The sequence below is a fragment of the Puma concolor genome, chromosome B2, assembly GCF_028749965.1.
Source record: "Puma concolor isolate L17-30 chromosome B2, mPumCon1.1.hap2, whole genome shotgun sequence".
In the NCBI taxonomy this organism is placed as follows: domain Eukaryota; kingdom Metazoa; phylum Chordata; class Mammalia; order Carnivora; family Felidae; genus Puma; species Puma concolor.
The window spans coordinates 42,955,420-43,094,140 of NC_141671.1; the positions used below are offsets into that span (position 1 = coordinate 42,955,420).

General features: G+C 51.5%; 5 protein-coding genes, 1 long non-coding RNA gene and 1 other non-coding gene across 18 annotated transcripts; 4 read left to right on the forward strand and 3 right to left on the reverse strand.

Annotated features, from left to right (window-relative positions):
* Window positions 1–27,410: 27,410 nt before the first annotated feature.
* Window positions 27,411–41,249, reverse strand: MRPL14 (mitochondrial ribosomal protein L14). 2 transcript variants are annotated; one of them, XM_025925699.2, is made up of 3 exons: window positions 41,141–41,249; window positions 30,158–30,236; window positions 27,411–27,890 (listed from the first exon to the last, which is right to left on the reverse strand). In XM_025925699.2, the coding sequence occupies exons 2-3, from the start codon at window positions 30,226–30,228 to the stop codon at window positions 27,524–27,526; spliced, it is 438 nt and encodes a 145-aa protein (XP_025781484.2). In that variant the 5' UTR covers window positions 30,229–30,236; window positions 41,141–41,249; the 3' UTR covers window positions 27,411–27,523. The 2 variants fall into 2 exon arrangements, with proteins under 2 accessions (XP_025781484.2, XP_086563087.1); XM_086706961.1 differs by having other exon boundaries at window positions 41,025–41,155.
* A 110-nt stretch (window positions 41,250–41,359) lies between these two features.
* On the forward strand, window positions 41,360–65,679 carry TMEM63B (transmembrane protein 63B). 3 transcript variants are annotated; one of them, XM_086706958.1, is made up of 24 exons: window positions 41,360–41,483; window positions 48,114–48,296; window positions 48,584–48,663; window positions 48,925–48,966; window positions 49,942–50,032; window positions 51,453–51,490; window positions 52,424–52,566; window positions 52,679–52,730; window positions 53,189–53,297; window positions 54,010–54,080; window positions 56,962–57,042; window positions 57,516–57,639; window positions 58,469–58,602; window positions 58,745–58,882; window positions 59,005–59,158; window positions 60,065–60,171; window positions 60,439–60,525; window positions 60,729–60,794; window positions 62,089–62,251; window positions 62,821–62,926; window positions 63,906–64,073; window positions 64,303–64,418; window positions 64,574–64,654; window positions 64,926–65,679. In XM_086706958.1, the coding sequence occupies exons 2-24, from the start codon at window positions 48,138–48,140 to the stop codon at window positions 65,115–65,117; spliced, it is 2,502 nt and encodes an 833-aa protein (XP_086563084.1). In that variant the 5' UTR covers window positions 41,360–41,483; window positions 48,114–48,137; the 3' UTR covers window positions 65,118–65,679. The 3 variants fall into 3 exon arrangements, with proteins under 3 accessions (XP_086563084.1, XP_086563086.1, XP_086563085.1); XM_086706959.1 differs by lacking the exon at window positions 41,360–41,483 and adding an exon at window positions 43,755–43,774; XM_086706960.1 differs by lacking the exon at window positions 48,925–48,966.
* A 5,747-nt stretch (window positions 65,680–71,426) lies between these two features.
* On the forward strand, window positions 71,427–88,876 carry CAPN11 (calpain 11). Its single transcript, XM_025925261.2, has 22 exons — window positions 71,427–71,488; window positions 77,451–77,704; window positions 78,084–78,153; window positions 79,966–80,084; window positions 80,891–81,024; window positions 81,209–81,377; window positions 82,610–82,693; window positions 82,799–82,884; window positions 83,124–83,198; window positions 83,355–83,515; window positions 83,657–83,826; window positions 85,641–85,652; window positions 85,989–86,200; window positions 86,490–86,529; window positions 86,628–86,696; window positions 86,779–86,836; window positions 86,974–87,038; window positions 87,312–87,380; window positions 87,825–87,903; window positions 88,000–88,116; window positions 88,587–88,645; window positions 88,736–88,876. The coding sequence occupies exons 1-22, from the start codon at window positions 71,458–71,460 to the stop codon at window positions 88,760–88,762; spliced, it is 2,160 nt and encodes a 719-aa protein (XP_025781046.2). The 5' UTR covers window positions 71,427–71,457; the 3' UTR covers window positions 88,763–88,876.
* Window positions 82,106–107,097, reverse strand: LOC147580962 (uncharacterized). Of its 2 annotated transcripts, XR_015251250.1 has the most exons (5): window positions 106,643–107,097; window positions 103,027–103,130; window positions 86,470–90,623; window positions 85,972–86,173; window positions 82,106–84,402 (listed from the first exon to the last, which is right to left on the reverse strand). It is a non-coding gene; the product is annotated as an uncharacterized LOC147580962 (long non-coding RNA). The 2 variants fall into 2 exon arrangements; XR_015251249.1 differs by lacking the exon at window positions 82,106–84,402 and having other exon boundaries at window positions 84,779–86,173.
* Window positions 107,098–113,448: 6,351 nt separating this feature from the next.
* On the reverse strand, window positions 113,449–113,551 carry LOC112862984 (U6 spliceosomal RNA). The gene has a single exon (XR_015251762.1). It is a non-coding gene; the product is annotated as a U6 spliceosomal RNA (small nuclear RNA).
* Window positions 113,552–119,612: 6,061 nt separating this feature from the next.
* Window positions 119,613–123,782, forward strand: MYMX (myomixer, myoblast fusion factor). Of its 2 annotated transcripts, XM_086706971.1 has the most exons (3): window positions 119,613–119,779; window positions 122,146–122,332; window positions 122,996–123,782. In XM_086706971.1, the coding sequence occupies exon 3, from the start codon at window positions 123,010–123,012 to the stop codon at window positions 123,262–123,264; it is 255 nt and encodes an 84-aa protein (XP_086563097.1). In that variant the 5' UTR covers window positions 119,613–119,779; window positions 122,146–122,332; window positions 122,996–123,009; the 3' UTR covers window positions 123,265–123,782. The 2 variants fall into 2 exon arrangements, with proteins under 2 accessions (XP_086563097.1, XP_086563096.1); XM_086706970.1 differs by lacking the exons at window positions 119,613–119,779; window positions 122,146–122,332 and adding an exon at window positions 122,380–122,490.
* A 3,842-nt stretch (window positions 123,783–127,624) lies between these two features.
* Window positions 127,625–137,944, forward strand: SLC29A1 (solute carrier family 29 member 1 (Augustine blood group)). 7 transcript variants are annotated; one of them, XM_086706969.1, is made up of 15 exons: window positions 127,877–128,012; window positions 130,170–130,279; window positions 131,463–131,545; window positions 131,792–132,001; window positions 133,517–133,598; window positions 133,716–133,918; window positions 134,031–134,170; window positions 134,475–134,609; window positions 134,704–134,801; window positions 134,952–135,030; window positions 135,468–135,565; window positions 135,821–135,929; window positions 136,177–136,262; window positions 136,637–136,836; window positions 137,196–137,944. In XM_086706969.1, the coding sequence occupies exons 5-15, from the start codon at window positions 133,545–133,547 to the stop codon at window positions 137,305–137,307; spliced, it is 1,314 nt and encodes a 437-aa protein (XP_086563095.1). In that variant the 5' UTR covers window positions 127,877–128,012; window positions 130,170–130,279; window positions 131,463–131,545; window positions 131,792–132,001; window positions 133,517–133,544; the 3' UTR covers window positions 137,308–137,944. The 7 variants fall into 7 exon arrangements, with proteins under 7 accessions (XP_086563091.1, XP_086563095.1, XP_086563094.1 ...); XM_086706968.1 differs by having other exon boundaries at window positions 131,466–131,545; XM_086706965.1 differs by lacking the exons at window positions 127,877–128,012; window positions 131,792–132,001 and adding an exon at window positions 127,625–127,753 and having other exon boundaries at window positions 131,466–131,545.
* The last annotated feature ends 777 nt before the right edge of the window (window positions 137,945–138,721 follow it).

Sequence of the window (138,721 nt, forward strand, 5' to 3'; positions counted from 1 at the left end):
TGATTCAAACAACTAAGTAAATCACAAACAAAACCAAAAAATGAACCAAAGTGAGAAGGATACGTCCCAGGCAGTATCTTTCTATTGTAACCTGTTATTTGAAGGGATACTAGGGATTTGTTCTAAACAGGATGGAAAACTGCTTCCAAATTACTTGTCCTCAGTCCTGCCTGCCAAAAACATAAACATAACTGTGATACAGCAACCCTTCCCAGGTATATTGGCGGGTGTACGTGTGAATACACGGGGGACACAGATACGGTATGACAGCTGGTCATGGTGGATTCATTTCCATTGTTTACACTTCTATGACCAGGCCTTAAGGGAAGGTCAGTTTTTAAAAAACCAAGTAGTGTCTTCCTACCTATCCAAATACATGTCAAGAAAGAAGGGTGCTTGTTTTTGCTCAGTAATATAGTTAAGCAAGTTTGTTTCCAAGTGACCTGTTGACCTATATAAGCATTTTTGTTTACTTCAAATAAAATATATTTGTATTAAAAATAAAACGAAAAAAGAAATGGAAAAAGGGCCTCAGCGGATCTGCTAGGCTCCAGAAACATCTTCTTGGTTGGCTGGAAATCAGTCCCAGCCCAGCCTCTGAAGGGTCACAGATCCCTACTAGTCCAGGGAGGTAGAGGCAGAGAGGCACAGACCGCAGGGCAGAGGGCAACAGCTCTAACTTACCTGCAGAGTCCCAGCCTGTCAGAGCCAGGAGGGTCCCCTGAACAGCCGCCTCTCCCCTAGCTGAGCAAGGGTGGGGCTGGGGCCGCCTGATGTGGTCTTGAGAGCCCCCCTGCACGTCTGGCATGGGTGCTAAGTTCTTCTCATGGGTCACTCGCTTCACTCTCATACAGCCCTGGATAGTATCCCGGTTTAGACATCAGGAAACTGAGGCACTCAGAAGGCAAGGGACCTGCCAGAGTTCCCCCAAAGAGTTCAGAGCAAAGATGATTAATGCGATTAGTCATTAGGAAAATGCAATCAAAACCTACAATGAGATACCATTTCACACCCACGAGGATGGCTATAAAAAGGAAAATAACCAGTGCTGGCAAGGAGGTGAGGAAATTGGAGCCCTCACATGCTGAGAACATATAACGATGGAGCTCCTGTGGAAACAGTTTGGCGGGTCCTCAATAAGTTAAACATAGAATTGCCATATGATCCCTATGATTCCACTCCTTGTATGGACCAAAAGAATCAAGAACAGGTGTTCAGATGGAACTTTCATAAGGATGTCATAGGAGCACAATTCACAACAGCTAAAAGGTGGAAACTGCCGAAATGTCCATCAGCTGACAAATGAATAAACACAACGCAGTATTATCCATACGGCAGAGTATTATTCAGCCATAAACAGGAACGATGCACTGACGCGTGCTACAACATGAATGAACCTTGAAAACATCGTGCCGAGCAAAAGAAGCCAGTCACAAAAGGCCACATGTTGTAGGGGGCCATTCATATGAAATGTCCAGAATAGGTGAATTTGTAGAGACAGAGTAAATGGGTGGTGGCCAGCGGCTGGGGGAGGAGGCATAGGGAGGGACCATCTAATGGGTGTGGGAACTACATAGCAGGGATGTTGCAGAACCCTGTGAACATTCTACGTGCTACTGAGTTCAGTACACCTCAGTGTTTACTTATTTATTTATTTATTTATTTATTTATTTATTTATTTATGAGGGGGGTGAGGTGAGGCTCAGAGGGAATATGTGTGTGTGTGTGTGTGTGTGTGTGTGTGTGTGTGTGTGTGAGAGAGAGAGAGAGAGAGAGAGAGAGAGAGAGAGAGAGAATCTTTAGCAGGCTCTGTGCTCAGCGCACAGCTGAACTCAACACGGGTCTCAGTCCCACCACCCTGGGATCATGACCTGAGCTGAAATCAAGAGTCAGACACCAGTCAAGCACCTGGGTGGCGCAGTCGGTTAAGCCTCAGACTCTTGATCTCGGCTCAGGTCATGATTTCAGTTTATCAGTTTGAGCCCCCCATCCGGCTCTGTGCTGATGGCCTGGAGCCTGCTTAGGATTCTGTCTTTTCCTTCTCTCGGCCCTCCCCCACCCTCTCTTTCAATAAAATAAAATAAAATAATATAAAATAAAATAAAATAAAATAAAATAAAATAAAATATAAAATAAAATAAAAAATAAAATAAAATAAAATAAAATAAAATAAAATAAATAAAATAAAATGTTGGACACTCAACCAAGACACCCAGGCACCCCCTGAATTGTACTTTTAAATGGTGCAAACGGTAAATTTTATGTTACCTTACCACATTTTTTTAAGTTTTTAAAAAAAGTGACTTTTTAAATTATCCTATGTCCTTATTTAACAAAATGAGATGCCAGCAACCCTTGCATCAGTTCCCAAAATGACCTTTTTTTGCAATTTTGTTGGTAAATCCTCAAATCTAAGAAGCACGGTCCTGTCCGACCTGCCCATCAAGTTTCCCTCTTCTGGCAGAGGGTGAATCGGGTCTCACTTGCTCAGTGAGTGGGAGGAGGGAGGAGGCCCTTGGGGACCATCCCTGGCAGGGTGGCTCTTTGCAGTCCCCCCCCCCCCCCGCCACCCCGCCCCTTCACACAACAGCATCCTCACTGGCCAACCTCTGCTTACCCTGAGGCTGCCTCCTGCATCCTGGTACCAGAGGCCTGTCCTCCAGCAGCAAAGGGGGACACGTGGCACCCTGCCAGTCTCCCATTTACCAGACCTCCAGTTTGGCTTAAGAAGAGGCAAGCCATGGGGCGCCTGGTAGCTCAGCTGATTAAACGTCTGACTCTTGATGTCGGCTCAGGTCATGACCTCACGGTTCCTAAGTTCGAGCCCTGACAGCGCAGAGCCTGCTTGGGATTCTCTCTCCCTCTCTTTGCCCCTCCCCTGCTTGCTCTCTCTCTCAAAAATAAATAAATAAACTTAAAAAAAAAAAAAAAATATATATATATATATATATATATATATATATATATATATATATATGGGCAAGTCATGTTCACGGACCAATTTTCTTGTGAACCAAATGAGGCTTCATTAGACCGTGTGGACCGCACTCATCCTGAGCAGCTCACAGCCAAGTTCTGAGGGGGCTGTGGGCATCACTGGGACCTCTTGGCCCTCTCCAAGTTTCTCAGACTAGACCAGACCATTCTAGGTGTGATGCTGATGCTGCGGGCATAATCAAGGCCTCTGATGCTACAGCCAGGAATGTACCACAAACTGCTCACTTAAAATCCTGTTTTGGGCTTGGCAGTAAAATAAGTGGCAGAGACCTAGGGCTTGTGTGGGAGGCACTGCTACTCCAGAAGAAACCATTAGAAACCATCAGGAGGGGGCGCCTGGGTGGCGCAGTCGGTTAAGCGTCCGACTTCAGCCAGGTCACGATCTCGCGGTCCGTGAGTTCGAGCCCCGCGTCGGGCTCTGGGCTGATGGCTCAGAGCCTGGAGCCTGTTTCCGATTCTGTGTCTCCCTCTCTCTCTGCCCCTCCCCCGTTCATGCTCTGTCTCTCTCTGTCCCAAAAATAAACAAACGTTGAAAAAAAAATTTAAAAAAAAAAAAAAAGAAACCATCAGGAGCCCATGGGGAGCTGTGAAGGGAAAAGAAGGGAGAAGAACAAGGATGGACAGACAGACAGCAAACATGGCCTGAAGGCCCGCTCTGGGCCAGGCACGGTGCTCGGTGCTAAGAGTACAGCATGAAAGGACATACTCCCTGCCAGGAGCAGGGACATACGCCTGAATGCCTGATGAGCAGGTGGAGAGCCGGGGCCAGGACTAACACTTATCAAGCCTGGTCATCTCCATAATCCTGGAGACAAGAGCTTCATCCTCAAGAGCTCACGAGCCGCCAACCAAGTCAAAAAGTAGGAAACTTCCAGACCGAGGTAATACTGAGAAGAAAATAAACAGAAGGCGGGACAAAGCGAAATGGAGCCAGCAATTCAGGGGGTGGTTGCAGAGGGCCTCTCTGAGGAGGGGACATTGGAAATGAGGTAGAGGAGAAGGAAGAGCATTCCAGCTGGGGAACAGCAGGTGCGGGGGCCAGGAGGCAAGAAAGGACCTAGCGTGTTCAAGAATGAACAGTGTGTGGAGGCTGCTGTGGCTGGAGCGTGTACCCGGAGAGGGGCCAGAGACAGGTCAGGCAAGACCTTGCTGACTGCAGCGAGGAGTCTGGGTTGGGTAATGAGAGCTTCATTTGCATTTAGCAGATAAGGACACTAAGGTTCAGAGAAGAAAATTTCCAGGGCGCCTGGGCGGCTCAGTCAGTTAAGTGACAGACTCTTGATTTTTGGCTCAGGTCATGACCTCATGGCTTGTGGGATCGAGCCCTGTGTTAGGCTCTGCGCTGACAGCAGGAAGCCTGCTCAGGATTCTCTCTCTCCCTCTTTCTCTGGCCCTCCCCTGCTCGCGCTCATTCTCTCGCTCTCAAAATAAATAACACTAAAAGGAGAGAGAGAGGGAGAGAGAGAGAAGATTCCTCCACACAGTCTGTTGTCAAAACCCACAGGTCTTTATTTTCTCAACAGGCACTGGAAACCAGACAGTGATTAATGACAGCTGATTTAATGACAGGGGCCTGGAGGTGGCCAGTTCGCCAGGGAAGTCGTTGTGGTGGTGCTAACATCTGAATTGGGCCTTTAAGGATGAGGAGGACTTTACCAGGCAGACAAGTGGGGAGGGAGAGTTCAAAGCAGCTTAAGTCGAGGGGAGACCGGAAGCACGTGGTCGGTTTGGGGGATGAGAAGCAATGGAGAAGAGGCGCCCAGGCGGCTCAGTCGGTTAAGCATCTGACTCTTGATTTCAGCTCAGGTTGTGATCTCACGGTTTGTGGGTTTGAGCCCCATGTCAGGCTCTGCACTGACAGCACGGGATTGGGATTCCCTCTCTCTCCCTCTCTCTGCCCCTCTCCTGTTCATGCTCTTTCTAAACAAACATAGAAAGAAAGAAAGGAAGGAAGGAAGGAAGGAAGGAAGGAAGGAAGGAAGGAAGGAAGAAAAGAAAGAAAGAAAGAAAGAAAGAAAGAAAGAAAGAAAGAAAGAAAGAAAGAAAGAAAGAAAGAAAGAAAGAAAAAGAAAGAAAGAGAGAGAGAGAGAGAATTGCTGAGTTGGAAGACAAGTGTGATAAGCCAGGTTGGGCCAGATTATAAGGGACTTGAGTGCCTATCAAGGATGTCTGAATTGACTCACAAGCAACGAGAAGCCAAGGAAGGTTCTTGAACAGGCTAAGCTGTTCTGTGCTTTAAGAAGATAACGCTGGTGCAGGAAGCAGGAGAGGCTGGGGATGGGGGGGGAAGGGACAGCTAACATAAATGAGGGGACAGAATCTGAGGGAGAAGAGAAGAAAGAGGAGGGGAAGAGGGAGGGGGAGGAGGAGCGGGAGAGTAATGAGTTGTGAACTGCAGAGGGAGGTGGAGCAGGGTAGGACCCCCTCAAATCCCAGAGATCAAGACCACCGGCACTGCTGGTACCCCCCTGCCACCACTTCCAGCCGGGGACATACTTATCCTGATTATACATGACCTCCACAACCTGTCTGGTGGGTACTTGGGAGAGCAGAGGAGTTCAGGCAGCAGATAAGGAGGTATTTTTGCAGGACCTCACCCCAGGACCCCACCCTGCTTCACTCCACCCACCCTTGGCCTGGGTCCATGGTCTATTCCTAGCCAGTGGCCCCAGGCCCTGCTGCCGGTGATCCCATCAACCCCAGGCTTCCTGTCCATGCCCACAGCCCCCAGGCCCATCTCCTTCCCTCTTTGCTTTCATGATGATCCTGCCAGATGATTCCTGCCAGGACTCAGGGATTTAGCATCTGGGCCTCACCCTCTGCCTCACCCCCTCAGGCAACACCTGCCCGCCTGCTACAGCTGGTGATGAGGAGCTCAACTGGTCTGAAGCTTCCTCTGCCCCTGAACCAGTGCAAGCCCCCCACCCCTGGTTTGCCCGCAGCAAACCCCAGCCAGCCCCTCTGCTGAGGGGTCCAACCAGGCAACCCCTGCCAGGGCTGTCCAGACACCAGGATGGCGGCTTGGGCTCTGGGACCGGGGAGCTGGGAACCCTTCTGCCCACTAGATGTCGTGATGCGCACAGAAATGTAGGTTTTACAAGCCGGCCTCCCTCCTCACCTGCCCAGGGACGGAATTTTCACCACGCCCTTTGTCTTTATCTCGTTTTTTATTCCCACTCCTTGCCCCCACCCACAGCCAACCATTTGTATGTGTTCTTGCAAAACAGGTGCATGTATTTTGTAATTTCCTGTTTAGTATGTCATATATTTCTTTGTTTTCTCAGTACCATATTTTTAAGCCCTATCTATGTTGCTAGGCCCCGGTGGGTACCTTCCACAGTTTCTGGCTGAGAGGGTGACAGGCACCCAGGTTCCCTCCAACGCCCCTCAACAATCCTGCCATGAGAGCCCTTGCACATGTCCCCTGTGGACCTGCCTAAAGATTCAAGGAGTGGAACTGCCCGGTCACAGGGTTGACCTGATGATTTCAGTCCTGCCAGCCAGCTCTCAACTCACCCAATTCATGGATGCTTACCAGGAAGAGACTCCAGGCCTCCACCTCCTGGACTGCCCGGCCTGGCCTCCCTCCCTCCCTGTGGGTGACCCTGAATCCATCCATCAGGAATCTGCCTGGGCCTTAGGAGAGTTGGGGGATTGCTGGCCAGAGTATCTCAGTGACTGAGAGACCTCAGGTCTCGCGGTCTCCCCTGGGCCTGCTCTGCCCACCTGTACTGAGTGCTCACCAAGGCCCCGCTGGCCCACAAGGGCCCCACATCTCTGTCTTCAGGACTCTTCCTGGTAACATGGCCCATTTTCTCCCTCTTCCCCTCCCAGAGAACTCCCTCAGTTTCCTGCTTCTTCCCAAGTTCTTTCTCTTCCTCAGCCCATCCCTCCTGTGTGATCAGTTCTTCGCTTTCCAGCTGTGTCTATGGGCAACTTTAGACTCTCTAAGTATCCTTGTCTATAACATGGAGATAAGGGATATCATTACTAGTAACAGACACACAGACATGATCCCTCCTCACCTCTGCACACAGCCCTCTTTCAGACTCCCTGCTGCCCTCCTTCCTACACATGGTCAAGTCACTTGAACTCCTCCTTCAGGAAGTCATCTCTGATTGAACCAGATATGGTTCCTAAGCCATGTTACCTGTCACCTAGTAAGAGCTCAAATGTTTTGTGGGCTGAAATTTGAAATCACAATAATGACTGTGATTCATCGATCACGTGCTATGTGTTAGGAGTACTTTATGCTACTTCACTCTCACAAGAGCCCTGGAAGGCAGACATTAGCATCCCCATTTCACAGAAGAGGAAGTTGAGGCTCGGAGAGTTGAGGTGACTTACCCAAGGTCACAGGCAGATAATTGTCAAAGTCAGGACTGGAATACAAGATTGTCTGACGTAAGGTTTTATGACCTGACCCCACACCACCTCCTTCAGAATCCCTTCCTCCTTGCTTCCTCCATATACCCAGTATGTATGCTGCATTTTAAAATGAGTGATTGATTGATTTATAATGTTTATTTATTTTTGAGAGACAGAGACAAAGAGAGACAGAGCACGAGCAGGGGAAAGGCAGAGAGAGAGAGAGAGAGGGAGACACAGAATCTGAAGCAGGCTCCAGGCTCTGAGCTGTCAGCACAGAGCCCGATGTGGGGCTCGAACTCATGAACTATGAGATCATGACCTGAGCTGAAGTCAGACACTCAACCAAGCCGTCCAGGAGTCCCTAAAATTAGTTTTAAGTATACAAATAATACAGAAGTATATTCTCCTCAGAAACATTAAAGCACTATAGATACAGCTTTGTCATATTTGAATAGGATTTCCCACTCTCCCCATAGTACCCCCTACTACTAACTGTCCTGGATATGATCTCAGTCCTTTTCTATGCATTCACACACATTTTTCTACATGTGCAGAAGTAAATAATATTAAGTGATTTTATTTTTACATAAATGGTGTGTGTGTGTGTGTGTGTGTGTGTGTGTATCAATCTTCAACATGCTTCTCCCCACCCAACAATATGTCTTGGACAGCTACGTCTATTTACACCTACACCATTCTTTCTTAGAACCGTTGTACCTGGATCGGCTTTACCTATCAAACCGGCCCTTCCTGCTGGCTGTTCAAATTGTTCCCAGTTTCCATTATTAAAAACGGGGCCGTGGGGCACCTGGGTGGCTCAGTTGGTTAAGTGTCCAACTTCAGCTCAGGTCACGATCTCATGGTTCATGGGTTCAAGCCCCGCGTCGGGCTCTGTGCTGACAGTTTGGAGCCTGGAGCCTGCTTCACATTCTGTCTCTCTCTCTCTCTCTGCCCCCTCCCACTCACGCTCTCTCTTTCTCTCTCAAAACTGAATAAACATTTCAAAAAATTAAAAATAATTAAAAATTAAAATGGGGCCAAAATGAACATCCTTGTACAGACTTCCTTGTACACGGTACCAGGAGGCCTTGTCTGTCACACTGTTAATGAACACCGCTGATGGGAGTTCTCAACCTGGAAGCCACTGAAGGCCTTGGGGGGCCTTGAACCCCTGAAATCATACATAAATTTACCTACATGTGCCTCTGCATCTTTGGACTATTCTGGGGAGAGGGGCCATAACCCTCACAGGTTTTCTGGTTTTCAGAGGCCCTCATAAAAGCTAAGAAGCACTGACCTGTGTTAACTTTTGTGCCTTTACGAAATACCATGTTATGTGCTTAAAAGGACAAGGTGGACAACATAAAACAGCTTCCCTCCCAGTGGTTTTGCTGACAAGGATTCCATCTACTGCTGAGACAATCTCTGGAGCCCAACCTAGCCCAAATTCTGGTGCCACCCCTCACTGTGGGCAACTAATGAACACCAGCCTCAGTTTCCACTTTACAAAGTGAAGAAATGCCTGCCTCATAGGACTGCTGTGAAAACAATAAGATCACCGGTGCCAAAGCGTCCGGCACATACATTAGGCGCTGCTCTGTGTCCCTGTCCTTGGCTTCCTTACTTCTGGCCAAAATCTTTAGACAACCTGAACCCTCTCAAGGGCAGGGACCGAGCTCACCCAAAGTCTGCTATCCCCTTGGGCTCAGAGCCTAAATCCATTCTGGACAAGTTGGGATGCTGTGAGCGGAGTCCCTGCCCCGCCTCTGCGGGTCACACCACAGCAAAGCCACAGGACAAGCCCGGCGCCTGAAGAGGTTCTGCTGGCGGGAACTCTGACTGAGGTGGTATATGCATGTGTGTGCATGCGAGTACATGCGCATGAACATGGATGTGTTCATGGGAATGTGTGTGTGTGTGTATGTCCATGTGTGTTGGAGAGGCAGAGACCAAAGGTGAAGGCCAAGGTTTCCTAAGAGGCAGGCTCCCCAGCCCTCCCCCCTTAAGGAGCTTCCAGGCTGATTGAACAAATATGCAATCACCTACTTTGTGCCCAACACTGCTCCCGTCCTCGAAGAATTCATAGGGGACAAAAGCAAGACAGTTGGGTTCAAGCAATATTTCCAGGTGGTGGCCTTGTCCCACCCCTTACAGTCAGACTCATAATTCCACTGGTGTAACCTCATACATGGCGCCTTGGAACAGAAGCGTGTTCAAGGGGCGCCTGGGTGGCTCAGTCGGTTGAGTTTCTGACTTCGGCTCAGGTCATGATCTCACAGCTTGTGAGTTCAAGCCCCACATCAGGCTCTGTGCTGTCAGCTTGGAGCCTGGAGCCTGCTTCCAATTCTGTGTATGTCTCTCTCTCTCTGCCCCTACCCTGCTCACACTCTTATCTCTCAAAAATAAATAAACATTAAAAAAAAAAAAAAAAAAGAAGCAGCATGTTCAAGACCCAGAGTAGAAAAGGGTGGAGTCAACTCTGTCCTGGGGCCACAAACCCACTGGGAGAGAGGGGGCATTTCCACTGCCGGGCCTTGCCAAACCTGACCTACGATGTCCCCCGCAAGGCACTCTCCTCCCTTTCCCCCACATGGTCACTGAGCCTTGCTCAGTGCAGACCCCTCTTCGTACAGGCAGGAAACCATCGGGGCCCAGCGCCCTAGTGCACTAGCAACCCCTTCTCCATTCTCAGCTTTCTCCCCCAGGTGGGCATCTGGTCCCCATCTTTCCCACCCCTACCCCACTCAGCAGACAGCCTCCCTCTTACAAGGCTTTCAGGAGTGAACCCTTCAATGTCCTGCCCGCCCAAACCTATACAAAAACTGACCTCCCTGAGCGCCCAGCCTGCCACCAGGCTCAGGGATCAGGTGTCCCTTCGCTTGTTCGGGCTCCCCTGCTTCCCCCTCTGTTGGGGCCTCCTTCCACCAGTAACCATGCCTCCACCTCCAGCAACAACTGCAGAGGCCCAGCACTCCAGCTCCATTTCCTGGCCCAAGGACCTGAGACAGCGGCTCCACCAATCAGAGCTTCAGTCCCCACATCAGCACAGGGCACAACCCAGGAACACTGACAGAACCGACCTCCTGAGGTTTTGGGAAGATGAGATAACATCAGCACATGAAATGCTCAGAAGTGGGCTGGCAGGCAGGGAGTGTTCACTAAATGTGATTGCAATTGCCCTAACCCCTCAGTGACACCCAGCTGCCCCAAAGGCACCTCTGGTGATCACTAGGTGCCCATGAATGCAGTCCCTCTGCATGGGATGGCACCGATAGCTGCCTACCTGCCCCGTCATATCCACTTTTGGTCTAAATCAGAGGACCTTCCCCCAATCCAACCCTCCCAGGGCCTCTGCCCATCTCCACCCGAGGCCCAGGCTCTCCATCAGGCAGCATTTTGTTATACTTTCCTTGGGTCTGGGCATCACTAGAAGGCCTTCAGAATGAAACACAGTCCATGCTATGGGGTCTTCTCATGCTGATAATATTGACCTAGTACTTACCAAGTATCAAAAGTTCCAAAATAACAGAAGTAAAACCAGTGAATCATCCAAGCAGTAATTTTTTTTAATGTTTATTTTTGAGAGAGAGAGAGAGAGAGAGAAAGAGAGAGAGAGAGAGAGAGAGCGAGCATGAGTGGGGGAGGGGCAGAGAGAGAGCGAGAGTTACAGAATCTGAAGTAGGCTCCAGGCTCTGAGCTGTCAGCAGAGCTCAAGGTGGGGCTTGAACTCATGGACCAAAAGGTCATGACCTGAGCCAAAGTCGGATGCTTCAGACCACAAGGTCATGGCCTGAGCCAAAGTCAGATGCTTAACCGACTAAGCAACCCAGGCGCCTCCAAGCAGTAATTAATAAAAGTTTATTGTGCACACACACCAAGAACACAGTTTACAAACCAGCACTCAGCACTCCCAAAACATGGTATGAGGGAGGCTCCGGGGTGTACTGTTTTAAAGCAGTTTACACAGTGAGAAAGCAGTGACTGTTTATTCTGCACAGTGATTGGTCATAATATTAGACTCCTCTTAAATGACTGGGAATTAGAGGTTACTTCATATCAACCTTGGGAAAGTTTCAGTTTTGCTTGTGATTTCCAGAGGCATAAGCAAGCAATGGCCCAGGTCAAGTTTGTCGTGCAAAATAAGCTGAATTAAGCTTTGCTTGTATGACTAACCTGGTTTTGTCTGCTCAGGGAATTTTAAGTGTTTTTGTTTGTTTGTTTTTAATGTTTATTTATTTATTTTGAGAGAGAGAGAGAGAGAGAGAGAGAATCCCAAGCAGTCTCTGTGCTGTCAGCCCTAAGCCTAACACAGGGCTCAATGTCACTATCTGTGAGAGCCACCCAGGTGCTCAGGGAATTTTCAATGCTGGTCTCCATTTGTTTTTGATTTTCACATATGCTAGCATCTTCTTACCAAAGACCCCCTCACAGCAAGGAGGAGAATCCACCTGTCTACAAACTGCTCAGGGTCTCTCCCAACCTAAAGCATCCCTCATGCTGTCCTCTCTCCTCTCCCCTTGTCAAACAAACTTCTTGAAGAAATTCTCCTCCCTCCTCGTGACCGTCTGCTTACTCCCATCCCTCCTTGCCCCACTGCAGACTGCCTCTGACCTCCCTCCACCAGTGACAACCATGTGGTCACTTCACCCGACTCTCTGTAGACCTCACCCCAGATGTAGACCCCCATCTGACCAGTGGGGTGACCACTTCTTCCTCACACGTCACCTCCGTGCCTCCAGGACTCCACTCCCCAGCCCTCCTCCTCCTCCTCCTCCTCCTCCTTCCCATTTCATGTTGATCTCCTGCCCAGCTTCCTCCTCCTGCACCCACCTCTTAAATACCAGTACTCTCCAGTCTCTCCCCTTCCTCTCCCTGACGGTGGGGAGGCGGGGGGCAATGGGTTTCCCGATGCCTCTGAAACCTTTCATCTGTTCTCTCCTTGATCTTGTGTTTAGACGATGTCCCCCCAACACTTACAGCTCAACAACCAGAAAAGAGCTTCCTTCCTCCTCTCCTCTCCTTTCTCAGGGACCCACCAGCCCCCCAGGCCGCAGACCTAGAAGGCACCCTGGCCTCTGTCTACTTCCAAATGTTCACCAGATCCTGCCCATTCCACGTTTGGGCAGTTCAACAGTTGGCTGGCCCAGTAGGTTTAAGACCCAAGGTGCGGGATGCATGGATGCCCTTTTATTTCAGGAAAGTGGCTCAGAGGAAGGCAACTGAGCAAGCCCCATGCCTCTAGTCACAGGTAGTCCGGCCTGGCCTCCAGGTGGCCCCAGCTGCATCAGGGATGCTGCAGGCAGCTTCCTCTCCCTGCCTTGACCCAGGCCACTGCCAGTCACCCTCTGAGCTTGCCTCACTCCCCTCCACAGGCACAGCTGGCATTTGCCCCATGCTCAGCGGCTCCCCTCCCCACCCACTCTCCTGTTTCCCACCACACAGTTCCTCTGAATACAAACCTCAGCCCTCAATAAACCCATCCCCACAGCCCAGTTGTGCTGTCTTGAGTTTCTAGACCCCTGCCCTGTCTCCCAACATGACTCCCCTATTCCAAACTGTCTCAACCTGCTAAATACCTATTTCCCCCAAATATGTCCTGACTCCCATCCTTCATCCCTGCCTTGCCCTACCCTGGTGCTCTTACCATCTCTTCAACTTACTGATTCCCCTGCCACCTACCTGGCCCTCATGCCACCCCTTAGAGAGGTCCTCCGCACAATAGCCTGGCCCAACTTGACAAATGCAATCTGGGATGAGGAGCTCTGGGGGCATTTGAAGCCAGGCGGTGAGGAGGTCAGGGTCCTGGGGCTGGTGCGGCCCTGCCAGCCTCCACACTCACTGCTGGCCTCCAGGGTCCCCAAACTATTGGCAGGTCATGGTCCCTCTCACTCAGTGTCATACATCTGGCTTTGGCTAGGATGAAAGTAGCTTCCACTTTAGATGTCACTTGACCAATCTTCCGGCTTCCAGGAATCTCTTCAGGAAGTCTTTCTGGGTCCCCCAGACCAATGGCTGCTGAGGCAGAAGCTTCCTGACACTTCCCATAGAATGAACCAACCCCATCACCTCCCAGGAGCTTCTCCAGGGCAGGGACCATCGTTTGCCATCTGGGTTCCCACGGTCCATGTTTGTATCCGGCAGGGTCCTAGCAGGTCACAGGTGGCCCACTCCAGTCAAGATCATCTGAAGAGAGTTAAACAAAGGTGCGGGCAGCACAGTGGGCTCCATGGTGCCCCAGGGGCACAGCTCTTGGAAGGAGAGTGGCAGAGCTGCTGTGAGAGGGGACTGAGGGTGCAGCCAGCCCTACAGGGGCAGGGGACCGTGACAAGTGCTCCGTACCCATCCTGTGCACTCCTGTTGGCGCTTCCCACTGGCCAAACCCAACTGGAAGTCAGAGGGCATGGGAGTCCATACAGGTTACCCTCCAGGACAGAACTAGGCAGAAAGGGGGCATGAGGGGCCCCAAAGGGCAAATTAAAAGATGTCCAGCCGGGGGCTCAAAAAATGCCAGTTGATCCAAACTAACTGATGAGGTGTGTGAGCAGGGCTCCCTCCATAAGATGACTGACAGCGGCTCCAGGAGGAAAGGACATTCCAAGCTAAACATGTGCAAAGGCACAGCTGTGGGCTCGTGTGGCTCACCTGGGCATAAAGGTACCAGCCAAGAAGGAGGGGTTCGAGAAACAGACCAGTACAGGTCTCCACGCTGATGGCACCTGGCAGGCAGAGCTGTTTAGTCAGCCTATACAGGACTTCCTTGGCCTGGGTTTTGCAGGTGGGAATGGGTTCAGAGAGGCAGAGGCAGCCTTTCGTGGGGCTGGGGAAAGACCTATGCTTTGATAAATCATTCAGCAAACACTGAGAAGCGACCTGGTAACTGGGTGCTGAGAGCTGAGCCGTGAGCCAAGACCAGGTGCCAGCCCCAGGGAGCCCAGTCAGCTGGGCACAGAACGCAAGGGGAGGCCCACTTCCTTGGCCAGAGTTGAAGCTCAAGTTGCAAGGGACAGGACACTGTGCTGATAAATAAGGCAGGGAGCAGGCCTCCACCAGCAGGAAGCACTGCCCTTGGCTGGCTGGCTGGAACTGACCTCAGAGAAAACTGGAAGCAACTGTGGGTATCTGCCATCCAAATGATGCTTCCGGGAGACAACTCAGCTGAGGGAGGGCACGTTACCAAGGAAGATTTCCACCACAGATCAGTGCAGCAGAAGGAGTGGGAGCTGTGAGGTCAGACGGGCCCGACTTCAAATCCCAGCCTGCCACCAGCCTGGATTTGCTCACTCACATATCAGGCACAACACTCACACAGTGTCATCGCAAGGGCTACTTGGAACACAATGTGTAAAGTGCCTGGCACAAAATCAGCCTCATACATGGGTTACTCTTCTCTGTTCCTACCACCATGCACTACAGACCCCAGGCTGAAAGAGGTATGATGTCTATACTGAGAGCCGTCTCTGGTGGGCGGCTGCATTGTCACAGTGACTCGGCAGCAGACAGCAGCATGTCGGGACTGTGTGGGGCCCCGGGCTGGAGGAGTGCCACTCTGCTCTAGGAAAACGGGCAGCACTCTATGAAAATTAATAATAAATAAGGAAAACAGGACAAACCCAAAGGGATTCCAAAGTTGTAAGATCTGTGAGGTAGCAAGGCTGCTGGTGCCACCACTAGGACAGTTGTGGAGAATGGGGGCAGGGGCAGGGGCAGGGACAGAAGCCAAAGCTCTGAGAAAAGCAACTAGCCTCAGTGACCTAACCCATGAGCAAGTGGCTGAGCCCAACCTCCAGCCATGCCCTCAACCCCAGCCCACAGCTGAGACCCAGTCCAGGGCCCAGTCCTCTGATGGTGACTCTGTCGGTCTATTTCTCAACGCTTCAGGAAGCTGCAACCCTTCTAAATCCCCCATTACCTGCTGCTCTACCTTTAGGGCTCAAGCCAAGGCAATGGCAGATACACTGTGGTCAAGTACAGAGTTTCATGGATTTCAGTGTTAGAGGGTTTCACTCCTCTAATTCAACACCATTATTTAGGAACCAGTGGTTCACTGTGACTCCCAGATGTCCTCTGTCCCCTCACGCACGACTAGTCTTACCCCAGGGTTTCTTATCCTTGGCATTATCAATACTTGAGGCCAGATGGCTCTTTGTTGTGGGGTCTGTCCTGTACATCATAGCGTGTCTAGCACTGACCCTGGTCTCTACCCACTAGATGCCACCCCCAGTTGTGACAACCACCAATGCCTCCAGACGTTGACAAATGTCCCCAGTTGAGCACCACTGCCTTATCCTTTCCACAGCTTTCTTTTCTCCTAAACAGGGTGAAGATTTAAAAAATCTTGGGGCGCCTGGGTGGCTCAGTCGGTTGAGTGTCCGACTTCAGCTCAGGTCATGATCTTGCGGTTGATGAGTTCGAGCCCCACGTCGGGCTCTGTGCTAATGGCTCGGAGCCTGGAGCCTGCTTCGGATTCTGTGTCTCCCTCTCTCTCTGCCCCTCCCCTGCTCTTGCTCTGTCTCTCTCTGTCTCAAAAATAAATGAACATTAAAAAAAATTTTTTTAATTCAATTTAGGGGTGCATGGGTGGCTCAGTCAGTTAAGTATCCAACTCTTGATTTCAACTCAGGTCATGAGCCCATGGTTTGTGAGTTTGAGCCCCACACCTGGCTCTGTGCTACCAGTGTTGAGCCTGCTTGGGATTCTCTCCCTCTCTCTCTGTGCCCCTCCCCTGCTCACCTGCTCTCTCTCTCAAAATAAGTAAACTTTTTAAAAAATTCAACTTTAGTAAGAAGCTCATTTACTCAGTATCTTCCTGGGTGGGGACGGTGGAGGAACCAAGATGGAAGAAAGTGGAAAAGCTCTGTCAACAAGAAGCAACTAACAGCCTAGGCACTTAATGATGAAACCAACTTCTGGTGGCACATTGTCACTCTGTCACATGCATCTCTTCCTTTCTTTTCCATTCTCTCTTTCTGTCCCCTAAGGCTGAGGACTGCTGACTGCTTCCAAGGACATCATTTAAATCCGATGAACTTGAGGCAAAGGCTGAGCTATGTATGTTCATCTCACTCTTTCCATCCATCCCATAGACATTTGTCCAGCCTGAAGGGACTGCTGTCCTCTGAACCCTTGTACAAACAACTGCCTCACAAGCCACCTTGTAACTCTCTTAATTGTTGCCTAAACATTTGAAGGTTACTAAAATTTTTGTATGAATGAAACCAAGTTTAGGAGGGGGGACGGTATTTTATTGTTTGGGAAAAAAAGAAAGCAAGTTCCAGTAAAGAGTTTCCTTTTTCATCCTGGCTAGTCCTGGAAAGAGGTATCAGAGGTATGGCCAGAAGCCCCACTCATCATGGGTTCTCTCGAAGAAAGCACATATTGATGGTTTGGACATGAATGTGAACTCCGGTTTCGCAGGGTTACCAGCATTGGCAGACATCCTATGAGCTGGAAACCCTGGGCATCCACTGTGTGGATGAAGTCCATGGGTAAGGATCTGCACGGAGACGTGTGACACTGTCCAGCACTCGTCCTTGGAAATACTCCCTAAATGTCTCAATTTTTGCCCATTCCTACACTAACCATCTAAACACAGACTCCTAAATTGAGAATCCAGATTTTAACCTTTGAGCTGTCAATACTCTTGTGTACCTACTGAGCACCCGGGAGACAGCAGAGAACAGGACGGACACTCCTGAGTAATTGGGCCTGCCCAATTACAAAGTGGTCTGAAAAGTGCCATGCTGAGGGGTACGAAGCACAGCAGAGGCCCCACAGATCATAAAAGGAACACTGGGCCCAACTCCCACTGCGTACTCAGTCAGTTTTCTATCTATGAAATAAAGACCTAGCACCCAGAGTTGTCACCGAGGCCGCAGTCACAGAGCGCAAGGCTGGGAGACGCTGTTGCAGTGGGTGTGAGGGAAGACCACTGAGAGGAGAGCTCCCCAGAGGCAGGGGTTTGCCAGTGGCGGTGTCCACAAACCAAGCGGACCCCTGGGAGGAAGTGCCCTGCTACTCAGGGGAAGGAAGAAAAGGCAGAGAGGTGGGTTCTGAAGCGCTGGGACCCCGGGGGCGGACGCAGGGTCCAGGGGAAAGGCTTCAGCCCACGGCAGTGAGAGCGCCCTGCCTCCTCCCCAACCAGCCCCACGGCACCCCCGCCCCACCCATCCCGGTCACCCCACACGCCTAGGAGTCTCCCAGCTCCTCACACCAATACTGCTTTCTGCCCCAACAGGCTGGGTGGGTGTGTGGCCCCTTCCAAAAATGGTTTTCAGAAAGTTCACCACATTTCTAAGCTCAGTGGTGACAGTGCTCAGTGATACTGTGAGGTGCAGCGAAAAGAACTGGACTGAGAACCAGAAAATCCTAGTTCTCATGCTGAAACTGCTTCTTTTGTGTGTGAAATGTGGGGAGATCCTCAGTCCCCCAAGTCATAGTGAAAGATTCAAACCACACCAGTTTTGTTTTGAAATAAACTCAAGCCGCAGTGGGTTAGAGCTGACATGGCCCGTGAGAGAGGGACCCTATGCTCCCAGCCGGGTGTCACAGAAAGGAAAACTCAAAGTACATGCTAGACGAACAGTACTTAGGAAGCACAAAATTCTCCTTTCCTTTTTTTTTTTTTTTTTTTTCCCAACGTTTTTTTTTTTTTTTTTTTTTGGGACAGAGAGACACAGAGCATGAACGGGGGAGGGGCAGAGAGAGAGTGAGACACAGAATCGGAAACAGGCTCCAGGCTCTGAGCCATCAGCGCAGAGCCTGACGCGGGGCTCGAACTCACGGACCGCGAGATCGTGACCTGGCTGAAGTCGGACGCTTAACCGACTGCGCCACCCAGGCGCCCCATCCTTTTTTTTTTTTTTAATGTTTATCTATTTTTGAGAGAGAGAGAGAGAGAGAGAGAGAGAGAGAGAGAGAGAGAGAGGCATGAGCAGAGGAGGGACAGAGAGAGAGGGGGAGACAGAGGATCCAAAGTGGGCTCTGCGCTGACAGCAGTGAGCCTGATGCAGGGCTCAAACTCACAAACTGTGAGATCATGACATGAGCTGAAGTCGGACACTTGACCAACTGAGCCACCCAGGTGCCCAAAGTTCTCCTTTCTTCTTTAAAAAAAAAATTTTTTTTAACATTTACTTATTTTTGACAGACAGAGCAAGACAGAGCACGAGTGTGGTAGGGGCAGAGTGAGGGGGGTACACAGAATCCAAAGCAGGCTCCAGGCTCTGAGCTGTCAGCACAGAGCCTGATGCGGGGCTCGAACTCACAGACTGCGAGATTGTGACCTGAGCCAAAGTCAGCCGCCCAACCGACTGAGCCCCCCCAGGTGCCCCTCTCCTTTCTTTTTAAACGCTCACCACAAACTTGAACAGACGTGATTTATGAATTCAACACTTACTGCATGTCTACTGTGTGCCAGATGTTAGAACAGAGTTACAAACACTACAGCCACATTCCTGAACTGGAGGAAGGAAAGAATACAAACCAAGCCCAGGCCGTGGGGCCAGGGGAGGGACAGTGAGAAAGGCACAGCCAGAAGCAGGAGCGTGGGCAGCAGCGAGCAGACTGAACAGCTTCAGCTCCTGCCATCTGAACCGTCCGGTCCCCAGCCAGCTCAGGGCCACAGGCTCAGGGGACCCACAGTCTGGGCACTGACTAATGGGAGCACATTTCAAACACAGGTTTGATTTTATCATTAGAATTTTTTCTAAAAAGGCAATAATTCCTTTTTCTTTTATCCCTATCATTATCTTGAAAATGTCAAACCTAAAATAAATTGAAAGAATAGTATAATCCCCATATACTCCTTTTAGATTCACCAATTGATAATTTTCTGCAGATATCAAGACACTTAGTTCCTAAGTACTTCAGCATCTGGCTTTTTAAAAACATAAATACATGACCTTCCAAAAAATAGAAATGGGAGGAAAACTCCCAAACTCATTCTATGAAGCCAGCATTACCTTGACTCCACAACCAGACAAAGACCCCACTAAAAAGGAGAACTACAGACCAATTTCTCTGATGAACATGGATGCAAAAATTCTGAACAAGATACCAGCCAACTGGTAGGATTATACCTGGGGTACAGGACAAGTAGGATTTATACCTGGGGTACAGGACTGGTTCAATATCTGCAAAACAATCCATGTGATACAATACATCAATAAAAGAAAGGACAAGAACCACATGATCCTCTCAATAGATGCAGAGAAGGCATTTGACAAAATACAACATCCTTTCTTGATAAAAACCCTCGAGAAGGTAGGGACAGAAGGATCATACCTCGAGATCATAAAAGCCATATACAAAAAACAAACTGCTAATATCATCCTCAATGGGGAAAAACTGAGAGCTTTCCCCCTAAGGTCAGGAACACAACAGGGATGTCCACTCTCACCACTGTTATTCAACACAGTATTGGAAGTCCTAGCCTCAGCAATCAGACAACACAAAGGAATAAAAGGTATCCAAACTGGCAAGGAGGAAGTCAAACTTTCACTCTTCACAGACATGATACTCTATGTGGAAAACCCAAAAGATTCCACCAAAAAACTGATAGAACTGATCCACGAATTCAGCAAAGTCTCAGGATATAAAATCAATGCACAGAAATTGGTTGCATTTCTATACACCAACAATGAAGCAACAGAAAGAGAAATCAAGGAATCAATCCCATTTACAATTGCACCAATAACCATAATATACCTAGAAATAAATCTAACCAAAGAGGTGAAACATCTATACACTGAAAATAATAGAAAGCTTATGAAGAAAACTGAAGAAGACATGAAAAAAAGGAAAAATATTCCAGGCTTATGGATTGGAAGAACAAATATTCTTAAAGTATCGATACTACCCAAAGCAATCTACAAACTTAATGCAATCCCTATCAAAATAACACCAGCATTCTTCACAGAGCTAAAACAAACAATCCTAAAATTTGTATGGAACCAGAAAAGACCCTGAATAGCCAAAGAGATCTTGAAAAAGAAAACCAAAGCTGGAGGCATCACAATCCCGGACTTCAAGCTGTATTACAAAGCGGTAATCATCAAAACAGTATGGTACTGGCACAAAAACAGACACTCAGATCAATGGAACAGAGTAGAGAACCCAGAAATGGACCCACAAACGTATGGCCAACTAATCTTTGACTAAGCAGGAACGAATATCCAATGGAATAAAGGCAGTCTCTTCAGCAAATGGTGTTGGGAAAACTGGAGAGTGACATGCAGAAGAATGAACCTGGACCACTTTCTTACACCATACACAAAAATAAACACAAGATGGATGAAAGACCTAAATGTAAGACAGGAAGCCATCAAAATCCTAGAGGAGAAAGCAGGCAAAAACCTCTTTGACCTCGGCTGCAGCACCTTCTTTACTCAACACGTCTCCAGAGGCAAGGGAAACAAAAGCAAAACTGAACTATTGGGACGTCATCAAGATAAGAAGCTTCTGCACTGCAAAGGAAACAATCAGCAAAATTAAAAGGCAACCGACAGAAGGGGAGAAGATACTTGCAAATGACATATCAGATAAAGGGTTAGTATACAATATCTATAAAAAAAACTTATCAAATTCAACACCCAAAAAACAAATAATCCAGTGAAGAAATGGGCAAAAGACATGAATAGACACTTTTCCAAAGAAGACATCCAGATGGTCAACCGACACATTTTTCGAAAAAATGCTCAACACCACTCATCATCAGGGAAATACCAACTAAAAACACAATGAGATGCCACCTCGCTCCAGTCAGAATGGCTAAAATTAACAACTCAGGAAACAACAGATGTTGGCGAGGATGCGGAGAAAGAGGATCTCTTTTGCACTGCTGGTAGGAATGCAAACCGGTGCAGCCACTCTGGAAAACAATATGGAGGTTCCTCAAAAAATTAAAAATAGAACTACCCTACGACCCAGCAACTGCACTACTAGGTATTTATCCAAGGGATACAGGTGTGCTGTTTCGAAGGGGCACATGCACCCCAACGTTTATAGCAGCGCTATCAACAATAGCCAAAATATGGAAAGAGCCCAAATGTCCATCGATGGATGAATGGATAAAGAAGATGTGGTACGTATTTACAAAGGATTGTTACTTGGCAATCAAAAAGAATGAAATCTTGCCATTTGCAACTACGTGAATGGAACTAGAGGGTATTATGCTAAGCGAAATAAGTCAGTCAGAGAAAGACAGATATCATGACTTCACTTGTATGTGGAATTTAAGATACAAAACAGATGAACATAAGGGAAGGGAAACAAAAATAATATAAAAACAGGAAGGGAAAAAATAGGGAGGGGGACAAAACATAAGAGACTCTTAAATATACAGAACAAACTGAGGGTTGTTGGAGGGGTTGTGGGTGGCGGGGATGGGCTAAATGGGTAAGGGGCATTAAGGAAGACACTTGTTGGGATGAACATTGGGTGTTATACATGGGGGATGAATCACTGGAATCTACTCCTGAAATCATCATCGTACTATATGCTAACTAACTTGGGTGTAAATTAAAAATTAATTTAAAAAAAAGATAAAATAAAAACAAATACATGATCTTACAAATAAAAGGAGTAAAAAGTAAAGACTAAAATTAACTTTTAAATGGAAAAGGGAGGAAAAAAAACGTGTATATATGGACTCTCTCTGCAAAAAGTCACCTACCAAAAATCAACTTAATTAAGTACAAAGGGAAGCCTATGGGACAGGAGATCTGCGGCAAAGTCTCTTCCACATACATGGAAAACTATGTAACTAATTCTCAATGTTTTACATATTTTGGGGACAAACCTGGAGAAACAAAATCCACAGACAACCCTAAAACTTCATTTCAAGCAAGGGTTTCATTCTCCTTCACCAGCAAACCTTTAACCAGAGCTGGCAGCAAATCAGTACGTTCAGGTAGTTGGTTAAGGACAGGGACAACGAGGTCCACGGACTAAGGGAAGCTCCACCCCCTGGCCCTGTGTGCCAACCAGGAAGGGCACTGGCTTAGTCTGTGGGCATGGGGTGGCACAGCCACCTCCAGACCGTGACATCCAGTACAGGCCAGGAGCAGCATCCCTTGAAAAAGCTAGCATGTGAGAGAGGCCTCTTTCTCTCTTCTTGCACTGGCACCGTGCCCTCCTGCCTTCCGGAGTGGTACAAATCAACAGGGAGCCCAGAGCAGGGAGTGGGGACCTGGGAGGGTGGCTCTGATCCCACATTGGATCATCAGTCCCGATTGACCAACAGTTGCCTCTATTTGGCAGGTAAACATTTGGCCTAAAAGCAATTTCAAAGGAAGGTTTCAAACTATCCAAGGGTATCCCGATTATTCAAGAGCTCTTGTGAAATTCCCAAAATGTTTAAGTTCACTTCCATTAAAAAAATAAAAACAAAAACAAAACCAGCTTATAGTATGTCTTGAGATAGTCTGTCATAATATCAAGCAAATGACAAGAGGCATTACTGTTCCTGAATCTGGCTGGAAACCACTGGTGTTAAAAAATCATAAAGGCAAAAAAAAAATCATAAAGACACTAGCTTGATGCTGAAAACTGAGAAGCAAACTCATGACCACTGTGAACCTGGGAACTCCCAACAATTTGGAAAATGACTAATATTTGGGAAAACAATTCAGCAAATGTCCAAAATGCCAAGGGGTACTGAACTGTGATCTCTATCCATCCTCCAGGTGGGAAAGAATAAAACAAAATCCTGAAACTTTTTGTTAAAGATTGAATTACAAAATCAGAGGAAGGAAGAAATGCAGCTGCCAGGACAGATTTGAATTTCAGTTAATCATCTGATTCCAGTATCATGCAATTTTCATCAAAAACAAGAATTCTCAGCAGCTGAGAAAGAACCAGAGAGAACATGAGGAAGAGGCCAAGAAAGGCAATGAGGGGAGGGAGCAGGAAAGCTAAGGAGGCTGTGCCCAGGAGAGGCCAGAGCCTGTGGGCTCCAGAGGAGGCAGCCCCTGGGGCTTGCTACCCTGCTGAGGGAGGGGTTCCTCTCCTCCCATGAGTCCTGCCTCACAATGGTCTCTCTCTCTCTCTCTTTCTCTCTCTCGCTTGCTCTCTCTCTCTCTCACAGCCCGCCCTCGCTAAAGCAAGGCTGGGCTTAAGTCTCAAGAGGGAACTGCCCTTCACCCAGGAAGAGGCCACCCTGTCAGTGGTGCCTGGCTTCTGTTTGCCAGGAATGTTGGTGGCGACAGGATGATCTCTGCACATTCTTTGACCAGGTCCCTACCTGCAGCCAAAGACATACCCTTCAAAGTGGCTGGGGCAAGGGCTGCAGCCAGAAGCATGTCTGGACTACTCCAGAGGCACCCCACTGGCTGGGTCCCCTGAGCACCAGGCCCCTGTGCAACTCCGAGGCTGTGGCTTGCCCAAAGTCACAAAACTAGGAAGTAGCATAGGCCCAAGTGGAGTGCAGGTCTCCCAACCTACAGCCCTTCCATCACATTTCTTTGGTGGCGCTGTAGCAGAGGGAGTAAAACCACAGGTAGAGCCAAACACTGCAGGAGGTAGAGTGATGAAGCCTATGAACCAAGAGACATGAGGCTCTTTGACCTGTCAGGGGCAGCTTCTTAAGGGCGTGGAAGGGAAAAAAACAAAAGCAAGCTTATACTCATAGGGAAACATAATCTGTGATTATAAATATTTCATGAGCGAAGAAAGTGGTACTGGCTGAGAGACTGGGGCGAGGAGGGTGGACAGCAAATTAGATCCCAGTTTGCAAAGTGATAGGGCAGCTGGAAAAGCAGCAAAGCTGAGGCTATTCTGGGCTGTGCGCTGGGAAGGCCTGCGTCACAGGCGGAGAGCAGGGTCCGGCCACTCGGCTTTGTGGAAACCACAGCCTTCCAGTGGTCAGCACAGAACACCTTGGGGAAGAGTGAAGAGCAGAGGAAGGGACAGCGAGGACAGTCATTTGAATGACTTGGGTAGGCCCCAGCGGCAGAGGGAATGCGGCAGAGCGGCAGGACCCTGCAAACTCGTGAAAGGATCCACACCACAAGCTGGCTGCTGACTAAGGGCACAGGAAGGAGTGAGTCTGACCCCAGAAGGCAAGTGACCTGTGAAGAGAAAGGGCAGCTCAGGAAAGAGCAAAGGCCCAGCCCCCGAGCAGGTGGTACCCGGCTGAGAATAACAGTTCTGCTTTTCCTTTGCCTCAGGACAGGGGTCTCTTTCCCCCAAAGCCTTTGGGAAGCAGCAGCCCAGAAAGCAGAGAAATTAAGAGCTTGCTGAGTACCAGCTGCTACAGTAGGAGACACTCAACACTGACAAAGCAGGACCCAGGCTGCGTGTGATCCCTCCTCCTTGGCCACGGTCAGCCACTGCAGCAGAGCATGTCAGCCACAGACTCTATCAGTCCTTCCACAGGGCCAGATGGAAAAGGACGTTAGCTCAAGTACCCAGGGGGACCCTGAATCAAGCTTTGTCGGAGGGGCCCTGGGGAGCGGTGCACGCCTCAACCAAGTAGATGGAAAACTACGAGCCCTCACCTCACTGCAGTCAAGACATAGCAGGCAACAGGCTCCAAGGTGTACCCACTGACTTCAGGAAACGCAAATTATCCTCTAGGCTCACAGCTAGAGAATCCATTCAAGGTGGGGAGGACCATCAATCACAAAATTAAGACCCCATAGTGCTGTGGGAAGACTCCACAGTTACAAGTCCCAGGATCTGACTTCCAGACCAGCTTTACTACGTAGGAGTTTTAAGACCCTGTGAAATCAAGTTACCTCTGAAGTTCAGTGTCCTCATCTAAACCATGGACCAATGCCTGCCAAACCTAAGGACTGTGAGGAATCCAAGGACAGACATACACATACTTTCAAAACAGATACTAAGTGCCATCCCAATTTAAGAGATCATTTATATCCAGCTACCTACCTGATATCTCTTGGATGTCTCAAAGGCATCCCCTTCCAGATGCCCCTAATTGCTCCCTACCTGCTACCCAGACCTCTCCTAGGGTACTGCCCCCTCACACCATCCAGGCATGGAAGCCAGAAACCCATGACCCATTCTTGGCCATCCCCACCATCTTAATGCACCACCAAGCCTAGTCAACTGTACTTCCTAAAGGCTTCTCCTTCCCTCCTTTACTACCCTCCTCACCCAACACATCATCATTTTCACAGGGCCTGCTGCAGAGCCTATGCTACCCATTTTGGATTCCCTCAGCCCCTGTCCACAGAGCAAATCTAAGCACATCTCCTCTCCCACCACCCCTACCCCACATGCTAAATACCCCACAACAGTACCCTCAACGTAAGCTGGAAAGGCAAGGAAAGCTGCCTGGGGCCTAAGAGGTCTCGCACAGCCTGGCCCTGCTCTTCTCCTACTCTCAGCCAACACCACACTCCGTCTCACTCTCCCTGCTCTGGCCACACTGGCTTTTTCAAGTCCCTGGTACTTATACCATTCACTCCTGCCACAGGGCTTTTGCACATGCTCTTCCCCCTGCCCGGAACATTTTTCCCTCCTCTCTAGCCTAACTAATGCCTACTCATTGATTTTTGCTAAGGTATAATAAAGCACATGATGTGCATAACTCAATAATTATTTATAGATCTATACCCATAATTCCTGCCTAGATAGGTTTCCCTCTTCCCCTTTCCTGTCCACATTCCTCCCCACCCCCATCACTATCCTGACTTCTATCACTTCTATTCATTTCTCAGAAAGCAGCTGATGCAACCCTTTCTCAGAGAAGCTGCCTCCAATCCCTCAGAAAAGTCTAACCCCTCTATCACAGGCACTTTCACACCTGAGAATTTGCATTTGAATTATGTGGTCTGTGTTGATTTCCCAAGGGACACCATAGGCTCCATGAGGGCAAAGACCATCCCTACTTGCACTCACTGCTGTTTCTCAGTGCTGGCACATGCATAGAAATGACAACAAAAAACAGCTAATACCTACTGAATGCTCATTATTGCCAGGTACTCAGAGGTACTACCTCACTGAACTCTCACATCAATCCTACCAAGTAGGTGCCATTGTTATATCCCCATTTTACAGGTGAAGAAACTGAGGACCAGAGAAGTTAAACAACTTGCCCAAAGTCATTAGGTGGTAAGTGGCGGAGTCAGGATTCAAACCCAGGCAGTCTGGCTACAGAGCCTGTGTTCTTTATTTTATTTATATTTTAAATGTTTATATTGAGATAGAGCAAGCGCACCTGTGCCCACAAGCACAGGGAGGGGCAGAGAGAGGGAGAGAGAGAATCCCAAGCAGGCTTTGCACTCTCAGCACAAAGCCCAACACTGGGCTCAATCTCACAAACCGTGAAATCACGACCTGAAATCAAGAGTCGGACATTTAATCGACTGAGCCACCCCGGCGCCCTGGAGCCTGTGTTCTTGATCATTGGGCTACTCTGCCTCTCAGAGGCCACAGGAATATACTACAAGCATGTGCTCAGGATAACTTGAGTGAATGGACTTACAAACGAGTTGATGAGATTTCGTTAAGGGAACTAAAGGAGCCCCCCCAAATCTCCCTGAGAAGATCAACAAACAAATGGGACCCACCTACATAGGCCCAAGATTAGGTCATCTGCAAAACGTAAGGGCTCCATTCCCCCAGCAGTCAAGGGCAGAAGGTTTCTACTGAACACAGAGGAGTGCTTCTGCTCCCTAGCAGAGGGTACTCCACAGCAGAGAGAGGATTACCGTCTAGGTTCCATCGAAGCCTGAAGGCAATATTCCACTAGATTAAACAAGTCCCTCTGCTCTTTTTCATGCTAACCCTGTAATCTCCATAACCATTTAACATCTCAAACCCTCTGACACACAAAAAAATTGCTGGCTGGCAAAAAAATAAAACAAAATAAAATCTTGCCTGGTTAGAAAGTGACAAAGTCCAAGTGCACACGTATGAATTGGCATTTGGTTTGTACATCCATTCTCCAGAGCTTGACAATCCTGGATGGGCTCTTAGGCTACTTCCTGCAAAGACCGCCATCTTGTGTGGCCAGACAAGGGTTGGCCACCTTTTAACTGCTTTGGTGCCATTTACCTCATGACTACATCCCAGAAAGCTCAGGAAGGAACACACAGGAAAAGGTTTATTTTGTCACAGGACACTGTTCCCTGGCATGAGGCCCCGAGTCCCCTCCCATGAGTCCCAGTGCAGCCAGTGGCCTGGCCACTGCTCACACAAAGTTCTGAGCAATGGCCAGCACTTTGGAAAATTCACCTTCCCTCTGGCGCAGGCTGGTGGGGATGGGTGTCTTAATTCGGGTCCCCACAGGGTTCCCATTGTCCTCAATGAGGACCACATTGTTAGAGTCAAACCTGGGGGTCATCCGGGGACCAGGCATGCGATGCCCCACAATGAGTGCCTTTTTCTTCTGTCCCTTGATGGCCAGCAGTATCCGGTCACCCACCTTGCCCACCCCACTCTTGTTATAGACGTGGATGCAACGAGGAGGGCGATGGTATGGGGTGTTCCCCAGGGCACTGTTGTCCACCACACGTATGCGTGTCATCTTCTGAATTGCATCGAGGCTCCCAGTGGTGCTAGGGAAAGAGAAAAAATGTCTGAAGTCTGTATCTTTCCTGGCCAGGGTGCAGAGGCCTCAGAGGGCAAGGCCTGGGAGAGATCAAACGTTAGCAACAACATGCTGAACAGAGCAAAACCCAGGGCGCTGACGGAAAGTCGGGTTCTTGTGAAGACTTCTCTGTGACCAAGACAGTTTCCTCACGGTCAAAAGCTTCTGCTGCCAGGTCAACATCTCACCTTGGAGGGGTTTTAAGGAGAACCCGACTCTCTGTTACAACGATCTTCATGGCCACCTAACTGAAAGCCTTTAGTATTCAAAAGAACTCTGAGGATTAAGGGAATATCTTATGGGCCAGGCCTCACCCATTACCTAGCCTGCAAAACCTGCTCCCCCACAATACACCGATTCCCAAACTTCCCATCTGTGTGTTGCTGGGAACTAGACAACATGAGTAGGTTTGCTAAGGGGGTCCCCTGAATGTATAATATAGGAGAATATATAATATAATATAGGAGAAACCAGAAATAAGTCAAGGTAACAATCTTTTGTCTCAATGCATTTGCCCCACTAGACTGGAATTTGTTTTAAAGAATACCTATTAAAGGCAGACAAACTATTATTAAGCAGTCTGATAACAGGTGGATTTCTATTTTCCTGAAGTGCTGGCATTGTCCCGGGTAATCCTAGGCTCTCCCCTCGAATTCCACATGCCTGCTCCAGGTAATCTCATTGGTTCCCTCTGCTTCCAACTAGTAAATTTCATCTCCGGCCCCACTTCTCGCCTGTACTCTAGCCCTTCATTCACTCCAAGCTCCCCGCAACATGTCCTACTGATACTGCAGGCTCAATAAGTCCCACAATGACCTCATCGTCTCCCCTTGCAAACCTCCCCCTGCTGCCATATTTTCTTTCTAGAAAATGGCTTCTCCAGCCCCCAAGCCATAAACCTCTCTCTCCATCAACACCCTGGCTGCCAAGTCCTATTGCCACTACCTGCAAAGCCCCTCTGTCCCTTCCCTCCAACCCCACCAACACTCTGTCAGTTCCACAGCTTTCTCTCTTGCGCCAAGACTGTTACATTAGTGTCCCAAGTGGTTCTGTGTGCCTCACATTGCAGACCAAGGGCTCTCATCAGAACATTAAACTGAGGCCAACCCCCCCACCCCCACCACCACTTAAAACTGTACAGTGGTCCACCACTGTCTACACTGTCGACAGTCTGGCCCCCCCTTACCTGCTGAGGTCCACAACCTCTTCCCATTGACCAGAGTGACCTGTGCCCTCCGGGCACACCATGCCTCTTAGCCCGCCCTGGAGGCCTGGACGGGCCTGCTCCCACTTCCCTTGTGGGAAGGCTGCCTCCGCTCTCCCTTCCCCCTCCTCGTCCATTAGCAGCTCCTGTCTCAAGCCATCCAAAGCACCGTACAAACCTCTATTATTATACTGGTCACATTTCCTCAGAGTTATTTGTTTCCAAGTTTGCTCCTGTGGCCAACTGTGAAGACTCTTTCAGGACAGGAAGCAATTCTTATTCATCTATGACCAACCCTAGGCACAGTGCTCAGTAAACGCCAGGGAGTAAGTGCACGAATGGGGCCAGAAGGCACATTTGCCAACAGGAACACACCCGGGGCTCTGCGTCCTGGCTTAGCATCTATAAGGAGGGGAGGCTGTCATACTTCCACCGTGCCTGAGTTTTGGTAGTAAGCATGTAACTTTTTAAAAAGAGATTCCAGGGGCGCCTGGGTGGCTTGGTCGGTTAAGTGTCCGACTTCGGCTCAGGTCATGATCTCACGGTCCCTGAGTTCGAGCCCCGCGTCGGGCTCTGTGCTGACCGCTCAGAGCCTGGAGCCTGTTTCAGATTCTGTGTCTCCCTCTCTCTCTGCCCCTCCCCTGTTCATGCTCTGTCTCTCTCTGTCTCAAAAATAAATAAACGTTAAAAATAAAAATTAAAAAAATAAAAATAAAAAGAGATTCCATTTTTAAAAGAAAAGGTTTTCCTGCACTGGGGGAATGACAAGGTCAAGAAATGTCAGAGTCCAGCAAGGACCGAAGTTACATCTACCGTAGGCCACTCCCTACCCTACCTCCAACAGCAAAGTCACCTCCTTACCAATCCTCTTACCTGACCTGACCAAACCCCAGCCGCTCTGGCCCCTTAAGCTTTCCCAGATGCCAAGCCTACCTCTCTGGGTTCCCACTCCCTTTCGAGTCATGTGATGCCCAGCCCTGATGGGAGGTTTACTCAAAGACGCAGCTTTAAGAACCAAATGGGAAAGTTACCTGAAACTGCGCTGGCTGAGGGCTCTGCCTGCACGGGTGAAGGGGCACCAGAGCCCAGCAAAGAAAGCCATGGCAAATCCTGCAGGAAAAGAGGGGGAAAGGGGTTATTTCTAAGTCAGTGTCCTTACTCAGAGCCAACCTGCTGGGGACTCGTGTGGGAGGTGGTACTTCTAGCATAAGATCATTAGTCACTAAATATAAATCTTAGTGGTTAAAAGATACACAGATGATTAGGTGGAACTCTAGCTCCAGTTTTGCTGATTCATATTCTCACTGGGGTCAGAGAGCTGGCACGGCCCACAGCAGTTCTTGCTATAATACAATAGCACAGAGGATGCCTTCCTGGTTACAGACTTCCATCGGCAGGAAGAAAGCAGGAATCCTCTGGTACACAACCAGCCAGTGACCCCTTCCCAAGTCCTCCACAGAGGAGAGCCTACACACAAGTGCCTCTGACACTCCTGTGTCTCCTGAAACCAGAACTTTTACTCCCTGAAAGCAGACTACCTGACCAACTGCCAGCTTGTCTTGTCACCATATCACCTTTCCCCAGATATAAAAGCCAGAACACCTGGATAGCTCAAGGCTAGTCAAGTAGAGCCAAAGGATGCCCTCGCCACGTCACCGACCAAAGCCTCTATCTGGGTCAGTCTCCCAAACAATATAACACAGAAAAATTACCTGCCCCACTCTACAGCTGAAAGCCGTGTTTGGGACAACAAGGTGGAGACAGAAGAACAAACACCAACCCCAGACCGACTCCTCCAACTTGCAGAACCCCAACCCCGCAGCTCCCTAGCCCCAACAAATATGGCAACCCCAGCTGCCTGCAAGACCTGGGCATCCGTTAGGGGTACGTTTAAGAAAATCCTTTGGCCAGCCAGCAATTCTAGCTGCAAAACATGCCTGTTCTTCTATCCAAATATTTGGCTATAGAGGGCCTCATCGAGAACTTTCTGCTGAGAAAGGCCTCTACCACTGGAGTATTTACACACAGCCTTCGCTCCTGTAACTTCAAAGCACCTCAGATAAGATTTTATTTAACAAGGGTGGGAGCGGGAGTCACTATTTACTTCCACAGAAACATCTAGACACTCCAGAAATGCTTATTAACTACAATTTAGCCTCAAATTATAAGCTTATTCTCCAGTGTTTTCCTTAAGACAACCCAGGAAGCATTGGCCAAAATGTAGTTATGATCAGAAAATTAAATGCAAAGAAAGGCAGCTAACTTCTAGAACTACTAACGTCTGACATACCGAATCAAAGACAATCAGAAGAGGCCAGCTTTACCTTTATAGCTAGGTGACCCTGGACAAGGAACCATGAGCTTCAATTTCCCCATCTGGAACACCTACACACAGCTGGTCATGAGATAAGCCATGCAAAGGACAGAGCATGGGGGAGCCTGGGTGGCTCAGCTGGCTAAGTGTCCCGATTCTTGACTCCAGCTCAAGTCACGACCTCACAGTTTGTGGGTTTGAGCCGCGCATCAGGCTCTTTACTGATGGCATGGGGCCTGCTTGGGATTCTCTATCTCCGTCTCTCTTTTCCCCTTCCCCACTTGTACTCTCTCAAAAATAAACAAACATTAAAAAAAAAAAAAAGATTTGGGGCGCCTGGGTGGCGCAGTCGGTTAAGCGTCCGACTTCAGCCAGGTCACGATCTCGCGCTCCGTGAGTTCGAGCCCCGCGTCGGGCTCTGGGCTGATGGCTCAGAGCCTGGAGCCTGTTTCCGATTCTGTGTCTCCCTCTCTCTCTGCCCCTCCCCCGTTCATGCTCTGTCTCTCTCTGTCCCAAAAATAAATAAACGTTGAAAAAAAAAAAAAAGATGAAAAAAACAAAGGACAGGGTGCCTAGGTGGCTCAGTTGGTTAAGCATCCAACTTCGGCTCAGGTCATGATCCCTCGCAGTTCATGGGTTTGAGCCCCGTGTCGGCATCTGTGCTGACAGCTCTGGAGCCTGCTTTGGATTCTGTGTGTGTGTGTGTGTGTGTGTGTGTGTGTGTGTGTGTGTGTGTGTCTCTCTCTCTCTCTCTGAAGCCCCACAGCTGGCCATGGGCAGAACCAGAACCAGGCCCAGCTTCAGCCCAAGGGTCTTCCCACACACTGTACAGCTTCACTCTGCCATGCAAAGCTCACTTCTCAAAAGGGAGCTTAGGGCAAGAAGCAGTTTTAAGGGTCATCTGGTCTTTCTCGGTTTTCTTTCTTTATGAAAATTTACCTAATAGTTATAAAGCATCAGGCGCTAGACTAAGTGCTTTACATTATCATCTTCTTTAAGCCTCACAAAACTATAAAATAGGTATTAGTATCAGCCTCATTTTACACATGAAGGAATGAGGCCCTGCGAGGTTAGATAATTTGCCCAAGGTCACACGGCCAGGAGTGACAAAATTGAAATCTGAACCCATGCTCTTACTCAACAGTTAACGTGGTTTAACTTTAATTTTACTATTAGTATTTTTCCAACTGTTAAATCCTCCCCATTCCATCACTGGTATCACATACACATTTTACTCATCCCCAACCCAATGCTTGCTGAATCAACCGAACTATATAAGCACCAGGTGAAAATTATTCACTTTAATCCAATTTAAGTTTTTGAGGACAATGTGTAGTGTAGGTGGCAAGAAGAGTTCCACACTCTGAGCAATAACTAAAAATTGGCCTAAAAAAAAAAAAAAGGCTCTGAAAAGCAGTCCGTCTGGTCCAGGCGGCGGCTACCTCCGATCTCAGCCAAGCTTTCCCATCTGATGCTGGCGGGCCCTTGTTCTCACTCCCAGGGAGGAAAGAGGCTCCTCAGCTCCTCCACAGAACCCTCAAGATTAGCCCAGCACCACCCACCCACATTCCCTCTCCCAAGAACTGCAACACCCTGCCTCTTCACACCGCACCTCTTCCTCAGTGACACTTACGTTAGTCCCAGGGCTGCCGAAGTGCTGGGGGCTTCCCAGAACTTTCCCGACTTGGGTACAACAAACCCACGACTCAAGGCACCTCTCTAAAATCCACAGGGCACCCTGGGCACAAACCCAAAGCCAGACCTCCTCTCTGTGCCTTGCTCACAAGCCGCCCCCACAACCTATGCCCAGCTCTGCCCAGCTAAATCTGCCCTAGTGCCAATCGCATCTCCCCCAGGCAGCCTTGTGTAAAACCACAGCATCACTTGCTACCCCTCCTGCACACCGAGGACATCTGGGGATCCTGTGCCAGAGGAACTCTCACAGCGCCAACGTTCACTATCCAAACTCAGTCACCGCATAAATTTAGATACTTTTTTGAGATAAGGCTGATAACCCTTAACATTCCAGTCCTTGCTACTCTCCAAAACTCAGAGACTCTGCAGAGATCTTGATAACGTGGCATCTGAACTCACTACAGGAATTCAGGGGTCATATAGACTCAGATCACGAGGATTATATGTACTGCCCTCAGACACAGGAGTCATACATTGACATCTCCAGCAGGTACTTCCATTTTCACAAGAAAAGGTCCAATTCAAAGACTTTTCACTAGCCCTTCAGTGGATCTGATAGTGACCTCCACACCCAAAGGACTTAAGACATCAAATGGACAGCAGTAAGCATTCCCATGAACTTGAAAGCACACAAGAACCAAATATATTCACTTACTGTACACGTGTCCCTTACTTCTCAAAAAAAAAAAAAAAAAAAAAAAATCTGTGGTCCCCTCTACTCCCACCCCAGCAGGTCTTGATAGAATAGGAGTGCAATGAATACCTGTTGAATAAAATAAATGAGGTGGCCAGGGCACCTGGGTGACTCAGTCAGTTAAACGTCTGACTTTGGCTCAGGTCATGATCTCACAGTCCCTGAGTTCGAGCCCTGCATCCAGCTCTGTGCTAACAGTTCAAAACCTGGAGCCTGCTTTGGATTCTGTGTCTTCCCCTCTCTCTGCCCTTCCCCTGAGGGCAAATTTTTTAAAAATTTTAAAATGAGGTAGCCAACAGAAAGAGAGACTCCCCTCACCCACGGCTCCACATAGAAGGAAATCCAGACCCTGTAGAGCTGTTATCTGTGTATCAGGAACCAGGACATCACATGCAAACATGCTTTGGGAGAACCATGGTGCTAGTCATGGGAGGATTAGCCCGTGCCATGTATACCAGCCCCTGGAATCATCTCCTGGGCCTAGTGCCTACAGTGCCCACTGTGGAAAGGTCCCTCATCCCACCACTAGATAACTGGTTCGGATCAGGCAAGAGTAATAATGGAAGCAGCAATTTACTTCAAAGCAACTCCAACTGACCCTGATGTTATTTCCTAGCATAAATCCATCATGCAGACACAGCCCTGATTCACTTCAGAGCGGTCTATATATAATGCTTTGTTTTACAAGCAATGTCACTCTGAGTCTTGTGTGCACGGGAAACTAACCCCAATGATATTTCCTCCTCTACAACACTCTCACTCAGAGGCCAGCTATTCGGAAGACTCCAGTGCCAGAGATGGCTTTTCATGCCACTTCCTGGTCAGCACCAAGTATTGCCCTCCAGGTTTAGAGTATGAATCACAACCTCTCCAGGGAGAGGGGGATGGGGGAGCAAGAGAAGGAAGGAGGGGAGGAATGAAAGAAAGAGAGAGATTACTTAATAAAATCCAAGAATTGTGCTCACTTTCCATCCTGGTTTAGCTTTAAGATCTCCCTTCGATTTTGGAGGCCAGGGAGGGCCAAGCAGGTGAGTATTTTACTTAGCATGGCCCTATAGGTCCCATCAGAAAGACACTCAGTGAGGGCAGGGACCTGCACACTCAGAGGGCTCAGCACAATGTATCCAAATGGAGTTCACTAAGTATCTGTTAAATGAATACAATTAATCTACAATTGCAATTCATTCGTGCTCCAGTCCCAGAGAGGCCCCATGCTGGGGGGGGGGGGGGGGTCTTTCTTGTGCCCTTCACTCTGGCTCCTAGTGACTTGGGGAAGCCTCCAAGACACAATGAACATGTTTAGCTAATTTTAACACACAGAGACTAAGCTGGAAAAGCAGACAGAAAGAGCCTATACCTCTGGTGCTTTGTGGAAAGCAGGAATGTACCATTCCTTGAGCAAGGAGTAGCAAAATGGTATAGTGTCACAGATACATGTTAAATATACATATATATTTATTTATTCATTGTTTCCACCTGAACAATTTCCATCTTTAAGTGCCTGGCATGTTAGGTACCATATAAAGCCGTCTAAAGAGGAATGGACTCTTAAGAAAAGAGACAAAAATTAAAAGTTCAGCACAATCACATAGGCATGTTCAAAGGACATGTCAGTAAATGAAAAGAAACACTATACAAATGCAAGGCCCAGCCACAAAAGGAAATACACCTACCGTAAGGATAGAAATGCCCTTCTTAATTAAAGCAGGAAAAAGCAGAAGCTTGTCGGCTTCCAGGAATCAAAAAAAGGACTCCTTGACCTATCATGCAGGAGTCCCTCCCATCTCCTGCAGATCTCACCCCAATTTTTCTGTACCAGTAAGTACTCCTGCTTGTTGCTTTAAAACTCATTACTGTTTTGTTGCCCAATTATTCTCTTTTAGGAAATTTTGTGGGTTTTTTTTTTAACCTCACACAAGTATAACATGCTACAATTCTCAAAGTACTTTCATAGATCATTTTGTTGGGTGGTTACTTTTTTTTTCTTTTGAGATTTTATTTTTAAGTAATCTCTACACCCAACGTGGGGGGCTCAAATTTACAACCCCAAGATCAAGAGTTGCGTGCTCTACCGACTGACCCAGCCAGGAGCCCCTGGATGATTCCCTTCTTGAGCACCAAACAGAAACATATAGACAAATGATAAAGAGCAACAGTCTGTAAGGGGTTGACTCTGTTAAGGGTTTTGAATAGTTCTGGGGGCTCAGTAAAGTACCATTTTGCAGATGAAGAAATGAAGTCCAAAATGCTAAGCAACTTGTCGATTGTCCAAGGCCAGAAAGCTGTTTCCACTGTACCCTACACAGCTAAGATGCTGCTTTAACCATTAATAAACTTCACAGAAACAAGCATGCCACACAGAGTGCAAGAGCTCTTTCTCCTCTGTCAAATCTTTTAAAACTCAGAAATTAAAAAGCTGTCTCTTCATAGGCACCTGGGTAGCTAAGTCAGTTAATGGTCTGACTCTTGATTTTGGCTCAGGTCATGATCTCACAGTTGTGAGATTGAGCCCTGTGTTGGGCTCCACGCTGCGCTAGGAGCCTGCCTAAGATTCTCTATCTCTTTCCCTCTGCCCCCTCCCTACTTGTGCTCTCTAAAAAATAAATAAAATAAAATTAAAATAAAATAAAATAAAATAAAATAAAATAAAATAAAATAAAGCTGTCTTTTCAATAAATATCTACCCTACACCCAGCCCAGATTAGGACCGAAGCTGAGCTGATCTCATTCACCGGCCAAAGTGTCAGTTTTCCCAGCATCACTATCAATAAACAAAGCATCCCTCCAAGGCACAGTGGGCTGTTTCTACAAATGCTACTAGTGAGGACCCCATTTCTCAATGTGATTCACAAAGATAAAATGTTTCCAGGGTCCTTGACCTAGGCTTGTTTATTTATTTACCTTATGCTCCACCCTGTTACAAAAGTATTTAAATAGTGGTTCTTGGGGCCCCTGGATGGCTCCGTAGTGGCTCAGTCCATTCAGCTTCTGACTCTTGATTTTGGTTCAGGTCAATTCACCGAATGGAGCCCCCTTGTCCTGCGTCAGGCTCTGCGCTGACAGCACAGGCTCTCTCTCTGCCCCTCCCTCTTGTGTGTGCAGGAGCACACTCTCTCTCTCTCAAAATAAACACTAAAAAAAATAAAATAGTGGTTCTTTAATGTATATGACAATTCTCAATTATTCAAGTTGGTTTTTCAATATGTGGATTTTATCTACTCTAGACTTGCTCCCCCTCCTTCCTGACCTCACAGGTGTGCAAACACCTACAGTTCCGGAAGTAAGTTTGGAACAATCTTGGTTTGGTCAAAACTCAGAAAAACTGTATAAGGCAAAGTTAAGTCCTACTTAATCAGTTACATACTTCCTTCCCATTAGTACCTCTACTGGGCCAGTGGCAAGGAGCCAGGTTTATGGAACTGTCAGTTGGGCAGGCGGGCAGTAGAGAAAAAGAAAAGCCTAGGGGAGCCCCTGGACTCAAAGAGAGGATGCTGCTGACGGAAAGCATATCTCTTCCACCCTCACCCTCCCCTGGAATCAACCTCTCCAGGCCTCAGCAACTCTCTGTCAAGCAGGGGTCATAGTGAAGAGCGAAGAGGCATGGAAATGAAAATGCTTTAGCAGGCCTCATGAAGAGGGTCATCTTAAGCGGGGAATCCCTCTCTGGATTAACCAGTAAGGACCAGGTCTTCACTGTAAGCAGTTTGTTTCCCAGATGCTGACCAGGGAGAAGAGCCTTGCTCCCTGATTCTCAAGGCAGCACTATGGGTATGTCTTTTAATTAATTAATTGATTAATTAACTTTAATGTTTATTTATTTTGAGAGAGAGAGACAGAGCACAAGCAGGGGAGGGGCAGAGAGAAGGAGAGAAAGAATCCCAAGCAGGTTCCACACTGCCAGTGCAGAGCCTGATATGGGGCAAGAACCCACGAACCACGAGATCATGAGCTTAGCTGAAACCAAGATCTGGACACTCAATTGACTGAGCCACCCAGGTGCCCCTAAATTTGTTAACGTTTGTTTATTTTGAGAGAGAGAGAAAGAGAGACAACACAAGTAGGGGAGGAGCAGAAAGAGAGTGAGAGAGAAAATCCCAAGCAGGCTTCTCACTGTTAGCGCACAGCCAGACATGAGGCTTGATCTCACAAACAGAGATCATAACCTGACCCAAAATCAAGAGTTAGACCCTTAACCAACTGAGCCATCCAGGTGCCCCCCACTATGGATCACTCACTCCTAAAAGTGTTTTTCAGCTAAAAGTAAACATGGAAAAGTGTTCCTTCCCTTTTCTAAAGACATAAATGATTTTTAGAAAGTTTTTGACAGGGGGACTTTCCCACTCTGAGTTGTGTTTCAGGAATAAATAATGAGCTAACTGATATGTTAATAAGAAAGCATATTACCAGGGCGCCAGGGTGGCTCAGTCGGTTGAGCGTCCAACTTAGGCTCAGGTCATGATCTCACAGCTCGTGAGTTTGAGCCCCACGTCAGGCTCTGTGCTAACAGTTCCGAGCCTGGAGCCTGCTTCAGATTCTGTACCTCCCTCTCTCTCTGCCTCAACCCACTCACATTCTGTCTCTGTCTCTCTCAAAAATAAATAAACATTAAAAAAAATAATAATTAAAAAAAAAAAGAAAGAAAGAAAGCATATAACCTCACCAGAGCAACATTTCTGGAATTCGAATCAGTTCTCTCTTCCAACCTGGTTGTCATTGCTAATACACATGTAAAATCGCACAACGGTGAGGTACAACCCAAAGAAAACCATCAGCCTCTAAAATGAGGGCTAACTCATAAGCTCTAAAAGGAAGGCTAACTTGTAACCTGATTTTTGAGACCTTCAAAAAGAGACCTTTGGGGGCCCCAAGGCCCCCCGCCACACAGCCATAATAACTATCCAAGTAACAAAAACAAAAGGAAAATCCATTTTCCCCAACACAAAATTGGGACAAAATAGGTTTTAAAGGACTTTTTACATCATCTAAGATTCTAAATGTCGAGGAGAGCCTAAATAATCATGTCTAGCACCCAACAGAGTACCACCCGAAAATGGACTCCATGCAAGGTTTTTATCCCTGACATTCAGGAGCAATAATAAAATGTTTTGGCCACCATTTCTTCATGATTCCACAGCACATTTGATTCAATTATCATTTCAGGCTTTTTGAAAAGTTCCTTCTTCTCTCCAGTAATATGTGGTTTAAAAACCTTAATTAGGCACAGGCAGAAATAGACCGGGAATCCCCCACATGTTCAGATTAAGAAATAGTAATACATAGGGGTGTCTGGGTGGTTCAGTTGGTTAAGCATCCAATTCTTGGTTTCGGCTCAGGTCGTGATCTCACAGTTCATGGTATTGAGACCGGCATCAGGCTTTGCGCTGACAGCCCCAGGCCTGCTTGGGATTCTCTCTCCCTGTCTCTCTGCCCCCTTCCCCACTCATGCACACACACTCTCTCTCCCTCAAAATAAAGAACTAAACTTACAAAAAATAGTAATACATAAGAAACACCTTGTAGTGATCCTCAGAGATCCACTTCCATGACAAGTGCTATTTGGCAATGGATCACACCAGATTTACAACCATAAAATCAACATCATATGCAAAAATGTCCATAGGAAACATACACCCAAGAAGCTCTAAGCGTTAAATGAACAATTCCATCCACGGAAAAACAAAAACCAGAGGAGACCCCTTTTCATCTAAACTCCTTGCTCCCTCTCAAAACAACTCCTGGAATCCAAACTTACAAAGACCACCAGGGAGTGTACCAAAGACAGGTTCATCCTCCTTTCTATCCTTCCTAAGTAAACCAACGTACTTCCTACTCCAACAAAATGCTTGTTCTTCAACTGCGTGTATCTCCGCGAGTGAAGAGTAAATTGTCCTTCTTCTTGGGCAGTACCTCTCTAAAGAGACACACTCTGCTCTTTACTGTACGTTCCCAGTGGGCTGAGTCCTTGTGTACATTTTCAAATGACTGAACACTCAGGCTGAGGAAGGAAAGGCAGCCAACAGGAAGATAAGGGAGACCAATCCATTTCGAAGTCTTCTGTGACACACGAAGAAACACATGGTATTAACACTTGACACATTCACATATGTATGAATGTATGTGTACCTGAAGCAACTGTCAAGAAACAATACTTGGTCTTACTAAGTAAAATGCGCTCTGATGGCTTCTACCTTTTTTTTTTTTTTTTAATGATGGCTGTGATCCACTAAACTGGATTTCAACTAACCAATGGAACTCAGTTTGAATGGGAGTTCAGTTTGAAATGCAATAAATCAAACCTTACTGTTGCATTCCACAAGCTTTTAATGATCCCTTTAAAAAGCCAGCAGACAGCAGAGACAATGACCAATCACAAGAAGCGGACACAACCAGGTAAGCAGTGCCCCTTCCTCTGTCCAGCAGCCCCGGTTTAAGTATCTCCCAATCTCCCAGCTTTTCCCAGGTAACCCAACATGACTCCATCATATGCCCTTTTGTTACCCCGTTTATAAATCCAGTCCATTCAATCTCCCAGGATGGCAAAGTTCATTTACTGCCCAGTATGGAACGCAAAACTTCCTTTTTGTTCCCAAACCTCCCTCTTCAAGCCTGGAGGGAAGACAGAGCCTTCCAGGAACCCAAAACTCAATGAAAAAGTTGGTACTCTGCGTGCCTTTGTGATCTATTTGTGTAGGTGCTACAAAAGAGGATACACACGGCCTGTCTGTTCCCCCCTCTCTCCCCCTCTCTTCATCTTTCCAGTCTTAATCCCTGGCTGATGCAGCCTCTGGTGAAATGAGAAACCAGGGAACCCCCTGGAACAGGGGGGAGCCACTCATCTGCATGACAGTGAAGGCAGTGGACTCACTCTCCACACCACAGAAGCGCCTGGCAAACGAGTCACAAAGTCATCTCAAGACCCAAGCTGGAAAAGGGAAGGGAAGACAAGAGAAGCAGACAAACTCAAGGAGCCGGGGCTGGGTAACAGGCCGGACGCCAACTCGCCAAGGCTGGACCGCAGCCCGCCCCTCACCAAGCCAGCCCCACATCCCTGGGAAGGGCAGGTGAGCGCAAACGGGGGTCGCGGGGTGCAGAGACCCCGGGAGCCCCCGCCGCCCTCGGGGACCGGGGTCAGAGGCCTCCCCTCCCCACTCTGACCCCTCCCACTGGCCCTCTGCCCCCAAGGGGGCCCACTAACCTCCCACTCCGGCATTTCCCCGTCCACCCCGGGGAGTGCGCCTTCCCTAGTGCAGGGGAGAAAGGAAGCGGGGAAGGAGGAGCGTGACGCCCATTCCCCCCGTCACAGGGTCGTACCGCTCTCGCCGCCCCGGAATATCCCGCGGCGGGCCTCTGGCCCAGCGCCGCCTTCCTCCCCCACGCGGCCTCTCCACTGCGCCTGCGCGCCCGACCCAGCCAGGCGAGCGCCGATCTGAGCGTGCGCGCGCGCCTTGCGTGTTCTGGCGTGGGGGGTGGGACCTATGCGGCCCCGCCCCCTCCTCATCCCCCTCCCTCCTCCCGCTCCCCCTCCCCCAGGACACTGCCGCGGCCGCCGCAGGAGCCCGGAGCTCGAGCCGCCCAGCGACTCCCCCTCCCCCTCCCCCAGCCCCGCCCCGCCCCAACCCGGGGCTCCAAGCCGGAGCCGAGTCTGCGCCTGGGGGTAAGTACGCGACCCTTCCCCAACCCCTTCTCTTTTCTTTGAGGCTCCTACCACCACCCAAAGAAAACCCCAGACTCAGCTACGTGTCCCCTCCCTTCAACCTCCTGCGGGACCCAGAGGTGCCCGGGCCCGCGGGACCCAGTGGTGCCGCGCGCTGCCCCCAACCTCGTACCATCCTGAGCCAAATGCGAGTCCTCTGACCCCTGCCGCGGGTCCAGATGTGCACCGCCGTCTGTCCCCACCCCTAGGGAGATCCCGAGGGGTGGGACCCCCGCCCCTGGCCCCCAAGCGCCACTCTTCTCCCACCTGCCGGGTCCAGGTGCGCGTCCCCCCGCATGCCCCTCCAGGGTTCCAGCTGCGCCCCCATCAGCTCGCCGCCGCTGTGGGGAACCTGCCGCCCCCGCCCCCGAGTTTTGGATTCCAGGGTCGCCAAGTCCAATGTCTTCGGTCTCTTTTATCTTTTCTCCTGTTCCCGGGGCCGAGAACCACCCACCCCCCCAAGCCTGCCCGGGGCAGGGGTTCGGGCTCGGACAAGGGCAGGGTTCGCGGGTGCTGGCTGGAGGCCGGCCGCTGCCCCCAGCCCGTCTGGGGACTGGTCTCGGGCTGAAGAGGCGACTGGCCCCGGGAGCGTGTCCTCTCCTTGCGCCCCGCACAGTGCAGTTCATTCATGAGCCGCCCGGGCCTGCGTTGGAGGGTGCGGTGGGGAAAGGCTTCAGAGGCGGAACAAGGAGTGGGGCAAAGGCCCTGTTGGGGGGAGGGGGCGCGCTTTGTCCCTCCTGGCCTTCTTGACCGCCTAGCGAGGACAGTCCCAAAGATTTGGCGCCTTGCTCCTCAGAAGAGAAGGTCGCTTGGGAAGTGGAGAGGAGAGGTCAGAGGGGCCAGCTGCCCTTGGGGCTCTGTGCTGCCACCTGCCTGGGTCCCCTGGGGGGAGCTCTGGCCGCTCAGCACTCCACTTCCCTGCGGGGCAGGAGGGTCTGGGCTTCTGTACCCAATACCACTCTCTACCCTTTCCCTGGGTCTGCCCAGGAAAAATGAGGCTGTGCTCAACCCCTCTTGAGTAGGGACCCCCAGTCTTGCTTCCCAGGCCGTGAGAGGAGAGGAGTGGGAGCGTCTACCAGGCTTCCAGCCCTGGTTGTGCTGGCAGTGTGACTGTCCTCCAGGGCACCAGAGGGTCCAGGCCCTGGCTTGCTCCAGGTGGCACAAGCTGGGGCCTGCTGTTGGCTCATCCAACTCAGTCTTGGCCTATGGTTGGGTGGTGGGTGGGGATGTGGCAAGGCAGAAGGCAGGTGGTGAGTATCTAAAGGTAGTTAGGGAAGCTAACCCCCTTTTGGACATCCTACAAGTTCCCTCCGATTATAACAGAGTCTTGGAGAGCTCAGTTCAAATTCCAGATCTGCCATTCTTTAGCTGTGTGACCTTGACAAGTTACTTAACCTGTCTGAACCTTAGTTTTAATTAAAAAGTGCATTTACTACCACCTCCTTACGAGATTTATCATGAGGATCAACTAGATAACACAGGGAAAGAGCCTGGCACCCTGCCTCGTTGTTGATCAATAATGGGTTCTCTTCTCTAAACTTCTGACCCATCTTGGCATAACATCACCCTCCTGGGCTCCCACCTTTCTGGTCTGCTACAGATGGATTGGATATGTTTGAAGAGTCTGGGAACACTCCCTGCCACTCAGCGGCAGAGTCCTGAAGGCCATATAAACCCTTTAGTCTAAACAAGAAGCCCATCCTGACTGAGGGGCTCTGTCACGTTAAAGTCTGTTTTCCTTTATTTTGATTTTTACCAGTTTTCCTTCACTAAACCAACCCCTTTTATGCCAACACTTTATTAATAACAGTACCTAATATTTTTAGAATCCGTCATGTGCCTTGAACTGTATTAAGAGCTTTACATAAGTCATCTTGTTTAGTTCTCAAAACAACCACACAACTAAATTATGATTCCCATTTACTGGTGAGGGAACTGAGGCCCAGGGTGGTGAAGTAATTTGCCCAGGTCAGTAGCCAGATCTGTCTCATCCTAGATAGAGCCTGAAATCACAATCCCACGGTCTGAGTGGGAGGGTCTGGCAGCCACAGGCAAGAAGGAGGGCAAACAGGTAGAAATAGGGTGTGGCATTTTTCCAGAGCTGGAGCTGGCAGCCCCCACCCCCACCAGGTCCCTGATGGAAGCTTCTCCTCCGGCCAGGGCAGCAGCATGCGGCAGTCAAGACCACACACTTAAGCCGGACTGCCTGGGTCCATATCTGGATCTGTGACAGACTGACTGTGTGACATCGGGCAAGTTCTGCACCCTCTCTGTACCTCAGTGTCTTCTCAGGGTTGTGATGGCTAGTAAATGAGCTAACATGTGTAAAGCACTTAGAACAGTGCCTGGCACAGAAGAAGAGGGAAATCAATATTTGATAAATGCATTCTTTTTGTACTACTTTTTTTTTAATTTTTTAATGTTTATTTATTTTTGAGAGAGAGAGAGAGAGAGAGAGAGAGCACGAGTGGGGGAGGGGCAGAGAGAGAGGGGAAACACAGAATCTGAAGCAGGCTCCAGGCTCTGAGCTGTCAGCACAGAGCCCGACTCTGGCTCCAACTCCAGAACGGTGAGATCATGACCTGAACTGAAGTCGGAAGCATAAGGGACTGAGCCTTAAGACGTCCCTTTTCCTGCTACTATTTATCCTCTTTTCAAGATACTTTAAAAAAAAAAAAATTTTTTTTTTAACGTTTATTTATTTTTGAGACAGGGAGAGACAGCCTGAACGGGGGAGGGTCAGAGAGAGAGGGAGACACAGAATCTGAAACAGGCTACAGGCTCTGAGCTGTCAGCACAGAGCCTGACGCGGGGCTCGAACTCACGGACCGTGAGATCATGACCTGAGCCGAAGTCGGATGCACAACCGACTGAGCCACCCAGGCGCCCCTGCAGATACTTTTTTTGCCCATCCCTGTGAAGCTTGGAGGGGTGGGGCAAGGATATTAATACCTCTTTGCTACAGTTTGGAAGACTGAGGCCCAGGTTACATAGTAGCAGAGCTGGCCTACATCATCATCCCCTCCCTTCAGAACACACAGCCTTCCTGATCCCAAGCCCTAAATGAAATCTTCCCAAGTAACTCTGGAAGAAAAAACTTTTACCTTCTAACTCCCTCACTCTCACCATGCACACGCTTTTTAATGGTAACATAACAACCTTTAGATAGCTAGAACTAAAATCCTCCGCCATTTTGGGGGCGCCTGGGTGGCTCAGTCGGTTGAGCGTCCGACTTCAGCTCAGGTCAAGATCTCACGGTTCATGAGTTCGAGCCCCGCGTTGGGCTCTGTGCAGCCAACTCAGGGCCTGGAGCCTGCCTCGGATCTGTGTCTCCCTCTCTCTCTGCTCCTGCCCTGCTCACACTCTGTCTCTCTCTCAAAAATAAATAAAGATTTTTTTTTAATTTAAATAAATAAATAAAATCCTCCTCCACTTTCTACATACTGCCAGCTAAAGTCTCAGTGTCAGACTAGAGAAATTCCAGGATACACCTGGCCCAGGGGATGAACTGCCCCCTCACTTAGTCCTCCCCCCAAATATTCCGCCTCAGTTTCTTCCACCCTCCCAGCTGCTCTCCCTAAAAGTTTTGAGCAGCTGCCCTAGGTGAAGTTCAGCCCCCCCACAACCCGGCCCCCCACAATTAGGAGCACCAAGGACACCAGTGAGCCTGAAGAGCCACTGGCCCTGGCTCCACCCTTTACCTGCCCTGTGACCTCATGTGAGTCCTTCCCCTTCTCTCTCCCTGGGCCCCTGCTTCCTCCCCTGTAAAGAGGGGATAGTGATCTGATCCAGCAAGTACCTTGCCTTCCTTGGGGGTCAGGGATAAGATCAATGCAGTTGTTGGGGGAGGGGGGGAGTGCTTTGTGACTGTAAAGAGGGAAGCAGCAGATAGACACCATAATTTCAGTTACTAAGCATCTACCTGGACCTTCACCCACCCTATGGGGCCCCCTTACTGCAGAAGCTCGCAGAACGTTCCACCTTCTTTCAGTGTGGACAGGACTGGGGGGGGGGGGGGTGCGTGGTACTCCAGGGGTTTGTACCCATTGCATTCTGGTCTGATGGAGCCTTGGAGTTGGGGAGAGAGGCAAAAACTAGGAATGGGCTGTCTTGATTGCTGGAGTATACTGGAGCGGGGGCGGGGGCCACTAATTCAGAGGGCCGCCAACCATCACAGACCCAAGATCCAAGATACCTATACCTACCTTTAACCTCCACTTTAACCCTGGTACCGCAGGGTTCTACACACCTCACGTTTACATATCCAAGCTTCTAGGCACACCCACACCCCCCCCCCCCCAACTTACACACCAGGGCCTGGAGCCTGCCTCGGATTCTCCTACCTACCCCCCAACACACACACAGACACATCAACACATGTCTGCACACCTAAACATACACATTCCCACAATGCTCTGGTGTTCTCTAGCTGGAGAATGAGCATTTATGAAACTTCTGTGTTGTGCGGAGTCCTGTTCTAGGCACATCAGAAAAGCATGGTGCCCTGAACAGTGTTCTAGCTTTAGAAGGAAGTTGACCTAGGTTTGAACTCCATCATTTTATGAGCAGTGTGACTTAGGGAAAGTTATTTAACCTCTCTGAGCCCCTGTGCCCTCATCTTAAAATGGCAATAAGATCCAACTCAGGATTGTCGAGGATTAAACGAAATTGTGTATGTATTATTCTTGAAACAGTGGGTACTAGATAAGTGACGCCTGTTGTAATTACTAAATTCATGGGGTTTTGGGTTTTTTTTAAGGCGACTTGGGCTGGAAGGGAAGAGGGAGGCATAAACACTGGGCAGTTACCACTTTAGCCTTCTTAATACAGGCTTTTCAGAGACTCCCTGGGACTAAGTATAACATATAAACAACCACAGCTTCCCCCTCCACTTAAGAGCTGGTGCCTCTTCCCCTGCAATTGAAGTGTCAGGAAGGGGAAAACCAGGGATCGGTGGGCAGGAGAAACCCTCTGAGTCCCCCCAAGGGGCTAGGGGATGCTTGCTGCCAGAGTTACAGTCACTGATTCTCGGTTTGTTGTTCTCTCTCTTTGTCTGGTTTCCTCTCTTCCCTGGGGACCCCCACCCCCACCCCAGGCAGAGTTTCAGTGTTGTCAGCAGAAGGGGCCCCCAGGGGCCCCCAGTAGGACGGGGTGGAGCAGCGTGCCTCGGCCACACTTCTCCACCGTAGGAGCCTCCCCAGAGCCCTGCTAGGTTCCGTCCCCAGACACTCCCAGAACCCAGGTATCCGGGCTGGCTGCCCCTTCCCTCCTCCTCCCCGCCCCACCCACCCAGCCCAAAGAGGGCCCGGGCAGCCCGGCAGTGGGCAGTGGCGGGGAACCGGGCTGGAGGGCAGTACCCTGGCTGCCGGGGACTTGGGCAGGCTAAGAGGCCCCTGCCCACTCTCTCTTCCTTTGCCAATGGAAAAGCTCGCTGGAGGGCACAGCATTCCCAGCCTGCCCTACTCCGGAGGCAGGAACAGGGCACTCTGGGAGTTGTAGTTCTCACACCACTCAGGTGACCCCTTGTGCTGAGATCGTTGGAGAGGTGAGGAAGCTGGAGGGGAGGAGCTGCTTCCAAGGCAGGGAAAAAGGAATGAGGGTAAGCAGGAGTGACTGGGACCAGGCAGATAACACAAACCCAGAAGTCCTAACTTTTTAACTGACTTCACACTCTGACCCCATCCTCAGGTCCCTACTCTGAGGACAGAGAGCCAGCTCTGAAGCTGAACATCTTTTTTTTCTTTGTTGTTTTTTTTTTTAATGTTTTTATTTATTTTGGGGACAGAGAGAGAGCATGAGCAGGGGAGGGGCAGAGAGAGAGGGAGATACAGAATCCGAAGCAGGCTCCAGGCTCCCAGCTGTCAGCACAGAGCCCGACACGGGCTCGAACTCAGACTGTAAGATCATGACCTGAGCCAAAGCTGGACGCTCAACTGACTGAGCCACCCAGGCACCCCCCTTTTTTTCCTTTGTTTTGAAGCCAGTTATATCGAGAAAGTGATTAACAGTGCCGAAATCTCTAAGCAGATGAAATCATGCCATTTTCCTAATAGAGGTAGAAAGAGAAGATCAGGATGAGGTAGCTGGTTCCTGACTCATCTTCCCCTGGCCTCCTCACCCCACCTTTTAGCCTTGAACCCTCAGACCTAAGACCTCTCCCCATCTTCCCTCATGTCTCTGCCTGAGACAGAGAGAGAGGGAGAGAGAGGGAGAAAGAGAAAGCAAGCATGAAAGTGTGTGTGTGTGTGTGTGTGTGTGTGTGTGTGTTTGGAGAGTGTTTGTGTGTGTGTATGGAGGTGGTGGGAGGTAGGCAGCAGAGACTCACAACTTCCAACTTAGAAAAACCAGTCTCCCCAGTGCAGATCTGGGCCAAGTTCCCCAGACCCTGGGTGGGGTCTCGGCCTCAGAGCCAATGAAGGTAAATCCATGTGACTCAACCCTCCCCTCCCCAGGCCCTTATCTCTGGAAGCCAGTGCTTCCCCCCACCCAGGCAGCCGGTGATCTGCCCTCACTCCCTCTCCCCATGCTCATGCTGGGAGCCATGAGGGGGACAGGGGATGAGCCCAGCTGACCATGGTCCTCTCTGCTCAGGAGGACCATGCGGCAGTAGCAGCCATGCTGCCCTTCCTTCTGGCCACCCTGGGCACCACGGCCCTCAACAACAGCAACCCCAAGGACTACTGCTACAGTGCCCGAATCCGCAGCACCGTCCTGCAGGGCCTGCCCTTTGGGGGTGTCCCCACCGTGCTGGCTCTTGACTTCATGTGCTTCCTTGTGAGTGCCCACACATGCCCCCCCCGCCCCCCATGCCTGGCATCCACACCCTGTACCTAGCTAGCTAACACCTGCAGCTCTAACCACTCTTCCACCTGACCCTGACTCCCCAGGCTTAACTATGGGAGGGATCCGTATCACGCAGCCCAAGCCTAGCCTCTGACCATTCACCCAAGCCAGGGTCAGCCCTTTCTAAGGCCAGATCCCAGCCCCTCTGCCCCTGCCCTCCAGGCTAGTCCCGTGGGTGGACGGTCTCTCTACCTGCCAACCATTCCCTCTGCCCACAGGCACTGCTGTTTTTGTTCTCCATTCTCCGGAAGGTGGCTTGGGACTATGGGCGGCTGGCGTTGGTGACAGATGCAGACAGGTAAGGCTTGGGGACTCTCCCTCACCCCTGCACACATACACATGCACACTCACTGTCACTCACTCAACACACACCCATCACTCCTCGGGGATAGGAAAGAGCCAGCCCTCTCTCATCCCCCTTTGTCAGGGGGATGAAGAGGGACCAGTCCCAGAACAGCCATGGGGGACATGAAGGCCTACAGTTGGATCTGTGTCCTTTGTCAGTCCCCCGGGACCCTCCCCCCCTCCCCTGTTAACCCTGTCTGTTCTCTGTCCCCAGGCTTCGGCGGCGGCAGGAGAGGGAGCGAGTGGAACAGGAATAGTATGTGGGGCACCTGCCCCCTCATCCCCACTAAACCAGCTTTCTCTTTTCTTCTCTCATGCTTCTTTTCTCTTCCTGCCTCGTTACTGGTTTCTCTTTGCAGTTTTCTCCTCTGCAGGCTCATGTTTCGGACTAACGCAGGCGGTGTGCTTTGCAGAGCAGGGGACTCCCAACTTGTCTCTGCCTCGCTCCCCCATCTCTCCCTCTGGCTTTCTGCCTGGGAAAAGCCCCTCCCCATATGTCTGGCTCTCTCCATGGTGGCCGGTGGCCAGGCTGGAGGGGCTGTCCTCCCGGAAACTTAGAGGATGCTCACCTGTTGGTCCCAGAGACAAGATTGGGTGTCCCCAGTGGCTTGCCATCCCCTAACAACTAGTTCTTCATATTTCAGGGTTCCCTGCTCACCCCTTCTGGAGGCCTGGGAGGGGGGCCTCCCACGGAGCCCCGAGTCTGGGCTTTTGTGCCACATCATCGTCTCTGTCTATAGGACTGGCGTTGGAGTTGTAGCAGCTGCTGGGGTCAGGGAAGAGGGAGGGTAGGGTCCCACCTGGGAGGCATCCCCCAGCCCCTGATCCCTCCAGCCCTTCTGGGGCTCTCCTAGTCCATCCTTTCCTTCAGCTCCCCATTGCCCTGTGCATAATACTGGCTCTGTCACCCCCCTATCCCGTCCCCTGCTGGTCAGCCCCAGAAATGCAGGGCCTCCTCACACTCTCGCTCCAGCCTCCAGGGCGTAAGATGAAGACACCCTCTCCCTTCACTCACTGCCCTGCACTGGTGTGCCCTCCAGGTGCCCTGAAGGAAGGAGGTGCAATTAAGGGAGGCAGGGAGAAGGCAGGCGTTCGTCCGCGCTTCAGCCTCTGCGCTTTCTGTGCTTTGTCTAGCCCCTGGAGCTCTGGAGGGGGAGCCCCCCACTTCAGTCCCGCTCCCCAGGAGCTCAGACTCACCAGGCTCTCTGATCTCTCACCTTCCCACCCCCAGTGTGGCCTCAGCTATGCACGGGGACAGTCATGACCGGTATGAGCGTCTCACGTCTGTCTCCAGCTCCGTCGACTTTGACCAAAGAGACAATGTGAGTGCCCTCCCCCAGACTTGTTAGCCACCCGCTCCTTCTCCGGGGCAGGGGGCTTAGCAGCCTCTAGCCTCCAGTGATACAGAGTCAAGGACCTGGAATGTGGCCTTCTCCTCAGCAAGGGCAGTGCTCGTCTAAGAGCCACAGGATGGCCACCCAGACTCGCTCTGTACTCCACGCCAGCCTCCAAATCAGCACAGACCTAACATTGTGAATCCCACACTTTGCACCATGTAGAGCCCCGCGCCCGTCTCCACCTGTTAATCCCAAGGACCCCTTCTTCCTTAGGGTTTTAGAAGTAATAACAGGCCTTTCTGCCCTATGGAGCAAAAGCAGGAATTCATTGCGTTGCTCAGAGATTGCAGGCTGGTGGCCCTCGTCTAGATGGGGCCAGTTGTGGGTTGGGGCTGAGTGGCAGAGGTCCTTACAGATAAGGCGATTCACAGCAGTCCCCGGACCCTCATGCACGCCAGACCCAGTACTCCAACATTACCTGCCTGGCCCCTGTCGTCCTGCCAGGGTGTGGGTCCTAGTCAGAACTCTAATCTTTAGGCCCTAGGCTGGCCCTGGGCAGTCCGGCTTGGGCTGGGTGGCCTGGGGGCAACAGCTCCTGTAGCAGCCATAGTAGAAGAAGCCTGTCAGCTTCCTGAGCTGGACTCACACCGGTAAGTGGCAAAGCAAAGCTATCACCCTTGCCCGCCAGAGGTGTCCACATGGTCCCCAGACTCAGGTGATGTTGGCAGCAGGCAGCACAGTCCTGCATCTTAACTGGAAGCACCTCTGTCCCCGATCCTGTGTTAAGCCTGGACCTTCCACTGGTAGGAAGGTGAGGGAGGGTTCTCTCTGCCCAGCCCTCCCCCCTGTATCCCGACCCTGCTCTCAGTGGGGTCTCTGCTGCAGGTAGGCCTGGGGGCTTGAGGGTGGGAGATTGAAGCTCACAGGGACCCGGGGGTTGGTCCCTCTGGGCCGTATTGGGAGAAAGGTGGCAGGAACTCGGGAAGCCTGGCCTGCTCCTCTGCTGTAGGCAGAGCCATGTTGCAAACTCTTCTTGTCTGGGTCTGGAGTCCCCACTGCCTCTCCTAGAACCCTGAATCCCACTCCTCCCTACGCTGACCCACACAGCTGCAGGCCTTCCTTTGGTTGCGCTGCCCCGTTGACTCTTGGCGGGGATATGTAGCTCTGGACATGAGCATCCACAGATAACTCAGTTTGGCCTTAGTCCCTTTCTCCTTTGAGGGCTGGCACCTTCCCTCTCCCCCTCTGGGATGAGCTGCTTTCTTTGGGGGGTTGTGGAAGTTGTTCCAAGGTGAGCCCAGCCTGGAGGTGAATATGAGAATGGGGCAGGTGGGATTTGAGGGGGAAGGGAGGGTGGGGGTGGTGGGGGGCTCCAGCTGATAGCCCTCTGTCCCCCCCACTCCAGGGTTTCTGTTCCTGGCTGACAGCCATCTTCAGGATAAAGTAAGTGAACAGTCTTCAGGCTCTAAGGAAAGAGAGAAACAAATAAAAACTTCAGAACCTGTTACCTCCCTACAAAATCCAGAAGCCAGCAGCTTTGAGGGCCTTAGTGCTCCTAGCCAGCCCAGCACCCTCCTCCCTCCTCCAGGAGGCCAAGCCCTGGGGTCCTGGCCTCTGCTGTCCCCTGAGCTGGCCTCACTCTACCCCATGGTCTCCTGTATGCCCCCCCTGCCTGGTGGGCCCGCTCTGCCCTCAGCTCTCCGCACCCCTGCCACCCTGTGAGGGCAGAGGCCAGAGCGCCCCCCACCTCAGAGCCTCCGTGCAGCCAGCGGGGCAGGGGGCAGCGGGCAGGCTGGGAGCAGCCAGCCAGCAACAGGCAGGAGCCAGTGTCCAGCAGGCAGAAGTCAGGAGATCGAGCCAGAGTGCGGCAGGCAGGCAGTGAGCGCTGAGAGAGGCAGGAGGCCCAGACAGATCAGCACCACCACTGCCCACGCCCCGGCCCCCAGGGCCCCTCCCCAGGTGCACCACATAATGTGTCTCTCCAGCACCCGTGAGGCGCTGCTCTGTCCCCAGCCTCCGTCCTCCCTCCTGCTCCAACCTCTTCCATCAACCCACCCTCCCTTTCCTCACCCCCTCGACTCCCGGCCCTTTCTTACCCTTTCGGCCACTCTGCAATCTTCCCCTTTCCCCTCTGTTCCCCTCCTCTCTCTCCTCTTCTCCTTTCCCTCCCTGCTTCCTTCCTTTCCTCCCTCCCCTTCCCTCTCCCTTTCTCATCCCCCCTCCCAATAATAGGGGGCCCAAAGACCCCCGCCCACCCCCATACTGCTGCCAGACTGGCAGGGGCTAGGGTGGACTTGGGGGTGGGCAGGGCAGGCAAGCTGTGGCCCCTCTGCCACCCGGCCCTCACCTGATTCCTCTGCTGCCCTGGGCCTGCAGGGATGATGAGATCCGGGACAAATGTGGGGGCGATGCTGTGCACTACCTGTCCTTCCAGCGGCACATCATCGGGCTGCTGGTCGTCGTGGGCGTCCTCTCTGTGGGCATCGTGCTGCCTGTCAACTTCTCAGGGGACCTGCTGGGTCAGTGAAGGCTGGGATGGGTGGGGTGGGGAAGGGAGGAGAGGGGGCAGGAGGGCAGGCGTCCTGACCCCAGCATCATCCTCTCCCTCTCCCTGCCCCCTCCCACCCCCAGAGAACAATGCCTACAGCTTCGGGAGAACCACCATTGCCAACCTGAAATCAGGGTAAGATTGGGAAGCCAGTCAGTGAGGTCAGAGTCCAGCTGTAATGAGGAGGGGTGCGAGGGGGAGCACTGTGGGGAGAGGTGGATGTGGGGCCCTGGGGACTTGGATTGGAGACAGAGTAGGTGGATGTCTGCTGGGAGTCCCCAGAGATGACCAGATAAAGAAGCTGCTGTGTGACCTCAGGCCAGGGAAAGATGGCAGGGGGTAGTTAGGGGACAGTGTAGCCAGTGCACAGGGCAGGGAGAGATGACCTCTTGGGGACATTTCAACTGCAGTGGAATAATCTTGGGACCCGGACGGTGTGAAGTATGGGGCCTGCCCTGTGAGGGGGCCAGTGCCAGAAGACCACTGGCAGTAGAAGGGCCTTGAACCAGGGCTGAATTCACACCGGGAGGCTGGGGGCCGCCTGAGTGGGTTCCTGGCCCCGGTGGCTCCATGTACCCCTCTGCCCCACCCAGGAACAACCTGCTATGGCTGCACACCTCCTTCGCCTTCCTGTACCTGCTGCTCACCGTCTACAGCATGCGTAGACACACCTCTAAGATGCGCTACAAGGAGGACGACCTAGTGAGTAGAGCCCAGCCGGCCTGCCCCGCCCCCAGCCTCTTCCCTTCCCTCTGGGCCTCTCTCCCCTCAGCCCTAAGGGGTGTCAGTGCCAGGGTGAGGCCGCCTGGGTTTCATTCCGGGCTCAGCAACTCAAGAGCCCCTATGCTGCAAGTTAAGTTACCTCCCCAAGCCTCGCTTCCTGATCTGTAAAATGAGACAACAGCAGAACCTTCCTAAGATGGGGGTGGTGGGGGGGGGGGGGGGGCGGGGGCGGGGGGTGGGTAGGTGATAGGAGGCGTGGAAATCACCCGTGCTGTGCCTGGCCCTGGGGAAACAGCAGTGGTGATGCCATGCTTGGGATGCTCCCTCCCTCTCCGCATCCATCTACCAGCCCAGTACTGAATGCCCACCCCACAGCAGCCACGGGGTGCCCGGGCCTTGTGGCCTGAGGGTCAGAGAGTAGTACCCCCTCCCTCGCCCTGGATGACCCCTCAGGAGTGAGAGACCAAATGGCTCTTCCATTAAGCTCCTGCCTGATTTCAATTAGATGCACTCCCCTGCTTTCCCTGGAACCTGGTTTATCCCTAAGGCCTCCTCCCACCCAGCTGCTCCTCTCTGCTCACCATTCCCCACGCCCTCCTGGCATTCTCGAGCCTCCTCTGGAAGGTACATGCGCCCTGCTGGCATTCTCAAGCCTCCTCTGGAAGGTACATGCGCTCCCCTCTCACCCCAGGTGAAGCGGACTCTCTTCATCAATGGAATCTCCAAATATGCAGAGTCAGAAAAGATCAAGAAGCATTTTGAGTGAGTGGCCACTCCTACCCCCAACCCCAGGTCCTGTGGGCCCTTCTTCCGTCTTTCAGCCCCTCAGACTTCTCACACCCTCCGGCTGAGGTCTGGGCTGCAACAGGGTGGAGACTAGACCACTGAAGGATTACGTGACCCCAGGGCATTCTAGCACCAGGGCTGGGTGATAGCCACCCCCGCCCCCAACAGCAGGGGAAATATAAGAAATACTTGTAAAGTGAGAGAAGGAAGTGTATGTCACATCCCCTCCCTCCTCTCTCTCACCACCCCCACCCCCCCCACCACTCCACCTCCCCTCTCAGCTTGAACTGGGTCATGGGTTGTTGGCCTGGGATCCAAGGGCCCTTCAAGGTGTGTGGCTTCAAAACTGTACGTGACATTCTGGGGTTTGTGTGCAGACTGGCAGGGAGCTCTTGGCTTTCAGTGGATCCTCAGGGAGCCCGGGGGGACCTGAGCTGCATGTGTTCTCAGGCTCTTTTCAGCTCTGGAGTTGTGTCTCAGAGGGGAAGGGGAATATACACCTCTAAGAGCTCCAGGTAGCCGGAATGGTCCGCATCCGGGATTAAGGATCCTGTCATACATTCATCTGTGTGCTCAGCAGACTTTCTCATGATATTAAGCCTTGGGACCATAGAAACGAATGAAAGATCATTGAGCTCTCAGGAGGTTCACATGGTGGAGGACAGCGTCAGGAGCTGGTCCAGGGTCTGATCAGAGATTGGTCTGAGGCCAGTCTGTGGCCAGAATTAGGAGTTGGCCAGTGGGGTCCTGATAAGGGACATTGGCAGTTTGGATCAGGGCTCAATCTCTGCTCAGGATCGGGACTTAGTGAGGTCTGTATCCACAGCCAGTTGGCCTGGATCAGAAGCCAGTTGTTGTTCTGGATCAGAACAGGATTGGGAGTCAGCATCTGGCCGAGGTTAGATTGCAGACCCCTTTGTTGCAGGCAAATGAGTGGTTTGTGATCAGCATCAGCGGACGGATAATCATTCATTCAACATGCATTTATTATCACTTTCTGTACTCCAAGCATAAATAAATTAGAAACAGGCCCTGCCCACACAGAAGTTCGAGAACAGCGGTCAAAATTAGATCATCCTCGGTCAGTACGAGAGCGACTTGGGATCCTGTCTGGATTCCCAGCTGTGATCGGCATTAGGGGGCAGTCCGAGTCAGGATTAAGGACAGTGTGTGCTCAGAATTAGGTGGCATCTTAATATCACTGTCCTGTTGGGATCAGTTGTCAGCTTGTACTGGTTAGTCCTTTAATGACAAATCCTTCTTGAGCACCTGCCGGGCACCCGCCCTGGAGGGGGACCTAGGGTTACAGCAGCAAACGAAGAAAGAAAGCCCCTGCCCTTGTCCGCTGGCATTCTGGTGGGTGAGACAGGTAATAAACAAACGAACTAGTAACAGACATTGCGTCGAGTAGGGGTGGGTGCCAGGGGGAAAACCAAAGCAGGGAGAGGAACAGAGTGAGGGAGTCAGGAAGGGCTGCTGTTTCCAGTGGGGGGGGGAGCAGCGGGGCGCATGCTGACAGGGCCCTGCACACAGTGAGGAAGTGAACCCCGCTAACCAAACATCCATTCAGCACACACTCATCGTACACCTACTGTGTGTTTCCTACCAGGGAGACAAAGGAGAACCAGGCCTGATGGGTGTCCGTGGGGAGCTCGTGGTTCCGGCTGTTTCAGGAGTCAATCTACGGTTTTGTTTAGGAAGCAGACTGTGATTAAAATTTAGTGGTCAGCCTCTAAGCAGGGTGGGGGGGAGACTGTGGTCCTAATTGGAGTTTGAGGGGTCAAGGAGGTGAGCATCAGGGAACAGCCATCTCATGGATCCATTCATTCAGCGCATGTTTATTGAGTACCTAGTATGTCTAAGCTGCTGGCCCAGGCCCGAGCACATGGTGATGAGTAGGGCTTGTGATCCAGGTCTGGGGTCTGTCTGAATTAGAGGACTGACCCAGCAGAATTAGGGAATATCCCGTGTGTAATATCAGAGAGCCTGCATGGCAGGGATTAAGGGGTTAGAGATTAGTCGGGTGAGAATGAGGGCTCAGCCTGCCACAGGGTTCCAGGCCCTTCCAAAGAGGAGCCCTAAAATGGTTAGAGTAACACCGTGTGGGGGGGAAAAGTCTGTAGTGCATTTCAAGGACCGCATCCCAGATTTAAGTTTGCAAATTCTCGTGCTTTTGGGAACCAGATATTGTGCATCTGTTAACACTTGGTGGTTCTTCATTTAAAAAATTTTTTTAACGATGGGGCTCAGTCTAGATTGGGGAGCAGGGAGCAGTGTGTGATGAGAAGTGAGAAGGAGCCGCAGGCACCCCTCGAGTCCTGCCAGGTACCAGCACCAAGAGTCACATACAGTCTCTCTCTGCTCGGTTTCAGGGCAAGGTGAGGGTCAATCTCGGGTCAGGGTTAAAAGGTCAGTCTTGGGTCTGCAGACCGGGCCGTGGGTTGGTTGGCATCAGTTGGACCGTAAGGCAAGGCTAAGTGTTGGACTGTAACCAAGTATTCTGGAAACAGGGTTGAGAGAACAACCTGAGTAGAAACCGTTTCTCTCAACTGAAAGGTCAGAACTCTGAACAAGAGTCAGACCACGGCCGTGGCCTCCCCTAGCGCCATGCGGGGGTGCACTCACATCCACGGTCATCATCGGGGTGTGCTCAAGGTCCCCGTGCCTCAAGGCTCCCCGCTGCTGCTCAGTTAAACACAGGGAGGAATTTCCAAGTTTCATTCTTAACGGAGCTCCCATTTTTGTAGACCAGAAAGAGGGATCTTGAATTGGGGGTGTATGTCTTCACGGTCGCAGCTGCAAGTCGGGGGCAGGTGGGCAGGGTCGCCGCAGAAGATGATGGTGGACTGTATTTCAGGGAGGCCTATCCCAACTGCACGGTTCTTGAAGCCCGCCCGTGTTACAACGTGGCTCGCCTCATGTTCCTCGATGCAGAGAGGTAATGGGGGGGATGACAGCTGGGGGCCCCTGCCTATTATAGAGCACATCTCAGCTGCCACAGGGGAACCTGGCTCCCCATCCAGGTGTTTCCCAGGGCATTTGATTTTAATTCAACCCCTGGGTTGCCTGTCAATCCAGCTCTGGAAAGAGCAAAGCCTGGAGGTTAGGGTTGTTGCAAGAAGAAAGGAGCCCACCATCCCCACCCCATCCAAGGACATCCCCTTCTCCATCTACAGTATGAAAACTTCAGGCCAGACTATAGGAAGAATTTCTGGCCCTCAAGGGATGGGTGGGAAGACCCTGGAATGGGGACATACCTGAACCATACATTCTAAGCAGATCCAAGAGTAAGATCGCCCCTGTCCTCAGGGAGTGGACTTAGGTGGCCCCTCAGCTGGGCTCCCTACTCACCCTCCCAGCCATTCCTGGCCCCAGCTGGGTGGTGGGTGACTGGACCCCTGGATCCCACAGGAAGAAGGCCGAGCGGGGAAAGCTCTACTTCACAAACCTCCAGAGCAAGGAGAATGTCCCCACCATGATCAACCCCAAGCCCTGTGGCCACCTCTGCTGCTGCGTGGTGCGAGGCTGTGAGCAGGTATGAGGTGACCTCAGGCCCCCAAAGCTCCTGCTGGATACGGGAGGGGTTGGACAGATCTTGGGAAGACAGATCACAGTAGAGATGGGCACATTCCAGGTGCGTGTCCCACGACCCCGGGAACACACACACACACACACACACACACACACACACATACACACAAATGGGTCTTAAACATAAACAGCCATAAGGGACGCCTGGGTGGCTCAGTCAGTTAAGTGTCTGACTTAGGCTCAGGTTATGGTCTCACGGTTCGGTTCTTGAGTTCAAGCCCCGCATCAGGCTCACTGCTATCAATGCAGAGCCTGCTTCAGATCCTTTGTACCCCCCCCCCCCCCCAGAAATAAATAAAAAACACCAACGGTAAACAGACTCCCTGAGGAGGCAAGGCCATGCGGCCGGGGGGCTGGAGGTAGGGTGCCAGGATGGGGAGCAGGGCGCAACCCTCCCTCAGTAGGTCCCCACCTGTTCCTACAGTCCTTGAAGCTCCAGTTCCACTACTGGGTTTGTACCCATCCCTCCAGTGACCAAGTTTTCAGGGACCAAGTCAGAAGAGGTCAGCCAAGAGGACAGTGCTGTGGTGTATTTACTAGCTCTGTGGCTTTAGGCGAGTTTCCTGACTGCTCTGTGCCTCAGTTTCCTCATCTGTAGGATGGGGCTAATTGTACCTACCTTGGGCTTATGAGGATTACAAGTTAACACATAGAAAGCCTAAAGCAGTACCTGGCCCTTAGTAAGCCCTGGGGCAGCGCCGCTGGGCATGGTGGGGACCAGCCTGGCTCTCTGACCAGAACCTTCGCCTCACCCGCCCTCCCCACCCCGGCAGGTGGAGGCCATCGAGTACTACACAAAGCTGGAGCAGAAGCTGAAAGAGGACTATAAGCGGGAGAAGGAGAAGGTGAACGAGAAGCCTCTTGGCATGGCCTTTGTCACCTTCCACAATGAGACCATCACCGCCATGTGAGCCCCTGCCCTGCCTGCCCAGCCCAGTCCTTGCCCCCCACCGACCAGCTGGGGCTCCCGGGTCCCCACGCTCACGGCCAGCTGTCGGCAGTGGGGTCCCCAGCGGCTGGCGCCCTGGTAACCGGTGCCCGTCCCCCAGCATCCTGAAGGACTTCAACGTGTGTAAGTGCCAGGGCTGCACCTGCCGCGGGGAGCCGCGCTCCTCGTCCTGCAGCGAGTCCCTGCACATCTCCAACTGGACCGTGTCGTACGCCCCCGACCCCCAGAATATCTACTGGTGAGCGCTGGTGGCAGGGGCACGTTCCGTGGGGCCTGCTGGCTCCAGTGGGTAGAGGGGAGGTGTCACCGGGAACCATCAGCATGCGGTCCCTAGGATGACCCTCTCCCCTGCCTTCCCAGGGAGCACCTGTCCATCCGAGGCTTCATCTGGTGGCTGCGCTGCCTGGTCATCAATGTCGTCCTCTTCATCCTCCTCTTCTTCCTCACCACCCCGGCCATCATCATCACCACCATGGACAAGTTCAACGTCACCAAGCCTGTGGAGTACCTCAATGTGAGGCCCTGCCCCGCCCCACCCCTCTATGCTGTGTCAGGAGACACAGATGCCAGGCCTCGAATCCCTCTTCGGGGGGAATCCAGAACACCCTCCTGCCCAGTCTGGCTCCTCTCCTGCTTTTCTAGCCCAGCCGCACCAAGCACTCCCACACGACCACGGGCTGTAAAGCCCTCTGTGAACTTCCCTGGGGCTCCCTGCCACCTTCTCCTAGCAGAGACCACCCTTGGGTTTGCACACATCTAGAGAGACACCGGGGAAGAGAGAGAGCCCAGGGCCAGTCCCTTCTCATCCCCCAGTCTCTCCGACAAACGAATGGAGGTTCAGACTACATCTCTGGCTTCCAAACTCAGATTCTGGTGCCTTTATCAAAAAGACTCTTACGTGAAACCCAGTGTGGAAAAGCAAGGCTGCTCAGATGGCAATAGAGTGACGGTCACTTCCACCAGCTCTCCCCTCACCTCTCCTGCCACGCACACGGCATACCTCCTTGGGAGTCTCAAAGTCCAAAGGAAGATAGTTTAAAAAATTACTGACTGATAAGAGCAAAAGACATAAGACCCGGTTTTTCTGGGTTCCGATTCCACCCCCCTTCACTCCTCACTAGCCGGGTAACCTACTGAATCTCTTTTTGCCTTAGTTTCCTCATCTGTAAAATGGGGTAATATTGTGAGGCTCAATACACGTAAAGCATGTGATCGATGCTGGGTACTTAGTAGATACTCAGCAAGTGCTAACTACTGATGCTATTCATAAGACCCTGGCCCCCACAGGTTCTGGACGTCTGTCATGGGGCCCTGAGAGCTGCGGGGCCTGGGGCTCAGTGGGGGAGGGGGCCAATAAGCAAAGCAAGCCGGACCGGGGCCGCTGCCCCTGCCTGAAACGCAGCCCCATGCCCCACTGCAGAACCCCATCATCACTCAATTCTTCCCCACCCTGCTGCTGTGGTGCTTCTCGGCCCTGCTCCCCACCATTGTCTACTACTCGGCCTTCTTCGAAGCTCACTGGACACGGTGAGACCCTTCACACTCACTGCACTCTGGCCCTCCTAGGTGTGCACCCGTCCCCCCACCCCCACCCCGCCGCCCCCAGGCAGCGCTTTCCCTTTCAGCCTCCCCGCCCCAGGCGGCCCCAGAGCTGCTGGGGAAGGGATGCCGGCCGGCATCCTCACCCTGGGCGGCCCCCATCCCAGTGGGGCCTCCTGTGATACCATCCTGGCTAGGGGAGCAGGCGTGGGGGGCTGGTTCTCCTGACCTCTGCCCCCATGCCCCCTGCCCCAGCTCCGGGGAGAACAGGACCACCATGCACAAATGCTACACCTTCCTCATCTTCATGGTGCTGCTCCTGCCCTCACTGGGACTGAGCAGGTAGGTCGCAGACAATGGGATGGGAGATGGCGTGGGGGTGTTGCAGGGTGGGCGAGGGGAACGGTTCAGGCTCCTACCTCCCTCACAGAGCGGGGGGACCCAGGTCTGGGGGGGCATCCCCAGAGGCTCACGGACTAGACTCCTCCCCTGGTGTTCTGGGCCATTCCAGCCTCCCACCACACCTCTCCACTCCTCCTCTCCAGCCTGGACCTCTTCTTCCGCTGGCTCTTTGACAAGAAATTCTTGGCTGAGGCAGCTATTCGGTTTGAGTGAGTGACCTGGACCCCCAGGGAAAGAGACCGGAGGGCGGGGGTGGGTATGCCTGGGACACACTACCTTTCCCCATGGGAGGGTGCCTCGAAGCTTCCCACCCCCCGCTGCAGGGAAGAGGAGGGGGCTTACAGGGTGTGGCAGGGTCATCCCAAAGCTTGCACACAGTGTCTCAGGTGTAGACGTGGGAGACATCCCTGGGGTCTGTGTTGGGGCTCATTCTCTGGGAACCCCTCTAGAGGTCACCTTCAAAGTGTATTTGGGGCTTTAGGACCCACACTGGGGCATTTCTCTGACCGTCTCTAGAGCTTGTATTCTAGGACTAACTGTGGGAGGCGAGTTTCACTCAGGAGGTTTGGAAAGGTGTCTGTAGTAGGATCTTGGCCATACTTTGGGAGTGATTTGGGTGTATCCCTGAAGGGCTCTGGAGCCCACACTTCTGAGTATTTATGGAAGGCTCTTGGGCTCCCAACTCTGGAGTATTTACGGGGAACTCTGGGGCTCATACTTTGGGATGTGTATGGGGCACAGGTTCTGGGAACACCTCTGAAGTTTCAGGCTCTTATCCAGAGGTGTGACTGTGAAATTCTTTATGGAGCACCTTTTCTGGAAAGCCCTATGAAGCTGTTTGGGGGTGGGGGTGGGGGTGGGGGGCCACGTGCCATGGCTGTATATGTGGACACAAGCTCCAGGGGTCTTGCTCTAGGCCATCTGTGATCATCTTGGGCTCACACTTGGGGTGTCACAGGCACTGACAAAAGTTCTTGGGCTCCCCCACTGAAGATCTTTGAGGAAGGGTCTCTGGAGCTTGTGTTCTGGAGGTGGCTGAGGCTCACGCTCTGGGGGTAATAACCATGGCTTAATTTAAGAGCTAAGGGGTAATTTCTGGGTATTCCTAGGGCTCACGCCCTTGGGGGTCTTTTAGGATCTCATGGGGGTTGTCTGGAGACCTCAGACAGTCATACCCTGAACTCCGGTGGCCTCAGGGCTATGGAGCACTCTCCATGGGTCTTTATAGCGCACAAGTTCTAGGCGCACTGCTGAGCTCACACTCCCAGGTTGCATCCACTCGCACTGAGGGTGTTGGAGGTGTCTGTTGATACTCTGGCATCTGCCCCTGGGGTTCACACTCTGGGGGGAAGCGGGGGCACAGGTGCTTGAGAGCTGACCTGGGGTGTCCACATGGAGGAAGGCGCGTTGGGGGCGAAGGTGTGGTGTGCTCTCAGGCTGGCAGTGGGCAGGCCGCAGCCGGGTCTCCCAAGGGTGCAGTGCTGGAGCACTTGGTGCCTGCAGGTGCGTGTTCCTGCCCGACAACGGCGCCTTCTTCGTGAACTACGTCATTGCCTCAGCCTTTATCGGCAACGCCATGGACCTGCTGCGCATCCCAGGCCTGCTCATGTACATGATCCGGCTCTGCCTGGCGCGCTCTGCCGCGGAAAGGCGCAACGTGAAGCGGGTATGGCCGCCTGGGGCCGCAGTGGCCCGCACAGCGCCCCCTGGTGGGCCCAACCAGAAACAGTGACAGTTCAGCTAGGGTGTGGGGACACAGGGGTGCCGGAAGTTGCAGGACCCAGTTCCGAGGCCTTGGGCTTTCCCTTTCCTTTCTGGAGCCTCAGTTTACCCATATGTGCGACGATGGATCAACATAGAGAACCCCGAAGGCACCTGCCAATTCTGACAGTCTAGTGTTCCCATGGGAGTTGGGGGAGGTCCGGGTCCCTAGACCTAGGATCCCTGTGCCCTCACCCCACATGAGGTCTCTGGGCATCCCATTCCCAGGCCTACCAACCTGCCAGCACCTGATTTCTCAAAGCCCCCCCCCCACCCCCCCATGCCCCGTCACTGTACCCACCCTGACTTAGCCACAGCCCCTCTTTCCATCTGCTTTGCCCTGCCCCACCTGGATATTGGGTTCCTTTTCCCCACAGCTTCGTTCCTGGCCCCCTGCCCCCTCCCACCTGCCCTGTGCCCTTCTAGTCTGTCCCTCCCTTCCCTGAGCCACCCTCCTGCCCATCTCCCCCCCAGCATCAGGCCTACGAGTTCCAGTTTGGCGCAGCCTACGCCTGGATGATGTGCGTCTTCACGGTGGTCATGACCTACAGTATCACCTGCCCCATCATCGTGCCCTTCGGTAGGCACCGCCGCGCCGGGACCTGGGCCCTGCTCGGGGGGACCCAGGACCTCACCCGCTTCACTCCAGTAAGGCAGGCCGCCCTGAGTGGACAGGGCCCCGGCTGGGAGGCCGGCCCCTCGGGCCTCCCGCCCGGTCCCTGCCTCAGTCTGGGGCCGGGCCTGGGGGGAGGAGGGGGAAAACCATCTCAGCTCAGGTTGGCTCCAGCTGGTGTGCTGAGCCCCTGGGCAGAGCCACCCAACATGGCCATACTCATCCACACCAAGTGCCTTCACTCAACTGACATGCTCGGACACACATCACATACCCACAGAGTTATTCACATGTGCACACACACACACACGCACACTGTCACTCCTACACAGCATCCGCGGGTACACGTGGACACAGTCCCATAAGCTCAGGAAAGACCTTTGGATTCCAGGGTGGGGTTGGACTCTTGCCACTCACAGAGACCCACTGTAGCTGAACTGTGCACCTTGGACAAGTCCCTCTTCCTTCTGAAATTTAGCAAAGTTTCTCTTCACCTGTTGCCCTACTAGTGACCTCTCCTTTCCCCCTGGTAACATCCTAACCCCTTAACCACCCTCCCTGGTTATTGAAGGCTCCAAAATAACCCCCTTGTCCTCATTTGAAAGCTCCCATTCCCTCAGCCTCCAGGAAAACAGAACTTACCATCTAATTTATACCCATCTGTTTAGGGACAGGGTAGAAAAAAACCAAGAAGGGTTTCAAGAGGAAGCTCATTGACCCAAATGAATGGACTTCTAATAGTAGGGTTTTTAGCGAGGGGCAGCAGAACAAAGCAGGGAAGCTGAGGAAGCGGACAGTCTGTGATCCTGCGACGGGCTTGGGGCTGGGGCAGGAGGAGGGAGGCCAGCCCTTCAGCGATCTCGGTAGGACTGGGACAACCTGTGACGGACACACCGAGGTCCGGTGGCGTTGGTTCCGAGGTCAGGGCCCGTGTGGCTTCCCCCAGGGCTCATGTACATGCTGCTGAAGCACCTGGTAGACAGGTACAATCTCTACTACGCCTACCTGCCGGCCAAGCTGGACAAGAAGATCCACTCAGGGGCCGTGAATCAGGTGGTGGCCGCACCCATCCTCTGCCTCTTCTGGCTGCTCTTCTTCTCCACCATGCGCACGGGTGAGGGCCACCCCCCCACATGCCTCAGGGAGCTGGGGGAGGGGGACCCCCATTCAGAGTCAAGGCAGAGCAAGCCATGGGAGGGTCCATGATGGCCAAGGGCCACAGGCAAGGAACCTGGGAGAAGCCACAGCACATGGAAATGTGTGGTTGCATTCAGAAGGTAGCGAAGGTGGGGGGGTGCCCAGAGGAAAGGTAGCAGCCCCATCCTCTGCCCCCCCCCCACCAGGGTTCCTAGCCCCCACGTCCATGTTCACATTCGTGGTCCTGGTCATCACCATCGTCATCTGTCTCTGCCACGTCTGCTTCGGACACTTCAAATACCTCAGTGCCCACAACTACAAGGTGTGGGGCCAGGGGGGCAGGGGATGGCTAAGGGCAGAAGCTCAAGGGGATGGGTGGGAGCTGAGGGCAGGGGTGCCAAGAGGGTGCAGGGTCATGATTGTGGCTGAGAGCCAAGGACATCTCCCCACTCCCTGACTCATTCTGGACCCCTCAAGATTGAGCACACGGAGACAGATACTGTGGACTCCAGAAGCAATGGACGGCCCCCCACTGCTGCAGCTGTCCCCAAATCTGCGGTGAGTGCCCCGATTCATGGCCAAAGGTGGGGAGGAGCCTCTGACTGAGGCTCAATCCAAAGTTGGGGGTTCCATTAGTCCTTCAGAAAGTGAAGCCCATTCCAGACCCCAGAGGCAGGGAAAGATCTGGCTTCACTGAGGGGTCTGCCCACCTCTCCCTGGGGGGGAAGATCACCGTCCCGCTTCCTGGAGACCCTGAGATTCCCCCAGTCAACCCCTCGCCACCAGGAGCAGCTGTCCACCCTCACCCTCTACTCCTCTCCCCCTTCAGAAATACATCGCTCAGGTGCTGCAGGACTCAGAGGTGGACGGGGAAGGGGACGGGGGTCCTGGAAGCTCAGGGGATGAGCCCCCATTGTCCTCGTCCCAAGATGAGGAGCTGCTGATGCCACCTGATGGCCTCACGGACACAGACTTCCCGTCTTATGAGGACAGCCTCATAGAGAATGAGATTCACCAGTAAGGGGAGGGAGGGGCCCTGGAGGCCACGCCCTGCCCCCACCCAACCCCCCCCCCCATGGACACTAAAAACGCTAATAATTTATTAGATCTAAAGCCCCTTCCTCCCCCCATCCCCTGCTTTCATTAAGGTATTTAAACCTGGGGATTCCACCACTCTCCCCCCACCATGGAGGGAGGGAGGGAACCCCCCCAACCTCAGTGAGGAGAGCCCCGAGCCGGACCCGGGGCAAAGAGGGGTGTGGACAGGGTTCCCCCAGATCAGTGCCCCCCAGGCTAGTAGTATGGTCAGGAAGGGTTATTGAGAGCCAAGAGGGGTACCTGGTGCCATGGCTGGAGACCTGGGGGGGGGCAGGCATATCAGGGGCCACCCCCCCCCCCAGTTCTTTCCTCCCCCCAAGGCCCCCTGGGACCTGGCACTCCAGGGAAATGGAGCCTCCAGCCCCTGTGGGTTGCATGAGAGGGGAGGGGCTGCTGAGTGGGAGGAAGAGTCAGGCCCCCAGCCAGGGAGGTGACCTAGGGGTGGGGGGTGGGTATGGCTGACACTGGAAAATGGGTTTTTGCACTGGTTTTTTTTTTTTTTTCCTTTAAAATAAAAACAAAAAGAAAAGCTCTGAGGCACGTGTCTGATTTGTGCTGCCGCCCCGGACACGTGGGCTAGGGACCAACCACCCTCCTGTATCTGGAAGATCTGTTTGGACCCCGGGCAAGAGACTTCCTGTGCGGGACCTCAGTTTCCCCAGGGAGAGGAGAGAATGGGCCTGGGAGACTGCAGGGGAGTCTCAGGCAGGCGGAGCCTGCTGAGTTCACACCGCCACCCTGCTCTGGCATCTACTAGCTCTCAGCTCTGTCTTCACCCCCTGCCCGGAGGAAGCTGTAGGACCACTCAGTCTGAGGGACAGGGACACAAACCCACACACCCGAATCCCCAGGAGCCACACAGATGGGATGGAGATTCAGGGAGAAAGGCCATGCAAAATCACAGGTTCCCCACTGTCTTCTTGAAGACTTCCTGGAGAAGGAAGATCCCCAGAGGGCTGCTTCTAGAAAGGGGCTCAGCAGGTGGCTCTGGAGGGTGAGAGAGGCCAGAAAATGGGGCCACAGTAGTCCCGCAAATAATGCCATTATTATTTGTTGTCATTGTTGCCATAACATATCGAGCAGTGATGTGCCTGGAATCCTGCTGAGTGACTATGTTACCTGTTTTAAAGCATTTACTCCCCAGAGAGCTCACTCCAGGGGTCAGGCATGGGTTCACTGCGAGGAGGATTACGTGAGGCAATATAGGCCAGATGCCCACTTGGCCCAGCGCCTAGCCCGTAGGAAACACCCAATAAACGTCAACTAGAATTAATTCTGTGATCATTAATAGCACTTGCAACACAGGTGTCATTTTCCCTCTTCTTGTGGAGGCTCAGGGAGGCTGCGGGGTTTGTCCAAGGTTACCGGCCTGAGAGGAATCTTGGAAAGCCCTTCTGAGAATCTCAGTGAGCCAGGCCCCCAGCCTGTCTGTCCCTTCCCCCTCAGGAGTGCCTGAGGCCCTACCCGACAAGTCTCCTGCCCAGTCAAATCTCCCACATCCCCAGACCCAACTGTAATTCACTTTTTTTTTTATGTTTATTTTTCTTTTTACATTTATTTATTTTTGAGAGACAGAGAGAGACAGAGCCCAAGTGAGGGAGGGGCAGAGAGAGGAGACACAATCTGAAGCAGGCACCAGGCTCTGAGCTGACAGCACAGAGCCCCACGTGGGGCTCGAACTCACACACCGCAAGACCATGACCTGAGCCGAAGTCGGACGCTTAACCGACCGAGCCACCCAGGCGCCCCTTTTAATGTTTATTTTTGAAAGAGAGGGAGACAGAGCGTGAGCAGGGGAGGGGCAGAGAGAGCAGGAGACACAGAACTCGAAGCAGGCTCCAGGCTCTGTGTTGTCAGCACAGAGCCCAGCATGGGGCTCAAGCTCACAAACCATGAGATCGTGACCTGAGGCGAAGTCACTGCTTGACCAACTGAGCCACCCAGGCGCCCCAGTAATCCACTTTTTGTAAGAAATTTCCTATGGCCACTCTAGCCCACCCCCGAGAGGCCCACCCAGCCACATGGTCGCGTGCAACGTACATTGCGTGTGCAACGGGTCTCCTGGCTCCTGGAGAACCAAGAACTCCAGTCCTGGTTCTGTCACTAACGTGCTGCACGACCCTCGGAAAGCCGCCTCTCCTCTCTGAACCTATCTGCTCATCGATAAAACCAAGGAGTATGACCAAGTGACCCCAATGGCCCTGAACATCCAACCCATCCATTACCCACCACCCATCAGCAGGACCCCGAAAAGAAAGTGAGTCAAGGAACTCCCAGAGGAGAGAAGAGGAGAGACCCCAGGGGACCAGGCAGAGGAAGAGAAAAGGCAGATACCACAAAGGCTTACGGATAGTCGACCAGAAACGACCAACAGCAGGGATAGCAAACAAAGCAAAAAGCCCGTGAAAGATTGCCCAGGCACTGGCAGGGGGCAGGAGGCACACGGTGTGGGGCCCACCCACTCCCAGGCTACAGACAGATGTCCCCTGCTTGGAAGGCCAGTGTTCCCTGGGGGGACCGCCGTGAGCAGCTCGGCCCAGGCCTCAGCCCTCACATGTACGGCAAATGCACAGTCTTGTGAAATGTGGACCTCCAGGGAGGGTCCCCAGAGTCCCAGGGCTGGGGAGCAGAGCGCTGGCCGGTAGATGGGCTGAAACTGGCTGTGAATTTCAAGCAGGGAGCACGCGCAGCAGGCCTCTGAGGCCTCAGACAGCAGCCCCTGATCCCTCCATGAAACCCCCTCGAGTACTCCTGTGCTCCAGACCCTGAGCTGGGTGCTGGCGACATAGCAGCAAGGCTGATTGTAGAAGCTCAAGGCCCGGCGGGCAGGCCAGAGACAGATCTGAGCACTCACTAGGTCCAGCACCCTTCTGACCACCTTCTCTGAGTTGACTGAGTCCTCAAAGAAGCCCTATCCCAAATTCAGAGTTGAGGGGCCTGGGGCATACGGCGCTCATGTCCCTTGCTCCTGCTAACATGACTTTGGGTGCAGGGGTGCTAGGACAAGGGTGAAAAAAATCTTAGGGTGGTATGAGAGCCCCAGATCAGGACTATCTTGCCTATTCAAACTTTTTACTGTTCAGCCAAGAAGGTTGACACCCAAAGAGGAGGAATGACAAGAACCCACAACTATTAAGGCCAAAATGGCCAGCGTGGTACCAGATGCCTTCCCCAGGGTCATTGGATTAAACCAGAAACACTCCCAGCATGCGTTGGGAGGCTGGGAATGGCGGTGGGCAGTGGGGCGACCCTTCATCAGGTCAGACAGAAAAGTCCAGAAGGCGAAGGAAGGTTGGGGAACTGGGTAAAGGGGCAGCGAACAGACGGGGAGGGGTCGGGGTCCAGGTAAGGACTCACTGGCAGAGGCTGTAGGCAAGCAGGGAAGCATTCTGGGGCTGGACGCCTGGGGTCCTGTGAAGGTCCCACAGGTTCTGATCTGTTCTTTGGAACAAAACAGAGGAAGGAAGAAACCAGGTGTGTTTTGGGTCACGGGGGAAGGACCACTGGTGTTGATTGAGAGGGGGCCCTAGGGGGGTGCTTTAAGTAGCCAAGAGAGGTTTTGAACCAAGCACCTTGGTTCACGAAGGCTCCTCAGCTCCCCTGAAGCGTGTTCTCTGTACAGGCGGGCAGGCACAGCACCACTTTGCCTGGAAAACCCCGTTAGCTGCGCAGTGTGGCCTGGGACAGACCTCAGCCTAGACCCCCAAATTCCTCACCTGCCTGGCTTCCCTCGAGGCGGGGTCTCCCCTAACCCCACCTTACAGGGTCTTCTCCCCTAACCCTACCTCACGAAGCCCAAAGCCAGGTTCAAGTGTTGCCAGTTGTGAAACTCCAGATGATGCCGAAACAGCAAACTGAACACAGGTCCTGGGGCGAGCATGGCCCCGAGGTGGGAGACTGTGATACGGGAAGATGCCCGCAACCACCCAGCCCCTGCCTCTGGTGCCCCCTCACAGGCAGAACCCAGGTCAGAGAGGGAAATCACAACATGCTCATTTGACAAACATTTCCTGAACCGGGGTTGAGGGTCCGGCTTCGCCCTGGGTGCCGCAAAGGATCCTCGAGGTGCGACGGTGGAGTCACGGAAGGAGGCCACAGGGAGCCCCAGAGTCCGCCTCTCCTCCCTCCCTTTCCAGCTGGGGCCGGCAGAAGATAATGGGCAAGAGCTGAGGATTTAGGTTCGAGTCCCAGCTCAGCCACTTACCAGCTGAGTGACGCTGGGCGAGTTGTATCGTGCCTCTTGAACAGGAAAGCTCCTGTTGTCCTCACACACGAAATGCTCTGACACCAAAAGAGGGAAGGGGGCTTTTCCCACATCAACCGACTCTCCAACTATCCAGGCACCAGCTGGGTGTCCCACAATTCCGTTCAGTTCTGACGCCGTCTACCTGGAGCTAGCATCAGATGCCCAGGTTGTCACCTGCGCTTCCGCCCGACTGCCTATACATCAGGATTTATAGCCCTTCCTCAGGTTTTATCATTTGCTATGACAGGGGCGCCTGGGTGGCTCAGTTGGCTAAGTGTCCGACTTCAGGTCATGATCTCACCGTATGTGAGTTCAAGCCCCACACAGGGCTCCAGGCTGACAGGGCGGAGCCTGCTTGGGATTCTCTCTCCCTGCCCCGCCCCCCCCAAATAAAGAAGCTTTTTAAAAAATCTTATCATTTACTACGACAGCTCAGCAGAACTCAGGGAGACACATTTATCAGTTTCTTGTAAGAGGATATATTATAGGACACCAGTGAGTGGCTGGATGAGGAGGTACCTAAGGTGAGATCAGAAAGGTCCCAAGCATAAGAGCTTCTGTCCCTGTGGAGTTGGGGTGCCCCACCCTCCCAGCACGTAAATGTGGTCACCAACCCAGAAGCTCTCTAAACCCCATATTTAGGAATGTTTCTGGAGGCTTCCTCCAGATTGGGCCTGATTGATGATTAAGTCAATCTCCAGCCCCTCTCCCCTCCCTGGAGAATGAGGAGTAGGGCTGAAAGTTCCAGGTTTCTAATCACGGCTTGGTTTTTCTGGCCACCAGCCCCCATCCTGAGGCTATCCAGGAGATCTCCAGGAGTGACCTCATTAGAACAAAAGACGCTGTTGTCACTCACAAAACTCCAGGGGATTCAGGAGTCCTGTCCCAGGAACCAGGGGCAGAGACCAAGCGTGTATTTCTTATTATGTCACCTCTGGCCCTCACTTTCCTCATCTGTAATGTGAGGATAATGATAACGTCCTTGAGCTGTTTTAAGGATTAAACAAGCGGAAAGTTCTTAGCCCAGCATTTGGCACATAATAAGAACTTAATTAACTGTAATTAATGTTCTTATAGATGAGGAAGTTGAGAGATCCAGAAAGGGGGGCGGGGAAGACTTGTCCAAGGTCAGCTTGGAACAGGACTCTATGATTCCATTCAGCGGCCTGAGCACCTGCTCTGTAGTCAGCACTCCACCAGGCAGGGCGGGGGGACACAGGGACGACTGGACAGTCCCCGTCCTGAACGGTCATACACTCTTGGAAAGACTATACTATAGGGAAGGTTTCTCATGTCAAAGAGTTCACTCTTTCCCCTGGATAGACATGACAGCCAGGCCAGTGGCCTAACCACGCCGAGGAGAGTGTTATGGGTTGAATTGCGTCCCCCCAAAGACGTGTTCAAATCCTAACCCCCCAGTCAGTACCTCAGCATGTGATCTTATTTGGAAATATGGTCATTGCAGAAGTAAACAGTTAAGATGAAGTCACGCTAGAATAGGGTAGGTCCCTAATCCACTGCAACTGGTGTCTGTATGAGAAGGAGACACAGAATGCCTTGTGAAGACACAAAGACACACAGGGAGAGTGCCATGTCAGTGGGAAGTTGCCTTTCGGAAATGAAGAGGTTTTCAGAATACAAAGGTCAAGTTGGGGTGTCAGGGCCAACCCCTTCCTGGAAGGCTTGGGCTGGAGGAGAGGGACTCAGACTTGTCCTGATTGGACAGTACGGTGAAGACAGCCAGCATGGTGGAGGTGCCCCCGGGGTAGGGGTGCTGGGACTCCTGTCTCCACAGGAAGATGACCCTCTGGGCGGCGGGTAGGGCCCAGGCAGATCGAAAGCGGCTAGGTTACTGACCATGCCATCTATGAGGGACAGTGGGAAGGAGGACAGAAGAGGAAGGCAGTTATTAAAACGTGCCACTGCCCCGGGACTCCCACTGCAATTGGAGAGTTCTAGGTGGGGGTGGGGGTTCCCCTCCCCCCTCCCCACCCAGAACCTTCAACTGTCAAGCACCATGATAGCCACCAGCATGCCATACTCCCCAGGTAGGCGCTGATGGGCTTGTACCATTCCTGTACCTGTACAGACCAGGGCCTCCCCGCCCCCCACCAGGGAAGAGGCCATGTCCCCTCGAGGGTGACTCTCCCATCAGACTGGAGGCTCCCTAGGAGCAGATGAGCCTCTTCCCCAGATGGTCCACTGATGGCCAGACCCACAGGACCCCTTCTTCTTGTCTCCACTGAAAGGTTGGAGTCGAGGAGCCGAGAGGGACCAGACACCCCACTGTCACAGCTATCTGTGAGAAAGGCTTGTATGAGGGAAGCCCCAGAGGCCATTAGAAAAATAAACCTCAGGGAACAGAGAGAACCCCTCCCCATCCCAGAAAACCTGGCCTCTTGATCCAGAAAGACCAGACCGTGAGAAGGCTACAGGAGCAGGACTCCGTAGGCAGGCCTGGGGACCTGACCTCAGGGCCTGAGGGAGACAGCACTGGGGAGAGGGGTGCTGGGCAGAGCTAGGCTGTTCTGCAGGGTGGAAGGCAGCCAATCCCAGCTGGCAGAAGGGCTCAGCGCTGCACCTCACCCAGCCTAGGAGGGTAGCTGGCTTCTGCTATACAGGGCACCCTAGATCCTGGCTTCCCCGGCCCTCACCATCTGCCTGACCCCTGGAGGCGTAGGGCTAGCCCTAGGAGAAGACCAAACCCAGTCCTCACTCTTCCAAAGTGCCCTGAGAAGTCTAGACACCCCTGGGCCAGAGAGCTTCCTATCCCTTCATGCCTTGTTTTACTGCGTTGCTCTGGCCATCTGCCTGTCTTTCCCACCGCCAGGCTTATCCGTCTGTCTGTGTCTCAGCTTGCCCACGCCCCTAGCCCACCCGTCAGGGCTCGAGTCTGTCACCCGCTCTGGAGACGTTTTTGGTGACGACTGTGGTGGAGTGTGTGTCTGCGTAAGTCTCCCCACCAGCCAGCTGAGTAACACGCTCAGACCCAGGAGACTTGGTACACAGGAAGTGAAGCCGGCGACAGAATGGTGGGAAGTGACTTCTCAGGCTGGGTGATGATCGGAGGGCATGATCACAGCCTTGGCCTGCCCCCTGGGGTTCTCCAGTGTTCTTGGACACCAGCACCTCCTGTGGTCCTTCTAGACCCGCAGGGGAGCCCAGTACATTCACTGCCAGGGGGCAGCCAAGTCAGAGTCGACCTAAGGCGACCTCGTAGTGGAAGGGCACAGAGCGGTTCACCTCACTGTCTGAATGACCTCAGGCCATTCGCTCACCCCCAGTCTCTCACCCTGAGCACTACAGGACGCTTAGCAGCATCGCCGGCCTCTCCCCTCTGGATGCCAGTAGCACCCACCTGGTCCCCAGTTATGACAGCCAAAAATGTCTCTAGACATTGCTAAGTGGTCCCTGGGGCACTATCTCGCAGGTTGAGGACCACTGCCCTAAGGCCTCCAGGCAGGCTTTAAGTTAGATGTAGCTCAGATGGGCCTAGTCGTTCCTGCCCTGCTGACGACACTGGGTAAGGGCCAGGTGGTGAGACAAAACCAGTCCTCAGGGATGCCACTGCCCTGGGACTCCCACTGCAATTGGAAGAGTTCTGGGTGGGGGTGGGGTTCCCCTCCCCTCCCCCTCCCCCTCCCCACCTAGAACCTTCAACTGTCAAGCATCACGCTAGCCACCAGCATGCTGTACTCCCCAGGTAGGCGCTGATGGGCTCGTACCATTCCTGTACTTCTGCGGACCAGGGCCTCCCCCAGGGAAGGGGCGGGTCCCCTTGAGGGTCCCCCTCAGGGATGTTCTGCCGCCTGCCTCTTTGGACCCTCTTCATCTGGACCCCTTCTTCACCCCCCAAGATTTGTCCCCCCACCACAGGCCTCCCTCTAAGTCTTTCCCCTGCTCTTTGAGCAAAGAAATTAGCCACTTCTTCCCCTGCGTCCCCAACACACCCCTACCTTAGGGGAGTGGAGTGAACTTAGAGGAGGGAAAAGGGGGCAGTCACTCTCCCCAAGAACCTCCCAATTATCCCACCCAACCTGGTGGCCTCTCTCCCTGGCACCTTCTCCCTGCCTCTGTGGCCCATGAAGCTGAACCTGAAGGAGGATAGTCGGAGAAGGGTCCTCTCAGAGCTCCATGCAGGGGTGGGTTCGCTTCTGACTCCTCGGTGCCCGGCACAGAATACATGCTCCAAAGATGTGGCTGAGACGAGCTACAGTTTGCTTCAAGGAGCGCAAACGGAGCAGCAGAGACAGACAGGCTCACAGAAGATCCCAACATGTAGAGTACAAGTGTTCCTGCATCTTTATGATCACTGAGTCCTGGGAGGGAGGAGGGGTGCTATATGATCCCAGGAGGAACTCCATAAATACTAGCTACCCAGCCGGGTCAGCGAGAAGGCAACCCACAATTTCTGAGCGCCTCGTGAACGCCAGCCTTTTTCATGTCTGTTGCACCATTTAATCCTGAAACACCCTACAAGGTAGGATGTGACGGCCTCTTTAGAGAGATGAGAAAACCAAGGCTCAGAGACATAAAGCAGCGTGCCCGAGGTCACACAGCTATCCACTCTGGTATGGGGCAGCCCAGGGCTGCAAAAGAGGAATCAGCTGCCTAAAGGGAGGTGACTTCGCAAAGACCGCCTAGAGGCTGTAGGAAAGTGGAGGAAGCCTAAGCCGCGAGTGATGGGTAGGAGCATGGACCAGCCTGCCTAAGTGTGACCCTCACTGACTCTGCTGCCCACCAGGTATCCAGCCTTGAGGAAGTTCAACCTCTCTGGGCCTTGGTTCTCCCCCCTGTAGCAGGGAGACATAATAATAATAAACCCAGCCAACAGCGTTGTGAGGATTCCTTGAAGTAATGCAGGTAAAGCATTTAGAACCATGCCAGGTACACACTGAGTCCTCAAACACTGTTAACTATTATTTTTATAACTGCTCTGTAAGTGCTAGTTACTTTTTTTGTTTTTAAGCAGGCTCTGGGGCCCAGTGCGGGGCTTGAACTCACGACCCCGAGATCAAGACCCAAGCCGATATCAAGAGTCGGACGCTCAGCCAACTGAGCCACCCAGGCGCCCTGGTGCTAGTTACTTTTACACCTGGGGGAGAATCCTAGTATCTTCTCGTCACAAACCATAGGCTCTGTGGAAGAGGCAAAAGACAGGGTCCCAAGTCTCTATTCAGCAAACTCATTCTAATCCTTAGAGCCAATGGACTTTTCTCAGTGGGGGCCAGGAAACTCCAGGCCCCAGGGACCCCAAAGGGGGACCCCAGAGAAGCCTTTATGCTGTGGTCAAGGACTTTGCTCATCGCCTGCACCAATGCTCTGTCTTCCCTAGGCTGGGGTGAGCTCTTTTTTGTCCCCAGCCCAGGCATGGCCTGTGGCAGTGGTGGGTGGGAGTCTGCAGGTCCCTCCATTTACCAGGCACCTGCTCTGGGGTCAGTTCTTTGGGGGGATTCTCCCTAATGGAGTGGAGGGTCCCAGGGACGAGCCACATGACCATCTATCCCTTCACAGAGAGAAACTAAGATGCTCCTCCCTCCTAGGAGCACTGGGGAACATCATTCAAAACATCTATCGAGCACCTACTATGTGCCAATGCAGCAGCAAACAAACGACAAAAACCCCTGCTCTCCTAAGCTTTCATTCTAGTGAGGGAGACAAATAATAAATAAAGTGTATAGTATATCAGGGACCAAAGAGGGACAGGCAGCTGGGGGTCAGGGCAGGAGAGAGAAAACAGAGATTTGCAAACATAGATGAAAAATCACTACAGTGCAATGCAAGGCATTCATTCATTCATTCATTCATTCATCCACTGAAAGCATTTCTGAGCCCCTGCTGGGGCCAGGTGCTCTATGAGACAGATGGAGTTCATTGTATTTTATTTTTTAAGTTTATTCACTTAGTTTGAGAGAGGAGAGAGAGTGAGTGCAGGGGGGCGGGCAGAGAGGCAGAGAGAGAGGGAGAGAAAGAATCCCAAGTAGGCTCCAGCATAGAGCCCAGCATGGGGCTCGAACCCTCTTGACCTGAGACGATGTCAAGAGTCGGATGCTTACCTGCCTGAGCCATGCAGGCGCCCCAAGAGACAGATGGAACCTAATAGTGGACAGAGGAGCCCCCATGTCCACCCTTGAGAGCTCACAGACAAGTCAACTCAGCAGGCAGGCAGTGACGGGTGTCACAACAAAGGAAAGTGTTAGACGTGACGGCGGCCCCACACTCTGCCTGGGCACGTTAGGGGAGGGCTTCCCCAAGGAGATGGCATTGAGCAGGGACTGGAAGACTGAGCAGGACTGTCTCCAGTGGACCAGGTGTGTGCGTGGGATCAGGAATGACCCCGGGCAGAGGCACAGAGGCAAGAACGATCTGGTACAGCTGAGAAACAGGGGCTGCCTGTGCAGGAAGGCTCTGGGCCTCTAGGTGGCAGCCTGGTTTGGGTTTGTCAGGCTCCAGGGGGAGACAACAGGAGCGTTACCGGACCTAGAGAAGTCCCAAGGAGACACTGATGTGGGACAGGGGAATGGGTTGGCTTGGTTGGGGTAGCTTGAAGAGTAAAGAGGCCTCAGATAAATTTAGCCACAAGTGGCCCGTGATCCCCTTAGTTGGTGAAGATGGGAAGATGGTGCTAATTCCACAGGACTTCCCTCTGAGGAGAGGCGCCTCTCTCTAGGAGGTAGCATCAGGAAAAGGTCATGGTCATGGGTCAGGGCGCCTGGGTGGCTTAGTCAGTTAAGCATCTGACTTTGGTTCAGGTCATGATCTCACAGCTCATGGATTCAAGCTCAGCTCAGAGCTTGGAGCCTGCTTTGGATTCTGTGCCTCTGTCTCTCTCTGCCCCTCTCCTACTTGGGCTCTGTCTCTCTCTCTCTCTCAAAAATATATAAACGTTAAAAAAAGATTTTTTACTAAAAAAAAAAAAAAGGAAAAGATCACGGGCCTCGTTTGGGATCTGCAGTCAGACTTAGACCCATGCCCAGCCCTCACCCCGTGACCTTGGGCAAATTCCTTGACCTCCAGGTCCCTGCTTCCTCTTCCAGTAATTGAGGGTACTGCATGGATCTTTCTCAGGGCTGGTGTGCCTGGCACAGAGCAGGCACTCGGCACTGTTAGCTCTGCAATTGTAACTCTTCTCCTTGTCTGTCAACAAGGGAGGACGAATAGCTAAGACCCCCTGCTCTTGCCTCTGTGCAACTCAGCCCTCTGTGTGCTCAATCTGGGTCTCACCTCTAGACACCCCAGAACCCTCCTGCCCTTCCCTGTAGCTGCCCGTTCTTTTCCTCACTATGCATTCCTCCCCTGCCCTGGCACCAACTGGGCTCTGTTTGACTCAGACCACATCCTTCTACTACTCTCTATCTCTATGTAGATTGGCCTATTTGGGGCATTTTATATAAATCAATCATACAATAGGTGTCCCTTTGTGACTGCCTTCTTTCTCCTACATCCACGTCGTAGCATGGATGAGAACTTCATTTCTTTTCGAATGATATCCTTGTACGAATGATATTCCGTTGGATGTCTGTTTCTCATTTTTTGTGCCCATTGATCAGCTGCTGGACATTTGGGGTCTCCTCCCACTTGTTGGCTATTGTGAATAATGCAATGAACATTTGTGTCCAACTTTTTGTACGGACATATATCTTCCTTTCTCTCAGGTATAGGCCTAGATGTGGAACTGCTGGGCCATACGGTAATAACTCTATGTTTAACTGTTAGAGGGAGAGCCAGGCCATTTTCCAAAGTGGCAGCACCCTTTCAAATTTCCACCAGCAAAGTATGAAGGTTCCAACTTCTCCACATCTTTGCCGACACTTGTTATTATCGGTCTTCTTTATTATAGCCATCCTAGCTGGTGCGAAGGGGTGTATCACTGTGGCCTTGATTTGCATTTGTCATTGACGACCAGTGGTGTTGAGCAATTTTTCATATGAGTGTTGGTCATATCTTCAAAAAGAAATCCAGATCCCTTGTCCATTTTTTAATTGGGTTGTTTGTCTTTTCATTATTAAGCGGAGGCGGTTTTCACCAATCAGGGAATGGCGGCTCACATCACCCACTGCCGACTCAAAGCCAAGGGCATGGGCCAACACCACAACGCCCAGAACTTCCATAACCAGAGCTTTGAGGACCTGCAAGCAACCTGTCTGAGGAAGGGGGAGCTGTTCGAGGACTCCTTTTTCCCTGCCGAACCCAGGTCCCTGGGCTTCAAGGATCTGGGTCCCAACTCCAAAAGCGTGCAGAACATCTCCTGGCAGAGGCCCAGTGTAGGTACTGGGAGGGAAGGCATGGACTCATCTTCGGGGTGGAGGGCTGTTTGTAACAATGTCCCAGTCGCTTTGAAATTTCCAATCTCCCAACCTCCCCAATCCTGGCCCTGGGACTAGTCTCCACCTCCGTCAGGGCTGGAGACAGTTCTGGACATGCTTAAGCAAAACCTCTCAGATAACCCCTGGGAAAGTCACTCACTGACCTTTGCTATCACATCCGACAACTACGTCAAACTGGTCTTGTGCCCTCCTGCACCCTGTTTTCCCCTAGAACTTGGAGGTGGGCATCATGCCCCGGGAATGGCGAGATGGAGGTTCCGGGGAGGGGGGCGGGGCACGTCCTGGACCCTCTAAGACCTTTATTCCTTTACTGCAGGAAATCACAAGCAATCCTCATTTCATTATGAATGGGATCAGTCCAACAGACATCTGCCAGGGTGTACTTGGTGAGTGAGGAGCAAAAAAGCCGGTCGGGGGGAGGGGGTGAATCGGGGAAGAAGGCTGAGGTAGGGGGAGTGCCAGAGTGTCTTTTGAGGATGGGAAGCTGGGACTCCTAGATTCAGACAACCTCTCCTGCTTCCCTGCCCCTCTGTTTCTGTGGAGAGGATGAGACTGTCAAGTATGTTCTTCCTGTTACCCGCCCCCCGGGTCTGATCCCAGCCCCTCCCGCTGCTAGCTGGGTCTGGGAGTAAGCTGGGTGGTATACTAGTGACCCATTGCTACACAATAAACTGCCCGGGCAACGACAAATATCTATCATCTCCGTGTTTGTGGGTTAGTGATTTGGAAGAAGCATAGGTGGGTGGGTCTGGCTCAGAGTCTCTCCTGAGGCTGCAGTCAAGATGTCAGGCAGAGCTGTGCTCACCTGAAGCTTTCACGGGAGCTGAAGGATCCACTTCCAAGATGGCGCACTCACGGGCCAGGAGGCCTCAGTTCCCTTCCACGTAGGCTTCTGCATTGGGCTGCTTGAGGGTCCACACAACATGGTAACGGATTTCCCCAGACGGAATGATATGAGGGAGAGAACAAAGAGGAAGCCATCATGCCTTTTCCCGCCTAGTCTCAGGAGAACACACGCGGTCACCTCCACCACATTCCATTTGTTAGAAGCAAGCACAAAATCTGGCCCACACTCAGGGGAAAGGAATTAGACTCCACCTCCTGAGAGGACTGTCAAAGAGCTTGTGGACATATTTGTAAGCCAGTGCCGGTTCCAGAACTTCCTTAGTCTGACGTATTAAGTAAAGGAGCACTAGGCTCTTCAGCCCCCTCTCCCATGGGCTTCCATGACAACCCCAAGGGATATCTTCCTCCTTGAGGAAGGATTTCTCCAAACCCCTCATCGCATTTTCAGGGATCAGACCAGCATGGGCTTCCTCTGGGGCTGAGTTCTGTCGTATTTGTGGCAGAGAAAAGGGCAAGTTGTAGGCAGGGCAGAAACCAAGGAGACCTCAGGCCCCGTGTCTGTCACCGTGGCTTACTGGGCCACAGGAAGTGACCTGGCTTCTCCCTATTTAGGTGTCCTTTTGGCAATGGAGGATTGGAGTGTCCTTAACCCTCCTTTTCCCACCCTCTGCCTCCCACTAAGGGTACCCCAGGCAACTAGGAAGCCATTGGTAATCGCAGTAGCTTTCCTAGAGCCCCTCAGCCTCAGCCTGGCCCAGGACACTCACTCAGGCTACCACCCTGCCCCACGGCCACCCCAGGACATCTGAGATACCCAGGAGAGAGAACTCGATGGGTGACCTCAAACCAGAGTTACTGCCCCTGTGCCCCATCAATGCCTAGCCCTGGGGACCTAGCTGGGCTACAGACTAAGCCCCTTGGGTGTCTGGTGTTACGTGGCTGATATCAGGGAGAGATGTCTTGATTGCTACACTAATGTAATCATGGCGTAGAAGGGTGCAGGGCATGGGGAAAGGTGACTGGATTTGTTCGGGGGCGGGGGGGGAGGGGGTAGAAAACTGGCTCTTTCCCAAAGAAAGTATATCCCAGAGTGAGAAGCAAGACGAAAGCCAAATACCTCCTCCCCAAATCTGAAAACAAAAGCATCCAGCTCTAATTTGTGAATCTCTTCTGTAATACAGAAGGTAAAGAGGCTCACCTCCCCCGCCCCCCTGCCAGAGCCTGTTCTTTCAGCCCTGTTTCTCCCTACTAGATTCCTTCCTGAACACTTCTTAGTGACAAGGCTAAGGGAGGGGGCCACGGAGTCAGTTCCTGGGAGTACAGGAGAGGCAACCCCCTTCCTGTCTTTCCAGGGGACTGCTGGCTGCTGGCTGCCATTGGCTCCCTCACCACCTGCCCCAAACTGCTGTACCGTGTGGTACCCAAGGGGCAGAGCTTCAAGAAAAACTATGCAGGCATTTTCCATTTTCAGGTGAAGGATGATTTGAAAGCCAGAGTTGTTTTGTGGTGTGTGTGTGTGTGTGTGTGTGTGTGTATGTGTGGCAGAGACAGAGACAAAGCGGGTAGGGAGGAAGAAGAGGAATTATATTTGCTTTGAAGTTACATTTTTTCTTTGTGAAAAATGACATTAGGGTGGATTTTTGTCTAATTATCAGAGAAATATCTGGTCACTAAAGAAATCACGTAAGCTAATTTTTTAAAGCCCTCAAAGAAAATAATAATGATCTGTTGTTGGTGGCCCTCCTTCTCCTGCTTCTCTCCCTCTCCCTCTCTGTCTCTTCCTGTTGGTAGAAACACGCGTGTGTGTGAATGTGTGTGCGTGTGTATGACATTGGGAGTCGCTGTCACATAGTTTTGGTAATCTGCTCTTTAAACTTAGCGACATGCAGACACATTGCCCGTGTCGCAAAATATTTCTGAGAATCAAAGAATTTTTTTAATTCCAAATTTAAAATCCTAAAGCCCAGCCAAGGTCAAAATGTGGGTGGGGTCCCTCTGGGGCCCAAGGCAGAAACTGGAGATGAGGTTTGGGGTGACCTTCAGGCTTTTCATAGCTTTTCACTCACTTTTCAGCCCTTCTGGGGAGTGGGCTCTCTGACACTGGCGTGTCACTGATCCTGGCCACCAGGAGGTGCTCGTGTAACACAGTTCTCATATACGGCAGCGGGGGTGGGGTGGGTGTGAGGGTGTGTGCCTACACGCACGCATGTGCTTGTAGGATGGCCGGGGGCACACACGTGTCTTAAGCCCCACTGAGGTCCACCTTGCTGCCCACAGATTTGGCAGTTTGGACAATGGATGGACGTGGTGGTGGATGACCGGCTGCCCACAAAGAATGGCAAGCTGGTGTTCGTGCACTCCGCTGAGCGCGCTGAGTTCTGGAGTGCCCTGCTGGAGAAGGCATATGCCAAGTGAGTGCCCCAAGCCTGGGCTTGCCTCCAAGCCTGCCCGACAACTGGCAGCTATGGGGGCAGCTGACTCAGGGGAAAAGGCAGATGGAGGTCAGGGCATCCCTTCCTGCCCTCACCACACCCACTCGTGTCCAAGCTGGCATCTCTAACCCAGAGCATAAAAGTGCCCTCTCTGTGCCCACAGGCTGAATGGGTCCTATGAAGCTCTGTCGGGGGGCAACACAGTAGAGGGCTTTGAAGACTTCACAGGGGGCGTGACCTATAGCCTCCAACTCCAGAAGCCCCCTCGGAACCTGCTGAGGATTCTTAGGAAGGCCATAGAGCGATCCTCCCTCATGGGCTGCTGCATCGAAGTAAGCCATACTGGGTCCTGCCTCAGGGCCTTTGTACCTGCGGTTGCTTTCACCCAGATGGTTCTTTCCCCCAGGTAGCTGCGCGACTAGCCCCTTCTCATTCACATTTCAGTTCAAATGCCCCTTCCTCAGGCCTCTCTTCCCTACCTCCCACTCTAAATCAGCTGCTTCTACCTCCCTTTGCTTTCTACTTTGTTTTTATTCTCTCCCCAGCATGTATTGTGATCTGAAATGGTCTTAACTTATCAATATAGTTGTTCCCAGCCTATCTTCTCCCGACAGTTTCGTATTCCATGGGGGCAGTCACCTGTCTCATTCACTGCCGGATCCTGGGACTTAGGATGCTGCCTGGCATATGCAACAGACACCCAGCAAATATTTATTCAAAGAAATAAACGAGCCCGGGGTGGAACCGTACGACCCTGCCTTTGCACTCTGGGCATGTAACCCCGAGAAACGAAGACTTACAAGCACATGAAAGCCGGCACACAAATGTTCATAGCGGCTTTGTTCATAGTAGCCAGAAACTGGGAACAGTCTAGACGTCCTTCACGGAGTGAATAGTTAAACTGCGGTGCCCAGAGGCCATGGGATATAACTTGGCAATAAGAGGAAATGAACTACCAATACATGCAACTACTTGGGTGAATCCCAAGGGAATTATGCTGCGTGGGGAAAACCAAGAGAGTTCCATACTGTACGAATCCATTCACATGGCAGGCTTGAAATGACAGATTTTTTAAATGTTTATTTATATTTGAGAGACAGAAACAGAGTGCAAGCAAGGGAGGGGCAGAGAGAGAGAGACACAGAATCGGAAGCAGGCTCCAGGCTCTGAGCTGTCAGCACAGAGCCCGACGCGGGGCTCGCACTCAGGAACCGCGAGATCGTGACCTGAGCCGAAGTTGGACGCTTAACCGACTGCGCCATCCAGGGGGCACCTAGGTGGCTCAGTCGGTTAAGCGTCTGTCTCTGGATTTTGGCTCAGGTCGTGATCTCACGGTTCATGGGATGGAGTTTTGAGTCCGGCTTTGCACTGACAGCACGGAGTCTGCTTGGGATTCTCTCTCTCCTTCCCTCTGCCTGACTCTCTCTCTGTCTCTCTCTCTCTCTCTCAAAATAAATAAACTTAAAAAAAAAACCCCTGGACCCCAAGAGTGCTCACATCTCTTCGGGTGCCCTGGTGCATCGGACCGGATCCTGAATTCCTTTCTTTCCTCTCTGTTCTGTAGGTCACCAGCGACAGTGAGTTGGAGGCCATGACCCAGAGGATGCTAGTGAAAGGGCACGCCTACTCCGTGACCGGCCTCCATGATGTGAGTCTGCCAAGGGCACCCTACCTGGAGACACAGAACAAGGAGGACAGTCCCTCCTGCCCCGGACCTTCAGCCACACCCCTGTCACCACATCCTTTCTGCCAGGTCTTCTACAGAGGCAGGACGGAAACCCTGATTCGGGTCCGGAATCCCTGGGGCCGGATCGAGTGGAATGGAGCCTGGAGTGACAAGTAGGTGCCCCTGAGCAGCACTGTCAGGTGAGAGGCAGAGCGCACGGCCGGCCCACGAGCCAGGCAGTGTCACAGATGGACCCGCTGGTGTCCCAGGACCAGCCCCTCCCCACTAGTGTCTTTCCCTCTAACTCAGGACCCCCAGCGGCCGGAGTTCAGCGGGGAGGGAATCCCTTGGGGAGGAACAAAATACCTTCTGAGCCCTGCCTTTCTCCTTCCACCTCCTGTCTCTGATCCAGTGCCAGCGAGTGGGACAAAGTGGCCCCAGAAACCCAGAAACAGCTGCTTCAGAAGAGGGAGGATGGGGAGTTCTGGTCAGTGCAGCTTGGGTGGGCTTCCTTCTGCCCCCACGCCCGTCCCTTCATCTCCTCTGCCGCCCTCCCACCCTTGCCTTTGATGGGGAGGCTCTGAGGGGGAGCCTCCGGGTGTGACGGTGCCACAGGCTCTAGCCGTTGCGCCCTCCACCACAGGATGTCCTACCAAGACTTCCTGGACAACTTCACACTCCTGGAGATCTGCAACCTGACGCCTGACACGCTCTCCTGGGACGACAGGGGCTGTTGGCACACCACCTTCTGCGAGGGCAGCTGGCGGCGGGGCAGCACTGCGGGGGGCTGCAGGAACCACCCCGGTGGGTGAGGGGATTCGGGGTCCGCGAAGGGGTCAGGGGACCGGCAGATCCCACGAGGCCCCGCCGAGGAGGCAGGTGTGTGGCCGGGAAGCCGGTCCACCCTGGGAAGGGCAGAGCCATGCTGACCTGCTTCTTCCACAGACACATTCTGGACCAACCCCCAGTTCAGGATCTCTCTCCCGGAGGGGGATGACGACCCAGAGGACGACGAAGTTGTCTGCACCTGCCTGGTGGCCCTGATGCAGAAGAACTGGCGACGGGCACGGTCCCTCGGAGCCCAGCTGCAGACCATTGGATTTGTCATCTACTCGGTGGGTGCTCCACCACCTCCCCCAGCCACTCTTGCTCCCTCTCCTGGCCTCACCCCCTTCAAGACCCTGCCAGAGGCCTTAATGAATAGTAACGCCTTCCAAGAAGAGGAAGGAGACAGAGCGCCAGGGAGGTGAGGTTACTTGCCCAAGCTCACACACCCAAGGCTCAGAAGCAGATTATGTCCTGATTCCCAGATGTTCTGAGACTTCACATTGTCCCCAGGTGTCCCCCCCCACACACACCCGCCCAGACACACCACCCAGAGCGTTGACTCCAGCAGCCAAGAGATATCCCTGACCACATTTCTGAAATTGTGCTTTGCGAAATCCTATAAATGACAATTTGTTCGAATAGTTACCCAGCCACCAGTCCAATCTCCACTGGTCCAATAGTGAACAAAAAGAGACACAAGGGGCGCCCGGGTGGCTCAGTCGGTTGGGCATCTGACTTCGGCTCAGGTCATGATCTCACAGTTCACGAGTTCGAGCCCCGCATTGGGCTCTGTGCTGACAGCTCAGAGCCTGGAGCCTCCTTGGATTCTGTGTGTCCCTCTCCTGCTTATGCTCTGTCTCTCTCTGTCTCAAAAATAAATAAAAACATTTTAAAAATTATAAGATACTTCATCTTAAAAAAAAAAAAAAGAGAGACACAAGCCTTGCCCTCCTCCTAGGCTGGGAGCCCACCAGGTTAACAGACACCAGACATGCCTGAAGATATTTCCAAGGTTAGGGGTGCCTGGTGGCTCGGTCGGTTAAGCGTCTGAATTGAGCTCAGGTCATGATCTTGTAGTTCATGAGTTTGAGCCCTGCATCGGGCTCTGTGCTGACGGCTCAGAGCCTGGGGCCTGCTTCAGATTCTGTGTCTCCTTCTCTCTCTGCCCCTTCCCCGTTCACACTCTCTCTCTCTCTCTCTCTCTCTCTCTCTCTGTCTAAAGAATAAAGAAACACTCAAGACACTTAAAATATATATATATTTCCAAGGTTAGCTGTGGTCCTTCAGGAAAGGTATATACTCTACCTCCCACCTGGGGCTCTACAGGGCATCAGCTATGGGTTTTTGTCATCCCTACGGGGCAACAACCCACTTAATCTTTTTTGTTTATTTTATTTATTTTTGAGACAGAGAGAGAGACAGCAGGGGAGGGACAGAGAGAGAGAAAGAGAGAGACAGGGGATAGAGAATCCCAAGCAAGCCCCGTGCTGCCAGCGCAGAGCCCAATGTGGGGCTCGAACTCACGAACCGTGAGATCGTGACCTCAGCCGAAATCAGGAGCCGGGCATTCAACTGACTGAGCTACCCAGGATCCCTTACAACCTACTTATCTTGGTTTAACTCATCTTTTTACACACATATTTGTGTTCAATGGCCAGTTTCAATAATCACCTGTTAACTACTGCAGGATACAAGTGTTCCATGGAAAACGCTCGTGTTCTGGAAAACGCTCTCCTCGACTTTCATCCTAGCTCTTTCACTTTTTAGCAGTGTGAAATTGGGCACGTTACCTCACCTCTTGGGATTCGGTTTCCTATCCTTGACCTGCAGGGATAAAAACCTCCCCCTGGCAAAACTTTGTGTAAACTATGCTTTGTTGTCCAAAACTGAGGGATTATTAATGTTAACGTTAGGACTTTTGGCTGTCAGAACCTATGCCCCCCACCACCACCAGTGTCCCGCTGTAACACCCCCAACACACACACATGTGCACGCGTGCACACACACACACACACACACACACACACACTGCCTGACTTCTATAGGCCTGAGCCCTTTCACCATCCTGGGAGTTTGGCCTTCCTCTCTCTTCTCTTCCTAGGTCCCAAAGGAGGTACAGAAGACATGGGCTTGATTCTGGGCAGGCACTGCCCCACCTCTGGCTGCATGTGGATGGGCAAGGGGTAGAATTCAGCCAAGGGGTCTCAGGGCTACTGGGTTAGGATTCTACTGCGTTGGGGCCCCGGATGGGAGTCAGGGCAGGAGATCAAAGAGTAGGGAGTCGGGCAGGAGATACTTTGGTTACCTGCCAGCTGGGTGGTATCCAGGACGGGTCAGTTTGTGGTAATGCCTCCCCCGGAGACTTGCCCAAGTAAGCTTCACTTTTGGGGTCCCTCTCTCTGCCTATACTCACATGCCAGCCCTGTACCCACCTCCAAGGCACATATAGTTTCAGAACATCCAGGATACTCGCTTGAAGAAGGACTTCTTCATAAAGTATCAGGACCATGGCTTCTCAGAGATCTTCACTAACTCGCGGGAGGTGAGCAGTCATCTCCGGCTGCCTCCGGGGGAATATGTCATCATTCCCTCCACCTTTGAGCCACACAGAGATGCCGACTTCCTGCTACGGGTCTTCACAGAAAAGCACAGCGAGTCCTGGTAAGGAGCCCTACCTCACCGCTCCAAGACCACCTGCCCAAGAGCTGTAAGATGTCAAGCTCAGGGGGCCGTCATCTGGTCCTCCCCAACTCTGTCCCTAGTTTAAGTCAGGGAAACTGAGGCACACGGAAGGGGAGTCTCAGTAGCAAGCCAGAATCAGAACCCAGATCCCATGGAACCTGTTCCACGCTGCTTCAGATACACGACATGATCTCCCCACAAGCACCCCACTAAATTCCCTGTCTCCCTGATCCCGCATAACCATGAACCTTCCTTCACTTTTGCGCAGGGAACTGGATGAAGCCAACTGTGCTGAGCTACTCCAGGAGGTGAGGGGAGGCTGTGGGGTCCAGGGACCAGAGGAAGCATCTGAGGAATGTGAAGGAACTTTCTTGACTGGGTCCCTTTCCCACTCCTTTCCCTCCAGGAGAAGTTCTGTGAGAATGACGTAGACCAGGACTTCATACATTTGTTTGGGATAGTGGCAGGAGGAGAGGTGCGAGGCCGAGGACTGGGCACCCAAAGCAGGTGGATGGGGGGAACGTGCCAGAGCTGGTATTTATGGTCGCCCTTCCTAGGACAAGGAGATAGGCATGTATGAGCTACAGAAGCTGCTCAACAAGGTGGTCACCAAATGTGAGTCTTCCACCCCCCCCTACCCTGCCACTCACAACCCTTCTCCTGCAGCTTGCACCCCCCCTGGGCCGCTCCCTGCATCCCCTGCGATGCCCCACTCACTCCTTCTCTCTTCCTGCCCCTTCCCTCCCTCACAGTCAGAAACTTCAGGACCCAGGGCTTCGGCCTGGATGTGTGCCGCTGTATGGTCAACCTCATGGATGTATCTTTTTGTCCAGTGCTCTCCCGCCCCTCACCCCTACCCCCATGCCTGGCCCCCAGGTGACCATCGCTCTGGCCAGTCATGCCCTCCTTCCTGCTGGGGAACAGGCTCTGAGGTAGCAAAAGATGCCAGCTTTTCTGGCTGTTACCATAGTGACCACACAAGATCCCCGGGTCTCATGTCTCCCACTCGGCGAGCCTCTCTGCTTCCCTGGCCCCAAGATGCCCTCTTCACTCCTTCTTCTGGCATCCTTGACTACCACCCCCTCCCCAGAAAGATGGCTCTGGCAAGCTAGGGCTTCTGGAGTTCCAGATCCTGTGGAAAAAAATCAAGAAATGGACGGTAAAAAACACTGAAGGGGCAGTTTATGGCGGGGAGAAAGGGAGGTCCTCAAGAGTGATGGGGATTAGTAAGGACGATGCTAGAACCTGGAGCCCCTGACTAGACACACACACACACACACACACAGGACAGGATCTGTTGGAGTGTTGGTGCATTAGCTAGTCAGATTAACAACCAGTATAGTCCAGGCATCACCAGTTTAAAGGACTGGTGCAGAGGGCCCAGTTGGGAGTGGGTCTTTCAGACCCCTGACTCCGGTCTTAGCCCCCTCCCCTTGCCAGAGGCCCCCTACAGTCACTAGATGACAGGAATATTGGGCGCTCAGGGCGGGGGCCAGGGTAGGCAGCGCTGGGGTCTTGGGTAGTCCTTGTAGGTTAACTATACTGAAGTATTTCATTATTTCCACCACCGTGCTATGCACACCCCCTCTGTCTATCCCTTCAGGACATCTTCCGAGAGTGTGACGAGGACAACTCAGGCAGCTTGAACTCCTATGAGATGCGCTTGGCAATTGAGAAAGCAGGTTAGCAGGGGGTCAGGGGAGAGGGTCTGGGGGCAGCGAGGGAGGACGCGGTGGCCAGGAGGCTGGACTCCCCCTCCGCACTCCTCTCTCTCCCAGGCATCAAGCTGAATAACAAGGTGATGCAGGTGCTGGTGGCCAGGTATGCAAACGATAACATGATCGTGGATTTTGACAGCTTCATCAGCTGCTTCCTGAGGCTCAAGGCCATGTTCAGTGAGTCAGTCATCTGCCCACTCCCCACCGTGGGTCGGGGACCACTGGCCGCCTCCCACACGCCCACATGAGGAGCCCTGCTCCCAAACCATCCCCCTCTTTAGGGCACAGACGATCTGGGTTCAAATCCCAGCCCCACCACTTGTTGGCTGTGTGCCTTGGGCAAGTCGCTTTCTCTCTCTGTGCCTCCGTCCTCTGTTCTCATCTATAAAATGTGGGCAGTAACAGTATTGCCCTCATAGGACGGAGCCACAGAACATATGAGTTTCACGCATGGCGACGCTCTGTGTGTGGCTCTTGGCGAGGCTTGGAGTTCTTATCATTAATTCCTTCCTGGGCTGAGGGTTAGCCTGGAGGCAGCAAGGGACAGCTTCCGATGCCCTTTCTGACCTCCTGCTTCTTTGGGATTGGGTCTTGCAGACCCCAGACTCGGCTCTCAAACCCCTTCCCTTGCCTCCTCTCCCAAACAGCATACTTTCTATCCATGGACCCCAAGAACACTGGCTATATTCGCTTGAATCTGAACCAGGTACTCATGGCTCCCCCTGCCCTCTGCTCCCCCAGCCATCCTGCCCCACCCTCCCTGCCGTCCTTGGATCTGCTTCTCTCCTCCCCACAGTGGCTGCAGACAACCATGTGGGGATAGGGGAGCCCCAAGAGCCCGGCTCCCACCACCACCACCACTGCGGGGCTCCGGGCTCAGGGGCAGGGCACTCCTTACTGATCTCGGCTCTGCATTCCCTGCCAATGGAACGGGCTCCAGGTAGTGGCACCTGGGCCCCTTACTCCAGCACCAGGCCGTCCATTGCCCACCCCACCCCCCCCCCCCCCCCCCCGAGCCCAAAGTGTTTCTCTTTTTCCCCAGCCAGCTTCTGGTGGCTGGATTTCCCCCAGTCTCTCTCCCTCTCTGAGTATATTCTACTGAAGATTAAGTGCCACTTCCCCAGTGGCTGTGGAGGCTCTCCACACTTTCCTGCTCACACATACCCGCTGCCTACCTCTCCAGGCTTGGGCCCTCCCTTCTCTCCCTCACTTGGGGGCATTGTTATAATAAACAGCCATTGCCACTGGCTTCTGTGTCTCCGTGCTTCTATGCCGAGAAAATTCTGGCAGGGGTGGAAGTCACTTCCCCGGCACCAAAGAGGGGCTCCAGGAGCTCTCAGTTAGAGTGATCTCACCCTTACTTCCAGGGAGGCATGTGTGACTGTTACAAAAACTAGAGGGCGCTGTTGACATTTATGGGCAGTACCAGAGACGCTAAAGGCACAACAGTCCCTCCCCGAGGACCCGTACAGACGTGGTACCAAGGAGCAGCATCTGAGGAGAGGGCATTGGGCAAAGTTAGGGGCCCTTGGGACGCCAGCCTCCTCTCTCGTCCCCTCCCCCAACCTGGGGTCTCCAAAGGTGGCATTGCAGGTGTCTCAAAGGCCAAAAATCTGGCACCCACGTGAGCCAGCCGGTCATAGAAATGAAGTGACCCTCCTGGGTGCGAGGCAGGGAGGGCTGAAGATTGTGGCAACAGATGAGCTCCTTCCTGCGTGAAACGTGCTCTGATCCAAATCATTTGTGTCGTTAGACACTTGCTACTGCCGAGCCACTGCCCTCACAGGAAGGATCAAGGGACCCTTGACCTGTTCTTGACCTTGGAGTCTCTGCCCCAGGTGCCCTCTCCCCCAGTCTCCAGCCTCTTGCTGCAGCGAGAAGTCCAGACCATCTGCAGCAGCCCCTCAGCTGCACATCGCCCATCCTTCCAGATCTTCCCCTGGCTTCCCCTCTGGCCTCTCTGGGCTGGACACCCGGGCCTGTGCATGTGAGCTCTTTAACCTCTTGGACAGAGGCAGCTTCCAAATCCCTTTAGCTTAGGGACCTGTCCACCTTACATGCGTCTAGATCCTTCTTGTGTCTGTGTGCCCTTTTGTCCTGTCTTCCCGGCTGGTGGCTGATTTCGAGTTCCCTCCTACAGCAGTGGTCCGTGGTGGCTTCCTTCCATTTGCATGACACCCACCCACCCCTCTTATGCTTAGTGGGGGGCTGGATTTCCAATCTCCCCTGCCGCCTGTCTCCTTTGTGGCCTCAAAGACTGAACTAAGTAAGCTGCCCTCTCCCTCCTCTGCCGCCCCCGCTCTTCCCAGGAATCATTTCCGCCAGCCACCTCCCTCTTCCTCCTCCTACCCTCTGCAAGTCTTGTCTAAGAGAAAGTCACACTCTCTTGAAGAACCTCTTAAAGACCAGTAGTTCCTCCACACCACTTTCTGCCTCCTTTTTTCCACAGAGCTGCTCTCTAAGGTTCCTGGGGGGCAGGGCAGGGATCGTTCGGGGAAGCCCCAAAACTAGCAGGTCCTTTGAGCTTTTGAGAGGCCCTGGGCAGTCCCACTGGGTTCTGGGAAGCCCGGCAAGATGCTGACCCCACCTGTTGTTCCTTGCCCTGGCGCGAGATGCCGCCAACTTCTGTCTGCGTGGCTTCGGGGCAAGTTACTTTACTTCTCTGGAAGTCCCCTTTTTCTCACCTGTGGGTTAGGGATGTGAAATAAAAATTTATCTGAGTAACGGAAAAGATCAAATTGGCTTGACTGAACAATGCATGAATCGGGCAGCATCCCACTTAGCGAACAGAAAAAAAGCTCTGTCCAGCTGTAGAAACGGGTTTGTAAGGGCAGGGGGTGGGGTAGCGGAAGGAAATTATTAGCAACGAGTGTATTGTTTTAGGTAAGGTCACCTCCCTAAGGGGGAACAGAAGGAGTCTATCCGTAAATGTTCTAGTGCTGCAGGTAATCCAAGGTTGACTGGTTGAGGGTCACATCCCTGGGAGGGTTAAAACTACAGTTAGGTTAGGTGTGAAGTCTTGGTTTCCTGATATGGGGCCTTGACATAAGTGACTCCATGATCCATGTGGGGCCTGGGGGTTTTCTTTTCTTTTTAGCAATTTCTTTTTTTTCTCTTTTCTTTCTTTTTTTTTTTTTTTTTTTAAGAAAGGGAAAGAGTGCACAAGCAGAGGAGAAGGGCAGAGGGAGAGAGAAAGAGAGAGAGAGAGAGAGGGATTGACTGACAGAATCTTAAGCAGGTTCCATGCTGAGCGTGGAGCCCAGCTTGGGGCTCGATCCCACGACCCTGGGATCATAACCCAAGCTGAAATCAAGAGTCAGATCCTCGACCTACTGAGCCACCCCAGTGCCCCTCTTTTTAGACATTTCTCCCTTTTGATTCGATTCTAAGCTTAACTGAGAGACGTGATCGAAATTTAAGACATTCCGTGACTAAGGTAGTCACAAGTTACAACTTCAGGTTCACGGGTTTTTTTTTTAAAGTCATCTCCAGGGGCACCTGGGTGGCTCAGTCGGTTGGACATCCGACTTCGGCCCAGGTCATGATCTCACGGTTGGGGGGTTCATGCCCCACGTCGGGCTCTGTGCTGACAGCTCAGAGCCTGGAGCCTGCTTTGGATTCTGTGTCTGTCTCTCTCTCTGCCCCTTCCCTACTCACGCTCTCTCTCTGTCTCTCAAAAATAAATAAACATTGAAAAAAATTTTTAAAAATAAAGTCATCTTGATACCCAACATGGGGTTCAAACTCACAACCCTGACATCAACAGTTGCATGTTCCATGGCATGGATACCACGCCTGCCAGGAGCCCCAAGGTTCACCATTTTTAAGTCAGTTCGTCCTCTTTGCTCTTTTTCTGATGGTCCAGTCTTCGGGAGATCGTGCACTTGGTGAAGTACAGCTGTGAACTCGCATTTAAAGCTTTTGAGAGAGTACAAGGCACCACGGAGATTATCGCGATGAGCACAAACAGGATAATCCCCAATGTCTGCCGCGCACTTCAGAGCCATGGTCTCCAAGACCCAAACCAGTCAAAACCAAATAAGTCAAAGTAAGACTCTGCCGAAGGAGTCACTGCTTTTTTGTTTTTTTTTAATTTTTTTTTCAACATTTATTTATTTTTGCGACAGAGAGAGACAGAGCATGAACGGGGGAGGGGCAGAGAGAGAGGGAGACACAGAATCAGAAACAGGCTCCAGGCTCTGAGCCATCAGCCCAGAGCCCGACGCGGGGCTCGAACTCACAGACCGCGAGATCGTGACCTGGCTGAAGTCAGACGCTTAACCAACTGCGCCACCCAGGCGCCCCAGGAGTCACTGTTTTAAGCCCTGTGGCTAGGGCAGCGAGCTCGTGCAACTGAGTTTCAGCCTCCCCAGAAGTGTTAATCCAGGTACAGCGGATGGCATTGGCCACAGCACAGACACCTCCTTGCTCAGCTAAAAGATAATCAGGGGCTATCCTGTTATCAAGGACAGCTTTACTGCAGAGTTTAAGGATCTTTGTTGGGCAGCTATTGTCTGAGTGACAGATTCTACAATATCTTTAAGAGTTAAGGAGAGGTTTCTGATCATATTCTTATCTATATTTCCTCCTAACCAGGTAAGTATGGCTCTGCTAAAGGAAGCAAACCCTGAGTTGTGAATCCCTCCTGATAGGTCTTTTCTTTCTTTCTTCCTTTTTTTCTTTTCTTTCTTCCGTTTCTTCCTTTTTCTTTCTTTCTTTCTTTGTCTCTTTCTTTTCTTTCTTTCTTTCCTTCTCTCTCCTTCTTTCTTTCTTTCCTTCTCTTTCTTTCCTTCTTTCTTTCTTTCTTTTAAATTTTTTGTTTTAGAGAGAAAGTGAGCGGGGGAAAGGGGCAGAGGAAGAGAGAGAGAGAGAGAGAGAGAGAGAGAGAGGATCTCAAGCAGGGTCTACGCTCAGCACTCAGCACAAAACCTGACGCAGGGCTCCATCCCACGATCCAGGGATCATGATCTGAGCTGAAATCAAGAGTCAGATGCACAGGATGCCTACGTGACTCAGTCAGTTGGGTGTCTGACTTCGGCCCAGGTCATGATCTTGCGGTTCACGAGTTCGAGCCCTGTGTCGGGCTCTGGGCTGACAGCTTGGAACCTGGAGCCTGCTTCAGATTCTGTGTCTCCCTCTCTCTCTGACCTTCCCCTGCACATGCTCTTCTCTATCTCTGTCTCAAAAAATAAATAAAAACAGGGGCACCTGGGTGGCTCAGTCGGTTGAGCGTCCAACTTCGATTCAGGTCATGATCTCGCAGTTCGGGAGTTTGAGCCCTGCATCAGGCTCTGCACTGACAGTGCGGAGCCTGCTTGGGGTTCTCTCTCTCTCCCTCTCTCTGCCCCTCTCCCATGGTCTCGCTCTCAAGATAAATAAATAAACTTAAAAAAAAGAAAATTTAAAAAAAAGAAAAAAATACATAAATACATAAATAAAAACATTAAAAAAAAAAAAAGAGTTGGACGCTCAACTGACTGAGCCACCCAGGCACCCCTGGTAGGGTGTCTTTTCTAACTAACTCAATGATGTAAATCCAGGGGAGTCAACCAGTGAGATGTCTGATTTCACTTGTGACAAGTTGGGGACACAGTGAGATAACCTAAGAAGCATTGCCCGGCTGTGCACTGATGGGGAGAACAAAGACCAAAGGAAATGAAGATAAAATTCAATTTCCTTATATCCTGCAGCCCATTGACAAATACTTGAGGCCGGCAGAGTGTGACATTCCTCCAGGAATGTCTTGTTATATATTTTAAAAAGATTTTATTTTGAAGTAATCTCTACATCCAATGTGGTGTTTGAACTCACAACCCCGAGATGGTGAGTGGAATGTCACCTCTCCACCCACTGAGCCAACCAGGCGCCCCCACCACTGTCTTAACGCTAATGCCTTGCTAGAGGGAAAAACGGACTTAGCCGACAATAGCTAGGCCTCCAGGATCCTGTGAGGCTTCTTTAACATAAGAAAATCCTTCTGGATGTGGAGGTTCCTCAAAAAATTAAAAATAGATCTACCCTATGACCCAGCAGTAGCACTGCTAGGAATTTACCCAAGGGATACAGGAGTGCTGATGCATACGGGCACTTGTACCCCAATGTTTATACCAGCACTTTCAACAATTGCCAAATTATGGAAAGAGCCTAAATGTCCATCAACTGATGAATGGATAAAGAAATTGTGGTTTATATACACAATGGAGTACTACGTGGCAATGAGAAAGAATGAAATATGGCCCTTTGTAGCAACATGGATGGAACTGGAGAGTGTGATGCTAAGTGAAATAAGCCATACAGAGAAAGACAGATACCATATGGTTTCACTCTTATGTGGATCCCGAGAAACTTAACAGAAACCCATGGGGGAGGGGAAGGGAAAAAAAAAAAAAAAAGAGGTTAGAATGGAAGAGAGCCAAAGCATAAGAGACTCTTAAAAACTGAGAACAGGGGCACCTGGGTGGCGCAGTCGGTTAGGCGTCCGACTTCAGCCAGGTCACGATCTCGCGGTCCGTGAGTTCGAGCCCAGCGTCAGGCTCTGGGCTGATGGCTCAGAGCCTGGAGCCTGTTTCTGATTCTGTGTCTCCCTCTCTCTCTGCCCCTCCCCCGTTCATGCTCTGTCTCTCTCTGTCCCAAAAATAAATAAACGTTGAAAAAAAAAATTAAAAAAAAAAAAAAACTGAGAACAAACTGAGGGTTGATGGGGGGTGGGTGGGAGGGAGGGGAGGGTGGGTGATGGGTATTGAGGAGGGCACCTTTTGGGATGAGCCCTGGGTGTTGTATGGAAACCAATTTGACAATAAACTTCATATATTGAAAAAAAAATGCAACAGTATATACCAGGCATTGTGTTATACTCTAAATATATAAAATAAAGCAAGAGCAGATTAAATTAAAAAAAAATAGAAAATAAAAGAAAAAAGAAAATCCTTCTGGAAACTTCCTTTGTTTCTTCCGCCCCTCCCCACTTAACCCCACTTAACCCCACTTAAAATGTATTGTGAGTCACTCCTCACAATCCTGGTGCAGCTCTTTCTGCCCACAGATCCTGTCTCTGGGCTTTAATAAAAACCACATTTTTTTTTTTTTTTGCATCAAAACCATCTCAAGAATTCTTTCTTGACCATTAGTTCCCGAAACCCACTTCAAATCATACCTTGCACCAGCTCTCTAGACATTTGTAGACCCAAGGAGAGTGATGACCACCAAAGACAAGGGACAAACCCCATCCGGTCACAAACCACTTCCACTAAGGTGGCGCTGTGAATGTGGATAGGACATTGAGCATGTGACTCTTGATTTCGGCTCAGGTCGTGATCTCGCAATGCGTGAGTTCGATGGTACTTGGCAGACTCCTTTCCATGAATTTCTCTGAAGATGAAACTCGCTTACAGGAAGGTTCTATAAAAGTATCTGAGTAAAACAATAACTGCCTGTAAATGATAAAGGACTTAAACATGACCTGGGTAAAAAGATCTGATGAGAGTTCATTGTAATGCAATTGACAAAGAAACTTGGGTATTCTTGTGACATACATTTTAAGACAGTAATTAGAATTACAAGTGCCGACATTATATTAGGACACATCAGATTGCCAGGAATTTTACAAGTTTTCCAGAACATGTATATGAAAGAGCGGACCTACGCCAGCCAACTCCATCTTGTTCTGTGTCCTCCACCTTCAGTGACTATGTCCCCGACATGGCCCCCTTTCCAGGAAAATTGCAGAAACCTCAGACCACGCCTCCTCCCCTTGAGTAATCTCCCGCTCACCCGTTCAAAACCCGCCCAGCAACCTGCCTAATGGGACTCCGACCCTTCCCCAGCCAATTGGCTGAGGCCACGACCCTTCCCCAGCCAATAGGCTAAGGCCACGACCCTTCCCCAGCCAATCAGCTAAGGCCACAACCATTATCTCACCAACTGCCCCTAGACTCCTATAAAACCTCTGTGCTTTTGAAACTCTCTGGCTCTCTCCGGCATCTCACCGCTGCGTCAGTACAGGTTGGGGATTGAGCTGGATCTAGCTGGAATAAAGGCTCTTTGCTTTTGCATCGGACCCGGCTCCCTGGTGGTCTTTGGGGATTGCGAATTCTGGGCATAACATATACAGGCATAATATAAAGAAGGCTTAGTACCAATGCAGTTTGACGTGTTGGGGTTCGAAGCCAATGGCCAAGAAAGAATTCTTTTTGTTAATGTTTGTTTGTTTGTTTGTTTGTTTGTTTGTTTTAAACGTTTATTTATTGAGAGGGAGAGAGAGATTGAGAGAGTATGAGCCCAGTAGGGGCAGAGAGAGAGGGGAGAGAGAATCCCAAGCAGGATCTGCACTGTCCTTGTAGAGCCTGATGTGGGGCTTGAACTCATGACACATGAGATCATGACCTGAGCCGAGATCTAGAGTTGGACACTTAACCTCTGAGCCACCCAGGTGCCCAAATGTTTATTTACTTTGGAGAAGCAGGGAGAGGAGCAGGGACAGAGAGGGACAGAGGATCCAAAGCGGTACGGGGCTCGAGCTTGTGAACCATGAGATCGTGACCTGCGCCAAAGTTGGACACTTAACCTACTGAGCCACCCAGGCGCCCCAAGAAAGAATTCTTGAGAAGTCTTTGGTGCAAAAGGGTGGCTTTCTTAAAGCACAGGGACAGGACCTCTGGGCAGAAAGAGTTGCACTGGGATTGTGAGGAGTGACTAATTCGATAGTTGGGAGCTAAGGGAGGTAAAAGCAAGGGGAAGTTTCCAAAAGGACTTTCATGTGCTAAGAAGACCCACAAGATCCTGGAGGCCTAGCTATTGTCAAGCTAAGGTTGTTTTTCCCTCTGGCAAAGCATTAACAATAAGATAGTTGGGAGTTCCTGGAAGAATGTTATTCTCTGCCTGCCTCAAGTATTTGTCATTGGGCAGCTGGTTATAAGGAAACTGAATTTTATCTGCGTTTCCTTTTGCTTTTGTTTCCCACATCAGTATTATTTCTTATTTGACATTGCTCCCCGTGTAATTTAATATACCAGATAAGCCTAATTAAGTTTGATATCTCCCTTTTTGTAAGGAGAGAGAACAAATCCTTTGAGATGTTCCGGGAAACATCTGGAATAACTCAAAGGTAGTTCAAGGTCAAAAAGACTATTTAGGATTTGATTTGGGGGAAGCTCATCAAAAATATCAAAAAGGTTGGGGCACCTGGGTGGCTCAGTCAGTTAGGCATCCGACTCTTGATTGCGGCTCAGGTCATGATCTCGCGGTCCTGAGCGTAGAGCCTGCTTAAGATTCTCTCCCTCCCTCGGTCCCTCCTCCTCTCATGCTCACCCACTTTCTCTCTCAAAATCAATCAATCAAAAAGGTTTTAAAACACTTGGGCAAATAGAATCATAGGTCACTTTCACAATACTTAGTCATCCATTTAACCAAAGCAAGAAGTAAAGACTTTGCAAGCAAATACAGAAAGTTAAAATAGTTATTAAAAATTTCAACTCTTTTAGCATTAAAAAGATTCAAGGGTTTTTTTTTTTTCCTAAGTAATCAGAGACTCAATAAAGGCAAAGCATACAATCTTTGCGTTTCTAGGCAGATTACATTAAAGGTGAAGAAAGACCTTTGTTTATAATGTCTTCTTAAGAACAGGTCAATAATCTAGAAAAAATATTCTTTTTTTAAGTTTATATATATATATATATATCTTAAGTTTATATATATATATACACACACACATATATAAAAATATATATATATATATATTTTTTTTTTAAGTAATCTCTACATCCAATGTGGGGCTTAAACCCATGACCCCAAGATCAAGAGTCACATGCTCTTCCCACTGAGCTGACCAGATGCCCTGAGAAAACTTTGTCCTTTTGACAGCAAGAAAAGCTAACTTCTAATTTTGCAGCTGTTTACTTTTGATACTAAAGCTCATTTTTTTTAATGTTTATTTATTTTTCAGAGAGAGAGAGAGAGAGAGAGAGAGAGCAGGGGGAGGGTCAGAGAGAGGGAGACAGAGGATCCAGAATGGGCTCTGTGCTGACAGCAGAAAGCCTGATTTGGGGCTTGAACTCATGAACCGTGAGATCATGACCTGAGCTGAAGTCAGGTGCTTAACCACCTGAGCCACCCAGGCACCCCTAAATCTCATTTTTAAATAAGTTCATTTTAATCTTAGCCAACTTGATCACATATTAAAATTCCTTTTGAAAATTTCCTTTTCCACAAATCTTCTACAACTCTTTCTGTTTTACATTCAGATTTTGTCCTCTATTTTCTTCTTTAAGTACCCCTATTTTAGAACAAAATTACTATATTTCTGTCTACAAAAATGCATTTCCATTAACTTCTTTTACTGAAAGCACACATCCTGTTCTTGCATTACTTCTAGTAGCTGTAATCACACGTATTAATTTGAATTCTTAACCCTTAGGAACCTTAGCTAAGAAGTAAATAATTGTGAACTGTCTTTTATATTAGCATACTGCGAATTGTCAGACTTATAAATACTTAATGTGATTTCTAAGAACATGCTTTAAAAAAAAATTTTTTTTTAATCTTTATTTTTGAGAGAGAGACAGGGAATGAACAGGGGAGGGGCAGAGAGAGAGGGAGACACAGAATCTGAAGCAGGCTTCAGGCTCCCAGCTGTCAGCCCAGAGCCCGATGCAGGGCTCAAACTCACAGACCGCAAGATCATGACTTCAGCCGAAGTTGAACACTTAACCGACCGAGCCACCTGGGAGCCTCAGAATATGCTTTTTTATAGAAAATTTCTCACCATGGCATAAACCACGTTTATTAATAGAGGCAATTATTTTTAGCTTGTCTATAAAAGGAAGCAAAAAAAAAAAAAAAAAAAGGAGAAGCCTGTGTTCAGTAATTAATGTTTCAGCATTTTATCTTATTTGGAAATGATCTAGATATTCTTTGAATTTAACTTAACTCATCACTTAGCAAAACTTTAAGATTTCAGGTTACCGAAAAGACTTGAGGAAGGGGTGTCTGCCTGGCTCAGTCGGTAGGCTATGCAAATCTTGTTCTCAGAGTCAAGCCCCAAGCTGGGTGTGGAGCCTACTTTGAAAACAAAACAAAAAAGATGTTTAAAAGATTTCAGGAATTTTTTTTTTTTTTTTTTTTTTTTTTAAGTAATCTCTTCTCCCAATGTGGGGCTCGAACTCACAACCCTGAGATCAAGAGTCACATGCTCTTCCGACAGAGCCAGCCAGGCGCCCCATGAGGAAATTATTTTAAAAGTTTACCTAAGATTTTTTTATCTTATTTATATCTACTCAATTTATTTTTTCTTAACAATTATGTTTAGATTACCCACAAAAACTTCATGAGACATTAGATAAAATCAACTATTGTCCCAAGGTATTTTTCTTGTTGACAAATTTTGTTAACAGAGATAACGTGACCTTACTCGATTAGCAAACCAGGGTACGATAAAAGTATTATATTTAATGCTAATAACTTCAAAGACATGTTTATTTTAATTAAACTAACAACCTTAAACTAGCTTTAATACTAAAATATCTTCCCAGAGCATGTGAACCTGAAAAGCACTTGGGTTAGCTTCTATTATACTTCTGAAATTTAGAAATATTTCATTTATAAGTGTTTATTTTTAAGCCAGTTAAATAGAAGCCTTCGCAAATTAATTCTAGCAATTCCATACAGAAGTAGAAAATGTCACCTATCTACAATAAACATATAAACAGAGACTTTACAATTATTGTTTTAAAATTTTTAACCACGAGACAGGCATGAAAATACAAAACCCACTAGTTTATAAAAGAACAGTTAGATCCAAACTTTTTCTGGCAGATGAAATAAGTTCAGGTGGCTTGCTCAGATTGCTAAAGATTTTTCTACTAATATTTGTGGAAGAAAACACATGACTTTTCATTCGTCTAAGTTTCTTTTTTTTTTAACATTTTTGAGAGAGAGAGAGAGAGACAGAGCAACAAGGGGGAGGGGCAGAGAAAGAGGGAGACAGAGGATCTGAAGCGGGCTCTGTGCTGACAGCAGAGAGCCCAATGCGGGGCTTGAACTCACAAACTGCGAGATCATGACCTGAGCCGAAGTCAGACATTTAACTGACTAAACCACCCAAGCGCCCCCATTCATGTAAATTTCAAATGGCCTGTGGTGCCTGGGTGGCTCAGTCAGTTGAGCTTCTGACTCTTGATTTTGGCTCAGGTCGTGATCTTATGGTTGTGGGATCAAGCCCCTCATCAGGCTCCAAGCTGACTATGGAACCTGCTTAAGATTCTCTCTCTCTCTCTCTCTCTCTCTCTCTCTCCAGATGGCTGTCTCTCAAATAAAAAAGTTTTTTTAATTAAACTAAAAAACTTCTAATTGCCTTTCTCCCTTTCATTCTACTTCTGGTAAGAATTACTTTGGGCAAAATAAGTGAAGGGAATTAAGCCATACAGACTTCTAGAATTAAGACATTATTAATTTCTAAAAAAAAAATTTTTAATGTTTATTTATTATTGAGAGACAGAGAGAGACAGAATATGAGCAGGGGAGGGACACAGAGAGAGGGAGACACAGAACTGGAAGCAGGCTCCAGGCTCTGAGCTGTCAGCACAGAGCCCAACGTGGGGCTCGAACCCACAAACTACGAGATCATGACCTGAGCTGAAGTCGGATGCTTAACCGACTGAGCCACCTAGGCACCCCAAGACATTATTAAAAAATTTTTTTAAAGAGGGGGAAAGAATGGCTTCCCTGAGGTTTGTACTTTTAATATTTTTATCTCAAAGTCCCAGGAAGAGAATGCAAATTCCTCCAAGAAGGACTTTGGTTTTGTAAAGTCAATCATTTACAAGCCGCTTGAGATAGGGGAGGTTTGGGAATTAGTAAAGAAATAGGTGAACTTTGAATTGCCTTTAGAGCTGCAAGTCTAGTTTTGTAAAGATTTGTAAGATAAGGACAGTTGCCTTTAATCCCTCTTCTGAAGAACTGGGCTGTAGCCTGAATGTGGAGGACTGACATCTACCCACCTGTGGTGAAATGTTTGTTAGTTTCTTTCTTCGTGGGTACATTTCACTGACAGGAAACAGCCTTCTAGCCAGCTTCCATCAGTTTTTCCAGGATCCCATCCTAAGGTTCTGAGTGGGGCTTAAAGTGGAAAGAGTATAGCTCTGATATTTACCAGAATTTGGCAAGGCTTTGTTTGGCTTTTAATTTTAGTTTTCCTTTGGCTGTCTCAGGGAACAATGTAACAGCTTACCAGAAGATTTCCACAGAGTCGCATCAGCTCTGGGAGAGGCTCAAGGGGGAGTAGGGGGGACTCCTTTGAGAACAGATATAGTGGTGTCTGTAAAGCGATTAAACCGGTGGACTTTTGTCTCCAGTCATGTAGTGTAAAGGCAATTCAGACAGAGGATAACTAGAAGGAATCTTTGAGTAAAGGATAGAGGGAGGGGGAGGCCGTAAGAATTAGGACAGTCTTACAGTCGTTTGTATTACTTCTGTGTCTTCGTAATTTTTTATCAGCTTTTTTGCACCGAAAGTTTCAATAAAGCTGGTTTTGCAATTTTGAAGCCTTTGTTTTTACGTGTACTTCTTAAATGATCTTATCTGATTGGAACATTCTTCCTAATGGCCACTGAAATTCCCCTGAGGGCTGGTAAAGGAGTTTAACCTACATTTCTGTCCAGCCAGATCTAGCTGTAAATGAAGTACAACTCACTTTGGCCTTATTTTGGGGATCGCCACCTGAGGGTTATGAAGCCAAGTTCCTCAGAATGCAAATCAAGCTTAGTAAGATTTTGCCATTTGTGTAAATATCTATACCTTCCAGAACCGAAGTTCTTAGACATAAAAGAAGCAGGTGCGCTGGAAGGTGGTACACTTGACTCTGTAAAAATTAAGGATCCCATCTTTATTATTTATTTACTTATTTTTATTGTTTGTTTGTTTGTTGGTTTTTTCATTAAGCTTCTGGGTTTCTCGAAGCCAGATTAATACCTAAGAAAGATGCATATGGAATTGGGTTTGTGTGGTGTTTCAGTGTTTCACCTCATTGCACAGAAATTGTCTCTTTTTTTAAATGTCTATTTACTTGTTTATTTATTATTTATTTTGAGATAGAGAGTGGGGGAGGGGCAGAGACAGAGGAGAAGGAGAGAATCTCCAGCCGACACCTCGCATCAGCACGGAGCCCACTGTGGGACTCGAACCCACAAACCATGAGATCATGACTGGAGACAAAATCAAGAGCTGGATGCTTAACTGACTGAGCCACTCAGGCGCCCTAAATGTTTATTTATTTTTGAGAGAGAGATAGAGGGGAGTGGAGGGGGGGAGGGGGGGCGGGAGAGGATCTGAAGCAGGCTCTGTGCTGACAGCAGAGAGCCTGACGCGGTACTCAAACTCACGAACCCTGAGATTGTGACCTGAGCCAAAGTCGGACACTTAACAGACGGAGCCACCCAGATGCCCCGCGCGAAAATTTTCTTGAGGTTGGTAGATGACTTAGTGTCAATCTAACCCATTCTGTGGCCAACTTATCCTAACACGGGCGTCTTTGGGTCAGGTGGCACTCTTCACCCTCTAACAACTCTTAAATGCTTGACCCATGCCCACCAATTTTTGTGGCTTTTTGGCTTCCAAGATCCCCATCAGCAATTACACCTTACCTTGTGGGTACACTAACAGAAAGCCACAGAAACCAAGGAAACCGACCATGGCCGCAGCAGTACCCAAAGAACTAGGGGGCAGGGAAAGGACAACCCGACCTCAAAGAATGGGGACTGCAGACTGATTCCATACAAATGGAGAAACACAGCTGCCACCAGCAGCTCCCCGCGTGGAATCTGAGGACAGAACCAAGAACGAGGGTTTAGAAGTCACTGCGGACCAGCCCATAGAAGACTCTGCACACTGCCAGCAATTCCAGTGTGGACTCCACAGGCAGACCTCAGTCTCCATCTGGGGCGAGCAGTTCCAACCACTGGGGAACTGAAGACTGAACCAAGGGCTACAGCCTCAGCTTGCCAACTCAAACTGACCCACTAAGCCCTGGACCGGGAAGCCAGTTAGATCAGGAACTCATCGCAAAGAAAGCCCGGTTCCCAACTGAGAGGGACTTACCCACAGCCCTGGGAAACGGTGAGAAAGACAGTGAACTCAAAAAGGGGTTCGCAGCTACCGCGCCTATCCACAGTCTTCTTCGGGGTCTGCCGCGGCCGCCAAATCTGTTAAACAACCAAAATTCAACTGAGTGGTTGGAAAGATCGAACTGGCTTTATTGAATAATTCATGAATCAGGCAGCGTCCCACCCAGCAAACAGAAAAAAGCTCCGTCCAGCTGTAGAAAAAGAAAGGTTTGCAAAGGCAGAGAGGAAGCGGGAAAGGGAAATTATTAGCAGTGTATTGTTTCAGGCAAAGGGAACGGAAGCAGTCTATCTGTACATTTCCTAGCGCTGCCCAAGAAATTCCAGGTTGACTGATTAAAGGTCACATTCCTGGGAGGGGTTGAAACTGCAGTTAAGTCAGGTATTAGTCTTGGTTTGCTGATGTGGGGCCTTAACATAAGTGACTCCATGAGGGGCCCGTGGTTTTCTTTTTAACAGGGATGCCCCTGGCTACCTCTCAGGGGGTGTCGGGTGGACAACAGAGATCAAAGTGTGCTCAGTGCTTAGTGAGCAGTCAGCGCTCCCCGGGTGGTAAACTCATCATCATCATCACTTTTAGATGAAGGAGCCCCACCTGTAGTTTGTGTGCTGACCAATCAGAGGGAGTGTCATTCACCTAGATCGTGTGGTGCACGCCCAGAGTTGCACCACATGGCGGCTGCCTAGCATTCGAGAAGTGAAATGAATTAGCATACATGTGATAAATGCATCTAATGAACACATGCATCTAACACATATGCAAGCGTGCATGCGTCACATTCTCCCACATCCAGACTCTGAAACAGAAGTGCCCCCCCCCAGCTACAGCCAGGCCTGTCTGGCCTGCCCCCTGCCAAATCTGCATCCCGCCCCCTGTTTCTCCAGTCCCTTTGGACTTGATCCCAGCTCAACTTCATTTGCCTGCTCTCTCAGCCTAATGCCCTGGAAGGTCATTCCCACTTTGTCCTTGCTGTCTCTCAAGGATCTGTAACTACACTTTCTGGTCTTCTCCCCTGGCCTTCAGTGTGGCTAGCTTCCTCTGTGCACGGAACAGGGTGGTAGGGTTTGGCTGGGGAAGGGCCCTGGCCCGTGCTGCAACCTGCACAGCTCAGGCTGGGTGACCTTGATCGAGGCCATGTGGCAATCTAGATTTCACATCTTGATGACTAACTGCCATTCTCTGCAGCTGCTGCCCCCATTTCCTTCAGGCCCCCCTCCACAGCTTCCAGTTTTTCTGCAAGGATGAGGCCACATCAGAGGAACCCCCTCAGCCCGACTTCTCCAGTCCCTCAGAATAGCACATAGCTTTGTCTTCTGGTTTCTGAGAAAGCGGGGTCTAAAGTGGGCCAGAAATCTTGCCGTTTGCAACAACACGGATGGGCTTTGAGGGCATTATACTGAGTAAAATAAGTCAGACAAAGACAGACAAATATGTATGATCTCACTTATGTGTAGAATCTTAAAAAAAACAAAAACAAAAACAAAGCCAAAAGCAAAAAATCTAACTCATACATATAAAGAACAGATTGGTGGGGATGGGGGTGTGTGCAAAACGGGTGAAGAGGGTCAAAAGGTATAGGGGCGCCTGGGTGGCTCAGTCGGTTAAGCGTCCGACTTCAGCTCAGGTCACGATCTCACGGTCCGTGAGTTCGAGCCCCGCATCGGGCTCTGGGCTGATGGCTCAGAGCCTGGAGCCTGCTTCCGATTCTGTGTCTCCCTCTCTCTCTGCCCCTCCCCCGTTCATGCTCTGTCTCTCTCTGTCTCAAAAATAAATACACGTTAAAAAAAAACATTTTTTTAATTTTAAAAAAAGGTATAAATGTCCAGTTATAAAATAAATATGTCATGGGGATGTAATGTACAGCTTTGTGACTATAGTTAATAATACGGTTGTATGTTTGAAAGTTGTTAGGAGAATAGTTCTTTTTTTTTTAAGATTTCATTTTTAAGTAATCTCCACACCCAACGTGGGGCAAAGTCACAACACTAAGATCAAGAGTCAGATGTTGCACTTGCTGAGTCATCCAGGTGCCCTGCCCAAAGAGTTCTTAAAAGTTCTCAACACAAGAAAAAAAAATGGAATCATATTTGTATGTAAACCAATATAATGTTTATAATGTATATAAACTAATATAATATAATGTCATATGTCAATTATTTCTCAATTTAAAAAATAGAATGTGCTAGAAAAACTATGGACTACCACATAACAGGAGCAGTAGACTGGACACCACACAGCCACGGCTATAAGATTCTGAAAATATGCTGAGTGGAAAACAGTAAAGCAAAATGAACACAATAACTTTTTTGTACCTTTTTTAAATGATGGTTTCAACAGAATATAAACTTTCCCATCTTAACCATTAAAAAAAAATTTTTTTTTAAACATGTATTCAATTTTGAAAGACGAAGAGAGACAGAACATGAGCAGGGGTGGGACAGAGAGAGAGGGAGACATAGGATCCGAAGCAGGCTCCAGACTCTGAGCTGTCAGCACGGAGCCAGATGTGGGGCTCGAACTCACGGACCGTGAGATCGTGACCTGAGCCGAAACCAAGAGTCGGATGTTTAACTGACTGAGCCACCCAGGTGCCCCCAAACATATTTTATTTCTCTACCCTCTTTGCACAAAAGGTAGCCTGGTATACTCATCAGTCTGCACCCTCCTTTTTTTCTTAAATTTTTTTTTAATGTTTATTTATTTTTGACAGAGAGACAGAGCATGAGTGGGGGAGGGGCAGAGAAAGAGGGAGACCCAGAATCCGAAGCAGGCTCCAGGCCCTGAGCTGTCAGCACGGAGCCCGATGCGGAGCCCAGACTCACAGACCTCGAGATCATGACCTGAGCCGAAGTCGGACGCTCAACTGACTGAGTCACCCAGGTGCCCCTGCACCCTCCTTTTTTTCTTAAAAAAAAAAAAAAAAATTATTATCTTGGGAATATTACAGATAAGGCAGGAAAAGAGGCTAGATGATCCATGTGGTCATAGATCAGACTTGGAGATATCAATATGAATTCATGTTTAGCTTAACATAGATACAGATGACTACATACAATATATTTATAGATATGTGTGTATACTGGGGTCAGTATACACACACGCATTTCCTTCCTCTGCAGGCTGAGAGGGCCCAAAGCAACAACACTCCAGTAGCAATGAGCACACCAAGTGCCCAGTACTTGGTTTCTAATACCATTCACCAATAAACAGAACTGGGGCTTGTGGGAGAAATGTCTGATTCTAGGGCTGGTGCAGGAAAAGTATAAGATGAGCCCAATGCGTCTTGTGCCAGAAAGTAAGGAAATGCTCAAAATAATAGCAAAAACAAAGAACACAACGATGAGAGTACGTCAAAGGTGGAGCGTGATTGCCCACCCCTTAAGTGTGGGCAGCACCTAGTGACTTCCTTCCAAGGAGGGCAGTATGAAAAGTGGGAGGAAAGAGTAACTTCATGGTAGAGAAACCTGACAAACACAACTTCAGGCAGCTGATCAAGGTCAGCGTCAATAGGAATGGCTTTTTACTTCTTTGGTTTCTTTCCCCCCAACCCCAAAACCCCAGTCTAATCATGAGAAAAACAGACAAATCTCACCTGAGGGACATTTTGCAAAACACCTGCCCGGGATTCCTCAAAACTGTCAAGGTCACCAAAACAAGGAAAGTCTGAGACACAGAGGAGGAACCTAAGGAGAAAAAGACAACTAAGTGTCATGTGGTCTCCTGGATGGGACCCTGGCACAGAAAAGGGACACTGGGTAAAAGCTAGGGAAATCTGAATAAAGTATGGGTTTCAGTTAATACTAATGTATCAATATCAGTTCCTTAATTGTACCGAACGTACTATCCTAAGGTCAGATGCTAATTATAGGGGGAATTGGGTGTGGGGGATACAGAAATAGTCTGTACTATCTTCACAATTTCTCTGTAAATGTAAAACTATTCTCAAATAAATAGGTGGGGCGCCTGAGTGGCTCAGTCAGTTAAGTGTCCGACTTCGGCTCAAGTCATGATCTCACTGTTCGTGAATCGAGCCCCACATCAAGCTCACTGCTGTCAACGCAGAGCCCAGATCCTCTGTCTCCCTCTCTCTCTGCCCCTCCCCCTCAAAGATAAATAATAAAATAAACTTTAAAAAATAGTTTATTTTTTAAAGTAATTAAAATAGATACCTTGGAGATATTTTTCTATTGGTGCACAGAGAGCTTCTGTATGATTTTTTCATAGCGGCATAGGATCTCACTATGTAGTGAAGTCTTGACGTTGACTTATCTGTTCTTTCCTGACAGTTGTTCCCAATCTTCAACTATGATAACCAATGCTACAATGAATGACACCACACATGGCGTTTCATATAATGCAGAGATTTCTAGAAGATACGTTTCTACAAGTGGGATATTAAGTTAAAAAGTATATACATCAGGGCGCCTGGGTGGCTCAGTTGGTTAAGCATCCGACTTCGGCTCAGGTCATGATCTGGAGGTCCGTGATTTCGAGCCCCGCTTCGGGCTCTGTGCTGATGGCTCAGACCCTGGAGCCTGCTTTGGATTCTGTGTCTCCCTCTCTCTCTACCCCTTCCCCATTCATGCTTTGTCTGTCCCTGAAAAATGAATAAATCTTAAAAGCAAAATTTACAAAAAGCATATACATCAGTAATTCATTATATATATTAAGCTCCCTCCATATCGGGGGAATTTATACTGCCACCAGCAATATAAGAGAGTGCATATCTCCCCACATCAACACGGTATGTGGTAAAACTTTTACATATCTCTAATCTGGTAGAAACAAAATTGTTTCTCAGTGTCCTCATAATTTGCATTTTTCTTATTGCAAGTTGAAACTGAGCTAAGACTCCCATTTTGCTAGCATTTCATTTTCTGTGAGCTGCCTCTGTATATTCTTTGTCCATTTTTATACTAGGCTTTTGTATTTTTCCTTATACAATTCTAGGAGCTATTTATATTTTAGGAAGATTTGTCTTTGTTCTGCCATAGGGGCTGCGAATATTTCCCTTTGTTTGTCATTTGTCTTTCCACTGTTTTTTTTCCCCTAATGTTTATTTATTTACCTTTGAGAGAGAGAGAGAGAGACAGACAGAGAGACAGAGCGTGAGAGGCAGAGGGGCAGAGAGAGCCAGAGACACAGAATCTAAAGCAACTCCAGGCTCTGAGCTGTCAGTACAGAGCCCAACCCAGAGCTTGAATTTGTGAACCACAAGATCATAACCTGAGCTGAATTCGGACGCTTCACTGACTGAGCCACCCAGGCACCCCTCCACTGGGTTTTAATGCCTGCCACACGGACCCCACTCCTCCCTTTCACTCCAGCAGAACTGCTTTCCTCAGGCCAGCTGTCCCCTCTCAGAGCCATGTCCCAAAACCCCTCTAGTTCCTCATTCGTCCTGGTGACATTTGACCTCTTGGTGACATCTGGCTCTATAAAGACTCTTCTTTTTTTTTTTTTTTCTTCAACGTTTATTTATTTTTGGGACAGAGAGAGACAGAGCATGAACGGGGGAGGGGCAGAGAGAGAGGGAGACACAGAATCGGAAACAGGCTCCAGGCTCTGAGCCATCAGCCCAGAGCCCGACGCGGGGCTCGAACTCCCGGACCGCGAGATCGTGACCTGGCTGAAGTCGGACGCTTAGCCGACTGCGCCACCCAGGCGCCCCATAAAGACTCTTCTTATTGTAAATAACATTTATTGTGTCCTTTGACTTCTGGGATTACATATTCTTTTTTTTTATGTTTGTTTATTTTTGAGAGAAAGAGCATGCGTGTGCAGGAGAGACATTGAGAGAGAGAGAGAGAGAGAGAGAGAGAGAGAGAGGGAATCCCAAGAAAGCTCTGAGCTATCAGTGCGAAGCCAGGGGTGGGGCTCCAACCAAGAGATTGGTACCTGAGCGGAAGGTGGATGCTTAACCGACTGAGCCACCCAGACGCCCCCCAGGATTACATATTCTCATTAGAACATGGAAAATAGAGAAAAGCACACAGAAGAAAACCAAAATTCACCTTTAAGCCTACTTCCCAGGATAACCACTTCCTGTTTCTCAATGCCTTTGTGTGTTTGTATCTGTGGGTGCATTTATTTACAAAATAAATTTTTTTTTTCTTTTTCTTTTTTTTTTTTGCAATTTGTTAAATCTCCCTTTTGGGAGTCTATCGCTGCACTTTCACACCCCTTGCATTTCTCCTTGCGTTTATTCTGTCTCCACAGGCAGGTCCGCTGGAGGTGCCCCTCCTGCCCATCGCCTCTGCAGCCTCATTCTCTCGCCCAATGCGCCACATTTCTCCCACGCTGCCCGAGGTTAACCGCTGCACACGCTCCTGCCAGAGACGTGAGCCTCCAGGTCCTGTGGGTCTTGCAGAAGCACCTTCGCCTTGTTGGAAACTTGGCTTCCTCAACCCGTCCCCCAGAGTGAGTCTGCTGTCCCTCTTTCCCTTAGTGGCACCAGCTAGTCAGAACCACCCAGACTCGCCCAAGCACTGTTTCCAGCCCCCGCCTCGCGCGCACCGGACATTTCCTGAATTCACCCCGCTGTTTGACCTCCATCTTGGCTCAGGCTCTTCCTCATCTGGATTCTGTTCCTCCTCCCTGCAGCAGGGTCGCCCTCTGCCCCCAGCGCACCTTCGGCCTCTGCCTTCTCTTCCTGTTTCCTCTCCGAACCCCCGCCCTCGCCTAGACCTCAGCTGGCTTCAAGCTCGGCCAGTCTTGTGGGAGGCCTTCTAAGAGAACTTCCACGCCTGCTCCCCAGGCCATGCTGGCCAGGCGCCCTGGACTCCTCAGGCGCCAGGCACTTTTCCCTGGCAGCACAATCGTCTCTCCTTATTGTAATTTCCTGTTTACTCCTCTGGGTGCCTTACTGACAGCCGGTGGCAGGGCTGTCTTTCACTGACTTATTTCAAGGTATTTCAAATGCCTTCGCAGGAACACTAACTATGTTTGTTGAGGAGGGAAATGAATGGGTGTCCTAGCTAACGTGCTCACTCCCTATTTCCAACGTCCAAAGCTCTCCACCAAGGACGCCTCTTGTGGGGCCAACCTGGCCGTGCGGGGAATTAGAACCCTCCTGGGTCTGAGGTGCAAACTTCTCTACCTCAACTGTCTTCCCCGCACCCTCTTCCGACTGTCACCGAGGTCCTCGCTGAACCTCAGTTTTTTTCATCTGTCTAGGGAAGAGAACACTCCAGGGAAAATTATAAGGACCAATGAATATGAGATGTGGGTACATTATTAAAAAAACAGGAGTGCTCCATTCACTGAGCATGTTCTCTATACCAGGCGCTGTTCTAATATCTAACCAGTAGTAAAAGCCTTTTCATTCTAAATTGGCTCCATTTCACAGAAAGGTAAACTGAGGCCCGGAGCCGTTAATGACTCATTTGCCTAAGATTCCACAATGGAGGCAGAAGGGCTGGGATTTGAACCCTGAGCGGAGCCTATTTGCTTAACCACCACCCCATATTGTGTCCCTATTAAATAATATATATTAGTATCACTCAGTCTGAAAGCTGCCCTCTTCGAATAAAACTGACCCAATCACACAACCATCCTCTCCTGGAATGACTCTAACTCTAATGGGAATTCTGTAGGTGGATTTTTGTGTAGATATCTATTTATCTATCTCAAGGATGGAAACGTGTTTAAAATGTAGCTCTTTACAAAAGAACCATGCCCATATTTTCTGTTCTTTGACATTTGTGTTATCAGATTCAAACAGAATCAACCATTCGGTTGAATGACACAGAGTTTCACTACATCTATTTTGCCATAACTCACATGGATTTACCTTCAGTGGTATTGGAGATGTGCATTCCCCAAACCCAGCCTTCCAGGTCTTCCAAGAACCTTTAGGCTGGGTTTCCAGTGACTTCCCTCATATTTTCAGAATTCCCTCACTGAGAGAGGTGGGTGCAAGGGAGAGGAAGGAAGTGGGTGGGGCTCTCCTCTTGGATTCACAGAGGACAGGAGGAGATAAAGAGAGGTCTGGTGGCCTTCTGGGTCTGTGGCTCAGGGCACAGGCTTTGCTCCCCTGGAATGCCATGGGGGGCGTGGCAAGGTCACCTCCACGTTGTTGGGTTCCCCTGACCTGTCTCCTGTGCCTGTCCTATTTCTGCGTCCCTGATCCCAGCCTCATCCCTGGCACAAAGCACCAATTCCTGCCTAAGGGAGCCAGAGAAGGAAGGGAGGGCAGAAAAGGGCCATTTCTGGACACCCAAGGAGAGACGGAGTATAGAAAGAAGGACACCCCCGGAGAACAGCCAGAAGCAAGAGGCACTCCCAGCACCATGCTCCCTGCTGCCAGCCCACACTGCCTTTACTTCTTGGGGTCCAGAAACTTGTGGGGAGGCAGGGAGAGAAAGAGAGGGAAAAAATGCTTGGGGGCCTGGGTGGTTCCTTTGGTTAAACTTCCGACTCTTGATTTCATCTCAGGTCATGATCTCACAGGTTCATGGGTTCGAACCCCATGTCGGCCTCTGCCGACAGACCCTGCTTGGGATTCTCCCTCTCTCCCTCTCTTTCTGCCTCTCCCCTGCTCACACTCTATCTGTCTCTCTCAAAATAAATAAATAAACTTAAAAAAAAGAGGGAGAGAAAGGTGAAGAGAGTTAGGGAAATCCAGAGAAAAAGCCTAAGAGGTTGGAGAGACCAACTCAGGCGTACCTTAGAGATAGTGTGGGTTCAGTTCCAAACACTACAACAAAGCAAGTATTGCAATAAAGCGAGTGAAATGAATTTTTTGGTTTCCCAGTGCATATAAAAGTTAGGTTTGCACTATACTGTAGTCTCATAAGCGTGCAATAGCATTATGTCTAAAAAGACAATCTTTTTAATTTAAAAAATGAAGTTTATTTATTTATTTATTTATTTATTGAGAGAGAGAGAGAGAGAGAGAGAGAGAGAGAGAATCCCAAGCAGGCTCTGCACTGTCATCGCAGAGCCCGACGTGGGGCTCAAACACACAAACGGTGAGATCAGGACCTGAGCCAAAACCAAGAGTCGAACGCTTAACCAACATAGCCACCCAGGCACCCTACAATGTGCATATCTTAATTAAAAACTAATTTATTGCTGGGGCGCCTGGGTGGCTCAGTCGGTTGAGCATCTGACTTCGGCTCAGGTCATGATCTAGCGGTCCGTGAGTTCAAGCCCCACGTCAGGCTCTGTGCTGACAGCTCGGAGCCCAGAGCCTGCTTCGGATTCTGTGTCTCCCTCTCTCTGCCCCTTCCCCACTCATGCTCTGTCTCTCTTTGTCTCTCAAAAATGAATAAATGTTTAAAAATTTTTAAAAAACTAATTTATTGCTGAAAAGAAATGCTAACCTTCATCTGAGCTTTCAGCAAATCAATCTTTCTGCCGGTGGAGGGTCCTGCTTCCTTGCTGACGGCTGCTGACTGATCAGGGTGCTGGAGGCTTGAGGGTTATGGTGGCTGCGGCAGTTTCTTAAAATAAGACAACGGTCAAGTTTGCCACATCCATTGACTCTTCCTTTCACGAATGATTGCAGCATGTGCTGCTGTGTGATAGCATTTTCCCCGCGGTAGAGCTTCTTTCAAAACTGGAGTCGGTCCTCTCACCTCCTGCCGTGGCTTTATCAATTATATTTACATAAAATTCTAAAACTTCTGTTGTCAGTTCATCAGTCTTCACAGCCTCTCCACCAGGAGCAGCTTCTGTCTCAAGAAACCACTTTCTTCAGGGGCGCCCGGGTGGCTGAGTTGGTTAAATGTCTGGCTTTGGCTCAGGTCATGATCTCATGGTTCCTGAGTTCAAGCCCCACGTCGGGCTCTGTGCTGACAATGTGGAGCCTGCTTTGGATTCTCTCTCTCCCTCTCTCTCTGCTCCTCCCCCACGCACTCTCTCTCTCTCAAATATAAATAAACTTAAAAAAAAAAACACTTTCTGTGCTCATCCATCAGAAGCAGCTCCTCATTTGTTCATGTTCTGACATGAGCTTGTAGCAATTCGGTCCCGTCTTCAGGCTCCACTTCTGATTCTAGTTCTCTTGTTCTTTCCACCACATCCACAGCTACTTCCTCCTCTCCGAAGTCTCAAACCCCTGAAAGTCCTCCACGAGGGTTGGAATCAAATCCTTCCAAACTTCAGGGCACCTGGGTGGCTCAGTCAGTTAAGTGTCCAACTTCAGCTCAGGTCATGATCTCATGGTCCATGAGTTCGAGCCCCACATCAAGCTCTGTGCGGACAGCTCAGAGCCTGGAGCTTGCTTCAGATTTCAGATTCTGGGTCTCCCTCTCCCTCTGTCCCTCCCCCACTCACACTCTGTGTGTGTGTGTGTGTGTGTGTGTGTGTGTGTGTGTGTGTGTGTTGTGTGGTGTGTGTGTGTCTCTCTCTCTAAAATAAAATAAAAATTTTTTAATTCTTCCTAACTTCTATTAATGTTGATTTTTTTTCAAGATTTCACATATCATCCTTCCCAGGGGCCGTGCTAATCTCTGTACTGTTCCAACTTTAGTAAATGCGTCTGTGAAGCAAGCACCTATTACTGTTACTATCTTGACCTCTTCCCATGAATCACAGATGTTCCTTTTTTTAATATTTATTTATTTATTTTGAGAGAGAGAGAGAGAGAGAGAGAGCACACACACAGAAGAGGGGCAGAGAGAGAGAGGGAGAAAGAGAATCCCAAGCAGGCTTCATGCTTGATCTCATGATCCATGAGATCGTGACCCGAGCCAACATCAAGAGTCGGACGCTCAACTGATGGAACCACCCAGGCATACCTGTATTTCTCTATTTTTTTTTTAATTTATTTCTTTATTATGATAGAGAGAGAGAATCCCAAGAAAGCCACACCCTGTGAGTGTGTGAGCCTGATGTGGGCTCGAACTCACAAACCTTGAGATCATGACCTGAGCCGAAGTCAGACGCTCAATTGACTGAGTCACCCAGGCGCCCCCACGTCTGTATTTCTTAAATAATAAGACTTGAAAGGTAAAAGGACTCCTTGATCCAGCTACTGTAGAGTGGATGTTGTGTCAGCAAGCACGAAACATTAATCTTGTGGTACATCTTTTTTTTTTTTAATTTTTTAACACTTATTTATTTTTGAGAGACAGAGAGATAGGACACAAGACAGGAGAGAGACAGACAGACAGACAGACAGAATCCAAAGCAAGCTCCAGGCTCTGAGCTGTCAGCAAAGAGCCCAACGCGGGGTTTGAACTCACCAGCCGTGAGATCATGACCTGAGCAGAAGTCAGACACTTAACCCACTGAGCCACCCAGATGCCTATATTTTTAAATTTTTTTTAATGTTTATTTATTTTTGAGACAGAGAGAGACACAGCATGAGCAGGGAAGGGGCAGAGAGAGAAGGAGACACAGAATGTGAAGCAGGCTCCAGGCTCTGACAGCTCAGAGCCTGACGCGGGGCTCGAACTCACGAACTGTGAGATCATGACCTGAGCCGAAGTCAGACGCTTAACCGACTGAGCCACCCAGGCGCCCCTGCTCCTATATTTTTACATAGGTATGTATCTACAAAAATATATACTAATGCTCATATATTTAAAATTTTTACATAGGGGTACCTGGGTGGCTCAGTCAGTTTATTTTGGCTCAGGTGATGATCTCACGGTTCATGGGATCGAGCCCCACATCAGGTTCCGCACTGACATCGTGGAGCCTGCTTGGGATTGTGTGTGTGTGTCCCTCTCTCTCTGCCCCTCCCCTCCCCCCAAAATAAAAGAAATATTAAAAAAGAGATTTTTTTTACTTTTTTTTTTTTTTAGAGAGAGAAAGAGAGAGGGGCGTAGGGGCAGAGAGAGAGGGAGAGAGAGAATCCCAAATAGGCTCCACGCCACGTGTGCAGAGCCAGACATGGGGCTCAATCTCACAAACTGTAAGATCGTGACCCGAGAGGAAAGCAAGAGCATCCTGCTCTTCAGCCACCCCAGGGCCCCTAAAAGATTTCAGGTAATCTCTACGCCCGACGTGGGGCACGAACTCATAACCCCAAGATCAAGGGTCCCATGTTCCACTGACTGGGCCAGCCAGCCAGGTGCTCCAAAGTTGACTTTTCTGTTCTCCTATTGGTGGACATTGGTTGTTTCTGTGTGTTTTGTTGTTGTTGTTGTTGCAAAAAGCATCAACGGATATCCTTGCACACATCTCCCTGTGCACATTTGTGGACATTTCTCTAGAGTTCCACCTGGAAGTAGGACTGCTGCATTCCAGGGAAATGTGCGTTTCCAGCTTCACCAGATATTGCCAAAGTGCCTTCTGAAATGATGGTGCCAGGGCGCCTGCGTGGCTCAGTCGGTTGAGCGTCCGACTTCAGTTCGGTCACGATCTCGCAGTTCGTGAGTCCGAGCCCCTCATCGGGCTCTGCGATGACAGCTCGGAGCCTGGATTCTGCTTCAGATTCTGTGTCTCCCTCTCCCTCTGCCCTGCCCGACTCACGCTCTGTCTCTGTCTCTCTCTCTCTCTTTCTCAAAAATAAATAAACATTTAAAAAAAATTTAATAAAAAATAAATAAAATAAAATGTGCCTATTAGCTCTCTCTTCATCTACTTCTCAGAGATGCAGAACGGTAACCCTTTCAGATACCGTTTGCAGTTCCCCCTATGCTGGTGTAGATAAGTAACTTTTCACGCGTATGGGTCACTTGTGTCTCCTTTCCAGGAAATGACCTGCTCATGACCTTTGTTCATTTTCCTTGTTGTTATTGCTGTTTCCTTGTTGTTGGTGCTGTTTTCTTATTGATTATAGAAGTATTTTGTTTATGATGGATACCAAATCGTTTCCAGGTATGTGGGTTGCAAATGTCTTCTCCCAGTCTGGGAGGGACGGTCTTGTCATTTTGTTGTGAGTGTCTTGTGTTAATTGAAAGTTTTTGAATTATTATTGAAGCTGGGTGACTGATACGTGGGAGTTGGTCATACTATTATCTCTACTTTTGTATAATTGTGAAGACAACACAAAAAGTTTATAAAAATCTATGACACAAATAAGCATCTACTATCCCAAATTCCTAAAGATCAGCTCCTATATTATATAGTTGTACTTTCCACATTCAGATCTCTGATGCTACTGGGATATATTTCTGTAGTTGGTACACCAACAGGTCAACACTTCTCTTTCTCTCACGGAGGGCCAACTGTCCCAGCCCCATTTCCGACCCTGGGCTCCAACCCTGTCCCTTCTCCTCTGAGCAGAAACTCCCCCTCTGCCCCATATACTCTGGGGTCTGTTTCTAAATTCTCTATTCTGTTCCTTAGCCACTGTGTCTATGTTTGCATTTTGCCACACCGTTTTAATTGCCATATTATTAGATTGGCCAGAGTAGTATCTGTAGGGCCAGATTGGTATCCTTTCTTCTTTTTCTCCTTGGTCCTTTTTTCTTCCACATGCATTTAAGAAAATTTTTTTTAACTTTTATTCATTTTTGAGAGACTGAGACAGAGTGCAAGCGGGGGAGGAGCAGCGAGAGGGGGAGACACAGAATCCGAAGCAGAATCCAGGCTCCGAGCTGTCAGCACAAAGCCCGACCTGGGGCTCAAGCCCATAAACTGTGAGATCATGACCTGAGCTGAAGTCAGATGCTTCAGAGACTGAGCCCCCCAGGCGCCCCTTCCATATACATTTTTTGATCAGCTTACTCAATTCCAGAAAGGGAAGCAACCAACACTGTTGGGATCTTAATTGGAATCACACTGAATTTCCAGATTAATTAGGGGGAGAACTAACCTTTGTGTAACCTGATACTCTCCTGACCATTGTTACCGGGCACGTTAATCCGTATGTTCAGGTCTTCTTTTTTTGGTCCCTCTGTAAAAATGGTGCTTGCTTTCACCGTTAGGGTCTCACTCGGTCTTTGTTAGATTTATGCCTGGGGTTTGTGGGTTTTGCTGCTGTCCCTCCACCCATCACATATGCCAGGCATGTCCTTCCCTACCTCCTACTCCTGCCTCTTGGTGCCCACCCCTCCTTCCTGCTGCCCAGGGAGCAGCTGTCCTGTGCCAACAGCTGACTTCCCTGTGAGGCGTTACCAGAGGGGTGCAGCTCACACCCCCCACCTTAGGTCCTGTCAGCTGAGTCTGGGGAGAGTGACAGTTGTTTCAGTGGGGACAATGGGCCGCATTCTATACAGGCTCCTCTCTGGGCCGCCTTCCCCCTGGCCACAGCAACTGTTCTTGCGGATAGGGTAGGGTCCCACCTGTCAGCTCTACTCTTTCCGGCAACGCTCAACTCCCTGACCCATTTCTCCATGCCTGATAAGCATGTCTAGTATGTGTCCTCCTACCTGGCTGCCTGGTCATGAGCTTATCCTGGCCTGGAATTGGTGGGCAGAAGAACGGACGGTGGTCATGGGTCATGGGTCGTGGGACTGTCCCCTCCCAAGTGCATAATCTCTTACCTCAGTGGTGCTGCAAGTACCCGAAACTTTCTCCCAGGCCTCAGATCCTCACAACGGCCCCACTCAGACAGTTGAGTGACTATTGTCACAAGCCAAGAGGAGCTGTGCTAAGTAACAGGGCTGAACTCCCAGTGCCAGGCTGGTGCTCTGCCCTTCCCCCCCACCAACCCCGACACCCCCCACCCCTGACTGGCCTCCACACCTGCTCTTCAGCACCTGCACCCTCAGCACCCCTGCCCTTGATGAGGCGCCCCTGGCTTCTCTTCAGAACCCCTGTTTGGGGGTGGGCACTGCTTTCAACTTCCCACGAATGGGGAGGCTCCAGGCCAGTGCTGATCCCCCAGAGGGGCAACAGGACAGTGAAAGATGACAGAGCCAGGGGCCGGGGCCCGAAGGAGACTTGAAAACTCCATCGATTTTTCAAGCTTTAACTGAGGCCCAGCACCCACTCTCAGTGGCTGGTCGTGAACATCAGGGTGCCCCCTAGGAGACCTTCGAGAAGCAGCCAGCTGCCCTGGCCTCAGACATAGGGTGTACTGGGAGGTAAAACCCAAATGATGAAAGGAAGGAAACTCTTGTTTACCGGACCATGAGAGCCAGTTCTGGACCATGTTCTCCCATGTCTCCATCCTTTCAGAGGCAGGAGTGGTGACAATTCCCGTGTTAGAGAAGGGGGCCACCACACAGCACAGCTCCAGACGGTGTTATCCCCATCCCCACTTGTGCAGTACACAGTCCGCTCAGGCGTCCCCGGAGGCCCTGACAGAGGGTCCCAGAGCCAGCATGTAAATCCATTCTTCACCTCTCTGTGCAGGCCGTGGCAGAGGAGGTCATGTAGTGGAGTGCTGTGGACCCCTGCATGGGGACAAGCAGAAAGGGGTGGGAAGAACGGAAGGCCCCGCGGTCCCTGGTCTCCCAAGAACCCATTAGCTATATGGGGTGCCTGGCTGGCTCAGTCGGTGAAGCGTGAGACTCTTGATCTCGGGGTTGTGAGTTCAAGCCCCATGTTGGGTGTAGAGATTACTTAAAAAAAAAAAAAAAACCTAACTATATTGCAACTCTCACCACCCCCCCACCCCCGCCCGGTCTACCCAGATGCTTGTCTCACACTATCTGCTGACTCTCCGTGGATCTGTCCCGTGTCCTCGGCGGCAACTGACACAGGCCTGGCACACGGTCACTGGCACTTCGGTGCTTGTGGTTGACACGAATGGCCCCAATTACCCAAAAGCATTCTAGAGACCCCTGAGGCTCTGGGAAGAAGACCAGGGAGGAGGACTCCAGGGGTCACAAACTTCACAAGTTGGCCCTCAGATCCTGTTTTGTTTTTTTAATTGGCTTTAAGGAACAGGAGGTTTGGCCAGTTTCCTCAAAGTTTCTGGCCTCTTCCCAACAGCAGAGGGTGGGGGGCAGAGGTGAGGGTGGTGCAGGCAGGATCCATTACACAAGGCTAAATCAGGAACTGGGAGGAATTGCTCTGTGGTAGCTCCGTTGCCAGAGAGGATGGTTATCTTTCCAGGAAAGGCTGAGGAAATCCTTAGCAGCGCCCCTCCTTTTCTGCCTTGGAGAAAATGTCTGGGGCAGGCTGGTGGGCATAGGGAAGGATTAATCCAGGTGAAGGTGGGAAGGAGGTGGACAGGGGAGTTAATCCCAGGGGGTTAGGGAGTAGAGAGTAAACTAAGACTAGACCCAGGTCCTGGCAGCTGCTGCCCCTCCCCCACCTCCCTTTTCACCGCCCCCCCCCCCCCACCTCTGAGGTTCCCCATTGTTACCAGAGACAACATCCTGTTTCCCTTACTTGCTTCACTGGTCTAGGTCCAAGAGTCCCTCACTATGCTGGGGGGGGGGGGTGCGGAGAAGGGAGCGGGGAGATAGAGGAAGGGACGAGGACAAGGATGAGGGATGGGACAGGGATGGGACAGGCATCTGACTCCAGGTCCAAGGTCCAAGGATCTCACAGCTGTAGCAACTGAGGTTGGAGAGGAAGTGTGACTTACTTGAGGTCATCAATTTCTGCTTATGCGGGTCAGTGCTTGGTTGGGACTCATGGTTCCCTCAAAATTGCATACTTCGAAGGTTCCCAGAGGGAACCATCAGGTCTGACTCCTTTCCCTTGGGTTCATGTGACTGGTTCACCTCTCTGAAAGGCTCTCTCCAGCTTCCATGGCAAACAGGGTCTCACATCCTAAGAGTGTATGCAGATCAAAGGAGCTCTGGGGCTCAGCAGCACAGGCTCTGGACAAGCAGGTCTGAGTTTGGGACCCATCACAGAACCTTCACTGATTCATTCTTTACATTGAAACTTTATTGCCAAGCACTGGGGACCACCAGCAGACAAAACAGATGTAAGTCCCTACGTTCTCTGGGGTGGGGGTGGGGGGCAGCAGATAATCAGTAAGATAAGGAAGTAAAATAAAATATATAGCAGGTCAGAAAATGATTTGCTGTGGAGACAAGTAAAACAGAGATTTGGATAGAGAGGGGACAGAGGAGATGGGATGAAAGGGGTGTAATTTTAAACAGGATGGATAGGTGCCATATGGGCAAAAACTTGAAAGAAGTGAGCTAGAGCCCCATGTGGATACCTGGAGAAAGAGCCTTGTGGGAAGGAGAAGAGTGGGTGCAAAGGGCCTGAGGCAGAACCATATCTGGCACAGTTAAGAAGCAGCAAGGAGGCCAGTGTGGCTGGAGCAGAATGAGAGAAACAAGGATAGAAGTTGAGTCAGGAAGTTAGGTGAGGTCAGACCACCCAAGGCTTTGTAGGTTGCAATTAAAGCCTTTGGCTTTAACTCTGAGATGGGAGCCACTGGACTGTTTGTGCAGAAAGAAGACAGGATCTGATTTATGGGGGTTTTTTTTGTTTCGTTTCAAGCACAAATGTACTTAAAACGGCGCAAAGCCCATGCAGGGCTTGAACCCATGACTCTGAGATCAAGACCTAAGCTGAGATCAAGAGTTGGATGCTTAACCAGCTGGGCCACCCACGCACCCCTGAGCCATATTTCATAAAAATCTTCCTGGTCACTGTGTGGAAAAGAGAAGCAGGAACCACCAGTTAGGAGGCGACTGCAGTAATTCAGGTGAGAAATGATGAATGCTCAGATAAGGGTAGTCATGGTGACATCAGTGAGAGGTGGTGAGATTCTGGATATTTTGAAAGTAGAGGTGCCAGAATTTACTAATATGGGTAGTGAACTGTGACAGGAAGAGAGAAGTCAAGATAACGTCCAAGATTTCGGCCAGAGGAACTAGAAAGTTGCATTTGTCACTTACAGGGATGGGCAAGCCTGAAGGAGGGGCAGGTTTGGGGGGAGATCAGGCCATTTATCTGTGGTAGGACTCTGGCTAAGTGAACCACTCTGAACCTCGGTTTCTTCATCTGTACAATGGTTATAATAGCTCTCCTGCAGAGTGTGTGGTGCCTAAATGGGGTGTCTCTTGATCAGACGGAGGCCCCCAAATGTGGAGTGATGATTGGGTGGAAGCCGGTGGTGCAGGCAGTGAAATAACTCACCTGAGGCAGAACGAAGGGGAGAGAAGTTTAGTGAACACACCGCAAGGGAGCATCTGGCTGGACAGCAGAAGAGGGGCTATCTACAACAAGGCAGTGGGAGGGGGCCGCTTTTAAGGAGGGAAAGTGAGGAGGTATGGTGACAAGGAGTTTTCCCTTTTTTGGTACCTGTGCCTAGTTGTTATGGGTCAGTTAGGGCCTATGGATATTTCAGGGTGGGTGGCCTGATAGACCTGTCTGTATTCAGCCAAGTGGTCGCTGTGGCCCTTTTGTTTTGTTTTAAGTTTATTTATTTATTTGGGGCAGGGAGGGGTGCAGAGAGAGAAGGAGAGAATCTCAAGCAGGCTCTGCACGCTCAGTGTGGAGCCCCACGTGGGGCTCGAACTCACCAACCATGAGACCGTGACTTGACCAGGAGTTGGATGCTTGACCGACTGAGCCACCCAGGTGCCCCTCACTGTGGCCCTTTTCTGCATGCCATTGCTCAAGCCTGTTTGTCTAAAAGCAGCCTCCAGATAATGGCAGTAAGAAGTGAGCGAGGTCATGAGCTCACAGGATTGGCACATGTGTCGGCCCATGGCCCAAGGATGACACATGACCAGCACATCTCCTCAGGCAGCAACTGGAAGGAGAGGAAGACTGAACCATAAACCTGAACTCGAGCTCCTCTCCCTGCTTCCTCCAGGCAGAAGTGGGAGGGCCTTTCTGACATTGAGGTTTTCTTTCTTCAAGGCCTTCGGTGGTTTTAGAGATGGTGATGATGCTAATGGAGGCTGGTGATGGAATGACGATAACTGTTCCCAAAGCTGTGAAGTTTACAGAATGCTTTCATGGCCATTATCTCTTCTGGGTCCAGAAAGGCAAAACGTGTACCCATTTTATGAAGTAGGTGGATGTGGTATTCAAAAACAAAACAAACCCAGGTTGTCTCTGTATTTCGCTAGCTCATGAAACTTCATTTCATCTTGGGCAAAAGTGAGTGAAGAGGGTCCTAAAGTGGGTGGGAGTGTCACCGAGCTGTGTCCAACTGTCAGATGGACTGTGACCTCACTCCTCCACCCCCGGTGCTCGCCCACGTCCTGCCGTCCTGTTCTCCCTGTTTCGGTCACTCCCTGCTATAGCATGCCTGGCGTGTCTGGGCTGCAGCCTTCCCACTTCTGAGGTCTGGGCAAATGGGTCTCTTACATCGTTCCATTCCAGGTACTCCCAGTTACTGAGACAACAGTGGAGGGGACTAGAGACCAGAAAAATCAATGCGCCGACAGTCACACCCTTAGAAAGCACAGTCTGGGTTCCAACTCTGAAGTCTACACCCGGCAGGAAAAATTCCTGCATGTGCTCCTTCTACTTCTTCCGAGCCAGCTGCCCCCTGCCCTCAACATACCAGGTGCCAGAACACAGCTGTCTCTTCGTTAATCCCCCCACCCAGGCAAGCGGTCCTAGGGTGGGGCTGAACTGGGTGGGGCCGCCGTGTAGGGTCCAGGGAGGCTGTGCCCCTGCAGGCAAATTCAGCCAGAGACTGATTCTGAGCAACAGTTCTGACTGGTGAGAGCTGCTGCCCGGTGGGGTTGGGGGGGATTGGGAAGGTAGGAAGTGTCAGGTCTGGGTGGATCAAGGGGCCTCGGAGGAAAATTTACAATTGCCTAGGGAAGAACTCCTGCAGGGTTGAGACTGAGGATGTGCTTGAGGAGGGGTGGAACTGACTGGGGTGTGTGTGTGTGTGTGTGTGTGTGTGTGTGTGTGTGTGTGTGTGTGTGTCTAGGGAACTAGAGGAGCCCTTGGAGACTGGGAAGGGCAAATTGCTGGTCCTAGCCTCAGTTTTGCTCTTGCCTTGGTTCAATGTCTCCATCGGCACTGTGGTAAGAACCTTCCTGCCCCAGCTACCTTGCCAAGAGAAAGGGCTTCTGGGAAGCAAAAATGGCCCAGGAATTGAAGTGGGGGGAGCATGAGGGTATACACTGGAGTGGGGGGACACCTGCCCACCCCAGTTTTTGCCAGGTGAGGAGGGAGCAGGAAAGGGGCAAGCTTAGAGTCTGGATTGCTTTCGCAGTCGCTGACCCAGCCATGCCCGCTCCACTGCTCCCACTGCTGCTTCGAACCCTGATGTCCCGCTTGCTGCTGCCTGCCACCCGCCTGGCCCGCCGGCACCTCCTGCCCCTCCTGCGCCGACTGGCCCGCCGCCTGGGCTCGCAGGATGTTCGAGAAGCTTTGCTGGGCTGTCTGTTGTTCATCCTCAGCCAGAGCCGCCCGCCCGACGCTGAGGAGGTCTCCAGAGTGGCTGGCCAGGAGAGGAGGGAGAGGCTAGCTCCCCCAAAATGAGGCTGCGATCCCTGATATTGGCTGTGTCATCAAAAGCCATTCTTTTGGAGCAAGACAGTCCTGGCACCACCACTGAGCACAGCCTACCCACTGTGCAGAAGACGCAGTGGGGGACTGAGCACAAAGAGGGGTCTGACCAGGAATGCCTCCCCACTCCCAACAGGAATGACTGGAAGGATACCCAGCATCTAGCAGAAAACTGATCTTACGCAACCCTGCACTCCTCCTTCCAAGACACCTTTCCTAATCGCATCTGGGCTGGGAAGGGAAGGGAGGCGGATGAGGGGAGTGACTCTGCTCCCCCACCCCCATCCCGGACAAATGGGAACCTGAGTTCCAGTGAGGGACAGTCCTCACCCATGGATAACTGACAACTTATCTGAGAGGGGAGATTTTAACCCAGACAGTCTGTCCTTCAGACTCAGGATTTTCCTTCAAATAATGGAACCTTGATTTGGTCAGTCTTGCCCCAAAGCCCAGCACGCAGCAGTTGCTCAATAAATATCTGCTCATTTGAATTCGTGGGATACCATTGAAAATTGTGTCACCCATGCTCCTACACTGAAAAACAGTCTAACGTGGCCAGGGGGTGGGAGGGGGAAAACCACTCCCGGCTCCCTTTTGCTTCCTATTCCATTGTCCTGCAGTCCTCATCTCCTGGAGATCGTTTCTCTTGCGTAACTTCAGTATGTCACCCCGTGACCCAGCAGTCCTGGGTCCGATTTAGAGGTCTGGCCGGCCAGCTCAAGGTAAGAAGGAAAACTTCCTCGGGCCAGGTCCGAGACTGCTCACCTAGCGGCGTGGGAAGAGGGAGATTTGTTTGCTAAGGGGCCCTGCCGGCAGCCACCCAGGGGAGCAGAGCAAAAATGCTTCCCCTGAGGGGCACTGTGCCTTTTAAGAGATCTGGGCGGTTGGGGGTGGAGGTGACCATGGGCATTCACCTCATTATTTCCTCCTCCCCAAAGAGCAGCCCCTAAGGGGTCAGATCAGGGGTGTCCGATTCATTTGCTTTCAGCCTCCGGGTAATTTGCTTATTGTTCCCAAGCAACAGTCCTCCCTCCCACCTCCCTCCCTCCGCGAGTCTTAGGCTCTAGGTTGGGGGGGGGGGGCGGATAGTGAGGGATGCGGGCCCCTCTCAGGATCCCCATACGGTCCCCACACCACTCTGAAGTTCGGCCCCTGGGAAGAAGTGACGCCAGAGCTGTGCGCCCCCACTCCAGCCCCGCGGGACCTTCCGCCAGACCCCCGCCTCCCCACCCCTTTCGGCACCATCTGCTTCCTCTTGGCGCCCTCAAAATCAGAGCACGTGCTCGCCCCTCTCGGGAAGGCGACCTGGGGGAAGGGGGCTTCAGCCCGTGGTCCCCTAACCTCGTTCCCCTCTGGGGTCACGGGCACCTTTTCTCTCGCCTGCTCCCGGCCTTCCCTGCGGCCGGCCTCGTTCGCCCCGGAGTGGCGGAGTGGCGCGGCGCGAGGAGGGACGGAGCAGGCCGCGGAGTGCGGGGCGGTAAGCCGCCGGGGTAGCCCATTGCAGCCCGTCTCCCGCCCGGCGCGGGCCGCGAGCTACGGCCACGGCCCCAGCCCCGAAGTAAGGAGGCCACGAGGGGGACCCGGGCCGGGGGATTTCCGTCCTCCCCCGCCCCTCCTCCGGCTCCCAACCGGCAGGACTGCGGGGAGCGGAGGCGGGCCTCCAGCGCAGTGGGGCGGGGTCTGCGCGGTTCCCACGCGCCGCGCCGCCAGGGCAGGGACAGGTGCTGGTGCGGCCCTAGTTGGGGGATATCAACCGTGTCGGAATCTGCGGTTTCCGGTACAGGGGAGCCTTTAATCAGACTTGGAAGGCCACCCTCCCCCCCCACCCACGACTCTTTCTCCCCACCCCTGCCGCCCTAACCGTATACAGATTCCTCCAAGGTCAGAGACCTGCCCAGAGCAAAGGGTAGGGGGAGAGGCCCGAGAAATTAGTCTGAGACGACCAAACCCAGACCTAGTGAACCTCAAATCTTAAACCCTGACCCTCGTTCCCATCCTGGAGTACACACACCCACTAGGAAGGCGAGGGAAGTGAGAGGGCTGGATTCTGTATCTTAAATGTTTGTTTGCTTAAGTTTTTATTTATTTTTTGTGGGGGGTAGGGGCAGAGAGAGAGGGGTACAGAGGATCTGAAGAGGGCTCCCCCCGGACAGCAGAGAGCCAGTGATAGGGCTCAAACCCACCAACCAGGAGATCATGACCTGAGCTGAAGGTAGACGCTTAACCCACTGAGCCACCCAGGAGCTCCTGTATTTTAAATGTTGATGTTTGGTTCATCATAGATTTTTTTGCATTAACTTTGATTTTTTTTAAAGACTACAGTAAAATATTATTTATCTTGATTACTGAATTTTTTTGGAGTCAAGTCCCTTAAAATTTGCAGTCAAATGCCTCATTGGCCTCTCTCTAGTCCCAACCCTGCCACAAGGGCAGGGACAGAGAGTCACAAACAACAACTGAGAACGCACAGTCATGAGACAGGTGCTGGTGACAAATAGCCAAGCCAAGCAAACACACTTCCAGCAAACACAGATGGACACAGGGCTGGGGAAAAGAGGGCTGTGTGTGAGATGGTGGGGCAGGCTTGGGGCCTGGAATGGGAGGATGGAGTCTGGAGCTACGGACAGTCTCAACTAGAGTGGAGTATAGGGTGGGGGTGGGGGTGCAGCTGACTCAGCCCTTCCTACCCTACTTCTGTGCCAGTGACCTGAGGGAACTCAGGGAGGGAGAAAGCCCTAAGCCTGGGCAGAAGGAGACAGGACTGGCTGGGCCTGACCAGAAAAACTCCCAGTACTGACCGGTGTGAGTTGGGGCCCTGAGGATGTCCAGCAGAGGGCCCTGGCACCCAGCAACCATCTCTGGCCAGGGAAGTAGCTCCGAAGGGGCGTGGATGCTGGCTGGGGGCCCAGGCAGGGTGATTGCCAGATGGGCTTCTCTCCAGCAATAACAGCCCTGGCTGTTGCCATCTAGTGAGCAGGCCAGGCCTCAGCGGGGGTGGGGAGAGGAAACAGCCTTCCACTGTCTGGCCTGGGACCCTCACCACTTCCCTCCAGTTTCTTTCCACTTCCAGCCCCCTCTGCACACAACTCCAGCCACTGGCTACCAGCCTGGCCATGCCTGGAGGATCTGTCTGACCACTAAGGCCTGACACCCCCACAGGCCCAAAGATGGGAAATGAAGGTGGGAGAGAGACAGGGGCCAAGGAAGAGGGGAGAGGAGGGCTGGGAGAGGAAGAGCGAGAGACTGGACAAACACAGGATGGGAATGGGGGTGGGTAGACCCAGACATGAAGCTGCCCTCAAGCCGTGGGGCAGTGCCTAAAAAAATACCACCCTACCCATCTTCCTGCCCTCTGTTTGGTTAAGGCTGGGGGATGATGGTGCGTTATGTCTCTGTGAGGCACAGAGCCAGGAGGCTGAGAACATTCCTTCTGGAGTAGCTCGGGGACAGGTCACTGATCCTAAGTAGAAAAGCTACCCCTCCTCTCAGGGCCCAGTCTGTTCCCTGGCAAGAAGGTGACTCTACCTTATTCTAATGATGGTAATATGCTAATTGTTAATTAGTGTCCAAAACTTCTTCAGGGGATGAGTCTCTTGGGTAGTTGAGGAGGGTGGGGTATGCTGGACTGGATTTTCTGTCTTCACACCTCTCGAGCCTTCAGATTGTCCTCCAGCACTGAGGGCAGCTATAGGGGCCGTATTCTCCTTACCCCAAATTTACTGACCAGCAAAATGGGAGAGAATCATTCCGCCTCCCTTGGAGGACTGACCACCCAGCATGCCCACCCCCTTCCTCCGCCTCTCAGTATCGGGGCCATAGGATTCACGCAGGATGTAAGGCTATTCTGGGCTTTTTCTCTTACCATCTCCAACTGTTCCTCAGCGTTTCCAAAGTTCTGGATTTAGAAAAAGTGAACCTCGAGGGGCCTACAGACCTATGCCACTACCCTTTCCCCCCCGCAACCCCCACAGAGACACACATCCCCCTCCTTATCACCACACAGTGGTATAGTGTTTGTGTGTGGGTGTTCGGGTCTGTGCGTTAGAGGTGGGAAAACCCACCATTCAGGTCACTGATTATACTGATTCTGCAGAGGGATCCCTCTGGCATGGGGGTTGGGGGAGCAAAGGAAAGGAAGAAAGTGGCACTGAGAAGGGAAGAGGCCCGCGCAGAAAAGGAAGAAAGTGCAGTGTAGGAGAAAGTGGCGTGGGAGGGGTTCGGGGAGTTATACCGGAACATCTGGGATGGAGTATGGACGTGAAGGCGTCCGGACGGGTCTGAGCCTAAGGTTTGCTGCAAGGAGCGTCCGGACGCGGGTTCTATAGGAGTTTCTGGAGCGGCAGCGCGGAGGAGACTAGGGGTACCCAGCGTGGGGCTGTATTCTCCGGCCCCGGGTGCTTCATAACGGGGCAGGGTTTGGTGTAGCAGGGCCCACAGGTCCCATCTTCAGAAATAGCTCGAGGTATGGGCCATGCAGCCCCGGCTGGGCGCAGCTGGGCGAGAAAGGGGGTGGGGGGCGAGGCTCACGTCGCGAGTTGCTGGGGTGGGGGAGCTGGGGCGGGGCCGCGGCGGCGAGGGCGGAGGGGGGGCGGGCTGCGGCTGCGGACGTGGGCCGGGGCGGGCCCAGCAGAGGGCGGGTTTCAATGTGCTGCCGCGGGCGCGGGAAGCTACTGAGAGGGCGCGCGGATCTCGGCGCGGTAGGACTCCTTCCTAGCTAGCAGGTGCTTCTCGGGCCGGGGGCCCGGGATAGGGGGGAGCCGGGCACCGCCGTGGCGGGAGGCGTCTCTTCCCGCCGCCACGCGGGCAGGGAGGCTGGGCCTGGCAGCTGCGCGGCGCGCAGAGGGGACGCCGGGTGGGGGCCCCGCTTCCCCGGCGTGGAGCGTGCGGAGCCGCGCTGCACGTGGCGCGCAAGGGCCAGGGCGCGTGGGGACTCTGAGGAGATCGCGACCCGAGCGGAGCGTGGGCCGCCTGGTTCCTGGGCCTGAAACCGGCTGTCGCCGAACTGACCTCCGCAAGGGGCGGGCGAGTAGATGGGTAATCTCGATCAGTCTAGTTGGTACAGGAGAGGAGCCGCGCCGGTAACTGTGTTGGGAGGGGTGGGGGTGGGAATGGGGATGAGGGCAGGGCGCGTGCCTTGGAGGTGAAGGAGCTGTCTCTTTAACCTCTGCCTTTTATTGGCCGAATTCATGTTCCTGGCCTCCCCTTCCTGGGCACGTCCTTATTTACTCCCTGAGAGGACCCTTCCTTATCTTAGGACAGGGACACACACCGCGGGTTTCCGTCCGCGGGGGGGGGGGGGGGGGGGGGAGCAGCCTGGGTGAGGGCTGATCCCAGCCCTTCAGCCTTCTTGGGGCGGCCCCTTTGCCCACTCCTCGCGGTAACCTCCCACTTGTCCTTCTGCCTGTTGAGCTCTCGGTGCCAGGATGTGTGTGTAATTGGAGGGGGGTTGCCTTACACCTGAGGCTCCTGTCAGGCTGGAGATGCCGCCCGCCCGCACCTACCCCCCCCCCCTCCCCGCATGTCCCAATTTAAAGGGCTAGCTGAGAAGCAGCCTTTATACCTACCTCCCGGCCCCAGAAGGAGGCTAGGATGAGCTGCACATTGACTTTGAATTCCAGCTCACCTGTTCATTAGCTCTGTGACCTTAGGCAAGTGACTCAACCGCTCTGAACCTCAGCCTCCCCCATCTGTTCAATGGAGAGAGATTAGTGCTAGCTTAGGGGTGGTTGTGAGGGCAGGTAGTGGCTGGCCCCATATGCAACTCCATGGGTGTAGAGAATATGATGCTACTGCAAGGATGTGTCTGGAAGCTGGGGTGCATGAGAGGCACTGGGGGTCTGGAGGGGGGCGGAGATAGGTATAAAAGGAGGGGACGTGCTCAGTTAAGTGACTGCTTTCAGAACTCCATCCTGGCAGGCCAGGACGTGGCTGGAGGGACACCAGATGCTGAGCTGGTGTCAAATCCCTGGTTGCTGCTGGGCAAAGGCAGGCAAGAACAAAACACCTGGGCTGGCCAGCTGACTGTTACGATGTGGGCAGGATGGGAGCACAGCTGGCGGGGGAGAGGACAGAAATGAATACTTCTCTGAGCCTAAGGCAGATTTTACTAAGGAAGGGGAGATACTCTATTCTCTCCACCCCACCTCCCAGTTCTTTACTGCCAGGAATCTTACCTGTGGGGGTGGGGAGGTGGAGCATGGGGTGTGCTGAGGTGTGAAGCTGGGGGTTCCCCTCCTTGCTACCTAATAGAAAATCTGAGTCCTGAGCCTTCTCTCCCCACCCTCCAGGGTGGAGCCCTCTTGCCCCCATCCCTCTTGGAAACATGAACAGTGTTGTTCACCGCTCTGTCCCCAGTGCCTAGAACAGTGCCTGGAGAGCATGCAGAGGTCCTCAGTAAATATTTGTTCAGAAAATGAATAAAAGAAGACCTCTGCCTCCCATCTGGGAGGTGTGTGGGTCTGCTCCTCCTGTCCCTGTTCTACAACACAGGGGTGTGGGCGCTAAGGAAGGCCTTGGGAGAGTCTGGAGTTCACCCATGGAGGGGTTGAGAGCAGTAACAGGAGGGATAGAAAAGCTGGTTGAAGATTTCAGGGTCCCTGGAAGTAACTATTTGTCGGTATCTGTCTGTCTCAGGCTGGGAACTGGCTGTACCTGGGATTTCTCCCCCCCGCCCCCCCACCCCCAGCTCCCCTACTTAGACTGCTGAGTTTCTTATCTCCCAAGCTAGCTACAGGAGCAGTTTTTATCTCCTGGTTTTGTGTGTGTGTGAGAGGCTTCTCAGAATGGGGCCCAGGGTACCAGAACTCCCATGGCAAGGCCTGGGGGGTTCTCTCCCCATATGCCCTGTGCCACTTTCTTCATTCTGGACCCTTACCCAGGGGGCGCCCATGGACAAGGCCTGCCGCCAGAGCCTGAGCTAGGACCACTTCCCAGGGACTGCCCAGGCCCCCTCTGCTCTGACCCTTCTGCTGGCAAGTCTGGGCATCCGGTGAGTGCTCGCCCTAGCCCAGGCCCGGGTCCTCACCCCAAACAGCAGACCTGGCTCCAGAGCTGGGCCTGCACATGGGGGACGTGCCAGCACACGCCTGCCTGGCTTTCCTTGCCATCCAAAGGGAAAGCTGTCTGATCTGGTGCCAGGGCGCCTGCCCTGCACGAGCGGGAAGTGGGAGGGGGATCGTGAGGGGGTGGGCTAGGAGCTTTGGGACAATGTGGTCTGTCGGGCCTGTGTCCCTGCTCCCCCAGTCTTCCTTTCAAGTTTGCTCTCTGAAAGGGGAAGAGGATAGGGACCTGGGAGTGAGTCAAAGAGGAACCGAGGGGGGATGGGGTAACCCTGGGGACAGGACTGGGCATCGGGGAGGGGCCAGGGTGGTTGTGGGAAGGGCTGTGTCCCCACATGCATGGTGAAGTATTTTCCTAGAAAACTGGCCAGGAATTAGGAAGCCCCTGGGCAGTGACTGGAAAGGAAGGTTCAAGGGCTGCCAGCAGAGAGGCTGGAGTCTGGGGTGCCTCCAGCAGGGCGCAGGCCCTCCAGAGCCCACTCCTGCTGTGAGCGCAGGGGCTCCCCCAGAGGGTGTGAAGGTCAGACCTGCAGAGAGGGGCCTGGTGTGGGGGAGGCATCTCTGGCCTGGCTTCTGTCCTCTTCCCTGTGGCTCTTGCTGCTGCTGCTGCTGCTGCTGCTGCGTATCTGTTTGTTTTGTGCCCTCCCTCCTCCCCTTCCCTCCCCTCGCCCTCTTTGCTTTGACTCCTGCTTCCCTCCTCCTGTCGCTCCTTCCATTATCGTTTGTTGTCTGTTGTCGTTGTCCCTGACTGCTCTCATCCTCTTCCTTGCCTTCTTTGCCAGTCTTTCCCTCCCTCTCCCTCATACTTCCTCCTCCTCCTCTCCTGCCCGCCACTCTCCCGTTTCCCAGCTTACAAACTGCTTCAGCTGCTGGATAAAAATAGCGGTGGCCAGGCGGGGAGCCAGGTAGAGCCTGAGCAGGCAGGGGGCCCGACAGGGCTGGTCAGAGGGGTCAGATTGAGCAGTCCTCAGGGGCAGGGCCAGGAGGGGGTCCTTGTGGACTCTCCGGCTTGTCTGCTCTGTGAACCCTGCCTGCCGCCTACCCCACAAGAGTCTAAAGAGGCCTATGGGGAAGCAGGGCCAAGACGTGGCCTCACACTGCTTCTGCCCCCAGCAGACGCCAGGAGGAGGGAGTTATCGGCCAGACAAAACTGAGAACGCCGTCACCATGACAACCAGTCACGAGCCTCAGGACAGGTACTGGGGGACCTGGGCCAGGGGATCCAGGGGGGTGGAAATGGGTCTCCAGGGGGCTGGGTGTGGTGTCCTTTGGAATTTGGGGTTTCCACTGCTGCCTGGTCTTCCAGCAAAGTAGCTATGAGTCAGGCCTGCGCGAGGGGTGGGGACCATGCATGTCTTAGCCGGGGGGCCTGTGGGGAGGGCCAGGATGGGTGGGCGGCAGCCCCTCCCTGGCCTCTCAGTGTTTCCACTGTTGCTCTCCAGCCAGCCAGCAGCTTCCAGCTCCTCCTCCCATCACTCTGGGGAAATCATTGGCGGCACCCCTAGTTCCGGAGCACATCTGGCAGAACTGCCCTCTCCCTCAGGCCTGGCCCTGCCTCAGATGACCCTGGCCCACCCTGGTCCTTGAACTGACCTTCCTCTCATTTCCCCGCCTCTGGAGCCTATACGCTCCTTTCAGTTAGACCCACAATGGTGATCATGCATACGTATTTGCGGGGGGGAGAGGCTGTAGCCCGGTTTAAGCCCTCCAAGGAGTCTAGGACCCAAGAGAGTCGATGAAGCCATGCCTGTGGTCCAAAACTCCTTCAGCCCAGGCCCCCCAACCTCATCCCCTCTCCGCTGCCAATCCGGTCTCCCTCGTGTGCCAGAGGCCACAGAAGTAGGCCACTTCTGGCTGTGGGACCTCAGGTACTTAGCTTAATCTCTCTGGGACTGTTCCCACCTGTAAAATTGAGGTAGGGCTTATTTGAATGGGAGGGAATTTAAGGAGACATAGTAAGTACAGGCCCCAGGTTGGTTCTGTCCCTGTCTCCTCCATTTCCAGGCTGCCTGTCCTATCAGAGTCTCACCATTGGTAGCAGTTCTGTGAACCCCTCTCCCATCTCCATGTATTGGCACCCTCCTCTAGCCCCGCTCTGACAATGTATTCTGCACAACCATGTCTGGGAACTTCTCCCTTCATTCGGGACCTCTGAGTCGAGCCTTTTAGCTGTGTACTTCAAGGTCCGGAGGATAAAAGGGAGTGGGGGCGGAGGGAGGCTGCATTTGCAGTGGCTCAGACCTCCCCACTTGGGGCACTCACCCAGGCCTTTCCTGTGTGAGGCCGGGCCCTGTACTCTAACTGGACCTGTTTCTTCCCTGCCTTGGACTTTGTCTCTGCCATCTCTGTGAAGAAAGCAGGCGTTAGCTGTGGGGAAGATATGACAGACACATCTGGAAACCACAGTAGGAGGGTTTGGGGCTCCCTGGGGAAGGCTGGCCATCCCAGACAGGCCCTGAAGTGTAGGGCTTGGGGCAATGCCCTGGCCGAAGCTAGGGCGGCACTTATTTACTATTTGGGGCCCAGATGACGTCCAGTGGCCTGATACTCCTGGCCTACCCTATGTGGTGTGACCTACAAAGCTGGTTTTGTCTGGGCCAGGGAAAAAACAGCTCCCTCGCTTCCCAGCCACCCCAAGTCACCCCGCCCTCCTATCCCACTAGGTCCAGAATGGTCTGGGAGTTTCTTGACCTCAGAATCCTCTTTGGGGAACCACACAGTCCCTACCCAGACAGCATAATCACTTCCAGCCTGCCCAGTGGGGGTGGGAGACACTTGCTGTTTGCTTTCTCCCTCACCCGCCTACCCCCAGCCTTCAGCAAGATTTCCAAAACCACCTCCGGATGTGTGGGTCACACTGTTTCCCAAGCCTGCAGGGTCCCCCGAGTCTTCAGGGCTGAGAACCAAGGTCCTGTTGGCCATGCCTTTCAGTCCTGTGTCCCTGACCCTACTCTCCCTGTGGACATATCTGTGCCCTTTTCCCTACCCTTGGACACTTCCCCTTCTACATAAACCCATAGGTGGACTTGTACACATGGGCACAGATGCCTGTGCCCTGGGACAGTTGGAGAGACCGAACGTTGGGGAGGGAGGAGCTCTTAAGTTTGATCTGCGAAGGAGGGTGGAGTAGTGGGTCACTAGGCCCCTCTTTCCTCTCCTGTCCTCAGGTACAAAGCCGTCTGGCTTATCTTCTTCATGCTGGGTCTGGGGACGCTGCTCCCGTGGAATTTTTTCATGACAGCCACTAGGGTGAGACTGGGGGGACTGGGCTCCAGGGGGACATGTCCACTGGGCATGTAGGGCATGGATCTGTTCTTGGGGGCCCCGGGAGAGAAGTCTCACCGCTTCTCTCTGCAACCCACACAGTATTTCACAAACCGCCTGGACGAGACCCAGAATATGTCCTTGGTCACTGCTGAAAACAGCAAGGACTTCCAGCCCTCAGCCACCCCCACAGTACCCTCCCCAGAGCGGAATTATCTCAGTGCCCTCTTCAACAATGTCATGACCTTATGTGCCATGTTGCCCTTGCTGTTTTTCACCTGCCTTAACTCTTTCCTGCATCAGAGGTGAGTGTCCAGGCCCCTGGCCTGACCAGCCCCCGCCACCCCCTGCTGCCTCTTGTTCTCCCTGTGCTGAGCCCGCGGCCTCACCTCTTGTCCCTCTGCTGCCTCGGCCTAGGATCCCCCAGTCTGTTCGGATCCTGGGCAGCCTGATAGCCATCCTGTTGGTGTTCTTGATCACTGCTGTCCTGGTAAAGGTGCATCTGGATGCCCTGTCCTTCTTCGTCATCACCATGATCAAGATCATGCTTATTAACTGTAAGCAGGGCTGGGAGCAGGCCTAGGGCAGAGATCTTCCTGGATCCCCCCACCCTTCTTTCAGAAGCACAGTCAGCCAGGAAGGAGCCCATTCCTCCCGCTGGAGGAAATGGATACCGTAGGTAGTCAATGATTCAAAAGGCCAGAGCTGACATGGACCAGGGCTGGGAGTAGGGGCAGAGAGTGTCATTTGGTGTTAAGACTCACTGGGACCTGTGTTCCTACGGGGCCCCAGCCACCTCCAGCGGAAGCAAGTCCCACCTTGCTCTCCCCTCCCCTGCTGATGCCCACCTTGTGCCCCCAGCATTCGGTGCCATCCTGCAGGGCAGCCTGTTTGGTCTGGCTGGCCTGCTGCCCACCAGCTACACTGCCCCCATCATGAGTGGCCAGGGCCTGGCAGGCTTCTTCGCCTCGGTGGCCATGATCTGCGCCATCGCCAGTAAGTCTTCCTACTATCTGCCCGTTGGCCTAGTTGCTGGGGGAAAGGGACAGGGGTGGGGCTGGTCTTTGATTTCTGCACACCCTCCACCCAGGTGGCTCAGAGCTGTCAGAAAGTGCCTTTGGCTATTTTATCACGGCCTGTGGGGTTATCGTTTTGGCCATCATCTGTTACCTAGGCCTGCCCCGACTGGTAAGTGAATGGAGAAAGCCAGATTTGGGGTCTGGGGTAGGGGGTCCAGGGCTTCAGACCAATGGTGTTCTGAGACCCAGACCTGGGCGAGGCAGGAATTCTGGAGCTTCCACCACTGAATCCACCTCCACTGTCTCCCTCTCTTGGTAGGAATTCTACCGCTACTACCAGCAGCTCAAGCTTGAAGGGCCTGGAGAGCAGGAGACCAAGTTGGATCTCATTAGTAAAGGTCAGAATAGCCCACAGAAGCTGGGGTGGAGGGTGGCCTGCCCTGGAGGGAGCAGCATGGGCACAGAGGGCAAGAATGAGTATACTGTATTTGCTGGCAGTGACAAGCCAGAGGCCAGATGTCACCAGGGCTGGGATGAGGAAAACTACGGGAAATAAAAACTGGGAAAAATAAAGGCGGGGGGGGGGGGGGTGGATTCCGGATGACCTTGAATGTCTGAGAGCAATGGGAAGCGATTTCAGTTTCTTGTAACATGACCTGAGTCTCCTGGGAGAGGTCAGGACCGCTGGACCCATGCTGTGGGATTTACAGGAGGTCTGGGCTAGGTGTTAGGGTGTGGCTGTGCACTGGTAAGGAGTGTCCGCCCCCTTTTGTGTCATCTCCTGTTGTCCTGTCCTACCTACAATTTGATGCTTCCACAACCTGTCACCCCCTAGGAGAGGACCTAAAAGCAAACAAAGAGGAGTCCAGAGTTCCAGCCCCCAAGTCTGAGTCCACCAACCAAGGCCACTCTATCCGAGCCATCCTCAGAAACGTATGTGGGGCATGGGTGTTCTGCCCTCTGCCCTTTACCCTCATTCTCTCCTTTTGCCCCTCCCGACCTGCACACTGTCCATCCGCTCCCTTTCCCACCTGATACTGGCCACTCTCCTGGATTCTCCTGTGTGTGTGTGTGTGTGTATGTGTGTGTGTGTGTGTGTGTGTGTGTGTGTATGTCAGGGGGTGGGGATTCTGGGTTCTTTGAATGCACAACGCCATGAAGACACGGGCCTGGGTCCCTTTCCTCTAGATCTTAGTCCCGGCTCTCTCCGTCTGCTTCATCTTCACGGTCACCATTGGGATGTTTCCCGCTGTGACTGCTGAGGTCCAATCCAGCATTGCGGGCAACAGTGCCTGGGGTGAGGACACCATGGGTTCCCAGGATGGGGACAGACAGGAGCTAGAGCAGGATTGGGGGTGAGGGAGTGGGGGATCCTAGGCTGTTGTCTCCCCAACTAGACTCTTCTTGGCCCATTTGCCCTTCCCTGGGCTGGAAGCATCTTCTCTGTTTTACAGCTGGGCAGCTGGGGAAACTGAGCCCCAGTGAGGCTAAATCTGTCTCTCTGGACCTAATAACCATCCCTGAATCTACTTTTCCTCTTCCAGGAGCCTACTTCATTCCTGTGTCTTGTTTCTTGACTTTCAATGTCTTCGACTGGCTGGGCCGGAGCCTCACAGCTATATTTACATGGGTAAGTGGTAGAAGGTGGCACCCAGCCCCTGTGAGAGGGAAGAATCCAGCCTGAGATGCAGAAAGGGAACCAAGATAGTGTGGTGGTAAGGGGAGCGTGCTTTTTTTTTTTTAAACCAAGACATTATGTATAGTAAGTTGTACAGGTCTTAAGCGTACAGCTTAATGAATACACACACACGTAAACATGCATGCATCTCTGAATAATCACCACCCAGGTCAAATATAGAACATTGCCAGCACTCCAGAAAGCTCAACCATGCTCCCTCCCAATCACTATGCCCTAAGGGTAACCAGATTCAATCCAGATCCTAAGGGGCCCCCGGGGGAGGCTGTGGGCCAGCCCCGGCTGAGGTACCACCTGCTCCTCTGCAGCCTGGGAAGGACAGCCACTGGCTGCCAAGCCTGGTGCTGGCCCGGATATTGTTTGTGCCCCTGCTGCTGCTGTGCAATGTCCAGCCCCGCCGGTACCTGGCTGTAGTCTTCGAGCACGACGCCTGGTTCATCATCTTCATGGCTGCCTTCGCCTTCTCCAATGGCTACCTCGCCAGTCTCTGCATGTGCTTCGGGCCCAAGTGAGTGGGGACCTTGGTGGCATCAGGCAGGGTCTAGAGCTGCAGCAGTGGATGCTCAGTGAAGGGAGAGAGGGCAACAGAGACTCCCTGATCCTGGAGGGGCATGTAAGGCACGTAGGTGAAGGGGTAGTGGTGGGTGGTGGGCGGTGGGACACCTGGGGTACCTAGGTGGAGATGTGGATAGGTGGGAGACAGACCCCAGTACACATTCCCCCAAGAGGGAAAAGCCAGATTGGGGGCGGGAAAGTAAGATGCTTGGCAGCAGAATTCTGTGCTCAGGCAAGTCTCCCCACCCCAGAGGCTCTGGGTGGGGCTGGGGTAGGGGCCATTCTAAGGAAGCCTTGCCCTCCCGCCTTTAGGAAAGTGAAGCCGGCTGAGGCAGAGACAGCTGGAGCCATCATGGCCTTCTTTCTGTCTCTGGGCTTGGCACTGGGGGCTGTCTTCTCCTTCCTGTTCCGGTCAATTGTGTGACCATGGATGGATAGAAGGACTGCAGTGGCCACCTGCTCCTGCCCCCTTTCTTCTCCTTCAGGGACGGGCAGGAGTTTGGAGGTTTTCTCTTCTAGCTAGCCAGCTTCTTCTTACGGCCTGTTCTGGGCCCGGGTGTCCAGGCCCTGAGGAGGGAACCTCTGTGGATGGACAGTGGGGACATTGTGAGCCTGAGGGTCAGAATCAAGGGAAGGGATACAGTCTCTACAGTCTCTGCATCTGCTCAAGGGCTGCCCCCCCCCCCCCCACCTTGGTTCTGACTGATCCTTGCTTGAGCAGGGGAAGCAGAGACTCCTGGGCTCAGTGTGTGTGTGTGTGTGTGTGTGTGTGTGTGTGTGTGTGTGTGTGTGTGTGTGCGCGCGCGTGTGTATTCATCTGCCTATACCAGGGGTGGCTAGGGGGCAGGACTGTCTGTTCTAAAGTCCAGTCTGACATTTCCATCCCCCTTCTCCCTATGTGCCTCCTCCCCTCACATCTCCGTGTCCCTCCCCTCCTCCCCCTGCCTTGTTGTTACCCATCATGCACCTTGTACAGTTGCCATTTTATGCCTTTTTTTATATTCAACAGAAACCAGGTGCCTTCAGAGGCTCTCTGATAAAATAAAACTTTTTTTTTTTCTCCATGGCTCCCTGTGTCCTCCAGCCACAGCTTCATGCCCTAGAGAGGGCAGCAGGATGGCAGCCCGAATCTGGGGGATGAGCATGACCCAGCTGAGCCTTGCCAGCGCTGGGCTGGGCGTGGGTCCAAAGGTGGGGGGAAGCAGTTGGTCCTCTTAGCCTCAGAGAGGCTGCAGTGCCCCCTGGTGGGGCCACGGAGAAGGGACAAGTCTGGAGCTGGGATGTCCAGGCTGCCGGCTTAGACTGAGAAAGGCCATTTATCTTTGCTGCCCAGTTCCTTCTTTCATAGGACTGGGGACAGAGCCAGTGCTTCACCTTTTTTTTTTGGTCTTCACTGCCACGTTTTCCACTTGTCCTCACTACCCAGCCTCAGGAATGAACCTGCAAAACTGGTCAGCACTCCTCCCTTGACTAACATCCCCTCCCCTGGCTGCCCTCCTACACCTCCAGGCAAGAAGAGGCTGCAGCCCAAGTGTTCTCCTCTACCTGGCACTCTGCCCTGACATCAAAGCTAAGTCTTCTGGGGAACAAGGGGCCTATGTGTCCTTGCATTAAAACTGGGCCCTCCCCTTTTCTTAAACTCACCTAGGGGTGGGATGGTATGGGACTCACTCCGTGGAGGTAGCCATACCACTGGGTCCCCCTTCTTAAAAATTACTCTTCTGGACTGGAAGTGGGGCCAGAACTCTGGCTACTGTGGACACACGCGCACACACACACACACACACCTACCGACCCTGGCTATAGCCCAGACTGTTCACTAATCCCTGACCAGCAGA

Excerpts from the sequence above, each read along its gene's own strand:
- MRPL14 (XM_025925699.2), bottom strand. The coding sequence starts at position 30,228 with ATGGCTTTCTTTGCTGGGCTCTGGTGCCCCTTCACCCGTGCAGGCAGA. Across the intron at positions 27,891-30,157 it reads CTCAGCCAGCGCAGTTTCAG|CACCACTGGGAGCCTCGATG; the intron begins GTAACTTTCCCA and ends CTCTTTCCCTAG.
- TMEM63B (XM_086706958.1), top strand. The coding sequence starts at position 48,138 with ATGCTGCCCTTCCTTCTGGCCACCCTGGGCACCACGGCCCTCAACAAC. Across the intron at positions 48,664-48,924 it reads TTGGTGACAGATGCAGACAG|GCTTCGGCGGCGGCAGGAGA; the intron begins GTAAGGCTTGGG and ends CTCTGTCCCCAG. Across the intron at positions 60,795-62,088 it reads GAGGCAGCTATTCGGTTTGA|GTGCGTGTTCCTGCCCGACA; the intron begins GTGAGTGACCTG and ends TGGTGCCTGCAG.
- CAPN11 (XM_025925261.2), top strand. The coding sequence starts at position 71,458 with ATGATAGCCACCAGCATGCCATACTCCCCAG. Across the intron at positions 86,530-86,627 it reads GTGCTGAGCTACTCCAGGAG|GAGAAGTTCTGTGAGAATGA; the intron begins GTGAGGGGAGGC and ends CTTTCCCTCCAG. Across the intron at positions 87,381-87,824 it reads AAAAAATCAAGAAATGGACG|GACATCTTCCGAGAGTGTGA; the intron begins GTAAAAAACACT and ends CTATCCCTTCAG.
- MYMX (XM_086706971.1), top strand. The coding sequence starts at position 123,010 with ATGCCCGCTCCACTGCTCCCACTGCTGCTTCGAACCCTGATGTCCCGC.
- SLC29A1 (XM_086706965.1), top strand. The coding sequence starts at position 131,517 with ATGACAACCAGTCACGAGCCTCAGGACAG. Across the intron at positions 134,802-134,951 it reads ACCTAGGCCTGCCCCGACTG|GAATTCTACCGCTACTACCA; the intron begins GTAAGTGAATGG and ends CTCTCTTGGTAG. Across the intron at positions 135,031-135,467 it reads GTTGGATCTCATTAGTAAAG|GAGAGGACCTAAAAGCAAAC; the intron begins GTCAGAATAGCC and ends GTCACCCCCTAG.